The sequence below is a fragment of the Heterodontus francisci genome, chromosome 16 (assembly GCF_036365525.1).
Source record: "Heterodontus francisci isolate sHetFra1 chromosome 16, sHetFra1.hap1, whole genome shotgun sequence".
In the NCBI taxonomy this organism is placed as follows: domain Eukaryota; kingdom Metazoa; phylum Chordata; class Chondrichthyes; order Heterodontiformes; family Heterodontidae; genus Heterodontus; species Heterodontus francisci.
The window spans coordinates 95,118,275-95,229,063 of NC_090386.1; the positions used below are offsets into that span (position 1 = coordinate 95,118,275).

The 110,789-nt window shown below is 46.2% G+C and overlaps 6 protein-coding genes across 6 annotated transcripts; all 6 read left to right on the top strand.

The window, feature by feature from the left end:
* Window positions 1-2,643: 2,643 nt before the first annotated feature.
* On the top strand, window positions 2,644-3,753 carry abraa (actin binding Rho activating protein a). The gene has a single exon (XM_068048871.1). It carries the CDS (start codon window positions 2,644-2,646, stop codon window positions 3,751-3,753), a length of 1,110 nt encoding a protein of 369 aa, XP_067904972.1.
* Window positions 3,754-6,760: 3,007 nt separating this feature from the next.
* On the top strand, window positions 6,761-28,537 carry timmdc1 (translocase of inner mitochondrial membrane domain containing 1). The gene is made up of 8 exons (XM_068048650.1): window positions 6,761-6,839; window positions 10,331-10,602; window positions 13,270-13,435; window positions 20,039-20,127; window positions 23,565-23,632; window positions 24,824-24,902; window positions 26,512-26,622; window positions 26,991-28,537. The coding sequence occupies exons 2-8, from the start codon at window positions 10,349-10,351 to the stop codon at window positions 27,127-27,129; spliced, it is 906 nt and encodes a 301-aa protein (XP_067904751.1). The 5' UTR covers window positions 6,761-6,839; window positions 10,331-10,348; the 3' UTR covers window positions 27,130-28,537.
* A 4,286-nt stretch (window positions 28,538-32,823) lies between these two features.
* poglut1 (protein O-glucosyltransferase 1) lies at window positions 32,824-85,780 on the top strand. The gene is made up of 11 exons (XM_068048651.1): window positions 32,824-32,902; window positions 43,760-43,850; window positions 45,799-45,942; window positions 50,829-50,964; window positions 61,022-61,143; window positions 62,075-62,134; window positions 65,249-65,348; window positions 71,177-71,235; window positions 75,354-75,521; window positions 79,888-79,944; window positions 81,024-85,780. The coding sequence occupies exons 1-11, from the start codon at window positions 32,824-32,826 to the stop codon at window positions 81,178-81,180; spliced, it is 1,173 nt and encodes a 390-aa protein (XP_067904752.1). The 3' UTR covers window positions 81,181-85,780.
* Window positions 85,781-91,856: 6,076 nt separating this feature from the next.
* On the top strand, window positions 91,857-95,202 carry LOC137378330 (uncharacterized). The gene is made up of 2 exons (XM_068048589.1): window positions 91,857-91,884; window positions 93,419-95,202. The coding sequence occupies exons 1-2, from the start codon at window positions 91,857-91,859 to the stop codon at window positions 95,200-95,202; spliced, it is 1,812 nt and encodes a 603-aa protein (XP_067904690.1).
* Window positions 95,203-95,725: 523 nt separating this feature from the next.
* Window positions 95,726-98,002, top strand: LOC137378332 (mucin-2-like). The gene has a single exon (XM_068048590.1). It carries the CDS (start codon window positions 95,726-95,728, stop codon window positions 98,000-98,002), a length of 2,277 nt encoding a protein of 758 aa, XP_067904691.1.
* A 200-nt stretch (window positions 98,003-98,202) lies between these two features.
* On the top strand, window positions 98,203-101,087 carry LOC137378333 (mucin-2-like). Its single transcript, XM_068048591.1, has 2 exons — window positions 98,203-98,973; window positions 99,057-101,087. Exons 1-2 carry the CDS (start codon window positions 98,203-98,205, stop codon window positions 101,085-101,087), a joined length of 2,802 nt encoding a protein of 933 aa, XP_067904692.1.
* The last annotated feature ends 9,702 nt before the right edge of the window (window positions 101,088-110,789 follow it).

The window sequence follows — 110,789 nt, forward strand, 5'->3', positions numbered from 1 at the left end:
CAACTTTACAAAACACACGACGAGGCTGATGATGAGCTGCTGTTTTCGCGAGGCTAATGGCAGAGCAGCACAAATTGTTCAGAAACACGGGCAATCCGTAACTCACGGGGTATCTCTCCCTCGCCACAGGATGCTGCACAATTTACTCATTAATAACAGTGAGCACTATTAAACTTACCATTATTCTGACAGCAAAATCTGGTGCGGACACTGCCCCTTTTAAGATTAGACAAGCCCATTGCTACATTTCTGGACATGATGTCAGCAGGTATGTTTACATGGAACGAGCTGAATGAAATATGTGACTCACAAGAGACACCAGTGCTTGTAATCTACTGTTGTGGATTAGTGGAACATAGCACAGGAGGTTGCTTGCAGACTGCATCCATACAGAAATATCACACAGGTCACTCTGATGACATTTTCCTGTTATGCCTCATTGCCTCATCACAGAAGAATTCTCATTGAGCATTTTGTACATGCAGTTCCCACCACTTACAACGTCTGCCCTGATCACAGATTATTCTCCAACGAGGTGCTGCAGAATTCGTTGATTTAACCCCCTTGCAGCCACCAATTAGCTTCTTAAAGCCTGAGCACTTCCCAAGCCTTTGCCCTGTGCTCATTGTGTCACTCCAGCTACTGGAGTCCTGTCACTATAATATTCAATGGCAAAGATGCAGTTTCGCCTCGAGCGCAAATCTTGCTGGCACCAGCACGCTTGTTACAACCTCCAGCACCTAGTCTGTCAATAATCCCCCAATATCCCCCCACCTCTGTGTTATCAATTTTATTTGACACCTTCACCTAATGCAGCTGTACTAAGACAATACAGAATTGCGATGAAAGCAGAGAATTCTGGAAAATGCTTAGTAAGTCTGCAGTGAGAGAATCAAGTGTGGCAATTTTTTTTTATTCGTTCCTGGGAAGTGGGCATCACTGGCTAGGGCATCATTTATTGCCCATCTGTAATTGCCCTTGAACCACTGCAGTCCTTGGGGTGCAGGTAGACCCACACTGCTGTTAGGAAGGAGTTCTAGGATTTTGACCCAGCGACAGTTAAGGGAAGACGATATAGTTCTAAATCAGGATGGTGTGTGGCTTGGAGGAGAACTTGCAGATGAAGGTGTTCCCATGCATCTGCTGCCCTTGTCCTTCTAGGTGGTAGAGGCCGTGGGTTTGGAAGGTGCTGTCTAAGCAGCCTTGGTGCATTGCTGCAGCGCATCTTGTGGATGGTACACACTGCTTCCATCTTCTCACCAGCTATCTCTCTTGTGTTTTTAAACATTGCCTTTACACTTTAAGTCATCTCCCTGAGGGTTTACATATTGATTACATATTGAAAGTCAATGACCTACCATCTGAACTGTGAACTTTCTTAATCTGTCTGGCAAGGACTGAGGGTCACTAGCACCTCTCCAAATTAATGGTTTAAGTATCCAAAGCCAATGGGTCACACCTTCCCCTCTGTGTTTATACGTAGAAAATGCAACTCCATGCACAGTTGGCAGTACATTGAAAGCCAACACGGCCTAGTAAGATATTCGCTGACAGTGCCGGTGAGAATCATAGATTAGTACAGTACAGCAGGAGGCCATCGAGCCTGCACCAGCTCTTTCATAGAACAATCCACTCCCTGGCTCTTTCCCCAGATCCCTGCAATACTTTCTCCTTCAAGTATTTATCCAGTTCCCTTTTGAGGGCGACTGCTGAACCTGTATCCACCACCCCATTAGGCAGTGCATTCCAAATCCGAACCACCTGTGGCATGAAAAAGTTTCATTGTTTCTGGTTCTTTTTCCAATCACCTTAAATTCCACTAAACTTAATTTGATTAAATATGATCACAATAAATGTTAGTAAAGACCTAACAAACCGTTACAATTGTCCCTCATTACGTTGAACTGCGTGGCTTGCTGGGCTATTTCAGAGGGCAGTTAAACAATCAACCACACTGGTGTGGGACTGGAGTCACATATAGGCCCAGACTGGGTGAGGACAGCAGTTAAAGAACATTAGTGAACTTGTTGGGCTTTCAAATGACATACCAACAACTTCATAGTCACTTTTACTGATCCCAGGTTTTTAATTTCCATATCTTTGGAAAAAAAGAAGTTAAATACTCCCATGGTGAGATATGAATTTATATCCTCTGGATTATTAGTCTAAGCCTCAGGATTATGGGCTGGTAACAAAATCACAAGATTGCCATACCACATGAGCCCTGCATATTTGATTCTACTGTTGTGTTGTTGTTTTACTCCAGATAACTGTGCTTTCATCTTGACATAGACTTTAACTGGCCTTGAATTGATTAGATCATATAGTCTGCACTTTTCAGGCGCCCCTCCACCTGTCACTTCAATATAGAATGTAAGACGGTATCTTAACATAATTACACATAGTCTGGAGCATAGCCAAGTCCTAAGAGTGAAAGCCTATCTGTGAAGAGTACATTTCCATGTGTGGGAGCCAGATGGGTCCAGGGCCTTGTCCTGAAATTGAAATACCACTCATGCTTTAGAAATACCTTCCAGTCAATGCTCTATATAAAGCAAACAAAATCACTCTCATCCAGCATTGGGTCAAAGCTCGACAAGGCTGAGCGTTCAGTCCCTCATTCTCCGTGCTCCCCACACAACAATGAACACCGAGCCCAGGTCTCCGAGACCAGTCAGCAAAGCCATCAGGAAATTCAGGTGCGTCTCTGTGGTGAGCAGTTTGGCCAGAAACTGGCAGAAATGGGCAAATGAGCATTCACACAAACAGAAAACACAGCCTCAAGGCTGGTTACCCGAGGGTTTTAAAGAGGAAGATTCTGTCAAGCACAACCCAAGCAGGGTCACCAAGCAGCAATGCGGGTCAGTAGAACTGCCCCAATGTAACCTAAAGAGCACCTTCAACGGTGGAAATGTGGATTCCCCCAAGGAGCTGAATGGATCTCAAGGAACTGAATCAACCATTAGAACCATTCCAGTTACTAAAACAGTTGGCATCAGATCTAATTCAGGGAGTAATGAGTTGGTGAGTTTGATGACCGGCCGGTTCAATCAGACGGTGCCAGATGTTGCACCGAAACCATTTTTGGGCAATAGTTCACCAACTAGAAGGCGGCTGTGTCAGAACAAGGCGTCGGAGATCTCGCAATCATGGGAAATGGGGGAGAAGGAAGGGAAAGATCCATTTAAGTTCACCAGCAGAATGGTCAGTGAAGATGGAAGCAACGGGGGAGAGAAAAGGAAAGAGGGGAACGAGGAACAGTCCAAGGAGAAGGATGGGGCAGCTGACCGAGGGAAGAGGAAGAAGTTGGTCTCAAGGGCTCAGGTGCGCACGATGGAAGACCTGAAAAAGGCTTGGTTGAGATGGGCTGATGATCACATCGAGAGGCAAAGGACCAACCCTTTCAGCGAAGATTTTGACTATGATTATGCCAAAGGCCTCCGCTTAAAGAAGGGAGATCAGGGCTATGGGCAGCCGAAGGAGGGTTCCAAGACAGCAGAGAGAGGCCAGCGAGCTCAGGAACATGTCCACAAAGAAATACAGGAGATGTGCTTCATTATCAGGAACTTGGGGAGACAGGGAGGGGATGGGAAGACCAGGGTTACCTTTGGCAAATTGTTTGACAGATATGTCACTGTCTCAGATAAAGTAGTTGGGATTTTGATGAGGGCTAGAAAACATGGACTGCTGGATTTCCAGGGTGAAATGTTATGGAAGGGTGAGCATGATGATGTCATTATTACTCTTAATTAATGATGAACGATGGTCCAGAGTTTTAGAATCAAATGGGTTGCACTTTATAATAAAATGCAGCGGACAGTTTGGTTCTTCTTTAATTTCTTTCAAAATGAAAGCGCGTTTTCTCTTGGGAGTAAATTGATTGTGTTTGAGGCTCCATACCTGGAGACTGTTTTGTACTTTCTTTCATTGTTTGCATTTCTGATTTCCTGTGCCAGCTGTTTTGATTGAAATAAAGATGAGCTGTGTTGATGATTTAAATGAGTACACTGTCCATCACATCTGACAAAGATTATTCTCAAGTAGACCAGGAGATTTTAGGCCAAGTGACCAAAAGCTTGGTCAAAGACGTATGTTTTAAGGAGCGTCTTAAAGGAGGAGAGTTGGAGATGTTTAGGGAGGGAATTCCAGAGCTTCGGGCCTTGGCAGCCGAAGGGATGGCTGTTAATGGTAAAGTGATTAAAATGGGGAATGCTCAAGAGGCCAGAATTGTTGGAGGGTTTTAGGGGTGGAGGAGGTTACAGATGTAGGGAGGGACAAGGACATGGAGAAATTTGGTAACAGTACAAAACGCTACCATGGCCAGCCACTCTCCCCAAAAAAGCAGAGTCGTATTATATGATATTTGTAAGTTCTTGGGACTGAGATAGTCATGGTTTGAGGAGTGAGTTAGAGCAAACTAGTCAATGGTGGGTCATTTTCCACATGTGGGTGGAGTTCCATGAGCATCAATAAGGGTCTATAAACCTACCAACCAAAATAAACATCTCAAATGTTTTTTTCCACAAGCCAATACAAATTAATTTTCCTCCAGGTCACTGTACTTCTAATTTTTAATAAACTTACACCTTTAACAAGAGTTGCTTATGCTCCTGCTACTGTGGATGTTGGATGAATGCTGGGGCCTGCCAGAGGCAAAAGGATCAACAGAATGGGTTAATTTTTCTGAGCCCAGGATGTATCTGGGGATTTTGTTCCTGCGACAACACCTGTTTTCAGATAATATTTATATTCCATGTTTATTTTTAAACAGACACATGTGTGCATGTATGAGAGGAAACAGATCCATTTCAAACATGACAGAATGTACTGACCACACTGCTCTGACTTTTTCTCCTCTGCCCTTCTAGAGCTTCAGAACCTCCTATCCTCACTCATTCTCTCCCTTTCTCCTCTTTCCGTTCCCGTCACATCCCATTTCTCCCACCCCCTCACTCCATTGTTCCCCATTCAACACTTCAGCCTTCCTGTACCCTCATTCTCCGCTTATTCCCCCCTCCTGCACCCTCTAGCCCACTCCTTTCCCTTCTCACACTCATCTGTTGCCGCTCACTTACCTACTATTCCCCCTCACTCCCTTCCTGTTCCTCCTTACTCGTTTCTTGTACTCCAACAACCCTCTTGCCCCCAACTCCCCTCCAATTTCACTTCACTGTCTCCTTTTCGCCCTCACTCCCCTTGTTTCTCCCATTGCCCCTCACATCCCTCCTGTTTTCTCCTCACTCCCCGCCTGTTTTTCCCTCCTCACTCCTCTGCCCCCAGTCCCTCCTTTCCCCTCACTCCTCCTATTTCTGCACTCTCCTTTGCCCCTTCACTCCATTTCCCCCTCAATTCCCCTCCTGTTTCCCCTTCACACCCCTCCTGTACTTCCTCATTCCTCTGCCCCCAGTTCCTCTCTTCCCTCACTCCTATTTCTGCATTCTACTTTTCCCCTTCACACCCTGTTTGCCCCGTCACTCCCCTCAATTCCCCTCAATTCCCCTCAATTCCCCTCAATTCCCCTCCTTTCTTACACACCCCTCCTGCACTTTCTCACTCCTGTTTTCCCCTCACAGGGGATGGCATAGTGGTAATGTCACTGGACTAGTAATCCAGAGGCCCAGGGAGCTAGTGTTCTGGGGGCATAGATTCGAATCCCACCACAGCAGATGGTGAAATTTGAATTCAATTAATAAATCTGGAATTAAAAAAGCTAGTCTAATGGTGACCATGAACCCATTGTTGATTGTTGTAAAAACCCATCTGATTCACAAATGTCTTTTAGGGAAGGATATCTGCTGCCCTTACCTAGTCTGGGCTACATGTGACTCAAGACCCACAGCAATGTGGTTGACTCTTAAATGCCGTGCAAGCCACTCAGTTCAAGGACAATTAGAAATGGGCAACAAATGCTGGCCAAGCAAGCAACCCAGAAACGAATAAAAAAAAACTCCTGTTTCCTCTCACCCTCTCCAGTTCCAGCCAATTCCCTCCTTCCCCCCTCTCTCCCTCCTAGTCCCCTCATTCAGTCCTTTCCCCTTCTCTTCCTCCTGGTCCCCTCATTCAGTCCTTTCCCCCTCTCTCCCTCCTGGTCCCCTCACTCAGTCCTTTCCCCCTCTCTCCCACCTGCCCCCTCACTCTCCCCTTTCCCTCCTGCCTCCCTCCTGGTCCCCTTACTCTCTCCTTTCCTCCTCACTCAGTCCTTTCCCCCTCTCTCCCTCCTGCCCCCTCACTCTCTCCTTTCCCCCTCACTCAGTCCTTTCCCCCTCTCTCCCTCCTGCCCCCTCACTCTCTCCTTTCCCCCTCACTCAGTCCTTTCCCCCTCTCTCCCTCCTGCCCCCTCACTCTCCCCCTCTTTCCCTCCTGGTACCCTCACTCAGTCCTTTCCCCCTCTCTCCCTCCTTTCCCATTCCCTCCTGGTCCCCTCACTCTATCCTTTCCCCTCTCTCCCTCCTGCTCCCTCACAGTCCTTTCTCCCTCTCTCCCTCCTTATCACCTCACTCAGTCCTTTCCCCCTCTCTCCCTCCTTGTCTCCTCACAGTCCTTTCCCTCTCCTTGTCCCCTCACCCCCTCCTTTCCCCCTCTTTCCCTCCTGCCCCCTCACTCAGTCCTTTCCCTCTCTTTCCCTCCTGCCCGCTCACTCAGTCCTTTCCCCCTCTCTCCCTCCTTTGCACCTCCCACCCCTCTTCCATCCAATCAGCAACAAGCCGCCCAGGAAAGGGGGTGGGGGGGGGAGAGATGCGCATGCGCAGTCCGCGCTGACCGGAAAGACTACAACTCCCATGATGCTGCCCGCGCCGCGCCTGCGCAGCGTCACGCCTGGTCCGGCCTGGCCTCCGCAGGTAAGTCAGTATCGGTGCTTCACTGCCGGCGGGAGTGTGTCCGATATTGAATGGTGGGCAGCGCTTCGTATCTCAGCCTGGTCTGAAGTGATGGCCTGTCTAGTGTGGAGTGCTCGAGCACCGGGGCTTCAGCGACCTCCGGCAGAGCGGCCAATGTCACCAGGTCAGAGAGGCGGCCGGGGCTGCATTTATTTAAAAGCAAAATACTGCGGATGCTGAAAATCTGAAATAAAAACAAGAAATGCTGGAACCACTCAGCAGGTCTGGCAGCATCTGTGGAAAGAGAAGCAGAGTTAACGTTTCGGGTCAATGACCCTTCATCGGAACTGCATTTATATAGTGCCTTCCCCCATCTCAGGAGGTCCCAAGGCACTTTTGAAATGTAGTCACTGATGTAATGTAGGAAACTGATACGAATACTGAAGCAGTCTGTGCTCTCATACAGCAAGACCTGGACAACATTCAGGCTTGGGCTGGTAAGTGGCAAATAATATTCGCGGTGCCAGGCAGAGTTCGCTCAGAGAGAGGTGGGACACAGCGGAGCGGGGCGGAAAGAGCCCAGGAGAGAGCGGGGCGGTGTGGTGTGGTGCGGAAAGAGCCCAGGAAGAGAGCGCGAGTTCACTGCGAGAGCGATGGAATACAGCGGGAGCCGAGTCGTGCTATTGGAGAGGGTTTAAACTAACATGGCAGGAGTGTGGGAACCAAGAAGAAATATCAGAGAGGATTACCAAGGGTCCTGAATCTTAGTAAAGGAAACTACGAAGGTATAGGGTGCAAGTTGGATGGATTGGGAAATGTTACGTAAAGGGATGACGGTGGAAAGGCAATGGCAAACATTCAAAGAGCGCACGGATGAACTGCAACAATTGTTTATCCCTGTCTGGCACAATAGTAAAACGGGAAAGGTAGCCAAACTATGGTTTACAAGGGAAATTAAAGATAGCATTAGATCCAAGGAAGAGGCATACAAATTCACCAGGAAAAACAACAGACCTGAGGATTGGGAGCAGTTTAGAATTCAGCAAAGGAGGACCAAGGGATTGATTAAGAAGGGGAAAATAGAGTACGAGAGCAAGCTTGCGGAGAACATAAAAACTGACTAAAAGTTACTATAGGTATGTGACGAGAAAAAGATTAGTGAAGACAAATTTAGGTCCCTTACAGTCAGAAACGGGGGAATTTATTACGGGGAACAAAGAAATGGCTGATGAACTAAATGCATACTTTGGTTCTGTCTTCACAAAGAGGACACAAATATCATACCAGAAATGTTGGGGAACACAGGGTTTAGTGAGAGGGAGGAACTGAAGGAAATCAGTATTGGTAGAGAAATGGTGTTGGGGAAATTGATGGGACTGAAGGCCGATAAATCCCCAGGGCCTGATGGTATGCATCCCAGAGTACTTAAGGAAGTAGCCCTAGAAATAGTGGATGCGTTGGTGGTCATCTTCCAAGATTCTATAGACTCTGGAACAGTTCTTACAGATTGGAGGGTAGCTAATGTAACCTCACTATTTAAAAAGGGAGGTAGAGAGAAAGCAGGGAATTATAGACCAGTCAGCCTGACGTCGGTAGTGGGGACTGGGTGTTAAATATTCCCGGATGAAAGGTGTTCAGGAAAGATAGGAAAGGGAAAAAAGCGGAAGGGGTGGCAGTATTGATTAAAGAGAACATTGCAGTGTTGGAGAAAAAGGATGTCCTAAAGATTGAGAAAGCGATTAATAAAACATACAGTATCCTGGGCTTTATTAATAGGGGCATAGATTACAAGAGCAAGGAAGTTATGTTGAACTTGACACTAGTTCAGCCTCAGCTGGAGTATTCCATCCAATTCTGGGCGCAGCACTTCAGGAAAGATGTGAAGACGAGTACAGAAAAGATTCACAAGAATGGTTCCAAGGATGAAAAACTTGAGTTGTGAGGATAGATTGGAGAAGTTAGGGCTGTTTTGTTTGGAGAAAAGAAGGCTGAGAGGACATTTGATAGAGTTATTCAGAATCATGAGAGGTCTGGAAAGAGTTGATAGGGAGAAACTGTTCCTACTCATGCAAAGATTAGGAACAAGAGGGCATAGATTTAAAGTAATTGGTAAAAGATGCAAAAGAGACATGAAAAAAATTTTCACTTAGCGAGTGCTTTAGGTCTGGAATGCACTGCCTGAGAGTGTGATGAGGCAGGTTCAATTGAAGCATTCAAAAGGGAATTAGACAGTTATATGAAAAGGAAGAATGTGCGGGGTTATGGGGAGGAGGTGGGGGAATGGAACGGAGTGAATTGGTCATTCGGAGAGCCGGTGCAGACACAATGGGCCGAATGGCCTCCTTCTGCACTGTAACAGTTCTGTGATTCAATGATCATCTCCAACAAGAGCAAATCTAACCATCTCCCCCTGACATTCAATGGTATTACCATCATTGAATCCCCCCACTATCAACATCTTGGGGGTTACCATTGACCAGAAACTTAACTGGACCAGCCACATAAATACGGTGACTACAAGAGCAGGACAGAGGCTGGGTATTTGCAGCGAGTAACTCCCCACCTGACTCCCCAAAGCCTGTCCACCATCTGTAGGGAAAGAGCTGGGCAGTGGGATTAGCTAGATATCTCTTTCAATGAGCTTGGCACATGCATGATGGGCCGATTGGCTTCCTTTTGTGCTGTAAGATTCTGTAAGTATGTGCATTTTTGGCATCATGTAATTGAAGATATACTGAGTGTATCTACTTTCTATTTTTGGAGGTAAAGATATGATTAAACAATGTGCAATGTATCTTCCATATATGGTTATTATCTTTAATTTCCTATGTTCATACCTGTTGGCAAATATCCAACTAATTATGTCAGATAATAAAAGCAAAATACTGCAGATGCTGGAGATGTCAAATAAAAACAAAGTACTGGAAATGCTCAGCAGGTCTGGATTCATCTATGGAGACTGAAACGGAGTTAAGGTTTCAGGTCTGTGACCTTTCATCAGAACAGTTCTGATGAAAGCTCAGAGACCTGAAATGTTAATTCTGTTTCTTTCTGCACAAATGCTGTCAGACCTGCTGAGTATTTCCAGCACTTTCTAATTTTATAACTCTATCAGATCGTGGCTCTAAAGGCACACAATAGCAAATTACATGCAGTCAAGGCAATAAGGACAACCATCTTCTCGTGAAGATCGGAGGCAATGTGTGAAGAGCTAGCTTTCATAGTATACTATTGTTTTGATTTAGAAACTTAATGTTGGCAGCATTAGAAGACTAATGGGTAGTGCATTATGTGAGTATTCCCTTTTACATCTGTGGTTATTGCTTCTGATTTCAGTCAACTTATCTTTATAATTACTATCTTGTTGCTGTGCACCTCTCACTGATTTAGGGCTGAGAGTGTTCTACTCCCATAGTTTACCCAGCGGTCCTCTATAAAGAAAGTAAAATTGGTTTCCTGTAGAAATAGGCTGTTGGTAATGAGATTTGGTTAATTCCTATGTTGATTTGTAGTGAGACTTTGCAGACAGGATGAAGGATGAAGGAAGAGGAATGGCGGAGACTAATGCATCAGACTGCAAACTTGCACCTATGTCATGGAATTGTCAGCTGACTGGCATCTTACAGCTCTATCAGAACTGCTCTTTCAGAAAAATGTTTCACTTCCCTCGAGTGTGTGCAACAGAAGAGGTGGGAAGGCAGGCTGAGGAGCTGCCTAAATATATTGGCAATCCCCAGGTCCCAGAAAAAGGATGGGACAGAATCCGGGAGCTATTTGATCGAGAGTAAGTATGAATTCACCTAGTTTGTGTATGGATTAAGCCAGACAAATGGAATGTTTTTAATATAAAAGTCTCCTTGGAAAGGTATGTGACAAGGAAGCAAGAATTGTAGAAGAAGAGCAAGGCACTGTTTTGTGTGTGTGGCACAAGGATTGTTAGGAAACGTGGGCAGTCTCAACCTTTTTGAGCATTGTGCAAAATAATCCCTCATGTAATATTGCCTTTTTCAATGTAGTTCTTATGAGGTTTGCTGCCCGTCTGTATTGTCCTGCATGAATTTTGCCTTGTGCTGTTCGCAGTGCCAGCCAGATTGGATTTTCTGTGACTTGTTTTCCTAGTAGTTCAGAAATATGCCAGGACATGACCCTGTGGTCAAGGACACAGCATAATTGCCTCTTTCTAAGAACACAATGGCAGGTTCTGAAAAACAGGAACTCACTTCAAAAAGTCAGTAGCATTATCACCTCAGCAGGGCACTGATAATACAAGTTTCATAAATAATCAGTAAGTTACTACAGTTTAACAATGGATGACATGATTTTCCATGGATGGACTTAAATCACCCATCAACTGAATCTGGGAAACTGAGTGTTACAACCAGGTGAGAAATGTGTCTAGGTGTCTTTTGCTGTTTTTACCTGGTCTTATTGTAACAGGGTTTTATTTTTAAACACAGTGTTTTGAGCTCCCCTTTTTGTGAATCCTTGTTCACAGCTTTCTAATTATAAGACAAAGAAACCAATTCACACAGGCTTTCCGAGGTTTAAAGAAGAAAGATTAAATTTTATTTAAACTCTAATACGGTTCATGCCTACGGATTTACGACACACCCACATAGCATGACACATGATACACACCTGCAAATGGGGACAGAAAAGAGGAAAGAAAAGCATAGTAGAGAGGAGTATGAGGCAATATCAGAAGAGTTTCTTGTTTACTGTGCTTCGAGCTCACTTTAGTCCTTTTGTAAGTAGTCTTACTTTTCGTTGGGGCCCAGTATTTTTAAATCTTGTTCACTGTAGGAGACTTTTCTCTCTTTGAGGTTCACGTGTCTTCACACGATCCAGATGAACAGGCAGACAGGAGAGGGTTCTGTTTCAGTTCCAGGAGCACATGGCTTTGAGTTCAACTCCCTTGTTGGAAGTTCAAATCTCAACAGCCAGCTATTCATGTGACAAACTGGTTTGACCACTTCTTCTATGTTTGTGGATTCTGCTATCTTAGCAGTCAACCTGGAATGCTAGCTCCCCCCACCTTCAATTTATTTATTTAGAGATACAGCACTGAAACAGGCCTTTCAGCCCACCGAGTCTGTGCTGACCAACAACCACCCATTTATACTAATCCTACATTAATCCCATATTCCCTACCACATCCCCACCATTCTCCTACCACCTACCTACACTAGGGGCAATTTACAATGGCCAATTTTACCTAACAACCTGCAAGTCTTTGGCTGTGGGAGGAAACCGGAGCACCCGGCGGAAACCCACGCAGTCACAGGGAGAACTTGCAAACTCTGCACAGGCAGTACCCAGAACTGAACCCGGGTCACTGGAGCTGTTAGGCAGCGGTGCTAACTACTGCGCCACTGTGCCACCCATAATGTCTGGTAATCAAAAGTCCATTGCTGGTTGAATGGGTCAGGGCATGGTCTTTTGTCCCTTGTTCAAACTCTGTTGGTTACTATGCAAATGTCTTTCCAGTCAGGGGCTTGCAATTTTAAGTTTTAATGTTCATGTGGCAAAATCATGTGTGCCTCAGTCTTGGCAGGTGGAGTGTTTGCCTGACTATGTAATGTATAAGTGTGGTGTGAGGTGTTTGAGTGTTTTATTAAGTAAAGAAAATACCTTTCTTTGTAATTTGGGATATCAGCTACTTACAAAGTACTATTTAGTTAATGACGATTTCTTTTAGTTTAGTTGTTGTTACAAAAGTCTTAAAACGTGAAATCTTGTGCAATTCTTTAAATTGGTCTGGGGGTTCATATCTTGTGTTTTAACGTTAACGAGCTCACTGATGTAACAATGCCCCCTGATTATTAACCTCTCTGCTATTGGAAATAGGCCCTTTTTATCTGCTTTATCTAGGCCCCTTATAATTTTACACACCTCAATTAAATCTTCCCTCAGCTGCCTCTGTTCCAAAGCAAACCAACCCAGCCTTTCCAATCTTTCCTCATAGCTAAAATGTCCAGTCCTGCCACCATCCTCATAAATCCCTTCTGTACCATCTCTAGTGTGATCACATGCTTTCTGCAAAGCACTGACCAGAACTGTGTGCAGTTCTCTAGCTGCGGTCTAACATTTTACATACTTATAGCATAACCTTTTATACTCTAGGTCTCAGCCAATAAAGGAAAGGATCTGGTATGCCACCTTAACCACGTTATTTACCTGCCCTGCTACCTTTGAGAATGTATGGACACACTCCAAGGTCCCTCTGTTCCTCTACACTTTTCAGAATCCAACCATTTATTGTGTATTCCCTTGCCTTGTTTGTCCTCCCCAAATAAAGTATTTAATTCCCTAGTGATAACATCTTTCACTTTGACAATTATAAAGTTCACAACACATAATTTCTTTTTAAAATCGAAATACATTTGACTGAGCAATGGGTAAGTGTTTTAAAATGGCTGTGCATAATTGAATATACATACTATGCACACAGTGAGATGAAGAAGTATCCCGAGGAAATAACCAACATCTGGAAGAGCATCATTGTAGCTGCATGCGTTGGGATGGTGTACGGCGGCATTCCCGCTGCAAAACATGCTAAAATCAGTTACATCAAGCGGAGTCAAGCTGAGGTGTATAAAACTCGCATGGAGGCTGTGGTGAGTTTGTTGGGTTTGAACTCTGGAGTTGTCCCAGAAATCTAGAGGTGTCTTTTTTTTTTTGAATGAATTATCCTTGTAAGGAGAGGAGGGCAGTGTTAACAGTAGAAAATAGCTTCCTTCAGTGCACCTCTGGGTCTTATTTCCTGCTGCGCTATTAGGTGGAGTTCAGGCATGGAGGGTTGGAAGTGCGAGGATCAGTCAATCATAGGCTGCATGCCAGCCTCCCTAGCAGCCAACTTAGTGTCAATGTACAGGTTTGGGAAGATGATGCATCCTTGCTTCTCTCAGTTGAGGAGCAGTGAGTGAGAGAGATACCTTCATGAGGCCCATCACACTTGTGGCAGCTCTCTGAGAAAGCTATCTATTACTCCCTTTCCTGCCCTTTTCACGTTCTTTTTTTCCCCAAATATTATCAATTTCCCTTTTTATAGGCATCATGGATTCTGTTTTCACCACTGTTTTGCGTAGGGCAGTTCATGTCTAAGAAACCTCTGCATTTTAGACAAAAAAATCTCCTCCTCTCTGTAAGCTATATTCCATATCTGCCCCGTTATTACATACACAGAATTACAGTGTAGAAACAGGCCATTTGCCCAGCAAGTTTGCAATGGTTTTGTTCTCCACAGGCCACCTTGTCTAAGCTTGCTCTCCTCGCACATACCCTTCAATATTCCTCTTTTTCACACAATCAATTCACTTTCAATAAAATGTATGAACCTCCTTCAATAATGGACAGTTTTCACATCCTCTGTGCAATTACATTTTTTTCTAACCTCCCTGTTGATTATTTTTGTGGTTATTGTGGTGCCCAAAGACAATGGATGTAGTTTCCGCACGATTGAGCAGTGAAAAGCAATCAAATGCATGTACAAGTGTTTTTTGAAGGCATTTATCAGATGGAGTGGGAATTCCTGTTCATTGTACTCGGGCGAATTGATTAAAATCGTATCCTTGGACGCCTCATCCACAATGTACAAGTGTTCTCCATTCCATCCCTCCCATTCCTCCTCCACTGGAGGCTCCAGGCAAGAGTGCCTCTTAATGCCTTTGCTTTAGTGAAAGAACTCTGCAAACAAGCAACACTGCAAGCTTAGGCATCCATGGACATGCAGCTGATGAGGCCCGAGCACAAAATATCAGATGAGATCCTGCTCTAGGGGAAACAAAAATCACCACACCATTCCCTATAACTTCCAAATAATTAAAGAATCAAGTCAACTCTAAGGATGCAAGCTTAACTATTCCCAATATGGAGGGAATTTTCCTCACCCACCTAAGGATGTCCCCACACATATCTGAGTTTCATCCTTCGTGGATTGCACTTGGGCTTCAAATTCATAGGGGGAATTGTAACCCTAAACTCATTGACCTTTATAGAAGAAACTTCTCCAACCCCAACCCCCCTCCACCCATCCTGGCCCACGTACAAGCAGATGGAACAATCAGCTTATTTCACTCCTGGGGAGGGCTAGCACCTTAAAAATGAATATACTCCCTTCTCCACATATATACACATACACCCAAGATAAAGTTGCAGATCATTCAGAATAAAGCTGGGATAAAGATATGGATATCATAACATTAAGAACTATGGCCAGAATTTTATGCTACCCCAACGAGCCAGATGGTGGTGGGGGGGGGTTGGTGGCATAAAATTGAGCGGGAGGCTCCAGGAGGCCTTCCCAACCCGCTCTTGCCAGTTTACGTAGAGCGGGGGGGGGTGAAAAATGGGCCGACTGCCCAGGCGAATCAAGGCCCTTAAGTGGCCACTTAACTGCCACTTGAGCCTTCGCTCACCTCCACGGGGATTTTACCCGTGGCAAGCGGGTGTCCGGGAGACATGAAGGGCCACCCAGTGAAACTCGGTGGCCTCTCAGCGACCGGGGGCAGGAGGAGGGAGGCCCTGACAATCGGGTACAGGTTGCCTGATTGAGGGCCGCTCCCACTTCCCCAACCATCCTCAGGACCCAAGACACCTTCTTTCCCCCCACCCCCAAAGCGACCACCCTTGCCTCATCGGGTCACAACCGATTACCCCCGGCGAGGTAACCTCAACTTATCTGCAGTCCTGGCTCCATGTCCTCGGATGGACTGCAGTCCCAGCAGTGGCCACTACTCCCAGTGGTACTGCTGGGATGAAGAGCTGCTGGCCCGATGATTGGTCGACAGCTCAGTGAGGCGGGACTTCCTCCCTCAAGCGGGTGGAAGTCCCGCCTTGGAACAGTTAAAGCCCGGGGACCCGTAAAATGCAGGACGGATCCCCGGGCCAGCTCCCGTCTGCCCAACATAAAATCCAGCCCTATGTATCTGATCCTCCATTCTGAACCATGCCATTTAGGGTACATTTCCTTTGTGTATTTTTTCCTCCCACACTGTACTACTGCACATTGATCTGCATCTGCTACCTATCTGACCAGTCTACTAACCTGCCTGTCCTGTATTTTTCCCACACAGTTTGCCAGACATTATAATTTGATATTACCAGCAACTTTTGCTATCAGTTCTCTTGTATCTACACCCAAATCATTTACATATATATATTCCATTATATAAATGGAAAAGCAAAGGGGATCCCAGCACCGATTACTACTTGTACCTTCCCAATCTAAAAAACATCAATTTTCACTGACTTTTTTTCTGTTAGCCAACTCTCTCCATAAAGTTACAATCCCTTTAAATACATTAATGCAGTTACTGCTGGTAACTTCCAAACTTGGCATGAAGCTCTGTGTGTGAAAATCATGGAGACATTTATAGATATAATCCATTGCGCCACTGAAAGTTACTATTTCAGGCTTGTTGGGATCATAAGAATATCACATGTTCAACATTGCTGACTTGCAGAGCAGTAATGTACTGAATAATCTTAGATTCTGTAGTTTTCACTCAATTCAGAGTGCAGCATAATTATTATTTAACCTCAGAAGCTTTCCATATGGTTATTTCCTATAGTTTGGGAGAGCCCACAGTAGTTCTCATCACAGATGGTCTTTTGGGCAGAGTGTGTTGGCTAAAGGGCCTTTATTTATTTTATTTATTTATTTAGAGATACAGCACTGAAACAGGTCCTTCAGCCCACCGAGTCTGTGCCGACCATCAACCACCCATTTATACTAATCCTACATTAATCCCATATTCCTACCATATCCTCACCTTCCCTCAATTCCCCTACCACCTACCTATACTAGGGGCAATTTATAATGGCCAATTTACCTATCAACCTGCAAGTCTTTGGCTGTGGGAGGAAACCGGAGCACCCGGCGAAAACCCACGCGGTCACAGGGAGAACTTGCAAACTCCGCACAGGCAGTACCCAGAATTGAACCCAGGTCCCTGGAGCTGTGAGGCTGGGGTGCTAACCATTGCGCCACTCTTACTTTGTCATTTTTTTTAGAATTAGAATTAGAACATTACAGCGCAGTACAGGCCCTTCGGCCCTCGATGTTGCGCCGATCTGTGAAACCATCTGACCTACACTATTCCATTTTCATCCATATGTCTATCCAATGACCACTTAAATGCCTTTAAAGTTGGCGAGTCTACTACTGTTGCAGGCAGGGCGTTCCACGCCCCTACTACTCTCTGAGTAAAGAAACTACCTCTAACATCTGTCCTATATCTATCACCCCTCAACTTAAAGCTATGTCCCCTCGTGTTTGCCATCACCATCCGAGGTAAAAGACTCTCACTATCCACCCTATCTAACCCTCTGATTATCTTATATGTCTCTATTAAGTCACCTCTCCTCCTCCTTCTCTCCAACGAAAACAACCTCAAGTCCCTCAGCCTTTCCTCGTAAGACCTTCCCTCCATACCAGGCAACATCCTAGTAAATCTCCTCTGCACCCTTTCCAAAGCTTCCACATCCTTCCTATAATGCGGTGACCAGAACTGCACTCAATACTCCAGGTGCGGCCGCACCAGAGTTTTGTACAGCTGCAGCATGACCTCGTGGCTCCGAAACTCGATTCCCCTACTAATAAAAGCTAACACACCATATGCCTTCTTAACAGCCCTATTAACCTGGGTAGCAACTTTCAGGGATTTATGTACCTGGACACCAAGATCTCTCTGTTCATCTACACTACCAAGAATCTTCCCATTAGCCCAGTACTCTGCATTCCTGTTACTCCTTCCAAAGTGAATCACCTCACACTTTTCCGCATTAAACTCCATTTGCCATCTCTCAGCCCAGTTCTGCAGCCTATCTATGTCCCTCTGTACCCTACAACATCCTTTGGCACTATCCACAACTCCACCGACCTTCGTGTCATCCGCAAATTTACTAACCCACCCTTCTACACCCTCTTCCCGGTCATTTATAAAAATGACAAACAGCAGTGGCCCCAAAACAGATCCTTGCGGTACACCACTAGTAACTAAATTCCAGGATGAACATTTGCCATCAACCACCACCCTCTGTCTTCTTTCAGCTAGCCAATTTCTGATCCAAAGCTCTAAATCACCTTCAACCCCATACTTCCGTATTTTCTGCAATAGCCTACCGTGGGGAACCTTATCAAACGCCTTACTGAAATCCATATACACCACATCCACTGCTTTACCCTCATCCACCTGTTTGGTCACCTTCTCGAAAAACTCAATAAGGTTTGTAAGGCACGACCTACCCTTCACAAAACCGTGCTGACTATCGCTAATGAACTTATTCTTTTCAAGATGATTATAAATCCTGTCTCTTATAACCTTTTCCAACATTTTACCCACAACCGAAGTAAGGCTCACAGGTCTATAATTACCAGGGCTGTCTCTACTCCCCTTCTTGAACAAGGGGACAACATTTGCTATCCTCCAGTCTTCCGGCACTATTCCTGTCGACAATGACGACATAAAGATCAAGGACAAAGGCTCTGCAATCTCCTCCCTGACTTCCCAGAGAATCCTAGGATAAATCCCATCTGGCCCAGGGGACTTATCTATTTTCACACTTTCCAAAATTGCTAACACCTCCTCCTTGTGAACCTCAATCCCATCTAGCCTAGTAGTCGGAATCTCAGTATTCTCCTCAACAACATTTTCTTTCTCTACTGTAAATACTGACGAAAAATATTCATTTAACACTTTCCCTATCTCCTCTGATTCCACACACAACTTCCCACTACTATCCTTGATTGGCCCTAATCTAACTCTAGTCATTCTTTTATTCCTGATATACCTATAGAAAGCCTTAGGGTTTTCCTTGATCCTATCCGCCAATGACTTCTCGTGTCCTCTCCTTGCTCTTCTTAGCTCTCCCTTTAGATCCTTCCTGGCTAGCTTGTAACTCTCAAGCGCCCTAACTGAGCCTTCACGTCTCATCCTAACATAAGCCGCCTTCTTCCTCTTGACAAGCGCTTCAACTTCTTTAGTAAACCACGGCTCCCTCGCTCGACAACTTCCTCCCTGCCTGACAGGTACATACTTATCAAGGACACGCAGTAGCTGCTCCTTGAATAAGCTCCACATTTCGATTGTGCCCATCCCCTGCAGTTTCCTTCCCCATCCTATGCATCCTAAATCTTGCCTAATCGCATCATAATTTCCTTTCCCCCAGCTATAATTCTTGCCCTGCGGTATATACCTGTCCCTGCCCATCGCTAAGGTAAACCTAACCGAATTGTGATCACTATCACCAAAGTGCTCACCTACATCTAAATCTAACACCTGGCCGGGTTCATTACCCAGTACCAAATCCAATGTGGCATCGCCCCTGGTTGGCCTGTCTACATACTGTGTCAGAAAACCCTCCTGCACACACTGGACAAAAACTGACCCATCTAAAGTACTCGAACTATAGTATTTCCAGTCAATATTTGGAAAGTTAAAGTCCCCCATAACAACTACCCTGTTACACTCGCTCCTGTCGAGAATCATCTTCGCTATCCTTTCCTCTACATCTCTGGAACTATTCGGAGGTCTATAGAAGACTCCCAACAGGGTGACCTCTCCTCTCCTGTTTCTAACCTCGGCCCATACTACCTCAGTAGACGAGTCCTCAAACATCCTTTCTGCCGCTGTAATACTCTCCTTGATTAACAATGCCACCCTCCCCACTCTTTTACCATCTTCTCTGTTCTTACTGAAACATCTAAATCCCGGAACCTGCAACATCCATTCCTGCATTTGCATTCTTCCAAATGCTGGGCCCCACTAGAGTGGCACTGTGATTGCTGTTCATTGAGCCAGTCATGGTAGAGCAAGGAATCCATTGATCTGTATGAGTGTAATGTGAATATGCCTGTTTTGTAGCACTGCACTTTGGTAACAGGATGCAAAAGTTTTCCTTTGCATCAAGACTGATTTGAAAAAGAATAGCTGTTGGTTGCACGTCACATCATTTCTAGTCCTGTCTGGCATGGGTCCCGATATGAGCCTGTGTTTCAGAAAGACTTCAGATAGTATTGACATTACCACTGGGCAAAGTAACTACAGCTTTAGCAAGTGATCTCATGCACTGTGTAGCAAATTAATTTAGAATACAGTTGTTCTATGGGAATACTGGAAGATATTTTTTGCGTGTGTGGGACAGTGACCATTTTTTGTAAACTATGTGACTGAGCACCTCTGATTCTCTAATCAGTGCTGTTTTTATTCGTCTAATAGAGGTCAGCACAAAACGCTGCGGTCCGGGGCTTCGTCCGTTATGGATGGCGATGGAGCTGGAGAGTCACCGCATTTGTGGCAATATTCAAGTAAATAAAATATTACGTAAATATTACAAATACAGTATGGGCAGCCCTTATGTGCAGTATGGATTAGAACTGCATTTGTATTTCTTATCTCCAAAGCATGCCTAATAAGGAAAGGAATTACATTTGCGTAGCATTTTTAACAACTTTAGAATGTCCCAAAGCGCATTTTTTAATTCATTCTTGGGATGTGAGCGTCGCAGCATTTATTGCCCGTCCCTAATTGCCCTTGAATGTGGTGGTGAGCCACCTTGAACCACTGCAGTCCATGTGGTGTAGGTACACGCACAGTGCTTTCTGTGGTGGTTTGATACAACTGAGTGGTTTGTTAGGCCATTTCAAAGAGCAGTTATGTGTCAACCACTTTGCTGTGGATCTGGAGTCAAGTGTAGGCAGATTTCCTCCACTGAAGGATATTAGTGAACTAGATGGGTTTTTACAACAGCTTCATGGTGATTATTAATGAGATTAGTGTTTTATTCCAGATTTATTAATTGAATTTAAATTCCCCCAGTTGCTGTGGTGGGATTTGAACTCGTGTCTCCGGAGACACATTAGTCCAGGCCTCTGGATTACTATTCCAGTAACATTACCACTATACTACCGTCCCCCTGTTATAGCCAGTGATGAACTCTAGAAGTTTAGTTTAGTTTAGAGATACAGTACTGAAACAGGCCCTTCGGCCCACCGAGTCTGTGCCGACCATCAACCACCCATTTATACTAATCCGACACTAATTCCATATTCCTACCACATCCCCACCTGTCCCTATATTTCCCTACCACCTACCTATACTCGGGGCAATTTATAATGGCCAATTAACCTATCAGCCTGCAAGTCTTTTGGCATGTGGGAGGAAACCGGAGCACCCGGAGGAAACCCACGCAGAAACAGGGCGAACTTGCAAACTCCACACAGGCAGTACCCAGAATTGAACCCGGATCGCTGGAGCTGTGAGGCTGCGGTGCTAACCACTGCGCCACTGTGCCGTATAGTCACTGTTGTAATGTAGGAATCACAGCAGCCAGTTTGTACATGCAAGGTCCTATAAACAGCAAAGAGATGCATGACCGGCTAATCTGTTTTACTGTTGTTGGTTGAGTGATAAATATTGGTCAGGACACCCTGTTCATCTTCAAGTAATGCCATTTTACGTCTACCTGAAGGCCTTGGTATAATATCTCATCCAAAAGACGGCACCTCCAACAGAGCAGCACTGTCTCTGTACTGTACTGAAGCCTGGATTATCTGCTCAAGTTTCTGCAGTGTAATTTGAACCCATGAGCTTGTGACTCAGGAGAATGCTACCACTGAGCCCAGGCTGACAGTGTTACTGTATCTGTATAGAAAAGTGCAATTACAGTGCCTTTGCTTGGCTTTAATATTCAAAGTAAAAAGGTGTTTTGGAGAAGATCCACACTTGCTGTTAAGTGAACTTACTTCACCTCCTGATGTGTCTATAGTGTTTTCTCTCTCTCTTTCCCCCCTCCCCCCCCCCCCTCCCTTTGTCTTGTACAACACTGTTTAACTGCCTTCCAGGAAATATTTCATTTCTGTGGTGGACGAGGTCATTTCTGGCCTTTGCGTCCCACCTCAGCTGCTTCTAGTGAGGTAGATGGTATTTGCGGGCACTGACTTTAATGTGAAATTGCACTTTGGATTAGTCTGTGGGCCAATCAAGATGAAAATTGTGACAGTTTGCAGAAACTGCAGTGGTAGCCAGTGGTCTTTTCTTGGGTCAGACCACACTAAGCCAGTCCAAAGTTTCGCATTAGCTATTAAATATATACGATAATGCGTTAAATGTCCCATCTTATCGCATTAATGGAGCAGCTCCAGAATGGGTTGCTACTGTAACCGCTATCATATGAGATGGGAGGAGTGGGGGGAATATCAGAGAACTAAATTGTTGGTCTCCATGCAACTAAAAATAAGCTGGAAAGTCAACACGTCCCAGAAGGTGTTATGTGTATTTTCAAGATGTTCTTCTAAGTTCTGACAATCCTGGTGTTACTGTTTTCAAGGGAATAATTAGACAAACGAGTATTCTCTGAGCGCAAATGATCTCAAACTGAGTTCATTGGCAGCCTGCTCTTAATTGTTTTTAAACTTTAGGCTGCTGTATGCTAGTTTCAGAGGAGGCCACTTCTCCGGGCCATCAGTGCAATAGCACTGGGAAGACCTGATGCTCTTTAATTTCACCTGGTTAGTTTAGTTATGTGATTAGGTCGAGCATCAATACCGTGCGACTTGATTGGCTAAACAGCGGGCCTTGGAATCCCATTTTCAGCCAATCTAGTACCAGATTTCAATCTTTTTGGTTTCAACTCTCAAATGGAGATCAGGTCGACAGAGCCACCAGAGAATAGGTTAAGATTAGACTTTAAATGTGTAAGCAACAAAGTGAAATAAGAGGCAAAGTGTGCTGTAAAGAAGAAATAATATAAAATGAGATAGGAAATGTTGAGAGAATAAAGAAGAGTTGAAAAGTATCATAGAATTAAAAACAATGATTTAGTCATACAGAGCTATAGTACTTAAGGCTGTATTTGCTGACAATGCAACCACTAGGTGGCGCTGTACCAGCACATGCACAATTACAGCTTCATCCACTTAAAAGTCACTGTCTGTGACGTTCAGGCAGCTGCCAGGATTAAAGATGGCGTTGCTCAATTTATCACAGAAAAAAAACTTCAACCCATAGCAGCACACAATGGACATGTTTGATACACAGAGAACACTGCGCTGTTTAAAGTCTCATCAGAAAGGCAGCACCTCTGACAGTGCTGCACACCCTCCATAATGTGAGGTTTCAGTGCCATCCCGCTCTCCGGCTGCTCACTCCCCACTTCCCCCACCACCCCCCGACCCCCATCCTTCCAGACGTTAGCTCTAGGCTGCGCCGCTTCCCTCCTCTCAGCCACTCGCTCCTACAACCCCCATCCCTCCTCGTGGCCCCCTATACTACTTCGGGTGGAGCGAATGGCCGAGAGGAGGGAAGCGGCCTGCGGCCTAGAGCTGGTGTCTGGAGGGATGGGGAGTAGGGAGCAGGCGGCAGGGATGGGGGGGTGGTGTGGGGCAAGGAACGAGCAGCGAGGAATGAATGGCTGAGTGGGGGAGGGGGGGGAGGAGGAAGAGCGTTTTTCTGCGCATGTGCCAGTTAGTCCTGGCAAGGCAAGACATACCCTCCGCTTGCACTGCATCTCAGCCCAGGAGACCGTTTGCACATGTGCACAGCTTGGAGTGCTCTAATGACTTCAGCGGGCCTCTGCATTGTCAGGAGTCACTTTGAGTACTTAAAGTATTCCTGAGAGGCTGTATCCGTGCTTCAGTTATTATTTTGGTATATGATTGCACCATTGCTTTTTCTTGATGGGGTGCATAGATGTGATTGCACAGATTCTATTTATTTATTAATTTACTGTTTTTTTTCCAAACAGTACAGTTAGCACAGGTCTGTCTGTGTATCATGATCAGGATCTCCTGAGGTATTACTGTGCAGCTGGAGGTGAGAGCCTGCTTCAAAGTTACATTATTAAAAATCTGGGCGTGCATATATTTTCTTATAGTATTACCAAGTATTTGCAGCATAGAAACAGGCCAATCAGCCCAACTACGAGCCTCCTCCCATCTTTCTCCATCTCACCCTGTCGTCATAACCTTATTCCTTTTTCCCTCATGCTCTTAATCTCGCTAGTTTCCCCTTTAATGCACCTATACTATTCGCCTCCATGTGGTAGCAAGTTCCATGTTCTAATCACTCTCTGGGTAAAGAAGTTTCTCCTATTTCTTACTGGATTTATTAGTGACTATCTTATATTTATGGTCCCCTAGTTATACTCTCACCCGCAAGTGGAAACAACTCTATATTCTCTGTCTTCCTCCCTGTTCATTGACTGGATTTCACCCCACACCTCAAAAGAGTCAGCCCAACTGCTAATTGCTCATATGTGAGGCTAGATAGTGCATGTGATTGAGTATTCAACCATGGGAGTATCATGACTTGAACCTGATCTGTTCCTCCACAAATGTCCTACCACAGACATCCAAGCACCTTTCAAAAGGAACCAGGAACAGGAATCTTGGCTGAATTGGTTTGTTTTTTTAAAAATCATTGGCCAATTGTAACACACTTTTCCTTGCAATCGCCACTGACATCAGTTGTTCCATTCCATGAAGCCAGGCGGTGAAGGATAGAGCTGGAGCCTAATCTTTACACACTTTCATAATTATTTATTTACAGAGATACACATTGCAAACACGTACCTCCTCACCCAACCACCACAGTTTTTCTATTCCTATTTATAAGGAGCACAAGTGAATCTCCGGTTAATGCCCACCATCTGCGTACAATTAAACACACAATTAATGTACAATTCACACCAATCAGCAAACTCAACACAGATTGTGAATTGAACCGAGGATCGTCTTGTCAGTGTGGCTCAGCTGTATGCTGGTTTTCCAAAGTGAGCCACTGAGGAGTTCACTAATAATTTCCTGCTCAATATTGAGACTTTGGTTCATATACAGAGAGGGTATCGGATCCAGCAGGCAGAACTAGCACAATCATGAAACCAGAGTTCATTCACGCTATGTGAGTGCTTAAAATCACAGATTGCAGTTATATTTTATCTGTTGAAACTATCTGCATCCTGGTTTGTCACTGTGAGCTAATGTAAAAAGATTCTTGCATTTTCAGCAATCACAGGAGGAATATTCCGGATGAATCTTGGACTGGGTGGATTCTTAGCAGGCACGGCCATCGGTGCACTAATGGGGTGAGTTCAGAAATCTTTATTCAAGGCAATTGGAGGTTAATTACTGGTATAATTATTATGCAAAAGCATTTAATATTTGTGTTTTAAAAACACATAGCTCCTCATTATAAGCCTCATGTTCATGGTCATTAGGAACAGGAGGAGACCATTCAGTCGTTCGAGTCTATTCTGCCTTGCAGTTAGATCAGAGCTGATTTGTATCTCAACTCCATTTACCTGCCTCTGATTCTTTGATACCCCTGCTTAATAAAAATCTGTTAATCTCAGTCTTGAAAATTTTCAATTGATCCCGGCCCCAGAATCCACAGCCTTTTGACAGGAAAAGTTCTAGATTTCCACTGCCCGTGTGGGGAAAGCCCTTCCTGATTTCCCTCGTGACCAGCTAGGTCTAATTTTAAGAATGTGTCTCCTTGAAGAAAATAGCACAATTCAGGTATCAATTAGAAAGAACTTCAAAAATTGTTTTCTAAAGTTACTTTTACATGTGTGGCTCAGTGGGTAGCACTCTTGCCTCTGAGTCAGAAGGTTGTGCATTCAAGTCCCACTCCAGAGACTTGAACACAAAATATAGGCTGACACTCCAGTGCAGTACTGAGGGAGTGCTGCACTGTCAGGTGCCGTCTTTCGGATGAGACGTAAAACCGAGGCCCTGTCTGTCCCCTCAGGTGGATGTAGAAGATCCCGTGGAACTGCTTTAAAGAAGAGCAAGGGAATACTCCATGGTATCATGACGAATATTTATCCCTCACCCCTCCGGTTGCTGGCCATTTCAACACCCCCCCCCCCCCCCCCACCACCACCCCGCTTTCACGCTTACATCTCTGTCCTGGGATTGCTGCAGTGTTCCAGTGAACATCAACGCAAGCTCGAGGAACAGCATCTCATCTACCGATTAGGCACACGACAGCCTGCTGGACTGAACATTGAGTTCAATAATTTCAGAGCATGACGGCCGCCCCCCCCCCCCCCCCCCCACCTTTTTATGTTTAGTTATTTTTTTTCTTTTTTATTTGGTTATTTTGTTTTCGGCTTTTTAGTGTGTTTAGTTTGTTTTTACTGTGCCTACCCACTGTTTCTGTTTTTTTTTTAATTTTTAATGTTTGTGCTTTGAGTGCCTTGTGCTTTACAGTCTATTCACACCCTCTCTGTACTAACTCTTTATCTTTCAGCACACCATTAACATACCGTTTGCCTTTGTTCCATGACCGTCTGGTCAGTTATTCTCTGTGACCTTGTCCTATCAACACCTCTTTTGTTATCGCTTGCCCCCACCCCCCCCGCCCCGCCCCGCCGCTTTACTTAAAATTTTTTGCATTTCTGATATTTGTCAGTTCTGAAGAAGGGTCACTGACCTGAAACATTAACTCTGCTTCTCTCTCTACAGATGCTGTCAGACCTGCTGAGTATTTCCAGCATTTCTTGTTTTTATTTCAGATTTCCAGCATCTGCAGTATTTTGCTTTTATCATTAAATCGATTGTCTGGTCATGTATCTCTGCTCTTTGTGGCAGTTTGCTGTGCACAAATGAGCTGCCTACATTGGATTGGTGGGCTGTGAATAACTTGTGCTGACAGCTGTATATGAATCTCACTGCTGGCTTGTCTTTCAGGGTTCCAGCTGGGGCATTGATCTTGGCAATGCAGAAAGTTGACGGAGAGACCATTCGGGAGCGGAGGTGTAGAGAACGACGAGAGATTTACGAACTTAAATTGGAAGAATGGTATATAGCTGTAATTCTGTGATCACAAAAAAAATCACAAATTATAATAGGACAGAGGATAAAAATGTTTGTATCGTATTTCACAAAATAATGTATTTTTAAAAATGTATTCTTCCTCTTCCCACATATTGGTTAATATTTCAGGCTTTGAGCTTTCAAACAGAAGGGTCCCACCTGAAAAAAATTAACCTCTTTCTTTTCAAGTGCTGAGCAGACTGGTCTGCATTTCCAGCATTCTTAGTATTTATTCCCCATTTCAAACCCATACAAATCATACACCCACCCCCCACACCCCGTAAATCTGTTTATCACAAGTTTCTTAAGTTTGTTTTTGTTGAGCGTTTTGTGTTTATGTACTTTCTTCCCAGGAGAGCCAGACTCCATGTGACAGAAGGTTTAATTCATGAAATTGCTGGGAAAGATTCTATGGAAAAAGATTTGGAGAAATTGGAAGAGCTATTGAATCAGCCCAGAAATTCAGAGTCTTCAGTTGAAGAGAAAATCTGACTGAGTTGGAGAATTAAGAAGAAGGGAGTGTGCACGGATCATACCAACCACAAGAGACTTCTCGAGAAAATACTGAATGTTTTTGAGCCAGTTACAAATAAGACGTCTTTGACTGTTACTGAAGGACAGTGCAGTCAGTGTAAATTCCTGGGCTGGATTCATAGGAACTATGAATTTCTGGCTTGTAGTTTCACATCTGACTGTGAATATATGGGACTATCCGCATATTTGTGATGTGCAACAGGATCTATGTTTGCAGTGCTCTCTGCGACATTTTGAAGAATTATGAAAGTAATACCTCTGAAAATAATTAACCTGTCTATGAAGATCACACCTTAATTGCTTTAATTGTTCTAATCTGTCTCCACTCTGCTCCATTGCCATGTAGTCTTGCTGACTTGGAGAGTAGATAGGAAATCTGCAACTAAACACTGTTCAGTACTCATTCACAACTGGTTACTTGGCAGATGAACATGGCTCAGAGTGATGCCAGTTCCCTCCCACGGGAAAGCAACTAACCATCTCTCAGCACAGCCGAGATTGGAATCTCACCTGATGATTCTTCCTGAACCAGCACGCTGAAGTTCGAGTACCATCAGCTGCTTATCCCGTATTTCGATAACTCTTGAAGTTAGTTCTCTTTGTTGTGATATTTTTAGTACCCTGTTAACATCTTGATGTTAATTCTTGTCTGTAGCATTTCAAGGTGATCATTAGGATTTAATGTAGCTAGACAAATTCATGCCACCACATGAAACCAGTGTGCTGAAATAGTGTGCAGTGTAAATGAAGCCCACATAAATTTAGAACTAATACAAAAGCAAAATGCTGCAGATGCTGGTAATCTGAAACAAAAACAGAAAATGCTAGAAATACTCAGAAGGAAATCTTTTGTCATTTAATCTCTGCTGCCCTCCACCGAATCTCAGACCTTCACTTTTGTTGTTCTTTTTCCCCCCCCCCCCTCCCCCTTTTCACTTGCTTAAAACCAATTACATTTCTAACTTTTGCCAGTTGTGATGAAATGTTAACTGTTTTACTCTCCACAGATGTTGCCTGACCTGCTGAGTATTTCCAGCCTTTTCTGTTTTTGTTCCACATGAATTTAGATTGGATTACAATAGCATGTATTTTTAAAACTTGTGTTGAAAGCACATTCTGATCTCATCACAAAAATGTTATCATTGTCCTAGAAAAGAACGTATCTAAATTGATTCGATAATATACAAATGATAAGATGTATTTTATTGCAAGGTAAATGAAAAGTAAATTCTGCTCAATGTACTGAATGTGGTTTGTGATCACAATGTCTTGAAAATTTGTATCATATTGCAGCAAACAAAGTTCTACAAACCAGATTAGGAAATGGTTTTGAATATTAAACCATCTTTATTTTTGAGAGTTGGAACAGTTACTCAAAGTGAAGTTATTTGTACAGAGTGCAAATTTTTCACAAAAATGCTGCTTACATTTAATTGGCAGAAATCAAAGGGGGAAAGTTTTGGCAGTCATTTGGAAGATAGACGAGCAGGGTTATACAAAACAGGTTTGTACCATGGTGAAACGAATGAAGTACAAAATGTATGCAAACTTGAGCAATGCACAGGATGGAAAAAAACTAATTGCCATCAAACTGTTTTACTTGAGCATAAATAAAAGCAAAATACTGCAGATGCTGGAAATCTGAAATAAAAACAAACTGCTGGAAATACTCAGTAGGTCTGGCAGCATCAGTGGAGAGAGAAGCAGAGTTAACGTTTCAGGTCAGTGACCCTTCATCATGTTGTTGTACTTGAGCGGTGGGTTGCTGAATTTGTTGAGAAGCATCCTTATGCATTACATCGTACTCAGGTTGGGGAGACAGCATGGGTCAGTCTGGACGGGAATGGAAGGATTGGGAAGAAGATGACAGAACAAAGAAAAGGAGCCAGAAAAGTGTAGTCAGGAGGCAGGCAGTCAGAATGGGAGCTCACCAGGATTGAAATTAGCCAACTCCTGTGTGGTTGAAGATCAAGAAGCTGTTTCAAAAACAATTAGGGGGTTTGGTAGACAATGTGAGGATCGTGGCCCCATGGAGCATAGTGCTATCAGGGAGGACAGTAAGTGTAGGAGTCATTGACCAGGGGAGAGAAACATGTTTCTTGAAACCATGATGGAAGAGGAGGGGACAGCAGCATCCTTGTTGCAACCCTACCGCCCCCCCCCCCCCCCCTCCATCACCCATTGCAATTTCAGAGTGTTCGAGGAGACGCTGTGCCCCATTGTGGTTGCCCACTTTGCGTTTTTATTCTGCCCTCCCAAGCCCAGGAATTTTCACATTCGAAATTTCAATTTTTAAAATACAAGTCACTTTTCCCCTCATTATCACCTTGTCTTAAAGTAATGTTCTTTCTGATTTGGGTATTGACTGAGCCAAAATTTATGGTTTTAAGTAGTTTTCATCAGCAGTAAAACAATTATCAGACCTCAAACCAGGAAATACCCCGAGAAGCACTTGGGGTTGCCAACTATCCAGGATTAGCGAGAAGGCTGCAGGATTTGAAGATTAATCTCCAGGACACTGTTGTGAGTAATCTCCAAGAGAGCAATTTATCGGTAAGGGCAAACTAAAATAGTGTGTTATTTTTCATACAATTCTGTTCATTAGTTATAGAAGCATTGGAGAAGGAAAATGAAAGATAGTCAAGAATCCAGTTGGGTTAGGAGGAGATTCTTTGCTTCCAATTGGCATGGGAAGGCAGGGCATCGTAATGACATGTTGGGTGACTGGTGCAGCACAAGGCAAGGTGTGGATGGATGTATTTGGCTACCATAGAATGGTTACAGCATAAAAGGGGGCCATTTGGCCTGTCATGTCTGTGCCGGCTCTTTGCAAGAGCAACACACCTAGTCCCACTCTCTTACCTTTTCCCTGTAGCCCTGCAAATTTTTTTCTCTTCAGCTGATTATCCAGTTCTCTTTTGAAGGCCTCGATTAAATTTGCCTCTACTACACTCTTGGGTAGTGCATTCCGGATCCCAATCACTAGCTGCGTAATGTTTTTCCTCATGTCGCTGTTGCTTATTTTGCCAATCACCTTAAACCAGTGTCCTCTGGTTCTGGATCCTTCCAATGGGAACAGTTTCTCCCTATCTACTCTATCCAGATTTTGAACAGAATCACAGAATTGTCACAGTGCAGAAGGGGGCCATTTGGCCCATCGTGTCTGCACCGGCTCTCCGAAAGAGCAATTCACTCCGTTCCATGCCTTCACCTTCTCCCCATAACCCTTCACATTCTTCCTTCTCATATAACCATTTAATTCCCTTTTGAATGCTTCAATAGAACCTGTGTCACTTTTGCTTCTGGGGTACTCTATGCCTCTATTTTTAAGCCCAGGAGCCTGAATACTTTATTAGCTGCTTTCTTAACCCGCTTTGCAACCAGGGAAAGGGTTGGCCCACTCAAGGACAGAGAAGGGAATCTATGCGTGGAGCCAGAGGAAATGGGCGAGGTGCTAAATGAGTACTTTGCATCAGTATTCACCAAGGAGAAGGACTTGGTGGATGATGAGCCAAGGGAAGAGAGTGCAGATAGTCTCAGTCATCTCATTATCAAAAAGGAGGAGGTGTTGGGTGTCTTGCAAAGCATTAAGGTAGATAAGTCCCCAGGGCCTGATGGGATCTACCCTAGAATACTGAGGGAGGCAAGGGAAGAAATTGCTGGGGCCTTGACAGAAATCTTTGCATCCTCATTGGCTACAGGTGAGGTCCCAGAGGACTGGAGAATAGCCAATGTTGTTTCTTTGTTTAAGAAGAGTGGCAAGGATAATCCAGGAAATTATAGGCCGGTGAGCCTTACGTCAGTGGTAGGGAAACTATTAGAGAGGATTCTTCGGGACAGGACTTACTCCCATTTGGAAACAAATGAACTTATTAGCGAGAGACAGCATGGTTTTGTGAAGGGGAGGTCGTGTCTTACTAATTTGATTGAGTTTTTTGAGGAAGTGACGAAGATGATTGATGAGGGAAGGGCGGTGGATGTTGTCTATATGGACTTTAGTAAAGCCTTTGACAAGGTCCCTCATGGCAGACTGGTGCAAAAGGTGAAGTCACACAGGATCAGAGGTGAGCTGGCAAGATGGATACAGAACTGGCTTGGTCACAGAAGACAGAGGGTAACAGTGGATGGGTGTTTTTCTGAATGGAGGGATGTGACTAGTGGTGTTCCGCAGGGATCAGTGCTGGGACCTTTGCTGTTTGTAGTATATATAAATGATTTGGAGGAAAATGTAGCTGGTCTGATTAGTGAGTTTGCGGACGACACAAAGGTTGGTGGAGTTGCAGATAATGATGAGGATTGTCAGAGGATACAGCAGGATATAGATCGGTTGGAGACTTGGGCGGAGAAATGGCAGATGGAGTTTAATCCGGACAAATGTGAGGTAATGCATTTTGGAAGGTCTAATGCAGGTGGGAGGTATACAGTAAATGGCAGAACCCTTAGGAGTATTGACAGGCAGAGAGATCTGGGCGTACAGGTCCACAGGTCACTGAAAGTGGCAACGCAGGTGGATAAGGTATTCAAGAAGGCATTCGGCAAGCTTGCCTTCATCGGTCGGGGCATAGAGTATAAAAATTGGCAAGTAATGTTGCAGCTGTACAGAACCTTAGTTAGGCCACACTTAGAATAATGCGTGCAAATCTGTTCGCCACACTACCAGAAGAACGTGGAGGCTTTGGAGAGGAGGTTTACCAGGATGTTGCCTGGTCTGGAGAGCATTAGCTATGAGGAGAGGTTGGAAAAACTCGGATTGTTTTCACTGGAACGACGGAGGTGGAGGGGCGACATGATAGAGGTTTACAAAGTTATGAGCGGCATGGACAGAGTGGATAGTCAGAAGCTTTTTCCCAGGGTGGAAGAGTCAGTTACTAGGGGACATAGGTTGAAGGTGCGAGGGGCAAAGTTTAGAGGGGATGTGTGAGGCAAGTTCTTCACATAGAGGGTGGTGAGTGCCTGGAACTTGCTGCCAGGGGAGGTGGTGGAAGCAGATACGATAGCGACGTTTAAGAGACATCTTGACAAATATATGAATAGGAAGGGAATAGAGGGATATGGGCCCCGGAAGTGCAGAAGGTGTTAGTTTCGGCAGGCATCAAGATTGGCGCAGGCTTGGAGGGCCAAATGGCCTGTTCCTGTGCTGTACTGTTCTTGTTCAAAGATTTGTGCACATATACCCCCTCTATTCCTGCACCCCCTTTAGAATTGTTCCCTTTATATTGCCTCTCCTCATTCTTCCTACCAAAATGTATCATTTCACACTTCTCTGTATTAAATTTCATCTGTCACTTGTCCGCCTATTCCACCAGCCCATGATCTCTTGAAGTTTATCCCTATCCTGCTCACAGTTAACAATAATTCCAAGAATACTACCAATGGCAGGATACTTGCAGGCAGGTGGTGAAACCTCCAGGAATATATTCAACTAGAGTGTATAAGCTGTGTATTTGATAATTGTTTGTATTTAAAGAAGCAAAATAAATGAGAAAGTTTATATCACTGGTGGAGTAAGTCACTGCGGCAGCAGCATTGCCCAATTAGCTGCTGGTCTCAGGTGGCAGTTTGTAACTAGGCCTCCGCTGATCTCCATGGGAACGAGTGGCCAGGCTGATGAATGGATTGCGGAACGGTGGATGTGCGCAGGCGTAGTGTGCGATGGCGAGGAGATGGCGGCTGTTGGTGGTGGTAGTGTGCTGTCAGAGTCTGTGGGCGGCCGGCAGCAGCGCCCGAGCAGGTAAAGCGGCTCCCGGCCGGGCCGCATCCTCTCATCCCGAGCCGAAACCGGGTTTAGAAGCGGCTCCTCAAATTCAGCCGTTTGGAGCAAAGAAGATTGGGCGCAGCAGGGAGTACAGCATAGGTGGGTGGGTGGGATGACTGGGGGTGCAGTATGGGGGGGGAGGGGGACTGGGGCTACAGCATAGGGGTCGGGGCTACAGCATGGGGGGATTGGGGTATAGCATAGGGGGAGGGAGGGGGGTACAGCATGGGGGTCGGGGCTACAGCATGGGGGTCGGGGCTACAGCATGGGGGTCGGGGCTACAGCATAGGGGGATTGGGGTACAGCATGGGGGAGGGGGGCTGGGTACAGCATGGGGTGAGGGACGACTGGGGGTGCAGAAGGGGAGGGGGCTGGGTACAGCATGGGGGCGGGGATCTGGGGTACAGCATGGGGTGAGGGACGACTGGGGGTGCAACATGGGGTGAGGGTGACTGGGGTACAGCATAGGAGAGAGGGACTGGGGTTCAGCATGGGGAGGGAGGGAGGGGGGACTGGGGGTGTCGCATGGGGGGGAGGGGGGACTGGGGGTTCAACATGGGGAAAGGGGGTGAAGCAAGGGTACAGCATTTATATACTGCTCTTCTCGACATCCCAAAGTGCTCACAGCCAGTTCAGTGCTCCTGAGGTACTGTTGCTATAATGTACACAGCAAGATCCCACAAACAGCAATAAATGACTAGCTAATATTTGTCTTGTGATGTTGATTGAGCGTTATGCACTGTCCAGTACACTGGGAGAACTCTTCCAGAAGAAATCATGACACCTTTTACATCCACCTGAGAGGGCAGATGGAACTGCTGTTTAATGTGCCATCAGAAAGATGATGGCTGGAATCGAGTCACCCACCAGCCTTTTAGCTGTAGCTGGTAGAGGACTGAGTGGGGTATAGAATGGCATATAGTACTTGGAGAGAGGTGAGATAGGATAAGAGGGAAAACAGTGCTCGGCATATGACATAGTGCATGAGGAATGGTGTCGTGCAAGGTGCCAGAAATGAATGTGGGGTGTGGGCATGATTCACTTAAGACCCTGAAGGGGTTGACACATCATTACTGAGGGATTGCTGAATTGTCGGTGTGCCATCTTTCAGATGAGACATTAAACCGAAGCCCCATCTGCCAGTAAGGTGGACATAAAAGCTCCTGTGTCACTATTTGTCATTCCAGTTGGCATCCTAGTAAACATTGTATCTCTCAATTCAATAAAATAAAAATCAAATCTATCAAATAAAATATAATGCACAATAAAATAAACCAGATTAACTGCTCAATTGTGTCATTTCTACTTGTGGGATCTTGCTGTGCCAACTGGTTACTGCATTTGCTTATAAAATAACAGGGATTTCTTGATTTTGTGAAAAGCACGACATAAATGCAAGTTGTTTCTTTAACTGATTTGAGTCCGTAATACTTTATGGAAAGAGTAGATGCTGACTGATCTGTGTGTTCCCATCTTTTACTATTTTTGTATCAAATTTACAGTTTTTTGCTTTTTAATTGGTAATTTTCTTGTATGTTATGTATCAGAAATATCATAGAATGATACAGTACAGGAGGCTTTTCAGCACATCATGCCTGTGCCAGTTCTTTGGTAAAGCTATGCAATTAATCACATCCCTGCTCTGTCCGCATAGTCCTATAAATGTTTTCCCTTCCAGTATTTATCCCTTTTGCAAGTTACTATTCAATCTGCTATTGAACTCTTCCAGATCCTTGCGTAGAAATGCTGCTCTTTTGCCGATCACCTTAATGTTGTACCCTCTGATTACCGACCCTTCTACCACTGGAAGCACTTTCTCCTTATTTAATCTCTTCTTCACCCTCTGAGGCCGTGGCATCCTTCCTAAAGTGCGGTGCCCAGGATTGAACATAATGATCCAGCTAACACTTAACCTGTATACTGTAAAGATTTAGGATAACTTTCTTGTTTTTGTACTCTATTCCTCAAATAGTAAAATCAAGGATCCCAAATGCCCTTTTAACAGCATGTTTTGCCAGCTTCAAAAACACCTACACTTACATGTCTCTCTGTTCCAGCACCCCCTTTAAAATTGTACCATTTAGTTTATATTGCCTCCTTATTCTTCCTACCCAAATGAATCATTTCACACTTCTCTGCATTAAATTTCATCAGCCATCTGTCTGCCCATTTCACCAGTCTGTCTATGTCCTCCTGAAGTCTGTAACTATCCTCATTGTTTACTACATTTTCATGTTTTGTAACATTTGCAGACTTTGAAATGTCCTGTATACTTAAGTTCAGGGCATTAGTACATATCAAAAAAAACAGTGGTGCTAATACCGATCCCTGGGGAGCTGGAGTATTTGTGTCAGCCATGACTCAGTTAGTAGCACCCTCGCCTCTGAATCACAAGGATCTTGGTTCACGTTCCACTGCAGGGCTTGTGTACAAAAATCAAGACTGACACTCCAGTGCTGGGAGTGCTGCACTGTTGCAGGTGCTGTCTTATGGAGGAAATGTTAAACCGAGGCCCCATTTGCCTGCTTGGGTGGATGTAAAAGATTCCATGGCACTATTTTAAAGAAGAGCAGGGGAGTTAACCCTGGTGTCCTGGCCTATATTTATCCCTCAAGCAACATCACAAAAACAGATTATCTGGTCATTATCACATTGCTGTTTGTGGGAGTTTGCCTTGTGCTTACTGGCTGCCGCATTTCCTATATTACAACAGTGGCTACAATTCAAAAAGTACTTCATTAACTGTGAGCGCTTTGAGATGTCTGGCATTGTGAAAAGCACTATATAAATGCAACTCTTTAATTAAGAAAGTAGTAGCAGGACATTTAGAAAATCATAATACAATCAAGCAGAGTCAACATGGTTTTATGAAAACCAACAAGGTGGCATATGGAGCATAATGTGCGGAAGTGAGAGGTTATTCACTTTGGTCGTGAGAATAGAAAAGCAGAATATTTTTTAAAAGGCGCGAAACTTGTAAATGTTGATGTTCACAGAGACTTGGTTGTACTCGTTCAAGGAGCACAAAATTAGCATGCAGTACAGCAAGCAATTAGGAAAGCAAATGGCATTGTTATGACCAGGTGAGCAATGTGTCCAGGGTTCTTTTGCTGTCTTCACCTAGTCTTATTGTAACAGGGTTTAATTTTAAACACACTATGTTTTGAGCTTCCCCTTTGTGAATCCTTGCTCACAACTTTCCAATTATAAGACAAAGAAATGAGCACAAACAGGCTTTCTTTGGTTTAAAGAAGAAAGATGAGATTTATTAAACCTTTAGCTTAAACTCTAATACTGTTCTCGTCTACAGATATACGACATGCCCACGCTAGCGTGCACACACGATATAAACATGCAGATAGGGACAGAAAGGAGCAGAAGAAAAGACAGGTAGAACAGTTTGAGGCAATATCTTGTTACTGTTTCTCAATCTCGCTGTAGTCCTTGATTGAAGATATGCTCTTGGTGTTTCGTTGGGGCCCAGTAGTCTTCTTAAAACCTTGTTCACATAGGAAACCTATTTTGAGTTTTACATGTTTTCACAAGATTCAGTTCTGTGTGAAGAGATGAAGGCAGAGACAGGAGAGGAGATGTCATGGCGTTCTCTGTCTCAATCCCTTTGTTCAGAGTTCGATTTCAGAAACTCCAGCCAGCTAGTCATGTGACTAACACTAGTTTGACCACTTCTGTGTATTGGGGAAGCAACTGCTGGGTCCCCATTGTTTCAACATTGTTTGGTACTGTGCAAATGTCCTTCCAGTCAGGGTTTGCAATTTTAAGTTTTAATGTTCATGTGGCAAAATAATGTGTGCCTCAGTCTTGGCAGGTGGGGGATTTGCCTGACAGCATGTGGCCTTTATTGCAAGGGGATTGGAGTACAAGGATAAAGAAGTCTTACCACAATTGTACAGAGCTTTGGTGAGACCACACCTGAATACTGTGTGCAATTTTGGTCTCCATATTTAAGGAAGGATATACTTGTATTGGAGGCAATACAGCCAAGGTTGACTAGATTGGCCCCTGGGATGAGAGGGTTGCCCTATGATGAGAGGCTGAGTAAATTGGGTCTGTATTCTCTGGAGTTTAGAAGAATAAGTGATGATCTCATTGAAACATTCAAGATTATGAAGGGCTTGACAGGGTAGACACGGAGAGGTTGTTTCCCCTGGCTGGGGAATCTAGACCATGGGGGCACAGTCTCAGGATAAGGGGCCGATCATTTAGGACTAAGACGAGGAGAAATTTCTTCACTCAAAGGGTTGTGAATCTCTGGATGGATGCTCCATCATTGAATATATTTAAGGCTGAGATAGACAAATTCTTGGTATCTCAGGAAATCAAGGGATATGGGGAGTGGGCAGGAAAGTGGAGTTGAAACCCAAGGTCAGCCATGATCATACTGAATGGCAGAGCAGGCTCGACTGGCCATATGGTCTACTCCTGCTTCTATTTCTCGTGCTTATGAAAGGGAAATCATGTTTGACAAATTTGTTAAGAGTTCTTTGAGGATGTAACAAGCAGGATGGATAAAGGAAAACCAGTAGATGTACTTTATTTGGATTTCTAAAAGGCATTCGATAAGGTGGCTCTTAAAAAGTTACTGCACAAGATAAGAGCTCATGGTGTTGTGGATGATATAATAACATGGATAAAGGATTGGCTAAATAACTGAAAACAGTGTGTCGAGATAAATCGGTCATTTTCAGGTTGACAAATGTAAATAGTGGAGTGCCACAAGGATTAGTGCTGGGTCCTCAACTATTTACAATCTATATGAATGACTCGAATGTATTGTAGCCAAATTTGCTGATGATACAAAGACAGGTGGGAAAGCAAGTTGTGAGGAGGACACAAAGTGTCTGCAAAGGGATATAGATAGGTTAAGTGAGTGGGCAAAAATTTGACAGATGGAGTACAATGTGGGACAATGTGAGGTTATCCACTTTGGTAGGAAGAATAGAAAAGCAAAATATTTAAATGGAGAGAGATTATAGAATGCTGTGGTACAGAAGGATCTGTGTGTTCTCATGCATGAAACATAAAACGTTAGCATGCAGGTACAGCAAGTAATTAGGTTCAAAGGAGAATGGAGTACAAAATTAGGGAAGTCTTGCTGCAACTATACACAGTGTTGGTGAGACCACAAGTAAAGTACTGCGTACAGTTTTGGTCTACTTATTTAAGGAGGGATATACTTGCATTGGAGGCATTTCAGAGAACATTCAGTGGGTTGATTCCTGGGATGAAGGGGTTGTCTTATGCGCAAAAGTTGAGGAGGTTGGGCCTGTACTCATTGGAGTTTAGAAGAATGAGAGGTGATTCTGTTGAAACATGTAAGATCCTGAGGGGGCTTGACAGGGTAGATGCTGAGAGGATGTTTCCCCTGATGGGGAATATAGAAGTAGAGGGCACAGTTTCAGAATAAGGGGTCGCCCATTTAAGACAGAGCTGAGAAGAAGTTTCTTCACTCAGCGGGCTGTGAATCTTTGGAATTGTCTACCCCAGAGAGCAGTGGATACCGAGTCAGTGAATATATTCAAGGCTGAGATGGGAAGATTCTTGGACTATCGAGAAGTCAAGGGTTATGGGGAAGAAGCAGGAAAGTGGAGTTGAGGCCAAGATCAAATCAGTAGAATAGAGGGGCTGTATGGCCTACTCCTGCTCCTATTTCTTTTGTTCTCCAGAATGTAAAACAACTGTTCACCACTACTCTGCTTTCTGTCCCCTGGCTGATTTCATACCCAGACTATCACTGTCTCTTTAATCCCATTGGCTTTAAATTCCTGGACATAGTAGCAAATAAAAGCTGTAAATACTGTGTAGAGGTGGGCAGCTGCCAAGATTATTCCAAACCTAAACATTTTGAAACATTCTTCAGAGGTTGTGTGTTTGTGCCTATCTGTGTCTGCCTGCATCAATCTCCACATTGAAACCTGCACAGAAAGGAGCACAGACCTGCAGCTTTAGTTCTAAATTGGGGAAATCTTCATACACGGAGAATCAACACTTCTGTTTTCATTTGTATATTTTGTAAGACAGAATTTGTCTCTAACTAAAACAATTGGATGATTAAATCTTGTGCAGTGATGTAGCCCTATCACGGTCAATGCCGGTCAGAACCAGGTACATTCCAAATTAAACTTCTCAGCTGGTGTAATGACATTTTCTTTTACAATGTTATGTGTTGCCTAATTAATGCTTTGGAGGAGTAAGAAAGCATATAGAAGAGGCATTTGGAAACAGTCATGAATAAGAATGTATGATTGCAAAGATTACTTGTGGGTAATTCTAAAAAGTGAGGTAGGAGCTGGGGCTTGAGGAGTTGTTAGGGGAGCAGCCTTCATGTTAAATAGTATTGCATGTGCTGGTACAAGCCTGGTTGATGAGAAACAGCTCAATTATCAGAAGGATTTAATATCAGATATAACTGAAGTATCAGAATTGCCTGATGGTGGCACTGCTGCACTGCAAAGAAAGCTATTGTAAACAGGCTCCTGGGGAATTACAAAATTGAGTGAGAAACACTATTCATTCATTGCATTCATTTGATGCTGCTGTCATTTCCATGGTTGGGACATTAAGAACAGGAGTAGGCCAATCATCTCATCATTCAATTACGCGATAGCTGATCTGCATCTCAACCCCAATACCTATCTTTGATCCACATTGATTGACAGACACCCTTATCTAACAAAAATCAACCTCAGTATTGAAAGCTCTAATTGCCGTCCAGCAACCACAGCCTTTTGGGGGAGAGAGTTCCAGATTTCCACTGCCCTTTTTCTGGTCTCCATGATAGCTAATATTGTAAACAGTTCTCTCTCTTCAGGTGTTTCCCTCTCTCCTTTAAATCTGCCGTCACATCCCTTTCCTCAAAAAAAAATCTCTTTCCACCTCCGTAACATTGCCCAACTTCGTCCCATCTCAGCCCACCTGCTGGTGAAACCTTCATTCATGCCTTTGTTACCTCTAGACTTGACTATTCCATTGCATTCCTGGCTGGTCACCCACATTTTACCCTCCATAATCTTGAGGTCATCAAAACTCTGCTGCCTATTTCTTAAATCACCAAGGCTCCTTCGACAGCACCTTCCAAACCCACGACCTCGACCACCTAGAAGGACATAGCAGCAGATGCATGCAAATTCTCCTCCAAGCCACACACCATCCTGACTTGGAACTATATTGTCGTTCCTTCACTGTCGCTGGGTCAAAGTCCTAGAACTTCCTTCCTAACAGCACTGGTGTACCTACACGCCAAGGACTGCAGCGATTCAAGAAAGCAGCTCACCACCTCCTTCTCAAGGACAATTAGGGATGGGCAATAAATGCTGGCCTAGCCAGCGATGCCCATACCCCCCCGAATGCATTAAAAAAACTTGCACTAAGTCCTGTTCCCCTATTATCCCTATGCTCGCTGACCTACATTGGCTCCTGGCCAAGCAATGTCTTTATTTTAAAATTCTCATCCTTGTTTCAAATCCCTCCATGGCCTAGCCCCTTCCCTATCTCTGTAACCTCCTCCAGCCCCACAACCCTCTGAGATCTCTGCACTCCTCTAATTCTGACATCTTGAATGTCCCAATTTAATTGCTTCACCCATTGGTGGTCGCGCCTTGGGTTGCGTAGGCCCCAAGCTCTGGAATACCCTCCCTAAACCTCTCTGCCTTTTCACTTCACTCTCCTCATTTAAGACACTCCTTAAAACCTACCTCTTTGACCAAGCTTTTGGTCATCTGACCTAATATCTCCGATGTGGCTCGGTGTCATATTTTGTTTTATAATGCTCCTGTGAAGCATTTTCAGACGTTTTATTACATTAAAGACACTATATAATTTGTTGGAAAAAGTGCAACCTGATTTCACTCCTCAGTGGCCTGGCTCTAATTTTATTATGTCACCTTGTTCTTGATTTCCCCATCAGAGGAAAAAGTCCTTATTGTATCTATGCTGTCAAATCCTCTTAGCATTTCAAACATCTCAATCAGATAACCCTTCATTCTTCTAAATTCAGGGGAATACAAGGCAAGTTTATGCAAGCTGTCCTCGTAATTTAACTTCTTTAAATTTCCAAAATATACTTTATTCATAAAAATCTGTAAAAAAAAAATTACAAAACAGTTCCTAACAGCACCAAGTCAAACAATACAAAGAGTGCAAAGGAGATCAGTTTCCTTCAATACAGGAGTGAGTTGTCTCACAACCCTTCCATTTCATTTTACCTGCCATATACATTTTACAGCAAACAAATATTTTCTGCATACAGTTCGAGGGGTTTTCCATGGATCCAGCCTCTCAGTTCAGCTTGGTGGGGGGACCTTACACAGTGGTCTTTCCCCATTGAGCCTTTGCTGCAGCTGCCCCAAGCTTTAGTGCGTCCCTCAGCACGTTGTCCTGGACCTTGGAATGTGCCAGTCTGCAACATTCGGTCGTGGACAACTCTTTGCGCTGGAAGACCAGCAAATTTCGGGCAGACCAAAGGGCGTCTTTCACTGAATTGATAGTCCTCCAGCAGCAGTTGATGTTTATCTCAGTGTGCGTCCCTGGGAACATCCCGTAGAGCACAGATCCTGTGTTACCGAGCTGCTTGGCATAAACCTCGACAAAAACCACTGCATCTCTTTCCACACCTGCTTTGCAAAGACACATTCCAGAAGGAGGTGGGCAACCGTCTCTTCCCCACCACAGCCACCTCGAGGGCATTGTGCGGAGGGGGTGAGACTCCGGGCGTGCAGGAAGGATCTGACGGGGAGGGCCCTTCTCACCACCAGCCAAGCTACATCTTGGTGCTTGTTTGAAAGTTCTGGTGATGAGGCATTCCGCCAAATGACTTCGGCTGTCTGCTCGGGGAACCATCTGACAGGATCCACCATCTCCTTTTCCCGTAGGGCCTTGAGGACATTCCGTGCAGCCCACTGCCTGATGGAGTGGTGGTCAAAGGTGTTTTTCCGCAGAAACTGCTCCACAAAGGATAGGTGGTACGGCACGGTCCAACTGGATGGAGCGTTCCACGGCAATGTGACCAATCCCATCCTTCGCAAAACTGGGGACAGATAGAACCTCAGCACGTAGTGACACTTGGAGTTTGTCTTTTGGGGATCTACACACAGCTTGATGCAACCACACATGAAGGTAGTCATCAGGATGAGGGCGACATTGGGTACATTTTTCTGGCCCTTATCCAGAGGTTTGAACATCGTGTCCCTCCGGACCTGGTCCATTTTGGATCCCCAGATGAGGCGGAAAATGGCTCGGGTGACTGCCACGGCGCAGGAGTGGGGTATGGGCCAGACCTGCGCCACATACAGCAACAACGTGAGCGCCTCGCACCTGATGACCAGGTTCTTACCCATAATGGAGAGAGATCGCTGCTCCCACATGCTCAGCTTGTGTTGTACCCTGGCTACTCGCTCCTTCCAGGTTTTGGTGCACGCCCCAGCCCTTCCAAACCATATTCCCAGCACCTTCAGGTAGTTTGACCTGACGGTGAAGAGGACAAACGACCGGTCAGCCCAGTTCCCAAAGAACATGGCCCTGCTCTTGCCGTGGTTAACTTTGGCTCCCGAGGCCAGTTCGAACTGGTTGCAGAAGCTCATCAGTCTGCGAACGGACAGCGGATCCGAGCAGAAGACGGCAACGTCGTCCATGTACAGGGAGGTTTTAACCTGAGTGCCTCCACTACCTGGGATTGTCACCCCTCTTATGCTCGCATCCTTCCAAATAGACTCAGCAAAGGGTTCAATACAGCAAACAAACAAGACAGGGGAGAGAGGACAGCCCTGTCTGACTCCAGATTGAATTGGTAAACTTTCTGATTCCCACCCATTGATTGAGACTGTGCTACTGATGTTCATGTAGAGCAGTTTGATCAAATTGCAGATTTCCTCCCCAAACCCCATTTTGGAAAGCACGTCCATCATGTAGGTGTGCGATACCCTGTCAAAAGCCTTTCCTTGATCCAGGCTGCTGAGGCAGGTGTCCACCCTCCTGTCCCGTACATAGGCGATCGTATCCCTGAGTAGCACGAGACTATCAGACATCTTCCTGCCGGGTATAGTGCAGGTCTGGTCAGTGTGAATCACCAACTCCAGAGCAGACTTGACTCGACTGGCTATGACTTTGGACAGAATCTTGCAGTCAACATTAAGCAATTTAACCCTCTAAGCCTGGTATTCTGGTGAAACTACGCTGCACTGGTAATTCTGGGAAAGCTACAAACACAACTGGGCGGGAGAGTTAGCTGGTAAGGTGAAGGTGATTCATTACTGAGAGTATTAAATATGTAACTCTGAACATTTAAGATCTTCCTGCTATATGGCCCAAGGTCACCTGTTCATTTTTGTGCTCATCAAGTTAGGGATGTCAGCCTTTGTTCGGAAATACTACATTTTCCCACCCAGTGTCAGCACCACCAGCCTCCAGATGAGGTATGGAGCATTTAACACAGAGTAAAGCTCCCTCTACACGTTTTGTTGATCCATACCTCACCTGTGTGAATGTCATTTTTCAACCAGCCATCCTTATGCTCTGATTCGTTAGGGTTGTTCGGTAAGCATTCTTGTCTGACGTTGCCTTTGGAATAAGGAGTTTCCAGAAATCCATAGGTTTGATTTCTTTTTTTAACTAACATACTTACTATACCTTTGCACTGGTGGTTTGCAAATTTGATGTATTAGACTTGCTGGAAATTGGACCCATTTGCAGTAACAGGGCAATGAAGGGATGGAATGGAATTACGCATCTCTCTTAATTTAGCCAGAATCAAGCTGTTGAAACCACTCCGCATTTGTTGATCGTGACTCCACTTCTGACATTGTTGTCTTTATTTTTTAGATGAAACTTGGCTTAAATATAAGGACAGGATATCGGCAGCTGTGCAATCTTACCAACCCTGCAACCAGCATAACTGCAGCTGTCACCAACGGTGTGGTCTTACTCTTTAGAATATTCTTTCTAGTCTTTGTAAAGTGCATTATTGTATTTGAATTATGTCTTTAATATTATCACTTTCCTCCAACTGTGAACGCCAGTGGCTTCAACTCCCTTTCATTCTCCTGCAATTGATGACCAGATGAGATTCGGCCCTACCCCACCTCTTCATTCTCCTGGTCATAAAGCCTCTGGTGGCAAGTATCAGATTGAGGCCAAGCATCCATGGAGTAGAGGGTGGAGGAGTCAAACAGTATTATATTGCTATAACTCTCCAACAAGGGCAAAAGTATCTCCTTCCTAATAGTTGGCAGGTAGATTGCACTTCACCCAATGCACTGGGGGAAATAACCTACTCTACAACACACAAGCTAGCACATCCCCTGCTGTTATTTGCACTTTTTTTAACCTGGTACTGGGCCAGTGTCCAGATGTCAAGAGTTCAAATCCCACCAGGGCAAGTTGTGAAATTGAATTCATTAAATCTGGTAATGTGTGGGGTGGCACCGGGAAAAATGTCCACCAAAGCTGCCACTGAAAGCCCATCTGATTCACTTGATGTTCTTAGAAAGGAGTGGAACTTGCTATGTCTACCTGGTATGGCCAACATGCAACTCTAGTACCACACTGTTTTTTTCCTGATGACCCCCTGAAGTAGACTAAGAAACCTCTCTGTTGTAAAAACAATTTCTCAAGAAGGTGGCTCACCATCACTTTCTCGGGCAATAAATGCGGTCTTGCCACTATTACATCCCTGAGAAAGAACATAGAAAAATTAATTCTCCCCCACAGCACATTGGGTGATGAACTGTAAATCTCCCTACAGCAAATGCAAGTGCTTAGTTTCTGGTGGTAGTGAAGATTTAAGAGTAAGTGTTTTGGAGTTCTTGCACATGCAAGCCAAGAGTACACACCAGAAAATCATGGATGGAAAACCACAGTGAGCCCACAAACCCCTCCCCGCCCCCCCTTCCCCTGCACCATTTCCCCGAGGATTTGAGTCTCGTGCGAGAGATTCAGAGAATCTACCCTTAAGAGAAATATAGGATGTGTCTGATGCATTGTTGCATTCTCTCACTGTTCCTGAACTACTTTACATCCAGTCTAACTTCATGTGTGCAATGGATTGAAGGTTTCTCGATTCTTGAATTATCCAGTGCTCCTTTGTTTGTATAAATTTTTATTTTATTCCTTTTGGGGGATGTGGCCATTGCTAGCTCGGCCAGCACTTATTGCCCCTCCCTAATTATCGTTGAGAAGGTGGTGGTGAGCTGCAAGCTCACCAAGGTCACAGTTCAAGCAAGGAATCTCCAAGGACATGATGGCAGAGACTGTTAGTCAAAATGTGGGGACTCACTACCAGATAAATACCCTTAGATGTGTGATGCTTGTGAACTGTGTGCGATTTATACCCCTCAGAAGTGGGTGCACAGCCTCACTGCTAACTCAGACCCCACAGGGTACAAATGCATTAATAGGCTATCAGTTTTTGCTGTGAAAATGGTAATGTAGCGGCACAGTGGCGCAGTGGTTAGCACCGCAGCCTCACAGCTCCAGCGACCCGGGTTCAATTCTGGGTACTGCCTGTGTGGAGTTTGCAAGTTCTCCCTGTGTCTGCGTGGGTTTCCTCCAGGTGCTCCGGTTTTCTCCCACATGCCAAAGACTTGCAGGTTGATAGGTAAATTGGCCATTATAAATTGCCCCTAGTATAGGTAGGTGGTAGGGTAATTGAGTAAAGGCGGGGATGGGGTAGGAAAATGGGATTAATGTAGGATTAGTATAAATGGGTGGTTGATGGTCGGCACAGACTCGGTGGGCCGAAGGGCCTGTTTCAGTGCTGTATCAATAAATAAATGAGAATAGACAGGAAAATATAAATGTAAATTTTTGACCAGTGAGTCTTTTATAATGATTTGATTTACATATATATATATTTTATTCAGTGTCCTCGAGGATGACCTTTCACACTTCAAGCAAGGAATCTCCAATGACATGATGGCAGAGACTGTCAGTCAAAATGTGGGGACTCACTACCAGATAATACAGAGCAAGCTGTATCGCCAAGATGACTGCATGTTTCCTGCCAGGTGGGAGAGCAGCCAGGACTGCTGGAATTTGGTGCATTTGTTATGGGACTGAAATGAACCAAAGTAGAGTCTTTTCCTTGAGAGATTTCTGACCATGAAATTCTCCAACATCTGTTAACCACTGGAAACCTGACTCCACCATCTGTGATGCTGCTTGTTCAGACAGACATCCTAACATGCAGTGAAGAATGAGTAAAACCTTCAGTAGCGTATACTAGATGTGAGTCACACAATAGGATAAGGAAAGATTAAAGTCAAGAGATCAGAAAATAGTCTTGAATTAATTCTCTGGTCTTTGGTCCTAAACTGAACTTTTTTTATACCTGACATCCAGTCTGTTGCCAGTTCTGCCTCCTTCCACAACTGAAACATTGCCTCCTGGCATCCTACCTCTTCTGCTCTGCTGTTGTAATACTAATCCATGTGTTTATCTCTAAGACTGATATCTCAAATGGCTTTCTTGCTGGTTTTCCTGCCATTCCTGTCCTGAAGCATTGAGGATTAATCCAGAATTCTGTGACCCAAGTCCTCTTAACACACAAACTCCTCCACAAAATTCATGCCTTTGCTCCAGTAAATTCACTTCAGTACCCTCATCCTGCCCCCTTAAAAGTCCCTCCATGGCCTTGCTGCGTCCAATCTGAGTGATCTCTTCAAGCTATATGTACCAAGCCCTCAAACCCGTGAGTTGCTGTTTGATCGCTGCTTCACAAGTGGATGTTCATCCATCATTATGCCCCAGCCCTCAGAATTCCCTCAGTGCCAAAAACCAGTTTGTCTAGCTGCCCCTCTCCCTGCCTTCAAAACCTCAGAAAAGCTCACCTATTTGATAGTGTCTGTCTTGATCCCTCTTGTCCACCTCCTGCTTTTACAAGCATTCTGAGTTGTCCTTTTCATGAATGTTACATAAATATCTGTAGTTTGTAGACCACCCATACTGTTTCATCCCCCACCAGGACGGTCTCGGGGCTTTCCGCTTCTGCCTTGAACAGAGGCCCAACCAGTCCCCATCCATCACCACCCTCCTCCACCTGGCTGAACTTGTTCTCACATTGAACTTCCTTCATCTCCACTCATTTCCTCCAAATAAAAGATGTTGCTATGGGTACCCTTATGGGTCCTAGTTATGCCTGTCTTTTTGAGGGGTATGTCGAATATTCCTTGTTCCAGTCTTACTTGGGTCCCCTTCCCCAACTCTTTTTCCGGTACTTTGATGATTATAGCAGTGCTGATTCCTGCTCTCGCCCTGAACTGGAAAATTTCATCAACTTTGTTTCCAATTTCCACCCTTCTCACACCTTCGCATGGTCCGTCTCCGACACTTCCCTTCTCTTCCTCGACTTCTGTGTCTCTATCTCTGGGGATAGGCTGTCCACTAGCATTTATTATAAGCCCAACAATTCCCACAGCTACCTTGACGACACTTCCTCACACCCTGCCCCCGGTAAGAACTCCATACCATTCTCCCAGTTTCTGTCTCCAAAGCATCTTTTCTGATGACGCAGCCTTTCAGAACAGCGCCTCTGATATGTCTTCCTTTTCTCTCATCTGAGGATTCCCCCCCCCCCACTGTGTTTGACAGGGCCCTCGACCATGTCCAACCCATTTCCCGCACTTCTGTCCTCATCCCTTCCCCTCCCTCCCAGAACTGCGACAGGATTCCCCTTGTCCTCACTTTCCATCTCACCAGCCTCCACATCCAAAGGATCATCCTCCGCCATTTCTGCTACCTCCAGCGTGATGCCACCACCAAACACATCTTCCCCACCCTTGTCAGCATTCCGAAGGGACCGTTACCTCCGCAACACCCTGGTCTACTCTTTCATCACCCCTGATACCTTGTCCCTTTCCCATGGCACCTTCCTATGCAATCATAGGAGGTGTAATACCTGCCCTTTTACCTCCTCTCTCCTTACCATCCAAGGCCCAAAACACTCCTTCCAGGTGAAACAGCGATTTACTTGTACTTCTTTCAATTTAGTATACTATATTCGCTGCTCACATTGCAGTTTCCTCTACATTGGGAAAGCCAAGTGCAGATTGGGTGACTGCTTTGCAGAACACCTCCGCTCAGTCCGCAAGCATGATCCTGAGCTTCCGTTTGCTTGCCGTTTTAATTCACCACCTTATTTTCATGTCCACATTTCTGTCCTCGGCCTGCTGCAGTGTTCCAGTGAACATTAATGCAAGCTTGAGGAACAGCACCTTATCTTCCAATTAGGCACTCTACAACCTTCTGGACTCAATATCGAATTCAATAATTTCAGACCATGAGCCCCATTATTTTTTGTTTATTTTTATTTTATTATTCTTTCGTATTTTTAAAAATTATTTAATTTTTAATCACGTGCTAGTCTTAAACTTATTTTTCATGTTTTTGCTTTCGTACAGACCTGTTCATTATTCTGCCATTAGCACTTTCTCTGGACTCGTGCTTTGCCTTTTGCTACAACTATTTAGCACTCCATTTGCATTCTGATCCACCATGACATCTGTCATTTAATCTCTCCCCCCTCTGTCCTTTCACAGTCCTTCCTTCTTGTTCTTCTTTCACCCTCCCACTTTCACTTGCTCAAAGACTGTTACATTTCTAACTTTTGCCAGTTCTGATGAAGGATCACAGACCTGAAACATTAACTCTGTTTCTCTTTACACAGATGCTGCCAGACCTGCTGAGTATTTCCGGCACTTTCTGTTCTCGTACTGTTTCACATCTGTGTATGGGCAGATAGGACAATTTAAACTTGTGGTTGGTTTTTGGTTAATGGGAAATGCTACATTCAGCATATAATAAAATGAGAGGACATTTGATAGAGGTGTTCAAAATCAAGAGGGGTTTGACAGATAGAGAGAAATATTTCCCATTGGAGGGAGGATCGAGAGCCAGAGGACATAGATTTAAGGTGATGGCAAAAGAACCAAAGGTGACATGAGGAAAACCTTTTTTTACGCAGAGAGTAGTTAGGATCTGGAATGCCCTGTCTGAGAGTATGATGGAGGTGGATTCAATCATAGCTTACAAAAAGGAATTGGTTAAGCACCTAAAGAGAAAAGACTTGCAGGGCCATAGGGAAAGGGCAGAGAGTGGAGTTAGCTAAGTTTCTCTTGCAGAGAGCTGTCACAGACTTGATGGGCCAAATGGCCTCTTTCTGTGCTGTAACCATTCTATGATTTCATCAGCTGGGCATTTAAAATATGGTATTAGTTGGACATTGATATTTGTGCATATTGTTCAATAATATACAAAATCAGGTTTATTTTCAAGGAGCTAACTTTTAGGAGAAGTTGTTCAAATAAAGAAATAAATTTTCAGAAACAGGTTGTGGCCAGTTGTCTAAACAGGCACTTTTATTCTTGATTGATCTTGATCAGCCTTTGTGCGAAATAGTTACACCTAATTTTACTATATCTGGTGTCTCTGATACTTGACTCTTTACCATTGTGAGCAATTTGAATTATAAAATCAGAACTTTCAAGGCAGAGGTTGGTCCATTGTGCCTGTGCCATTTTGGAGCCATCTATTCCCTGCTCTTTGCCTATAACATTTGATATTTTCCCTCGTTATGTTTATACGGTTTTCTGTTAAATACTATAATTGAGACTTTGCAGTAGCCACTTGCAGTTTTACATTGTATAGTCCAAGAATCCTTGTGTGCAAAAGATTCTTCTAACCTCCTGTTTTCCTTTCAGTGCTAATACTGAGTTTATGGCCCCCTTGTTATCAATTCACTAACCATTGAAAATAATATTGCTCTGTTTACTTACCCTCTCAAATCCTTTTGAAGTTTAGAAACAGATTGCCTGGAAGCCAGATAAGTGCAGACCCAACTAATCAAACATTCTATGGAACAGAATGATGGCAATCCCGTTGGGACCATCAGAATATCATCCAGTTCCTAAGGATAGAGCAATGTAGGCTGTGATGTCAAACTGATCCCCTTGCTTATCCTTGTTTATCAGCTCAGGAGTAGGTTGGGAGATATTTCACATGTTTCTCTCCCTGTGGTAATGTAGTCCACTCAGAAGATGCAATAATAGCAAGCTGTAATCTGACTGTGGAGGGAGTGAATTGAATGTCCCAGCTTTTTAAAAAAATCATAATGTGGTTCTGCATTAGTGAAATCAGGATAACATTGAGACTTGTCCAGATAGTATGGATGACAGTAAAATTAAGGTCTACGAAATTAAAGCATAAAACAACTGCTGAAAATTTAACTTGGATCAAATCGGCCATCGGCTAGCAGCTTCACTGGATTAGAATCTCAGTAATCTTTGTGAAAGTTATTGAGTTGGAGTATGAGCCTCTTTTAGATAATAAACCTCCCCTTGTGTCTGCTATTCGACAATGAAGGCTGTCGTTTCAGACACAAGCCCATGTGAATGTAGGAATGAGGAAAGCTCTTTCACTGGTTTTCTTTGTTTCAGTGTGAGTTCAGCATTTTCCTTCCTAAAGCATGTGTCTGTCATTTCATTTTTTTTTTATTATTCTGTCTGTCTTCCCAATGCACCCCCTGCATCCAAGAAGCTTAGCTGGTAGAGCTGGCATCTGAAAGTGGCTCAGATGGGATCCTGTACATTTGGGGTTTGAATCTGCATCTCACCCAAAGTGGTTTACATTCAAGGAAACCAAAGCAAAAAATGAAGTGCAGAAAAGCTAGATAGCTAAAATTTAAACAAGCCAAAACTAACGAGAGGATGTAGAATGAAAACATGAAGCTGAAGGCACACTGGTCTCACCACTCTGGCAGTATGCTATAAATGCAGCATTTTACATATATATTTCTCTCTCTGCTTTTTCTGTCTCTCCATTTGTAGCTCAAACATTGTTGATTTTGACAAGTCACTGAGCCAGCAGATCACCTTATTCCTTTCTGTTTTGCATTTAGATGCAGTGGGGTAGAGCATTTTATACTGGAAATAATCGACAAACTCCCCGACATGGAATTTGTGCTCAATGTCCGAGACTACCCTCAGGTTCCGAGCTGGATGAAGCCTGTAAGGCCTGTTTTATCTTTCAGCAAGGTAAGCATTAAAGGAAACTTTGAACAATGTCCAGTTTTTGAACCTAGAATTGATACAAATCGCACATCTCTAAATGGCATTGAAGGTCTGTCTGTAGAGCTTCTCCCCATCGTGGAGCTCATAAAAAGAAGACTTTGCATTTATATAACGCCTTTCACAACCTTACTGTGTCACAGCCAATGATGTACTTTTGCAGTGTAGTCACTGTCATAGGAAACATGGCAGCCTATTTGTGCACAGCAAGATCCCACAAATAGCAATGAGATAAATGTCCAGATTCTCAGCAGTAATGATGTTGATTGATAAATGTTGGCCAGGAAATTTCCCCCTCAATGCTCCCCCCCACAATCTTCTGACAGTGTCGTGGGACTTTTTTACATTCAAATGTGGGCGTACAAGGCTTCAGTTCAATGTCTCATCCGAAAAGGTGGCACCTCTGTGTGCACAGTGCTTGAGCATTGATGACGTTGGCCCGTCTTTATGCAAGGCGCAATTGTCATTCCATCTGGCTGTATATACAGTAACCATTTATTTAAACATAATCATCACAGATGCCTGCATCTAGTCAATTTGGTTCATTCCAAGGAGTATCTGAGAATACTGAACATAGCAAAGGCTATAAGTGCTGTTAACATTCTAGCTATAGCATTGAAGACCATTGCGAAAGAGCTACCTTCTCCTCTAGCCAAACTGTTCCACTATAGCTGCAACATTGATATCTACCCAACAATGTGGAAAATTTCCCAGGTGTATTCTATTCATAAAAAAAGTTTAATTAACAGGTTAATTGCCAGCCTATCCGCTTTCTGCCAATTATCAGTGAACTTGTGGAAGAAACCATCAATACTGTCAAATGACAGCTGCCCAAAATAATTGCTCAGCACAGCAATGGTTCTGCCAGAGCCACCCGGCTTCAGATCTCAGTGCAGCCCTGATCCAAACCTGGACACGAGCTGAATGCCAGAGGAGAGGCGAGAATAGTTGCCCTCCACATCAAGGTAGTATTCGAATTCATAAGACATAAGGACCCCCAGCAAAACTCAGATCAAAAGTAAAACTTTTCAGTAGCTTGATTCATGCCTGACACAAAGGTAGATATCGGAGGACAATCGTTGCAGCCCCAGGACATCACTGCAGGAGCTCTTCAAGGCAGTGTCCTCAGAACAACCACGTTAAGCTACTTTATCATTGACCTTCCCACCGTAATGCGGTGGGGGCTTTTCACTGACTTTCCACTTCAGCTTCATTGACAACTCCTCTGCTAATGAAGCAGCCTGTGCCAGCCTACGGCTGGACCTAGATAACATCTAGGATTTGGCTGATAAGTAACTGGTAATATTCATGTCACAAGTCCCATGTAAGGATGATCTTAAACAAAGGAAAGCCCAGCCATCTCCCTGACCTTCAACAACATCACTACTGGTGAGTCCCCCACCCTTAACATCTTGGGGTCACCAACTGACCAGAGATTTAATTGAATCAGCCACATCACAGGGTGGCTATAAGACCACGGCAGAAGCTGGAGGCAGAGGGTGGTTACAGAGGCAGAGGCCACAATTGGCTCACCCGGACCCTTTTAGTCTCTCCAGCATCTGCAAAGTTCAACAACAACTTGCATTATATGGCACCTTTAACATAAAATGTACCAAGACTCTCAAAATGTGAACACCGAGCCACATGAGGCATTCGACAGGTGACCAAAGGTTTAGCCAAAAAGATAGATTTTAAGGAGTGTCTTAAAGGAGGAGGGACAGGGGTAAAGATACTGAGAAGTTTAGGGAGGTAGTTACAGTGTTTGGGACCGAGGCAACTGAAAGCACAGCCACCAATAGTGGAGCGATGAAAATCAGGAATGCGTAGGAGATTAGAATTGCAGGAACGCAGAGATCTCAGAGGGCTGTAGGGCTGAAGGAGGTTACAGAGATAGAGAAGTGCAAGTTAGGATATGGGCAGCAGAGTTTTAAACAAGCTTACGTTTACAAAGGGTGCAAGGTGGGAGGCCGGCCAGGACTGTGTTAGAATAGTCATATCTAGAGATAACACAGGCGTAGAAGAGGGTTTCAGCAGCTAAGGCAGGGTCAAAGTTAGAAATGTAACAAAATACTACTCACCTGGCAGTGTGCACCTGCAGCAACATTCAAGAAGCTCGATGCTATCTGGAACTAAGCAGTTCCCTTATTTGGCGAGACATACAAATTCGCCACAAAAAACAACAGACCTGAGGATTGGGAGCAGTTTAGAATTCAGCAAAGGAGGACCAAGGGATTAATTAAGAAGGGAAAAATCGAGTACGAGAGTAAGCTTGCGGGGAACATAAAAACTGACTGTAAAAGTTTCTATAGGTATGTGAAGAGAAAAAGATTGGTGAAGACAAATGTAGGTCCCTTGCAGTCAGAAACGGGGGAATTTATGATGGGGAACAAAGAAATGGCTGACCAACTAAATGCATATTTTGGTTCTGTCTTCACAAAGGAGGACACAAATATCATTCCAGAAATGTTGGGGAATACAGGGTTTAGTGAGAGGGAGGAACTGAAGGAAATCAATATTAGTAGAGAAATGGAGTTGGGGAAATTAATGGGATTGAAGGCCGATAAATCCCCAGGGCCTGATAATCTACATCCCAGAGTACTTAAGGAAGTGGCCCTAGAAATAGTGGATGTATTGATGGTCATTTTCCAAGATTCTATAGACTCTGGAACAATTCCTCCCGAGTGGAGAGTAGCTAATATAACCCCACTATTTAAAAAGGGAGGTAAAGAGAAAACAGGGAATTGTAGACCAGTCAGCCTGACATCGGTAGTGGGGAAAATTCTAGAGTCCATTATAAAAAATTTTAGCAGAGCACTTGGAGAACAGTGGTAGAATCGGACAGAGTCAGCATGGATTTACGAAAGGGAAATCATGCTTGACAAATCTACTAGAATTCTTCGAGGATGTAACTAGTAGAGTTGATGAGGGGGAGCCAGTGGATGTGGTTTATTCGGACTTTCAGAAGGCTTTCGACAAAGTCCCACAAAGAGATTAGTGTGTAAAATTTAAGCACATGGGATTGGGGGTAGTGTATTGCGATGGATAGAAAATTGGTTGGCAGACAGGAAACAAAGAGTAGGAATAAATGGGTCTTTTTCCGAATGGCAGGCAGTGACTGGTGGGGTTTTTTTTATTCGTTCATGGGATGTGGGCATCGCTGGCCAGGCCAGCATTTATTGCCCATCCCTAATTGCCCTTCAGAAGGCAGTGGTGAGCTGCCTTCTTGAACCGCTGCAGTCCATGTGGGGTAGGTACACCCACAGTGCTAGCGGTTAGATACAACTGAGTGGCTTGCTAGGCCATTTCAGAGGGCAACCACATTGCTGTGGGTCTAGAGTCACATGTAGGCCAGACCAGGTAAGGACAGCAGATTTCCTTCCCTAAAGGACAAAGTGAATCAGATGGGTTTTTACAACAATCGACAATGGTTTCATGGCCATCATTAGACTAGCTTTTTAATTCCAGATTTATTAATTGAATTCAAATTCCACCTTCTGCTGTGGTGGGATTTGAACCCATGTCCCCAGAGCAATACTCTGGGTTACTAGTCGAGTGACAATACCATTACGCCACCGCCTCCCCTGCAGGGATCTGTGCTAGGACCCCAGCTATTCACAATATACATTAACAATTTAGATGAGGGAACTAAATGTAATATCTCCAAATCTGCAGATGACACAAAACTGGGTGGGAGGAGGTGCAGAGAGGCTTCAGGGTGATTTGGACAAGTTACGTGGGTGGGCAAATGCATGGCAGAAGCAGTATAATGTGGATAAATGTGAGGTTATCCACTTTGGTAGCAAAAACAGGAAGGCAGATTATTATCTGAGCAGCTATAAACTGAGAGAGGGGAATATGCAACAAGACCTGGGTGTTCTCATACATCAGACGCTGAAGGTAAGCATGCAGCTGCAACAGGCGGTGAAAAAGGCAAATGGTATGTTGGCCTTCATAGTGAGAGGATTCGAGTACAGGAGCAGGGATGTCTTGCTGCAGTTATACAGGGCTTTGATGAGGCCACACCTGGAATATTGTGTGCAGTTTTGGTCTCCTTATCTGAGGAAGGATGTTCTTGCTATAGAGGGAATGCAATGAAGGTTTACCAGACTGATTCCTGGGATGGCAGGACTGATTGAGTCGGTTAGGATTATATTTGCTGGAGTTCAGAAGAGTGAGAGGGGGATCTCATAGAAACCTATAAAATTCTAACAGAACTTGACAGGGTAGATGCTGGAAGGATGTTCCCAATGGTGGGGGAGTCCAGAACCAAGGGTCATAGTCTAAGCATACTAGGTAAACCTTTCAGGACTGAGATGAGGAGAAATTTCTTCACCCAGAGAGTGGTGAGCCTGTGGAATTCACTACCACAGAAAGCAGTTGAGGCCAAAACATTGTATGTTTTCAAGAAGGAGTTAGATATAGCTCTTGGGGTGAAAGGGATCAAAGGAAATGGGGGGAAAGCGGGAATCGGTTACTGAGTTGGATGATCAGCCATGATCATAATGAATGGCAGAGCAGGCTTGAAGGGCCGATGGCCTACTCCTTCTCCTATGTTTCTATGGCCCTAACACTCGGCTTAATATCCACTCCCTCCATCAGCTGCGCACTATAGCAACGTATCAGGTTTTCTTCAACAGCACCTCTATCTCTTGCGAGCGCTACCACGCAGAAGCTAAAGAGCAGCAATATTTTGGGAACATCATCACCTCCAAAGTTTCCCTCCAAGTCACACATCATCCTAACTTGCAGATGCTGGATCAAAATTCTGGGATTCCCTGCTTATCACCATCGTGGGTGCACCATCTCCGTCAATACTACAGCAATTCATTGGAAAGGCCCATCACCACCTTCTCAGGGCAACTAAAAATAGGCGGTGGACGGAGCTATGACCGTGCCTGCCACACCCTGAGAGGAATTTTTTGATAAAACACAGCAGTTGGTCCTAGTTTTTGTTATAAACCTGCCAACATATCAGAGAATTAATCACATGGATGTGACGTTATTGATTTGCCCTTTGATTTTGCACTGTCACGTGTGCCACGTTGGTTTCTAACTCTACGATACTGCAGTTGATGACCCTGTAGTTACTGTCAGCAGTGCAAGGATGAAGGCATTGAATTACTGCCTTCTGGTGATCCAGCGCTAGTGAATTATCAGTTATGTTGTCAAATTAGGAACCTAAGTCTTTGCCAAAAAATATTTACAAGAAGATTTACAAGGGTGATACTAGAACTGAGAGATTATAGCATAGCAGGAAAGACTAAACAGGCTGGGACTCTTTTCTCTAGGAAAGAAAAAAACTGAGAGGTGAGCTGATAGAGGTGTTTTAAGATTATGAAGGCATTTGATAAGGTAGACATAGAAAAGATGTTTCCACTTGTTGGGGAGCCCAAACCTAGAGTTCATTAATATAAGATAGTCACTAATAAATCCAATAAACATAGGAAGATAGGAACAGGAGTAGGCCATTCATCCCCTCGAGTCTGTCCCGCCATTCAATGAGATCATGGCTGATTTGCGACCTAACTCCATATACCTGCCTTTGGCCCATATCCCTTAATATCTTTGCTGAACAAAAATCTCAGATTTAAAATTAACAACTGTTCTAGCTTCAACTGCTGTTTGTGGGAGAGAGTTCCAAACCTCTACCACCCTTTGCATGAAGAAGTGCTTCCTAACATCTCTCCTGAACGGTCTGGTCCTAATTTTTAGACTATGCCCCCTAGTTTTAGAATCTCCAACCAGTGGAAATAGTTTATCTTTATCTAGCCTGTCTTTTCCTGTTAATATCTTGAAGACTTCGATCAAATCACCCCTTAACCTTCTAAATTCTAGCGAAAACAGGCCTAATTTGTGTAATCTCTCCTCGTAACTTAACCTCTGTAATCCAGGTATCATTCTTGTAAACCTACGTTGCACTCCCTCCAAGGCCAATATATCCTTCCTAAGGTGTGGTGCCCAGAACTGCTCACAGTACTCCAAGTGAGGTCTAACCAAGGTTTTGTTCAATTCAGGAGAAACTTCTATACCCATAGAGTGATTAGAATGTGGGATTTGCTCCACAAGTAGTTGTGGCAAGTAGCATTGATGCCTGTAAGAGGAAGCTTGATAAATAGATGAGGGAGGAAGGACTAGTATGATATGACGATGAAGTAGGATGGGAGGAGGCCAATGTGGAACATAAACACCAGCATGGTCCTATTGAGCCAAATGGCCTGTTTCTGTTTTGTAAATACTATGCAGTATAACATTTTTATTTACTTATCTACTCATAGCATGTTTTGTAAGTGGTGTGTAGTGTTCATAGCAACTATTTAATAGAAGAATTGTTTCAAAGTCTCTAACGTTAGTCTTGGTGGTTCAAATAAAAGCAGAGTGCTGACAACCAATGTTGAAGTTATCTATCCACTACCAGAAGCATTACGTCTTGTCTTTGTTTTCCTTTGGGAAACAACCTGCATTAATTTTTTTAAATTCATTTATGGGATGTGGGCGTCACTGGCTGTGCCAGCATTTATTCCCCATCCCTAATTGCCCTTGAGAAGGTGGTGGTGAGCTGCCTTCTTGAACCGCTGCAGTCCATGCATGGTAGGTACACCCACAGTGCTGTTAGGGAGTTCCAGGATTTTGACCCAGCGACGGTGAAGGAACGGCAATATAGTTCCAAGTCAGGATGGTGTGTGACTTGGATGGGAACTTGCAGATGGTGATGTTCCCATGCATTTGCTGCCCTTGTCCTTCTAGTTGGTAGAGGTTGCGGGTTTGGAAGGTGCTGTCTAAGGAGTCTTGTTGCGTTGCTGCAGTGCATCTTGTAAATGGTGTACACTGCTGCCACTGTGCATCGGTGGTGGAGGGAGTGAATGTTTGTGGATGGTGTGCCAATCAAGTGGGTTGCTTTGTCCTGGATGGTGTCGAGCTTCTTGAGTGTTGTTGGAGCTGCACCCATCCAGGCAAGTGGAGAGTATTCCATCACACTCCTGACTTGTGCCTTGTAGATGGTGGACAGGCTTTGTGGAGTCAGGAGGTGAGTTACTCGCCGCAGGATTCCTAGCCTCTGACCTGCACTTGTAGCCACGGTATTTATATGGCTACTCCAGTTCAGTTTCTGGTCAATGGTAGCCCCCAGGATGTTGATAGTGGGGGATTCAGCGATGGTAATGCCATTGAAGGTCAAGGGGAGATGTTGTTGGAGATGGTCATTGCCTGGCACTTGTGTGGTGCAAGTGTTACTTGTCACTTATCAGCCCAAGCCTGGATATTGTCCAGGTCTTGCTGCATTTCTACATGGACTGCTTCAGTATTTGAGGAGTCGCGAATGGTGCTGAACATTGTGCAATCATCAGCGAACATCCCCACTTCTGACCTGATGATTGAAGGAAGGTCATTGATGAAGCAGCTGAAGATGGTTGGGCCTAGGACACTACCCTGAGGAACTCCTGCAGTGATGTCCTGGAGCTGAGGTGATTGACCTCCAGCAACCACAGAGAGATTTCCCCCTGATTCCCATTGACTTCAGTTTTGCAAGGGCTTCTTGATGCCATACTCGGTCAAATGCTGCCTTGATGTCAAGGGCAGTCACTCTCACCTCACCTCTTGAGTTCAGCTCTTTTGTCCATGTTTGAACCAAGGCTGTAATGAGGTCAGGTGCTGAGTGGTCCTGTTGGAACCCAAACTGGGTATCACTGAGCAGGTTATTGCTAAGCAAGTGCTGCTTGATGGCACTGTTGATGACACCTTACATCACATTGCTGATGATTGAGAGTAGACTGATGGGGCGGTAATTGGCCGGGTTGGACTTGTCCTGCTTTTTGTGTACAGGACATGCCTGGGCAATTTTCCACATTGCCGGGTAGATGCCAGTGTTGTAGCTGTACTGGAACAGCTTGGCAGGGGTGCGGCAAGTTCTGGAGCACTGGTCTTCAGTACTATTGCCGGAATATTGTCAGGACCCATAGCCTTTGCAGTATCCAGTGCATTCAGTCGTTTCTTGATATCATGTGGAGTGAATCGAATTGGCTGAAGACTGACATCTGTGATGCTGGGGACTTCAGGAGGGGGCCGAGATGGATCATCAACTCGGCACTTCTGGCTGAAGATTGTTGCAAATGCTTCAGCCTTATCTTTTGCACTGATGTGCTGGGCTCCCCCATCATTGAGGATGGGGATATTTGTGGAACCACCTCCTCCAGTTAGTTGTTTAATTGTCCACCACCATTCATGGCTGGATGTGGTAGGACTGCAGAGCTTAGATCTGATCCGTTGCTTATGGGATCTCTTAGCTCTGTCTGTTGCATGCTGCTTATGCAGTTTGGCATGCAAGTAGTCCTGGGTTGTAGTTTCACCAGGTTGACACTTCATTTTGAGGTATGTCTGGTGCTGCTCCTGTCATGCCCTCCTGCGCTCTTCATTGAACCAGGGTTGGTCTCCTGGCTTGATGGTAATGGTAGAGTGGGGGATATGCCGGGCCATGAGGTCACAGATTGTGGTTGAGTACAGTTCTGCTGCTGATAGCCCACAGCGCCTCATGGATGCCTGGTTTTGCATTGCCAGATCTGTTCGAAATCTATCCCATTTAGCACGGTGATAGTGCCACACAACACAATGGCCAGTATTCTCAATGTGAAGGCGGGACTTCGTCTCCACAAGGACTATGCGGTGGTCACTGCTACCAATACAGTCATGGACAGAAGCAGCTGCGGCAGGCAGATTGGTGAGGACAAGGTCAAGTATGTTTTTCCCTCGTGTTGATTCCCCCACCACCTGCCGCAGACCCAGTCTAGCAGCTATGTCCTTTAGTACTCAGCCAGCTCGGTCAGTAGTGGTGCTACCGAGCCACTCTTGATGATGGACATTGAAGTCCCCTACCCAGAGTACATTTTGTGCCCTTGCCACCCTCAGTGCTTCCTCCAAGTGGTGTTCAACATGGAGGCGTACTGACTCATCAGCTGAGGGAGGGCGGTAGGTAGGTGATAAGCAGTCGGAGGTTACCTTGCCCGTGTTTGACCTGATGCCATGAGACTTCATGGGGTCCAGAGTCGGTGTTGAGTACTCCCAGGGCAACTCCCTCCCTACTGTAGGCCACTGTCCCGCCACCTCTGGTGGGTCTGTCCTGCCAGTGGGACAGGACATACCCAGGGATAGTGATTGCAGTGTCTGGGACATTGTCTGTAAGGTATGATTCCATGAGTATGACTATGTCAGGCTGTTGCTTGACTAGTCTGTGGGACAGCTCTCCCAACTTTGGCAAAAGCCCCTATATGTTAGTAAGGAGGACTTTGCAGGGTCGACAGGGCTGGGTTTGCCGTTGTCGTTTCTGGTGCCTAGGTTGATGCCGGGTGGTTTGTCTGGTTTCATTCGTTTTTATTGACTTTGTGGCGGTTAGGTTCAACTGAGTGGCTTGCTAGGCCATTTCAGAGGGCGTGTAAGAGTTAACCACATTGCTGTGGGTCTGGAGTCACATGTAGGCCAGACCAGGTAAGGACAGCAGATTTCCTTCCCTAAAGGACATTAGTAAACCAGATGGGTTTTTACAACAATTGACAATGGTTTCATGGCCATCATTGACTAGCTTTAAATTCAAATTCCGCCTTCTGCTGTGGTGGAATTCGAGCCCATGTCCCCAGATCAATACCCTGGGTCTCTGGGTTACTAGTCCATTGATAATACCACTACGCCACCGCCTCCCCTAATGAGGTGAGAAGAAGTGGAAGGAGAGAGGTGAGGGAATGTAAGTCTAGGGGACAGGGAACTCAGAGGGATGGGGAAAGAGGCAACTAAGGACGGACATGGACCAGGGATCGGGGGCTGAAAGTGAACATTAGAGCCTCCAGGTTGGAGACTGCTTCCTTTTTCTTTACAAGAGAGATGTTAATTTATGCTCACATAGATTTTGAGGGAGAAAATTAGTACAATCACATAAAAACTCTACAGAGTCAGAGCTGAGGTTAAACAACACTCAAAGCAATCTATTATTCTGCCTTTACAGTGCATTTTAAATATACTGTAACTTATTTCTCTCTTACAGACATCGGAGTACTATGATATCATGTACCCGGCGTGGACCTTTTGGGAGGGTGGTCCAGCAGTATGGCCCATTTACCCCACAGGACTTGGACGCTGGGATCTAATGAGGAAGGAATTGAAAACGTGAGTCAGATTTGCCGAGTAGTATCGTTGCTAAAAGAACTCTCTTATAGAGACTTGACCGTACAAGTAATGGGTGTGTTTGTCTCACAGCCTTGGCTCTGCCATATACTGGGTTATTTATGCCTGTGGGATCTGGTGGTTGGAATGGTGCATGGTCAACCCGAGGAAGGCAGGCAGACTGGCGTTATTGAGTTGTGTCCCTGCTGTTGCTGACGATGAGGTCCAAGGCCCAACATGTTCATGTCAGTTTGTGATATAATTAGAAGCTTCAGTAGTCACAAAGAACATCAACACCGAACTGAAAGGAAATGTAGAATCTGATTTATTTCCCTCTTATTCTTGCTGCTTACAAACCATGCCACACTTGTCCACTAGAAAGAAAGAACTTGCATTTCTCTAGCGCCTTTCACAATCCGTTGTAAATTGCCCCTAGTGTAGGTAGGTGATAGGGAATAAGGGATTACTGTAGGGTTAGTATAAATGGGTGGTTGTTGGTCGGCACAGACTCGGTGGACCAAAGGGCCTGTTTCAGTGCTGTATCTCTAAATAAAAAATAAAAAATCTCATGACTTTCCCCAAGCGTCTTATAGCCACTACATTACAACAGTGACTGCACCGCAAAAGCATTTCCTTTGGGTTGTCCTGAGGTAGTGAAAGGCACGATAGTAATGCAAGTCTGTCTTTCTTGAAGGTTTACCTGTGATTGCCTCTTGCAGGAGATTGAATAGGTGAGGCAGTATCCCTGTCAGGGTACAGTGTAGATGTGGAGAGAATGGGCCCAATGGACATTGCTTATTCTTTTACCTTTTTGAATGGGGTAAGCAACAAATAGAACAGTCTGCAGAGTGATCGTATAATCCTGAGTGTGTGTTACGTAGAATGAACAGCACCTATTACTGAAAGCTTAATCAGCCTTTTTTCCCTTCACTAGGTCAGCTGAAAAGTGGCCTTGGGAGAAGAAAGTCTCTAAAGGTTTCTTTAGAGGATCAAGGTAAGGCTAATAATTATCACCGTTACAACACAGCTTAGGGTAGTTGAGAATCAGAGTGAAATTAGATTACTAAACTTTTTTTTTATTCAGTCGTGGGGTGGGGGCGTCACTGGCTAGTCCAGCATTTATTGCCCATCCCTAATTTCCGTTGAGAAGGTGGTGGTGAGCTGCCTTCTTGAACCCCTGCAGTCGTTGGGGTGTAGGTACACCAACAGTGCTGTTAGGAAGGGAGTCTCTCTGAACCTGGTGTATGCTTCTCTTACTATTCACAGTATGAGGGCTGATCACACAATTTTCCTTTGTGTAAACAGGTGAAATTGGTTAGGTCAACACGGTAGAGATCCACAGAATGGCTGATGAGGGAAATGGAAATGTTAATACTTGTGCAGTAGAGTGCAGTGTTGTGAGGTTTGGGCTGAGGCACACTGTTAGGGAAGTGTAGAAGGAGCTTTACTCTGCATCTAATCCATGCTGTTCCTTACCCAAAAGTGTGATACTGACACATGGAAAAGTGATTTGTTCTCTTACACTGATGTTTATTGGCTTGAAAAGCAAAGAATTCACAGAAAACACGCAACAGAAACGAACTGAATTATATGCCAGTTCTCCTTGACTGACCTTCCAATCCCATCCATTAAATTTTGTTACATAAAAGTACACTCTTTTTTATTTCAGATTTGCATCTTTTGTGTTCTGTTTTGCTGTAGTGGAAGTTGAGTTGTTGTGGACCTAACTTTTACCTGTTGTTACGATCAGGTGAGGAGGGGGTTGAAGGGCTCCCCTTTTTTTCCTCTCCTTGTTTGACTACAACAGATATATTCTTTTATAATTGGATATACTTGCCAATTCAGTGAGTGTTTACTTATTTACATGCCGTGATCATAAAAAGCCAATCGGACAGGTTTTCTCAAGTTTAACCAAAGAAAGAGGTTAACTTTATTCTACTTAAACTGATCTAAGTAAAAATAATAAAATACACTCCAACTTTCATGCACACACATGCAAATAGGTTACTGAGTTGGGAAGGATAGTTTGGTCAAATTAAGAGTCCAGAGAAATAAAAAGGGTATACAGTCTGTATACAGTCTCTGCCCCTGATCACACTAAATAACACCCCACTGGAAGTGGTTAGTAAATTATGCTACCTTAGGTCCACGGTGACAGACAGTCTGTCCCTCGATGCAGAGCTCGATACACCCATAGGGAAAGCAGCTATCACTGGCCGACTTGTGAAATGCACATGGGATAACACCAAGCTAACCCTTAGGACCAAGTTGATGGTTTATAAGGCCTGTGTTCTCAGCACCTTGCTTGTATGGCTGTGAAACATGGGTGACTTACAGCTACCGGGAAAAGAAGTTCAGTCATTTCCATCTTTGCTGTCTGTGGTGCATTATGGATATATCCTGGCAGGACAAAATCACAAATGTGGCAGTCCTCTCAAAGGCAGAGCTCCCAAGTGTGTTGAAACTAATCAAACAGAGGCGGCTTCGGTGGATCGGACATGTCTGCAGGATGGAAGACGGTCACATACCCAAGGACCTTCTGTATGGTGAGGTAGCCGGGGTCAGACGACCAGTGGGGCGTCCAAAGCTCCGCTTCAAGGATGCTTGCTAGCGCGACGTGAAGGCCCTAAATGTTGCCTATCACACTTGGGAGTCACTAGGTGGCAAAAGAGGGAAATGGCGACACATCTTGTGGACTGGTGTGCAGTACCACGATGACCAGTTGCTACAGAAGCTTGGCAACAGACGCCAATGTCAAAAACAACAACTCACAGCACCACTTGGTAGCTTCACATGCAGCACTTGTGGCAGAACCTGCCTCTCAAGGATTGGCTTTCACAGACATCAACAAAGGTGCACCAAAAGAAGACATCCCACCTAAATGGATTGCTTGCTGCATGTTCATCATCTTTCGTAGATGGAAGGATGCAAACCCAACATTCTGTGGAGGTTTGTAACTCAGCTGGCTTCAGGCTGAATTCGGTGGTCCTGAGGCTTCCAGTTTGAAGGCGTGGACGCTGCTTCAGTGGTTCTCTGGGTGACAGCAATGTGACTGAATTTCTTCTGGGGAGATTTCTGTTAGTTCTTTCCGGAAAGTTCTCTACCCACAATAGCTTCCCCGTCAGGCTTATGTGAGTAAGCACAGTCAGGAGACAGCGTTCAAAGCTTACAAGTTTTGAGTAGTTCATCTCCACCAGTTTAATATTCCGGTTTCCAGCTAGTGAATTAAAAAAAATCATACTTCGACCTAGCACGTTTTCATGACAGTTTGTATGTATTTCTTGATACACCAGTCAGTATCCAGTGGCATTGCACACAAGGAGTCGAGACAGTAGTGAAGCAAGTTAAAGGTTGGATGAGGGGGGTAGGGGTGGATAATTGGACCAGGGTGCAATGATGTAAACCAGTTCCTATTTTAAATTCTGACATACTGTTCTTATTTTAATGTAATATATAATACTTGCACTTTCTATTCACGATCACCATTATAAATTCATAATGAAAGCTGCGTAACTGCTCATACTGTGATGCACAGGTATGGTAGCATAATGGTTATGTTACTGGGCTAGTAATTCAGAGGCCTGGAACTAATGATCTGGAGACATAAGTTCAAATCCCACCATGGCAGCTGGAGAATTTCAATTCAATGAATGAAATAAAATCTGTAATTAAAAAGCTAGTCTCAGTAATGGCGACCATGTAACTACAGGATTGTTGTTTAAAAACTCATCTAGTTCACGAATGTTCTTCAGGAAAGGAAATCTGTCGTCCTTACCCAGTCTGGCCTAGATGTGACTCCAGACCCATAACAATGTGGTTGACTTGTAACTGCCCTCTGACATGGCCTAGCAAGTCACTAAGTTGTATTAAAGATGGTGGCTCACCATCACCTTCTTGCGGTAAATTATGGAGGGTAATAAATGTGGGACTTGCCAGTGATGCCCACACCTTATGAATGAATAAAAAAAAATTATAGCCCCTTATCATTCTCACACACACATGCTCACTTAACCACAGGGGACTGTAATGTGTCTGTCTCTCTCTCTCTCACACGTGCGCGGATATTATGCTGTACTGACGGAATAAAATTGCCTTGTTTCAATTTCAGGACAAGTTCTGAACGAGATCCTCTTATTCTGCTCTCTCGGGAAGAACCTTTATTGGTAGATGCGGAATATACCAAAAATCAAGCCTGGAAGTCTGAAAAGGTGAAAGTCCAGGAGCTAGTTGCTGAATTGATGTCTCTTGTCTAGTGTAAGAATTCATATGTGAAGTGTAATTGGGCAGTCTCAACCCAGTTGATAGTGTGTGTTGAGTCACTGTATTAGAATACTCCTAATTGGTACAAACTGACATTACATGAGGAATCTTACTCATTCCCGATTTCCTTCACCCCACCATTGGCGGCCATGTCATCAGCTGTCTAGGCCATATGCTTGGAAATTGTCTCCCTAAACCCCTCAGCCTCTCCACCTTTGCTGCTTAAAACCTACCACTTTGATCAAGCTTTTTGTCCACCTGTCCTAATATATCTTCATTTGGCTCTGTGTCACTTTTTTTTTGTCTGATTACACTCCTTTTCAAGGGTAATTAGGGAAGGGCAAAATTGCTGACCTTGCCAGTGATGCCTACATCCCATGAAAGAAAAAAACTCTGTGAAACACCATGGGATGTTTTACAACAGTAAAGGTGCTATAGAAATGCAAGTATTTGTTGTTGTTTGCAATGAGATAACAAGGGTAGCTGGTGTAGGATAGCAGGTACAGTAGAATAGTGGTTATCTTAATAGACTAGTCCAGACCCTGGACTAATATTCTGAAGACATGAGTTCAAATCCCACCATTGCAGCTGGGGAATTTAAATTCTATTAATTCATATCTGGAATTAAAAAGCTAGTCTCAGTAATGGTGACCATGAAATTACCGGATTGTTGTAAAAACCCATCTGCTTCACTAATGTCCTTTAGAGAAGGAAATCTGCCATCCTTACCTGGGCTGTCCTACATGTGACTCCAAACTGACTGCAGTGCGATTGGTTCTTAACTGCCCTCTGAAATGACCTAGCAAGCCACTCAGTTTAGGGATGGGCAATAAATGCTGGCCTTGCCAGCAAAACCTGCAACCTGTGAATGAATTGGAAAAAAAGGTTCGGCAGGGCCTTCTGAGGATGGGTTGACGGTTCATGGTTGGTGCAAAGTAGAGGATGTTCTTTCTGTACAATTAACCCTTTTACAGAATACGGGGACACTCATTTAAAACTGATATGCGAAGGAATTTCTTCTCTCAGAGGGTAGTGAATGTCTGGAATTCTCTACCCCAGAGAGTTGTGGAGGCTAGATCACTGAAAGTATTTGAAGAGGAGGTAGATAGATTTTTGAAATATCAGGGAGTTGAGGGCTATGAGGAGCTGGCATGAAAGAGGAGTTGAGGTCTGGGGCAGATCAGCCATGATATTATTGAATGGCGGGGCAGGCTTGAGGGGCTGAATGGCCTACTCCTGCTCCTATTTCTTACATTCTAACAAGAATGCTGTCGCTGACTGCGAACTCTTAATGGGATTGCACAGCACAAACTCTGCAGTCACTGGCAAGGCCAGCAGTTGTTGCCATCCCTAATTGCCCTTGAGAAGGTGGTGGTGAGCTTCCTTCTTGAACCGCTGCAGTCCACATGGTATGGGTACACACACAGTGCTGTTAGGGAGGGAGTTCCAGGGTTTTGACCCAGCGACAGTGAATGAACTGCAATACAGTTCCAAGTTAGGATGGTGTGTGACTTGGAGGGAAATTTGCAAGTGTTGGTGCTCCCATACGTCTGCTACCCTTGTTCTTCTAGGTGGTAGAGGTCGCGAGTTTGGAAGATGCTGTTGAAGGTGCCTTGCCAAATTGCTGCAGTGCATCTTGTTATGATCAGGTAAGGAGGGGTTGAAGGGCTCCCCTCTTGTCCCTCTCCTTGTTTGACTGTAACAGGATTTATTGATTTTTTTTAAGTGAATGTACTTGCCAATTCAGTGAGTGTTTGACTATTTATGTGCTGTGATCAGAAAAGAACCAATTGGGCAGGTTTTCTTGAGTTTGACAAAGAAAGAGGTTAGCTTTATTGTACCTAAACCAATCTAAGTAAAATAATAAACTACGCTCCAACTTTCACACGCACACATGCTTGAGGGTCACACACACACACACAAATAAATTACAGAGTGGGGAAGGATAGATTCGTCGGATTAGAGTCTGGAGCAATAAAAAGGGGTATACAGTCTCTGGAGTTTGGTGATTCGGTCGTCTTCTGGATGAACCTGGTGGTCCTGAGGCGTCTGTCTTGTAGATGTGGTCAGCATATTCAGTGGTCCTCCTGGAAAACAGCGATGCGGATGAGTTCCATCATCAGGTCTCTGCCTGCTTAAGTGGTTGCAGCCAGCAGGCAGGGTTCGAAACTTGACAGCTGGACTGGGAGGATAGAGAGAAAGAGGGACCCCCACTTGGTTCCATTCTGATCAGTTTCAGTTACTTGTCTGTTGCAGAGAGAAAAAAGCCAGCTTAAAACACAAGATGGTGGGCCTTCAGGTGAGATGGCTCAATGTGTATTTCCTCTAGCAACTTAATTAGTTCATGTCTAGAAATTCCTTTCTCTCCATCAGGGTCCCATTGTTCAAGTGATTACCTTTGAGTGGTCTGTCTCCACCAGTTTAATGTCCCAAGATTGTTTTTAATGTCTTATTAATGGAGACTGGCCAGGTGAGGCACTCCAAACCTCTCAAGTCATTGTTCTGGAGGGGACCAGCCAGACAATTCGCCTCCTTCTCAATGCAGTGGAATGCAAGGGATTTTGATGCAAATTTCCATGGCCATTTTAGCTGCTAGCACTCACCCTTTGTCTGTTCCTCTTTCCTTTTTTAAAATTTAATTCAAGTTTCCAGCCGATGGATTTAAAAAATCATCACTCAGCACAGCACATGTTTGTGACAATCTGGGTGTCGAGTTTCTTGAGTGATGTTAGAGCTGCAGTCATCCAGGCAAGTGGAGAGCCCAAGCCTGAATATTGTTCAGGTCTGGCTGCATGCAGACATGGACTGCTTCAGTATCTGAGGAGTTGCGAATTGTACTGAACATTGTGCAATCAACAGTGAACATCCCCATTCCTGACCTTATGACGGAAGGAAGGTCATTAATGAAGCAGCTGAAGATAGTTAGGCCTCGGACACTGCTCTGTAGAACTCCTGAACCAATGTCCTATGGCTGAGATGATTAGCCTGCACTCAATTAATTGGATGTGACAAGCTTAAATGAGATGTTAAACCCAGGCCCTGTCTGCCCTCTCAGGTGGACATTAAAGATTCTTGATGCTATTCGACGAAGAGCCAGGGGAATTCTCCCTGGTGTTTTGGGAAATATTTGCCAATGTTACTAAAACAGATTATTTGCTCATTTATTTCATTGCTGTTTGTGGGAGCTTGCTGTGTGCAAATTGGAGTGCGCTTCCTATATTACAGCAATGACTCTACTTCAAAAGTACTACATTGGCTGTAAAGCACTTGGGTCTTGCTGTGGACGTGAAAGGTGCTATATAAATGCAAGTCTTTTTATTTCTAAGACATGATAAATGCAAGGCTTTTTCTTTGCTGTACCTCACCTGGGAGTGATTGATGCTGACATTGGGTGACAAAAATGGAAGTATTTACTTCCCAGCAGTAACAATCCCTATATTAACAGCAGCAAGGTTTCACCAAGCAAATTGAAAACAAAACGTAACCAGCATTTTTCTATAACCAGGGGTCATAGTCTAAGGATATGGGGTAAACCTTTCAGGACTGAGATAAGGAGAAATTTCTTCACCCAGGGAGTGATGAGCCTGTGGAATTCACTACCACAGAAAGCAGTTGAGGCCAAAACATTGAATGTTTTCAAAAAGGAGTTAGATATAGCTCTTGGGTCTAAAGGGATCAAAGGGTATGGGGCGAAAGCCGGAACAGACTACTGAGTTGGATGATCAGCCATGATCATAATGAATGGCGGAGCAGGCTCAAAGGGCCAAATGGCCTACTCCTGCTCCTATTTCTGTGTTTCTATTACTGGTGCCATTCAGAATTCCCAGCACAAAGCGAGATTTCTTACGCCTCTAACTTCACAATGAATTGTCCTGATCCAAAACTTTGTTGCCCATGTTCTAACTTGCACCAAGTCCCAGTCTCCCACCTACATTGACACAGTCCAGTAACACCTCAATTTAAAACTCAGCCTTGTTTTCAGAACCCTCCATGACCTCACTCCTCCATATCCCTAACCTTCTGCAGCCCTGCAACCCTCCGAGATGTCTGCATTCCTCAAATTGGGGGTAATATATCAGCATGGATGGAGGATTGGTTAACGGACAGGAAGCAGAGAGTAAGGATAAATAGTACATTTTCAAGTTGGCAGACTGTAACTAGTGGAGTGCTGGGGCTTCAGATATTTACAATTTATATTAACAACTTAGATGAAGAGACCGAGAGTAATGAATGTAAGTTTGCTGACGATACAAAATTAGGTGGGAATGTAAGCTGTGAGGAGGAGACAAAGGTAGCAAAGAGATATGGACGGGTTACGTAATTGGGCAACAAGGTAGCAGATGGAGTATAATGTGTGGAAGTGTGAGGTTATTCACTTTGTTAGTAAGAATAGAAAAACAATACTTTTTAAAAGGCGTGAAACTTTTAAATGTCGATGTTCAGAGGGACTTGGGTGTACTTGTACAAGGAACACAGAAAGTAAGCATGTAGGTACAGCAAGCAATTAGGAAGGCAAATGGCATGTTGGCCTTTATTGCAAGGGGATTGGTGTACAAGAATAAGGAAGTCTTGCTACAATTCTATAGGGCTCTGGTGATATCACTGGAGTACTGGCGCAGTTTTGGACTCCATATCTCAGGAAGGATATACTTGCCTTGGAGGCAGTACAGCCAAGGTTCACTAGATTGGTTCCTGGACGAGAGGGTTGTCCTTTGATAATAGGCTGAATAATTTTTTTAAAATTATTTATGGGGATGTGAGCATTGCTGGCAAGGCCAGCATTTATTGCCCGTCCCTAATTGCCCTCTGAGTCACTTGCTAGGCTATTTCAGAGGACGATTAAGAGTCAACCACATTGCTATCAGTCTGGAGTCACGTGTAAGCCAGGCTGGGCAAGGATGACAGATTTCCTCCCCTGAAGGACATTACTGAACCAGATGGGTTTTTATGAGAATCCACTAGTTTCCTGGTTACTATTACTGACACTATCTTTTTATTCCAGATTTATTTAATTGAATTCAAATTCCACTAGCTGCCATGGTGGGATTTGAACTCATGTCTCTGGAGCATTAGTCTGGGCCTCTGAATTTTACTCTGGTAACATTGGGCCTATATTCTGTGCAGTTTAGAGCAATGAGAGGTGATCTCATTAAAACATACAAGATTCTGAAGGGGCTTGACAGGGTAGACATTGAGAGGTTGCTTCCCCTGGCTGGGGAATCTAGAACATGGGGGCAGTCTCAGGATAAGGGGCCGATCATTTAGGATTGCGATGAGAAATTTCTTCACTCGGAGGGATGTGAATCTTTGGAATTGTCACCCAGAGGGTTGTGGATTCTCCATCGTTGAGTATATTCAATAGCATAATCGATAAATTTTCGATCTCTCAGAGAGCAGGCAGGAATGTGGAGTTGAGGTAGAAGATAAGCCATGATTGTATTGAATGGCGGAGCAGGCTCGGGAGGCCAAATGGTCTATTCCTTCTCCTATTTCTTATGTTAATTTCAATGCCCCTAGCGTGTCCCCAGTTTTCATCTCTCCTCCATTGCTAGCCATGTCTTCAGCTGCCCAGACACTAAGCTCTGGAATTCTCTCTCTCTCCCTTTAACAAGCTTCATAAAACCTACCTCTTTGACAAAGGATTTGATCATTTGTCCTAATACCTCCTTAAGTGGCATGGTGTCAAATTTTGTTTGATAATGCTCCTTGGAACGTTTTACTATGTTAAAGGTGCTATATAAGTACAAGGTGTTATATCAATTTGCTTTATTTGCAGGATACACTGGGAAAACGCCCTGCTAAAGAAATTCCTTTGGTGGACCATTGCAAATACAAGTACGTCGTTAGAAGCCTTATCACTACCAGCTGAGTGCATCCCAAGCAGAACTAGACTTCCTGCTCCCACATCCCCATCTCCTAGCATTGGGATAAAGATAAAACCAAGGGCTACACAGGCCAGCAGCACCTGAAAGAGAAAAGACAGGTTAACATTTTGCATAATCCCTTCATCGAAACCCAATGAGCATGAATCATTCACCCGTCATCTTTCTTTCAGATGGTAAAGGCTCTGTTGTGTACTTCTGAAAATTTTTGTCTTTACTCCAGTAGCCTACTTGCTATGTAAGTAGGCTCAGATTGTGGGTGCAGGGATGGGAGAGCATTTAAAGATATACTCCCCAAAGGGCAAGAGCTCTACTTGTGTAATTAAACAACCTTGCTCAACAAGCAAAGTGAGAGTATAAAACTAAAGGAAAGGGCTTATACAAAGGCAGAGGACAGTAGCGATCCTGAGGACTGGGAATGATGTAAAGAACAGCAAAGGGATACAAAGAAAGTCATAAGCTGCAAATAGGGAATATGAGAAACTTGCAAAGGATATCAAGGGAAAACAATAAAGGTTTTTGCAAGTAAATTAAGGGAAAGAGTGGATAAGAGTAATGTGAGCCCCTTAAAGGCAGACACCGGATACATTGTAACTGAAAATCAGGAAATGGGCAGACTTGTTAAATATTTACTTTGGACCAGCCTTCACAGTAGAGGAAGAGGATAAAGTGCCAGATATACCAGGGAACTAAAACTAAATCAAGACAAAGAACTTACTAGATTTAATATAAATTAAAAATGGTAATGGAGAAAATAATGAGACTGAAGATAGACAAATCTCCAGGACCTGATGGTTTCCACCCCAGGGTTTTAAAGGAAGTAAGTGCAGGAATTGTAGATGCTTTAAATCAAGATCCTTCAAAACTCTTTATTTAGGAATTGTTCCCTTGGATTAGAACATTGCCAATGTCGCTCAGTTATTTAAGAAGGGTAGAAGAGATAAACCAGGGAATTATAGGCTTATTAGTTTGCACAGGGAGTGTGGAACGATCATGGGAAGTGTGGCACAATCAAGGCCTGTTGTGATTGTCACCATGCTCTACATGCAAAAAGATCTGTTGCAGAGGTTTCTTTATGCTTCATTATTCCCCTCTTCCAGATGTTCCATGTGTGAAGTCCTGTTCACTCGTCACCCCCTGTGCTCATTAGCCTACATTGGCTTCTAGTCCCCAAGTGTCTCTATCTTAAAATTGTCATTCTCATATTCAAATCCCTCCCTGGCCTCGGTCCTACCCATCCTTCCACCATGTGGGACTGTGCCTTCACCTGCCTCAGCTCTGGAATTCCCTCTCTAAACCTCCCCACTTCTTCTTTAAGACGCTCCTTAAAACCTGTCTCTTTGGGCAAGCTTTCAGTCACCTGTCCTAATATCTCCTCCTTTGGTATGGTGGCAGTATTTTTGTCTGATTACGATCCTGGGATGTTTTACCACATTAAAGATGCAGTATAAATGCAAGTTGGCGTTGCAGTAAGACTCTTGCTCCTCTCGAGGAATAGTGAGAACGCCTGGATTCCTGCAATCATGGCGTGTTTGCCTTTGAGTCTTGCAAAGTGAGGATAGTCTTATATCAAGCACAGCACAGAAACAGGCCAGTCAGCCCAACTGGTCTATGCTGCACACAAGCCTCCCACCTTCATCTCACCCCACCAGCATGACTTTCTATTCCTTTCTCCCTCATATTTATCTAGCTTCTCCTTAAATGTATCCCTGCTATTTGCCTCAACTACTCATATGATAACAAGTTCCACATTCTGAGCGCTCTCTAGGTAAAGAAGTTTCTCCTGAATTCCCTATTGGATTTATTGGTGACTGTAGGACCTTCTGTCCACTTATTCTGGCTCGGACATGAGAATTACAAGAAAAAAGGAATACACACAAAGCACTGAGTCAGATATTAAATTTTATTAGGTTAATCCAGATATGAAGCACAATGCTCAGCTACTTCTATTCTACTATGGACTGTTAAACGCCTACGATTAAATATTCCCAAAATATGATGCAAATGAAATACACAATCACCTGCAAGCAGTCAACTTCATGTTAATTGTCTTCTTCCTAGTGACTCCAGATGCAACACTAAAGTTTCTTTTATACCTTTAACTCAGGGAGGGACCAGATATTATACTGATAGTCTTATGGTTCAATTGGTATTTGTCTTTGGACAAACTGTCCAGTTACATGCTCAGATCTTTGGGAAAGCCCATCCTGACATTGTCCATCTTTCTTATACTTCTTTTGGTAACTTTCCATTACCCCTATTGTTGTCTGGGGGCGATCCCTTGAGACTTGCCTCAAGTTGGCTGAGTTAGCAATCTTCCTGATCCGTATCTCCAAATTATTCGTTTTATCAGAAATGGTCAGCAGACCATTCTTGTTTTAGCAGAGCCTCCAAGGCGCATTTCAAACACAGATGTCCCCTGTCTGAATAGCAGGGCCTTACGGTCTCCTGATAGCACTGTCTGGAAATATCTCACACCTCAGCAACTTATTAAATGAGATACAACCAGCACTGCTCCCAGCTTCTCAAGGCATGCTGGTTAAATTGATCAAGCTTAAGCACTGTTTTACATGGTGGGATAGCTCTCGCAAGTTTCAACCATAAGCTGTGGTTCTCCCAATACGGACCACATTTCTACGTGCAGAAAACTGTACTGTCTTACTTGTGTATCTTGTACTTATGGCCCCCAGTTCTGGACTGTCCCACAAGTGGAAACATTTTCCCCATGTCTACCCTTTCATTATGTTAAAGACCTTTAGGTAACCCCTCTTTTCTCGAGAAGAGAGCCCAGCCTGTCGAGTCTTTTCTGATAGGTATAACATCTCAGTTCTGGTACCATCCCTGTGAACCTTTTTTTGCACCTTCTACAATGGCTCTATATCCTATTTGTAATATGGATTTCAGACCTCTGCACAATACTCCATCAAACTCTTCAAGTTTAACATAATGTCTCTGTTTTCAGTTCTGTTCCTCTAGAAATGAACCCCAGGGTTTTGTTTGCTTTTTTATGGCCTTATTAACCTATGTCTCTATTTTTAATCATTTGTGTATCTGTAGCCCTAAATCCCTACCTCCTGTAGACTCATCATTCAAGCTGCATGTACCTCCTATTCTTCCTGCAAAAATGTAGCAGCACACACTGATCAATATTGAAATTAATTTGCCATATTGTTTTCTGAGTAGAATGGGTCTATATTCTCTGGAGTTTAGAAGGATGAGGTGATTTAATTGAAAGGTATAACATTCTTAGAGGGCCTGACAGGGTAGATGCTGAGAGATTATTTTTCCCCGGGCTGCATAGTCTAGAACTAGGGGTCATAGTCTCAGGATAAGGAGTCGACCATTTCAGAATGAGATGAGAAATTTCTTCGCTCTAAGGGTTATGAGACTTTGGAATCCTCTACCCCAGAGAGCTGTGAGTACTCCATTGTTGAGTCTATGCAAGACTGAGATTGTTAGAGTTTTGGACACTAAGGGAATCAAGAGATTTATGGAGATAGTGCGGGAAGGTGGAGTTGAGGTAGGTCAGCCATGATCTCATTGAATAGTGAAGCAGGCTCAAGGGGTCATATGGCCTCCTCCAGCTCCAATTTCTTAAGTTGTCTCAAACATGCTGGCGGGGACTGTCAGACCCAGGAGCTTGCCAGATGTTGTCTGATCAAGGCCAGTTAATTTCCTGGGAGGGGAAGCCTTCCCTTCCGTTGGTCGAGATCTTCCTATAGGCAGCTTCTCTTAAGCATCGAGCTCCAGTCAACCTGCTGGCCTGGCCTATCCAGGGTTGGGTTGGGGTGGGGAGGGGCTCCTGCTGCTGCTTATGAAATGCTTGGTTCTGGTTTTCAGATGTCCCCCCACATCACCCCCACCACCCCTCGTACTTCCAGACCAACATCTCAGAAACTTTCTCTGCTACTGAGGGAAGATTCATTGACCAGGCTCAGAAGCTCATGAAGAGCTGCCAGCCTGTGATCTTCAGTTTAGCTGAACCAAGAGCCTCACACACACTGAGGACTAATTAAACTTACTGCTTTCAATTAACGACAGTAACAAACACTCTGTTTTTTTCTCCCCCAGGTATTTATTTAATTTTCGAGGTGTTGCCGCCAGTTTCCGATTTAAGCACCTCTTCCTGTGCGGGTCACTGGTTTTTCATGTCGGAAATGAATGGCTGGAATTCTTTTACCCGCAGCTGAAACCGTGGGTACATTATATACCTGTCAATCAGGATCTCTCGAACGTACGGTAAGTCTCTTGACTGGACAACAACTTCAGTGCCAGATCATTAGCCTGCCTCCTGCAGGCTGCACAGTTTGTAATTGGAAGTCATCATGTTCGGATTTACCCCAAGGGCATTTAAACATCACTTCAATAGTCTTCTGTGGGAGGGAGAGGAATTTGTCTGCAGAGTAATTATTTTCCGACACCTTTAATGTGTCCCCTTGGATGGTTAACTGTGTAGTTTTGACAGAATCCATAAAAGTACCGTAGCAGTGTGCACAGGGGGCAGTATTCGTGCAGCCACAGTGTGCACAGGGGGCAGTAATTGTCCATCCACAGTATGCACAGGGGCATTAATCGGGCAGCCACAGTGTGCACAGGGGGCTGTAATTGTCCATCCACATTATGTTTAGGGGTATTAATCGGGCAGCCACAGTGTGCACAGGGGGCAGTAATTGTCCATCCACAGTATGCACAGGGGCATTAATCGGGCAGCCACAGTGTGCACAGAGGGCTGTAATTGTCTATGCACAGGGACATTAATCGGGCAGCCACAGTGTGCACAGGGGGCAGTAATCGTGCAGCCACAGTGTGCACAGGGGGCAGTAATTGTCCATCCACAGTATGGACAGGGGCATTAATCGGGCAGCCACAGTGTGCACAGGGGACACTAATTGTCCATCCACAGTATGCACAGGGACATTAATCGGGCAGCCACAGTGTGCACAGCGGACAGTAATCATGCAGCCACAGTGTGCACAGGGGGCAGTAATTGTCCATCCACAGTATGCACAGGGGCATTAATCGGGCAGCCACAGTGTGCACAGGGGGCTGTAATCGTGCAGCCACAGTGTGCACAGTGGGCAATATTTGTCCAGCCACAGTGTGCACAGGGGACAGTAATTGTCCAGCCACAGTGTGCACAGGGGGCAGTAATTGTCCATCCATAGTATGCACAGTGGGCAGTAATTGTGCAGCCACAGTATGCACAAGGGGCAGTAATTGTCCAGCCACAGTGTGCACAGGGGACAGTAATTGTCCAGCCACAGTGTGCACAGGGGGCAGTAATTGTCCATCCACAGTATGCACAGTGGGCAGTAATTGTGCAGCCACAGTATGCACAGGGGGCAGTAATTGTCCATCCACAGTATGCACAGTGGGCAGTAATTGTGCAGCCACAGTATGCACAAGGGGAAGTAATTGTCCAGCTGCAGTGTGCACAGGGGGCAGTAATTGTCCAGCTACAGTGTGCACAGGGGGCAGTAATTGTGCAGCCACAGTGTGCACAGGGGGCAGTAATTGTGCAGCCACAGTGTGCACAGGGGGCAGTAATTGTGCAGCCACAGTATGAACAGGGGGCAGTAATTGTGCAGCCACAGTGTGCACAGGGGGCAGTAATTGTCCAGCCACAGTGTGCACAGGGGGCAGTAATTGTCCAGCCACAATATGCACAAGGGGCAGTAATTGTCCAGCCACAGTGTGCACAGGGGGCAGTAATTGTCCAGCCACAGTATGCACAAGGGGCAGTAATTGTCCAGCCACAGTGTGCACAGGAGGCAGTAATTGTCCAGCCACAGTGTGCACAGTGGGCAGTAATTGTCCAGCCACAGTGTGCACTGTGGGCAGTAATTATCCAGCCACAGTATGCACAGGGGCAGTAATTGTCCAGCCACAGTGTGCACAGGGGGCAGTAGTTGTCCAGCCACAGTGTGCACTGTGGGCAGTAATTGTCCAGCCACAGTGTGCACAGGGGGCAGTAATTGTCCAGCCACAGTGTGCACTGTGGGCAGTAATTGTCCAGCCACAGTGTGCACAGGAGGCAGTAATTGTCCAGCCACAGTGTGCACAGGGGGCAGTAATTGTCCAGCCACAGTGTGCACAGGGGGCAGTAATTGTCCAGCCACAGTATGCACAGGGGGCAGTAATTGTCCAGCCACAGTGTGCACAGGAGGCAGTAATTGTCCAGCCACAGTGTGCACAGGGGGCAGTAATTGTCCAGCCACAGTGTGCACAGGGGGCAGTAATTGTCCAGCCACAGTATGCACAGGGGGCAGTAATTGTCCAGCCACAGTATGCACAAGGGGCAGTAATTGCCAAGCCACAGTGTGCACAGTGGGCAGTAATTGTCCAGCCACAGTGTGCACAGTGGGCAGTAATTGTCCAGCCAGTGTGCACTGTGGGCAGTAATTGTCCAGCCACAGTATGCACAGGGGGCAGTAATTGTGCAGCCACAGTATGCACAAGGGGCAGTAATTGTCCAGCCACAGTGGGCAGTAATTGTCCAGCCACAGTGTGCACAGTGGGCAGTAATTGTGCAGCCACAGTATGCACAGGGGCAGTAATTGTGCAGCCACAGTGTGCAAAGGGGGCAGTAATTGTGCAGCCACAGTATGCACAAGGGGCAGTAATTGTCCAGCCACAGTGGGCAGTAATTGTCCAGCCACAGTGTGCACTGTGGGCCGTAATTGTCCAGCCACAGTATGCACAGGGGGCAGTAATTGTCCAGCCACAGTATGCACAAGGGGCAGTAATTGCCAAGCCACAGTGTGCACAGTGGGCAGTAATTGTCCAGCCACAGTGTGCACAGTGGGCAGTAATTGTCCAGCCAGTGTGCACTGTGGGCAGTAATTGTCCAGCCACAGTATGCACAGGGGGCAGTAATTGTGCAGCCACAGTATGCACAAGGGGCAGTAATTGTCCAGCCACAGTGGGCAGTAATTGTCCAGCCACAGTGTGCACAGTGGGCAGTAATTGTGCAGCCACAGTATGCACAGGGGCAGTAATTGTGCAGCCACAGTGTGCAAAGGGGGCAGTAATTGTGCAGCCACAGTATGCACAAGGGGCAGTAATTGTCCAGCCACAGTGGGCAGTAATTGTCCAGCCACAGTGTGCACTGTGGGCCGTAATTGTCCAGCCACAGTATGCACAGGGGGCAGTAATTGTCCAGCCACAGTATGCACAAGGGGCAGTAATTGCCAAGCCACAGTGTGCACAGTGGGCAGTAATTGTCCAGCCACAGTGTGCACAGTGGGCAGTAATTGTCCAGCCAGTGTGCACTGTGGGCAGTAATTGTCCAGCCACAGTATGCACAGGGGGCAGTAATTGTCCAGCCACAGTGTGCACAGTGGGCAGTAATTGTCCAGCCACAGTGTGCACAGTGGGCAGTAATTGTCCAGCCAGTGTGCACTGTGGGCAGTAATTGTCCAGCCACAGTATGCACAGGGGGCAGTAATTGTGCAGCCACAGTATGCACAAGGGGCAGTAATTGTCCAGCCACAGTGGGCAGTAATTGTCCAGCCACAGTGTGCACAGTGGGCAGTAATTGTGCAGCCACAGTATGCACAGGGGCAGTAATTGTGCAGCCACAGTGTGCACAGGGGGCAGTAATTGTGCAGCCACAGTATGCACAAGGGGCAGTAATTGTCCAGCCACAGTGGGCAGTAATTGTCCAGCCACAGTGTGCACTGTGGGCCGTAATTGTCCAGCCACAGTATGCACAGGGGGCAGTAATTGTCCAGCCACAGTATGCACAAGGGGCAGTAATTGCCAAGCCACAGTGTGCACAGTGGGCAGTAATTGTCCAGCCACAGTGTGCACAGTGGGCAGTAATTGTCCAGCCAGTGTGCACTGTGGGCAGTAATTGTCCAGCCACAGTATGCACAGGGGGCAGTAATTGTGCAGCCACAGTATGCACAAGGGGCAGTAATTGTCCAGCCACAGTGGGCAGTAATTGTCCAGCCACAGTGTGCACAGTGGGCAGTAATTGTGCAGCCACAGTATGCACAGGGGCAGTAATTGTGCAGCCACAGTGTGCACAGTGGGCAGTAATTGTCCAGCCACAGTGTGCACAGTGGGCAGTAATTGTCCAGCCACAGTGTGCACAGTGGGCAGTAATTGTCCAGCCACAGTGTGCACAGTGGGCGGTAATTTTCCAGCCACAGTGTGCACAGTGGGGAATAATTGTCCAGCCACAGTGTGCACAGGGGGCAGCAATCGTGCAGCCACAGTGTACACAGTGGGCAGTAATTGTGCAGCCACAGTGTGCACAAGGGGCAGTAATCGTGCATCCACAGTGTGCACAGTGGGCAGTAATTGTGCAGCCACAGTGGGCAGTAATCGTGCAGTCACAGTGTGTACAGTGGGCAGTAGTCGTGCAGCCACAGTGGGCAGTAATCGTGCAGCCACAGTGTGCACAGTGGGCAGTAATCGTGCAGCTGCAGGACTGCTAATATTTGTTGGCTGAGCGTTGAAATACATGTTAATGTAAATCAATTGCTTGGCCTTCTTAGCTAGTGGTGCAGCCTCTAACTTTGGCTCAGTGAGTTCAGATACAGAACAGGAAAGTCCAATCTATACTCAATGAGCTGATCTTATTTCTTTGTTGCTGTAGGGAATTGTTACAGTTTGTTAAGGAAAATGACAACATTGCCAGGGAGATCGCAGAGAGGTGAGTATAAATCCAGCAGCTGTTGATTAAATAAGAGCAAAAAAAAATTACTAATGGTACCGGACATACATACTAACCACATACACCCTTAAATCGGTTTGCCTGCGCCTATTATTTGGCTTATTCTTTTTGTTTTGTACAGTTATTCTCCCTATTTGTTTCTTATGTTCTGGCCTTGAGGTCTCGCTGCAATGTTGTTGACTATTTGTCATATCTTAGAATAGCAACTTGTTAATTGTGTGTTCATTATGTTAAAGGTGCTGGAGAATGGTTCACTTTAGCCTTTCAGGCATCCAGTACTAAACACTGAGGATAGTTACATGCTGGATGAGGTAGAGTGAAGCTTCCTCTGCCCCACAGCGTTCCTTGCACCCACCCCCCTGACCTCAACAGTAACGCCGACTGCACTGTAACATTTTTCTATGTCGCCCACTGTCTCTCTGAATGAGATTGTCATTGAGGATCCGTAGACACTGTATAACTAAAGAAAAAGATTTGCACTTACATAGCACCTTTCACAACCACAGGATGTCCGCAATCGCAGTACAGCCAATGAAGTACTTTTGAAATGTAGTCACTGTTGTAATGTAGGAAACACAGCAGCCAATTTGTGCACAGCAAGCTCCCACAAACAGCTATGTGATAATGACCAGGTCATCTTATAGTTGATGTTGAATGAGAGATAAATATTGTTTAGGACACCAGAACTCACTTGGTCTTCTTCGAAACAGTGTCGTGGCATCTTTTACATCTACCTGAGTGGGCAGACGGTGCCTCAGTTTAACATCTCATCTGAAAGATGCATCTTCTGCAGTGCAGCATCTCCCTCAGTACTGGAGTGCCAGCCTGGATTTTTGTGCTCAAGTCTCTGGAGTGGGATTCAAACCCACGACCTTCTGACTCAGAGGCGAAAATGCTACTCACTGAGCCATGGCTGACGAGGTGTACTCCAGCCTACTCCTGTCCTGATATTCGTGCTGTGAGACTGAGCCTGTAGTTGCCCCAGACAGGTTTGTTGCCCTTTTTAAAGATAGATACTCCAGTAACTCAGTTCTTGATGGCTATCTTTACCTTCACAGGGGCCGCCAATTTATCCTGGATCATTTGCAGATGGAGGATGTTTCCTGCTACTGGAAACAGCTGCTGGTGAAATATTCCAAACTGCTGCTGTACAAACCAAAGAAACAGAAGAAATACAACCAGATCCTTGCCCAGCACAGACGAAGTGAGTTGTAGCTCCCAACTCCTGGACACAGATACACTCAGCAACTGTGGGACCCTTTCCAACAACACATGTCGCACATTCCCTGTGAAAATTCCAATATAGTCGGACCAGTTTCCTGAGCTGGATAACGTTCCCGTGGGTTTTTGAAACGATTTGCTAAGAATTTGTAACTGCAGTGAATCAGAGTCCAGTCAAGCCTATCTCGCGTGAAACACAGCTCGAGCCATTTAAAGCTTCATCCCCTCCCATCCAGTTTAAATTCAAGGGAAATTATGTTATTCCACCCGCCCCCTGAAGGCCATCAGAAATAAGGAACAGAAAGCATCCATTTATCTTTTTCAACCTCGCACAAAACATGTATAATGTATTCAGTCATGGACTCAACCCCATCCATTTAATCTACTGAAGCGAAGTCCAATAGAGGTTCTCCTAATGCAATCTAAATGGAGGCAAACTTCGAAACTCTTCTGCACATCCTCAATATTCATCCTCATCTTTGCACCAACATTCCTAATACCGTCAGGAGCTACAGCCATTGTGTTCCTCACACCATTCTACCACTTCCTTTCTGTACCTGCATTCCTGACCTCTGACCTATTCATGGCCACGTCTGTGTCCAGTTGCTTATTGACTGTTTTGCTCTGGAGTCTATTCCACACTTCCACCAAACAGAGGAACACTTGGTCATTTCCTGGTGCCTCTCCGTCCCTCTCCCCTTCAATCCCCAGTTTCATGTTCTAGGCTTGTCATATACAGGAACGCCGGCACCAGAGATTCTCACCCAGACCCCCCTGACGTGTGGCATGGAGTTTGCTCCAGTGCTGTATTGAATTTAAACGAGCTGCTACCTTAACGTGGAGTTTTGCTGGATCGCCAGGCAATGAAGCTGATTATGCTTTGTCTTCAGGGTATGAGACACAGTAACTGTTAGAATAAAAAGGTATAATTTTCCTGTCTTGATTTAACAAAGCTGTTGAAGATTCGCTAAGCAGTGGGCAGCTCAAAGTATGATAGGCAGAAAGAACACTGAACAGCAAAACAACACCAGCCACTGAATCAATCACTGTGACTGAGAATGAAAAAATGATGGGTTTGATCAGTTCAATAAGTGTTTTATAATAGATTGTGTTTTTTTTAAATATTAATTTTATTTAAATTATATCCAAACCAATAATCAGTCTCCGAACTTCAGGGTAAATGTCAAGGTAGACATGCGTTGACTATTGCAATGCACTTTTGGCTGACCTCCCACATTCTACCCTTAATAAACTTGAGGTCCCTTACACGCACCAATCCTCTTCACCTATCACCCCTGTGCCCCCTGGCCCACATTGGCTCCTAGTCAAGCAATGCCTTGATTTTAAAATGTTTATCCTTGTTTTCCAATCACTCCATGACCTCGCCCCTCCCTATCTCTGTTATCTCCTCCAGCCCTACAATTCTCCGAGATATCTCATCTAATTCCAATTTCTTGAGCACCCCCAATTTTAATTGCTCCACCATTGGTAGCCATGCCCTCAGTTGCCTAGACCTTAAACTCAGTAATTCCCTCCCTAAACCTCTCTGCCTCTCTACCTTGCTTTTCTTCTTTAAGATGCTGCTTAAAACCTAGCTCTATATTGCAAGGGCAAGTATTGAGGTCCTGCGGTCAGATTTTCAGGAGCTAGAGAGGAAGTTAAAGAGTAGAATCTTGAAGGTAGTAATCTCTGGATTACTTCCAGTGCCATGCACTACCAAGAGTAGAAATAGGAAGATAAGGAGGATCAATGCATGGCTTGAAGCATGGTGCAGGAGGTAGGGCTTTAGATTCTTGGGGGATTGGGACAGTTCTGGGGGCAGAAGGCCACCAATCAAAAGGGACGGGTTCCACCTCAACAGCAGTGGGACCAATGTCCTTGCGGGTGTCACTGGTGTGGTTGGGGAGGGTTTAAACCAGGGGTGTCCAACCTTTCATGTGGGGGGGCCACATTACAATTTTTGTCCTACATAGTGGGCTGGTGAGAAAATTTCGGAAGATAAAGGCATTAGAATTTTATTTTACTATCAAAACAACAAACATGCATTTTTGATGCGAAAACTAGTTTATTGACTTACTTTCTTGTCACTATGTTGAACACTGATTTAGTGACATACCTGGCATTGTTTTTGCTTATATAAGTACTCAATATCTGCCTGCACACTTGATATAGCGATGCAGAATATTCCAGATAGGTGTCCATCTGTCAGGAGTGAACTTGATCTCTTTCTCCCCCTCCCTCTGTCTCTCTCCCATCTCTCTCTTACCCCACTCTGTTTCTCTCCCATCTCTCTCTTACCGCACTCTGTCTCTCTCTCTCTCCCCCTCCCTCTGACTCTTTCTTCCCCCCTCTCACTCTGTCTCTCTCTTCATTGTCTCTCTCTTTCTTCCTCTTCTCTGTCTTTCTCTTCCCCCCTCATCCTGTCTCTTTCTCCCGCACTTCTTTCTGTCTCCCTTCCCCCGCCCAATCTCTGTCTCTCCCCCGCCCCCCCTCCCCCCACCACACTGTTTCTCTCTCACTCTCCCCTCTCTCTGCACCCGCCCCCGCCCCAATGCTGAGAGTGGGAAAAGCGGTTTCTGAACTTCGGACAGACTCGTGGTTTTCTGGCAGGCTTTTATTAAACAAAAAAATCGGAACATTCTGGAAAACCACAAAGTTGTCCTGACAGATGCTGGGAGTGGGAGCAGTGGTTTCCGAACTTCAGACAGATGAATAAAGACTATGCAAGGAATAACAGTAAAAAATCCATGACTCTTTACCTGAATGTGCAAAGCATTTGCAATAAGATGGATGAACTGGTGGCACAAATAAAGAATTAGATCTAATTGCTATTACAAAAACATGGTTACAAGGTGGCCAAGGTTGAGAAATAAATATTCCAGGGTACACAACATTTTGAAAAGACAAAATGGAAAAGAAGGAGTAGCCCTGATAGTAAAGAATGACATAAGGACAGTAGTGAGAAAGGATCTTGGGTCAGAAGATCAGGAAGTAGAATCAGTATGGGTGGAGATTAGGAATAACAAGGGTCAAAAAACACTGGCAGGAGTAGTTAATAGGACCCCCTAATAGTAGTTATACTGTTGGACAGAGCATCAAGCAAGAAATAATTGGAGCTTGTAATAAAGGCAATGTAATAATTGTGGGGGACATCAATCTTCATATAAACTGGACAAATCAAATTGGCAAAGGTAGTCTACAGATTGAGTTTGTAGAATGCTTTGCAAGTTTCCAAGAATAATATGTTGTTGAACAAACTAGGGATGAAGCTATTTTTGACTAAATATTGTGTCATGAGGCAGGTTTAACTAGGGGGAAAAAGTGATCATAGTACAATTGAAATCCATATTAGGTTTGAGAGCAACATACCCTGCTGCCAAACAAGAATCTTAAGCTTAAACAAAGGCAATTACATATGTATGAGGGGAGAACTGGCTAAGGTTGATTGGATAAATAGACTAAAAGGTATGACGGTAAATAAACTGTGGAAAACATGTAAAGAAACAATTCAAAATGTTCAACAAAAGTACATTCTGTTAAAAAGCAAAAAATCAGTGAAGAAGATCCATCTGTAGCGTACAAGGGATGTTAAGGATAGTATTAGATCAAAAGAAGATGTTTAGAGAATCATTGAAAGTTTACAGCACAGAAAGAAGCCACTTGGCCCATCGTGTCTGTGCCAGCCGAAAAAATTACCCACCCAGCCTAATACCACTTTCCAACATTTGGTCCATAGCCCTGCAGATTACTGCATTTCAGGTGCACATCCTTTTAAATGAGATGAGGTTTTCTGCTTCTACCACCTTGTCAGGCAGTGAGTTCCAGACCCCCACCACTCTGAGTGAAAAAGCTTTTCTCATCTCCCCTCCAATCACTTTAAATCTATGCCCCGTAGTCACTGACCTTTCTGCTAAGATAAATAGGCCCTTCACATCCACTCTATCCAGGCCCCTCACAATTTTGTCTTTCTCAATCAGATCTCCCCTCGGCCTTCTCTGTTCCAAGGAGAACAACCCCAGCCTATCCAATCTTTCCTCATAGCTACAATTTTCCAGTCCTAGCAACATCCTCATAAATCTCCTCTTATAATATCACAAAGTATAATAGCCTGAGGATTGGGAGAATTTTAGAAACCAGCAAAGGGCGACCAAAAAGTTGATAAAAAGGGAAGAAATAGAATATGAGAGTAAACTAGACAGGAATATAAAAACAGATTTTAAAAGCTTTTCTTTCTTTGGCCTCCTTGTATCGCGAGACAATGGGTAAGCGCCTGGAGGTGGTCAGTGGTTTGTGAAGCAGCGCCTGGAGTGGCTATAAAGGCCAATTCTAGAGTGACAGACTCTTCCACAGGTGCTGCAGATAAAATTGGTTGTCGGGGCTGTTACACAGTTGGCTCTCTCCTTGCGCTTCTGTCTTTTTTCCTGCCAACTGCTAAGTCTCTTCGACTCGCCACACTTTAGCCCCGCCTTTATGGCTGCCCACCAGCTCTGGCGATCGCTGGCAACTGACTCCCACGACTTGTGATCAATGTCACAGGACTTCATTAAAAGCAAAATACTGCGGATGCTGGAAATCTGAAACAAAAACAAGAAATGCTGGATTCACTCAGCAGGTCTGGCAGCATCTGTGGAAAGAGAAGCAGAGTTAACGTTTCGGGTCAGTGACCCTTCTTCGGAACCCGAAAGAAGGGTCACTGACCCGAAACGTTAACTCTGCTTCTCTTTCCACAGATGCTGCCAGACCTGCTGAGTGAATCCAGCATTTCTTGTTTTTGTCACAGGACTTCATGTCGCGTTCACAGTAGAAGACACAAATTATGTACCAGAAATAGATGGTAAGCAAGGGGTTAATAGGAGTGTGCAACTTAAAGTAATTGATATCAGCAGAGAAACTTTAAGGGACTAAAGCCAATGAATCCCGTGGACTTGGCCAACAACCTAGGGTTCTAAAAGAGGTCATTGCAGAGCTAGCTATGGTTTTCCAGAATTCCCTAATTTCTAGAATGATCCCAGCAGATTGGAAGTTAGCAAATGTTACACTGCTATTCAAGAAAGGAGGGAGAGAGAAAATAGAAATACAGGCCAGTTAGCCTGACATCAGTCATCTGGAAAATACTGAAATCTATTATTAAGGAAGTCTTGACAATACACTTAGTAAATCACAGTATGATCAGACAAAGTCAACAGGTTTTTAGAAAAGGGAAAACATGTTTGTCGAATTTATTAGCTTTTTGAGGATCTATCTAGTTGTATGGATGAAAGGTATACTTGGATTTCCAAAAGGCATTCGATAAGGTGCCACACAAAAGATAAGGTCTCAATGAGTTGGGAGTAATATATTAGCATGGATAGAGGATTAGTTAATGAACAGGGAGCAGAGAGTATGGACAAATGGAGCATTTTCAAGTTGGCAAACTGGGACTAGTGGAGTGTTGCAGGGATCAGTGCTGGGATCTTAGCTATTTACAATCTATATTAATGACTTGGATGAAGAGACTGAAAGTAATTATCTAAGTTTGCTAACAATGCAAAACTGCATGGGAATGTAAGTTTGAGAAGGTCACAAAGTGGTTGCAAAGAGATATAGACTGGTTAAGTGAGTGGGAAACAAGGTAGCAGATGGAGTATAATGTGGGGAAGTGTAAGGTTATTCACTTTGTTCGTAAGAAAAGTAGAATATTTTTTAAAAGATGTGAAACTTCTGAATGTTGATGTTCAGAAAAACATGGGTGTACTCATACAAGGAATGCAGCAAGCAAATACAAAGGCAAATGGCAAGTCGGACTTTACTGCAGGAGTTTGGAGTACAAGAAAAGGAAGTCTTGTTACAATTGTATAGGACTTTGGTGAGAGCACACCTGGAGTACTGTGTGCAGTTTTGGTCTCCGTATCTTAAGGAAAGATATACTGTAGGAACTAAGGGGTTAACAGCTGCTATGCTTAATCTGTTGTTACTGTACCATTTGAATGAACCTGTGCAGGTTATGGCCTGCTGCAGTTTACCTGAGGTGCTATATTTTTAAAGTAGAATGCTTTTCAGAAATGTTGCAGTTATGCTTAGGAATAGTTATACTTTGTATGTATATCAATGCATTATATTAGGATTAAGTTGTGTACCTTGTGTTTGGAATCATGTTGCTATGTGAAATGTATATTTGTATGCCGTACTGAAAAGATGGTGAAAGAAACAATAGCAGGAGTGACTTTCGAGATGAGACAGGATGTCTGATGACTGCCCCTCTCCATTTCATTTAAGACAGACTCAGAGTAACAATATGTGATAGACTTGCAGGCTTCATGGGGATGGAAATGCAAATAAAGGTATTCGGAGGATATTCATGACAGGAATGTTGATGGGGATATCAAACATTCCCCATTGTGTGACAATTATTTAAGACATCAAAACATTTGTAGAGACAATGTATGGAAAGTGAGGTCATATCTGACCAATCAAAAAAGTTAAGTTGGAATGTAACCTAATATGGATTGAAGAAACTCTCGAAGGGAGATAAAGGAAAGGTGCTGAGAGGCTTCGGTGGGCACAGATTTGAAGAAGAGACCATATTACAGTCAACAGAACAATTCAAAAGAGAAGACTGCACCACAGCAGCTCGGGAAGCAAGAACTGAGGACACTGCACTCTGCAGTGCAGTATCTGCCATTGGTTAAATATCACATTGTAAATCTTTGCTGTGCTTAATAAACTCACTATCTTGATTTAAGAAACCAGAGTCCATACCTTGTGGGTCAAAGGCAAGTCATCGTCTCCCCCCCAAACACACAAAATATTACAATACTTGCATTGGAGGTGGTACAGCAAAGGTACACTAGATTGGTTCCTGGGAAGAGAGGGTTGTTCTATGATGGGAGGTTGAATAAATTGGGTCTATATTCTCTGGAGTATAGAAGAATGAGAGGTGATCTCATTGACATACAAGATTCTGAAGGGGCTTGACAGGATAGATACTGAGAGATTGTTACCTATGGCTGAGGAATCTAGAACATGGGGGCACAGTCTCAGGATAACGAGCCGATCATTTAGGAAGGAGATAAGAAATGTCTTCACTCAAAGGGTTATGAATCTTTGGACTTGTCTACCCCAGAGGGTTGTAGATGCTCCATTGTTGAGTATATTTAAGACTGAGATAATCAGATTTCTGGTCTCTCAGGAATCAAGGGATATGGGGAGCAATATTCTAACCACAACAACTCAATGAGTAACTTTTTTCCTCTTCATGTCTCTGGTTCTTTTGCCAATTACCTTAAATCTGTAGCCAGTGGTTACTAAACGGTCTGCCACTGGAAACATTATCTCCTTATTTACTTTATCAAAACATTCATAATTTTGAAGACCTCTATTAAATCATGTCTTAACTTTCTCTTTAAGGAGAACAATCTAAGATTCTCTGATCTCCCCATGTAACTAGTATCTCTTGTTCCCAGTATCATACCAGCAAATCTCCCCGACACCCTCTCGAAGGCCTTGACATCCTTCCTAAAGTGTAAGATCGAGAACAGTACCTCAGCAGGGCTATACTCTGCCCCTTCTTTCTCTCTCCCCACTCCTTCCCTTTACACATATACAAATAAAGTAACTCTTTCAAGAATCCAGCTAACTAAAGATACTTTAAATGCACAATATCTTGATATCAGAATATTATACAGAGCAGTTACTATCTGAGGTATAACAGAGCTCTGCTTTCCTCACACACTGGGTTGGGTGAGACGAGTGGATTTAGAGGTGGGGAACTGCTTTTCTGCTTAAGTGCATTGCAGACCAGAACATTTTTCATCTTTATTTCAGTTACAACTTAAAGGATTTTGTGGGCAGATGCAAAGTGGCTTAAATGTAGATTTATTTCTTTGGCTCGCTCAAGTTCCCAAACTTTGAATTAAAAGCAGAAAATTGCTATTGCTTTGCACCAAAATATAATTGAGGTGACAGTCTTGAATGAATTTTAACTTTGAGCTCATCAGCTGAGAATACTGAGGATTAAACGCAAAAGGCCACAAACCCCAAATGAAGAGATACAGCTGGCAAATCCAGATGACTTCCTTTCCCTTTAAATCAGGTTATCACCCAGACAATTGTCCTAAATTGTCTCAGCACCTTATGGAAGGAGGGTCAAAACAAGAAATGATCCCCAGTCTCTACAGGCCATGAACAACCTGCTCTGTCATGTACTCTATCCAAACTACTCAATCTCTAAATGAATTCAACACTCAAAGAGAGAACTCACTGTAGGTTCTTCCTGACTTTTCTGCTAACCAGCAAAAACTCAGGAATTCAAACTAATATTGCACCCTACTTTATCCAACTGACACCATACACGTTCCTCACCACACACATCTGATCATCTTCTTCTAACCCTCACATCAGTTTGTACTCATCCATATTTTTTTAGGCAGTTACACAACACAACATTATGTACCTTTTCTGGAATATGTTTGCAAGATGTGGAAATCATTTATTGGAATCTGTATTCTCATTGAGGTCCTTTAATTTTATGCATATTCTAAAGTTCCATAATTATTGGTCAAGATATTTGTATCCAATGTTCCCTGTGTCATGCACAGTCAGTTGTTTCAGTGCATGGTGCCTTTAAATTTTCTTGAGTGGGCCCTGCCCAAACACTTCTCTCAGTTGAAATAACGATTTACTTGTACATCTTTCAATTTAATATAATGTGTTCATTGCTCATGATGCAATCTCCTCTACATTCAGAACATAGGAACAGGAGGAGGCCATTCAGCCCCTTGAGCCTGTTCCATCATTCAGTGAGATCATGGCTGATCTGCAACATATCTCCATTAACCTGTCTTTGCCCCATTTCCGTTGATGTCTTTGGCTAAAAAAATCTATCAATCTCATTTTCAAAGTTAACAATTGATCGAGTATCAATTGCCATTTGTGGAAGAAAGTTTCAAATTTCAACCACCCTTTGCGTGAAGACGTATTCCCTAATTTCACTCATGAAAGGTCTGGCTTGAATTTTTTTAGACTGTGTTCCCTATTCCTAGACTACCCAACCAGCAGAAATAGTTTTCCTCCACCTACTCTATCTGTTCTCCTTACATTAGGGAGACCTAATGCAAATTGGGTGATTACTTTGCTGAACACTTCCACTCAGTCTGCAAGCGTGAATCCAAATTTCCGGTCGCCTGTCATTGTAGTTCTCCATCCCACTCCAACTCTGGCCATGATCCCCCATACTATTAGAGTCATAAAGTCACAGAAGGGGCCATTTGGTCCATCGAGTCCATGCCAGCTCTCTGTAGAGCAATCCAGTAAGTCCCATTCCCCTGCTCTATCCCTGTAGCCCTGAAAGTTTATTTCCCTCAAGTGCCCATCCAATTTCCTTTTGAAATAATTGATCATATCTCCTCCACCACCCTCATAGGCAGCGATTCCAGGTCATTGCCACTTGCTGTGTAAAAAAGTTCTTCCTCATATCCCCCCTGCATCTCTTGCCCAAAACCTTAAAATCTGTATCTCCTAGTTCTTGTACCATCAGTTAATGGGAATAGCTTTTCCTTGTCTACCTTATCTAAGCCTGTCATACTCCTGTACACCTTTATCAAATCTCCCATCAATCTCCTTCGCTCCAAGGAGAACAACCTCAGCTTCTCCAGCCTAACCTTGTGGCTAAAATCCATCACCCTGGAACCATTCTAGTAAATGTCTTCTGCACCCTCTCAAAGACCTTCACATCTAACCAGAGGTAATGGATTTTAGCTACAAGGTTAGGCTGGAGAAGCTGCTAACCAGAGCTTCATAAAGGTTTAGCATTACTTCTCTTCTTTTTGTTCTCAATACCTTTATTTATGAAGCCCAAGATCACATATGCTTTTCTAATTACTCTCTCAATATATCCTGCTACCTTCAAAGACTTGCACACCCCAAGTCCCTCTGTCCTTGGACATTCTTTAGAACTGTGTCATTAAGTCTATGTTGCCTCTTCCTATCGCTTCTACCAAGATGCATCACCTCACACTTACTGTATATTAAATTCCATCTGCTACTTGTCTGCCCATTCTGCTAGTCTATCTATTTCTATCCATTCCAATGAAGCTCAATGTTAACTCAAGGAACAGCACCTCATCTTTCACTTAGGCAGTTTACAGCCTTCCACTCTCAACTTTGAGTTCATCAACTTGAGATCATAACCTCTGCCCCTATTTGTTTGGATGGCAGCTATTGGCGATGTTTGGGCTGTTGCCATTTTCACCTCCTGTAGACCCATCTTTGTTTCTTTATTTGTCCCATTACTATCTTCTTTTGCCTTGCAGCATTACCCCTTTTGTCATTTAATCTCTCCTGCCTTGCACCCTCATCACAGACATTCCCTTTAGTTCTTTTCTCCCTCTGCTTCTGTACTTGCTTAAAACCTGTTATATTTCTAACTTTTTCCGTTTCTGACAAGAGGTCATTGACCTGAAACGTTATCTTTGCTTCTCTCCCCATAGATGCTGCCAGACTTGCTGAGTATTTCCAGTATTTTCTGTTTTTATTTCAGATTTCCAGCATCCGCAGTATTTTGCTGTTCTGAAACGTGATTGCTGTTTCAAAGACTGGGTGCTCAAAATTGTGGATTATAGCCTGACCCAGCATGGAACACATATCAGAAATTTGGTGCATGATTTTCTGATTACTTGAATTAATGATTCGAAATGGATTTCCAAAATGCATTAGTGGAAGGTGACTCCTCACTTGATTGGCAAATCACCCTTACATTGAAAATTAAGTCTTGTAATTTAATTGGGTTGATAACAAAACATTTTAATTTACATGTAAAGGCCCAGATTTGTGTTCCATTACTTGATTAACAACATCTTCGCACTGACACGCAGTAAATGGCAATACATCATATCCAATTCCTTTTTCACTTTTGGTAATGGGTTTTTGTTGGCATGCACTGGTTAACTCGCTAAAAGGTTTAACGTTACAAACAAATCCTGTATTTGCAAAAGAGCAGAAGATCTCGGCAGAACAGATCCCAATGGAATTCCAATAGTCACCTTCTCATGGATAACGTTTAGAATATGTCACCACCTTCAGCGGTCAATCCAGTGCCATTAATTCCCTGACCTTTAGGCTTTTGAATAGAAACCATACCTTAGTGAAAGGTTTAGTGATGAGGACACCAAGACCCACTTTCCTGTAACAGATAGAGATGCGGAGAAATACGTTGAAGGATAAATTTTAAAAATAAGCAGAATAGCATCCAACCTTATACATTATTAAATAATCCATCATAGATTATACCTTATAACTGACCAACATCACCGAAACAGATTATCTGGTTATTATTTCATTGCTGTGCACAAAACTGGCTGCAGCATTTACTTCATTACAGCAACAAAACACTTCATTGGCTGCAAAGCACTTTGAGATGTTCTGAGGATGTGAAAGGTGCTGTAGAAATGCAGGTTCTTTCTCAGAATTGATTAAACATTCCATGTTATAGGTGTTATGTAATATACATTCTACATTCTGGACTGGTAGCCATCCTTCCCCTGATATTTGATGGCTCTAAAAGCATAGGGAACAAAATGTGAAGAGAAATGTGTGAAAGGGAGCCTCTGAGAAAAGACTCTTTACATTCAAACAAGATGCACTCTGGGGTCCGTTGAGCTTTTGAACTTACCAGCTGGAAATCACCAGCTGAATGGCCTGTGCCATAGACTTGTAGAGCAAAGAGATCAAGGAACAGTAACGATTCTGTCATTTGATGGTCTTCACTGGTGTATTGGGTGTCATTGGCTCCACATACATGTTCACAATTATGAAGGGTTTTGGCAGAGGGGATGGATAGAATCTGTTTCCGTTGGCAGGTGGGTCAGTTACCAGTGGACACAGATTTAAAGTAATTGGCAAAAAAAAGCAGACCAGGAGATGAAGAGAAAGAAAATTTAGGCAGTGAGTTAGGATGTTCGAGAGCAGCTGCTCTCAATGTGTTTGCTTCTGAGGACCCCCATACACATGATAAAAATTCCACAGGTACTCCCCAACTAAACACGAGCATTTTTTCTATATAAAAATGGTTACATAATTAAACATACATATTTATTAATTGTTTTTTACTTACTTAATGTGAAACATGCTGCTGGTGCTGAGAAAGAATTTTGTTAAGATGTGGAGATATTGTGGAAAACACACAAGCAGAGGTCATGCTCAGTGTTCATCCTGGCTTGGGAGGTTGTTTACATTAATATCATCGCTAAAAATCCAGCTTTCCAAAAGCGGATTGTACAAACTGGGAGCAACACTTACAACACTGCTGAACAAGCAGTGCTGCATTCATCGGAGAATTCATACCTGGAGCCCTCACCGTCTCCCATCCCCGGAGCCCTCACCGTCTCCCATCCCCGGAGCCCTCACTGTCTCCCATCCCCGGAGCCCTCACCATCTCCCATACACGGAGTCGTCACCGTCTCACTTGCCAGGAGCCCTCACCGTCTCACACACTCAGAGCCCTCACCGTCTCCCATACACGGAGCCCTCACCGTGTCCGGTATCCGGAACCCAAACCGTCTCCAATACCCAAAGCCCTCACCGTCACCCGTACGCAGAACCCTCAACATCGCCTGTACCCGGAGCCCTCACCGTCTCCATTACCCACAGCCCTCACCGTCACCCGTACTCAGAGCCCTCACCGTCACCCGTACTCGTAGCCCTCACCATCTCCAGTACCCGCAGCCCTCACTGTCACCCATACACGGAGCCATCACAGTCTCCTGTACCCGGAGCTCTCACCGTTCCCGTACCCCGAGCCCTCATGGTCTCCCATACCCAGAGTCCTCACTGTCTCACATACCCAACGCCCTCACCGTCTCCCATCCCCGGAGCCCTCACCATCTCCCATACACGGAGTCGTCACCGTCTCCCGTACCCGGAGTCCTCACCGTCTCACTTGCCAGGAGCCCTCACCGTCTCACACACTCAGAGCCCTCACCGTCACCCGTACGCAGAACCCTCAACATCGCCTGTACCCGGAGCCCTCACCGTCTCCATTACCCAAAGCCCTCACCGTCACCCGTACTCAGAGCCCTCACCGTCACCCGTACTCAGAGCCCTCACCATCTCCGGTACCCGCAGCCCTCACTGTCACCCATACACGGAGCCATCACAGTCTCCTGTACCCGGAGCCCCCACCGTCTCCCGTACCCGGAGCTCTCACCGTTCCCGTACCCCGAGCCCTCATGGTCTCCCATACCCAGAGTCCTCACTGTCTCACATACCCAACGCCCTCACCGTCTCCAATACCCGAAGCCCTCAACGTCTCACATACCTGGACCTCTCACTGATTCACATACCCGGGGTCCTCACCGTCTCACCTACTCGGAGTCTTCACCGTCTCCAGTACCCGAAGGCCTAACCGTCTCCAATACCCAGAGCCCTCACCAGCTCTTATACCCACATCCCTCACGGTCACACGTTCTCAGAGCCCTCACCATCTCCGGTACCCGGAGCCCTCACCGTCTCACAAACCCAGAGCCCTCACCGTCTCCAATTCCCAGAGCCCTCACCGTCTCCAATACCCAGAGCCCACACCGTCTCACAAACCCAGAACCCTCACCGTCTCCAATTCCCGGAGCCCTCACCGTCTCCAATACCTGGAGCCCTCACCGTCTCACAAACCCAGAACCCTCACCGTCTCCAATACCCAGAGCCCTCACCGTCTCCAATTCCCAGAGCCCACACCGTCTCACAAACCCAGAACCCTCACCGTCTCCAATTCCCGGAGCCCTCACCGTCTCCAATACCTGGAGCCCTCACCGTCTCACAAACCCAGAACCCTCACCGTCTCCAATACCCAGAGCCCTCACCGTCTCACAAACCCAGAACCCTCACCGTCTCCAATACCCGGAGTCCTCACCGTCTCCCGTGCCCAGAACCCTCACCGTCTCCAATACCCGGAGTCCTCACCGTCTCCCGTGCCCAGAACCCTCACCCTCTCCAATACCCGGAGCCTGCACCCTCTCCAATACCCGGAGCCCTCACCCTCTCCAATAGCCGCAGCCCTCACCCTCTCCAATACGCGGAGTCCCCATCGTCTCCAATACCCGGAGCCCTCACTGTCTCCAATACCCGGAGCCCTCACCCTCTCCAATACCCGGAGCCCTCACCCTCTCCAATACCCAGAGCCCGCACCCTCTCCAATACCCGGAGCCCTCACTGTCTCCAATACCCGGAGCCCGCACCCTCTCCAATACCCGGAGCCCTCACTGTCTCCAATACCCGGAGCCCTCACCCTCTCCAATACCCGGAGCCCTCACCCTCTCCAATACCCGGAGCCCTCACCCTCTCCAATACCCGGAGCTCTCACCCTCTCCAATACCTGGAGCCCTCACCCTCTCCAATACCCGGAGCCCTCACCCTCTCCAATACCCGGAGCCCTCACCCTCTCCAATAGCCGCAGACCTCACCCTCTCCAATACCCGGAGTCCCCATCGTCTCCAACAGCCACAGCCCTCACCGTCACCCATACACGGAGCCCTCACCGTCTCCCATACCCGGAGCCCTCACCATCACCCGTATGCGGAGTCCTCACCGTCTCCCGTACCCGGAGCCCTCACTGTCTCTGGTACCCGGAGTCCTCACCGTCTCCCATACCCGGAGCACTCACCGTCACCCGTATGCGGAGCACTCACCGTCACCCGGAACCAGAGACCTCACCGTCTCCCATACCTGGAGCCCTCACCGTCTCCGGTACCCGGAGCACAAACCGTCTCCAATACCTGGAGCCCTCACCAGCTCCCATTCCCGGAGACTTCACCAGCTCCCGTACCCAGAGCACTCACCTTCTCCCGTAGACGGAGCCCTCACCGTCACCAGTACTCAGAGCCCTCACCGTTTCCAGTACCCAGAGCCCAAACCGTCTCCTCTACCTGGAGCCCTCAACCTCTCCAATACCCAGAGTACTCACCGTCTCCCGTACACGGAGCCCTCACCGTCTCCCGTACCTGCAGCCCTCACCGTCACCTGTACCTGGAGCCCTCACCGTCTCCAATACCCGGAGCCCTCACCATCTCCAATATCCGGAGCCCTCAACCTCTCCAATACCTGGAGTCCTCACCATCTCGAATACCCAGATCCCTCACCGTCTCCAATACCCAGAAACCTCACCCTCTCCAATACCCGGAGTCCTCACCGTCTCCAATACCCGGAGCCCTCACCGTCTCCAATACCCGGAGCCCTCACCGTCTCCAGTATCCGGGGCCCTTACCGTCTCCAATACCCACAACCCTCACCGTCTCCCATACACGGAGCCCTCACCGTCACCCATACATGGAGCCCTCACCGTCTCCAGTATCCGGGGCCCTTACCGTCTCCAATACCCACAGCCCTCACCGTCACCCGTACTCAGAGCCATCACCGTCTTCCACACTCAGAGCCCTCACCGTCTCCTGGAACCGGAGCCCTCACCATCTCCCGTACCTGGAGCCCTCACCGTCTCCCGTACCCGGAGCCCAAACCGTCTCCAATACCCGTAGCCCTCACCGTCTCCGGTACCCGGAGAGCTCACCAGCTCCCGTACCCAAAGCCCTCAACAGCTCCCGTACCCGGAGTCCTCACCGTCTCCCGTACCTGCAGCCCTCACCGTCACCGGTACCTGGAGCCCAAACCGTCTCCAATACCTGCAGTCCTCACCGGCTCCCGTACCCGGACACCTCACAGGCTCCGGTACCCGGAGCCCAAACCGTCTCCAATACCCGTAGCCCTCACCGTCTTCCGTACCTGGAGCCCTCACCGTCTCCAGTACCCGGAGAGCTCACCAGCTCCCGTACCCAAAGCCCTCAACAGCTCCCGTACCTGGAGCCCTCACCGTCTCCCGTACCCGGAGCCCAAACCGTCTCCAATACCCGTAGCCCTCACCGTCTTCCGTACCTGGAGCCCTCACCGTCTCCAGTACCCGGAGAGCTCACCAGCTCCCGTACCCAAAGCCCTCAACAGCTCCCGTACCCGGAGCCCTCACCGTCTCCCGTACCTGCAGTCCTCACCGTCCCCCGTACCTGGAGCCCTCACCATCTCCCGTGCCCGGAGACTTCACCGTCTACCATGCCCGGAGCCCTCACCATCTCCCGTACCTGCAGCCCTCACCGTCTTCCTTACCTGTAGCCCTAACCATCACCTGTACTTGGAGCCCTCACCGTCTCTGGTAACTGAAGCCCAAACCATCTCCAATACCTGGAGCCTAAACCGTCTCCCGTATCTGCAGCCCTCACCGTCACCTGTACTCGGAGCCCTCACCATCTCCGGTACCTGGAGCCCAAACAGTCTCCAATTCCTGGAGCGCTCACCGTCTCCCGTACCCGGAGCCCTCACTGTCTCCAGTCCCCGGAGAGCTCACCAGCTCCCGTACCCGGAGACCTCATCAGCACCCATACCCGGAGCACTCACCGTCTCCCTTACATGGAGCCCTCACCATCACCTGTACTCGGAGCCCTCACCGTTTCCCGTCGCCGGAGCCCTCACCGTCTCCTGTACCCGGAGCCCTCACCGTCTCCCGTGCCTGGAGCCTTCACCGTCTCCCGTGCCTGCAGCCCTCACCGTCTCCCGTGCCTGGAGCCCAAACCGTCTCCAGTATCTGGAGAGCTCACCAGCTCCTGTACCCAAAGCCCTCAACAGCTCCCGTCCCCGGAGCCCTCACCGTCTCCCGTACCTGCAGCCCTCACCATCTCCCGTGCCCGGAGACTTCACCGTCTACCATGCCCGGAGCCCTCACCATCTCCCGTACCTGCAGCCCTCACCGTCTTCCTTACCTGCAGCCCTAACCATCACCTGTACTTGGAGCCCTCACCGTCTCTGGTAACTGAAGCCCAAACCATCTCCAATACCTGGAGCCTAAACTGTCTCCCGTACCTGCAGCCCTCACTGTCACCTGTACTCGGAGCCCTCACCATCTCCGGTACCTGGAGCCCAAACAGTCTCCAATTCCTGGAGAGCTCACCGTCTCCTGTACCCGGAGCCCTCATCAGCACCCATACCCGGAGCACTCACCGTCTCCCTTACATGGAGCCCTCATCATCACCTGTACTCGGAGCCCTCACCGTTTCCCGTCGCCGGAGCCCGCACCGTCTCCTGTACCCGGAGCCCTCACCGTCTCCCGTGCCCAGAGCCTTCACCGTCTTCCGTGCCCGGAGCCCTCACCGTCTCCCGTGCCTGGAGCCCAAACCGTCTCCAGTATCTGGAGAGCCCACCAGCTCCCGTACCCCGAGACCTCACCAGCTCCCGTACCCGGAGCCCTCACCGTCTACCGTACCTGCAGCCCTCACCGTCTCCAATACCCGCAGCCCTCACCGTCTCCAATACCCGGAGCCCTCAACCTCTCCAATACCCGGAGCACCCACCGTCTCCCGTACACGGAGCCCTCACCGTCTACCGTACCTGCAGCCCTCACCGTCTCCTGTACTTGGAGCCCTCACCGTCTCCAATACCCGGAGCCCTCACCCTCTCCAATACTCAGAATCCTCACCGTCTCCAATACCCGGAGTCCTCACCGTCTCCAATACCCGGAGCCCTCACCCTCTCCAATACTCAGAATCCTCACCGTCTCCAATACCCGGAGTCCTCACCGTCTCCAATACCCGGATCCCTCACCCTCTCCAATACTCAGAATCCTCACCGTCTCCAATACCCGGAGTCCTCACCGTCTCCAATAACCGGAGCCCTCACCCTCTCCAATACTCAGAATCCTCACCGTCTCCAATACCCACAGCCCTCACCGTCTCCCATACACGGAGCCCTCACCATCACCCGTACATGGAGCCCTCACCGTCTCCGGTATCCGGGGCCCTTACTGTCTCCAATACCCACAGCCCTCACCGTCACCCGTACTCAGAGCCCTCACCGTCTTCCACACTCAGAGCCATCACCGTCTACCGGAACCGGAGCCCTCACTGTCTCCGGTATTCGGAGCCCAAACCGTCTCCAATCCTCGTAGCCCTCACCATCTCCCGTACCCGGAGTCCTCACCGCCTGCAGTACACGGAGCCCTCAGTGTCTCCCGAACCCAGAGCGTTCACCGTCTCCCATACCCGGAGCCCTCGCCAACTCCCGTACCCGGAGCTTTCACCGTCCCCGTACCCGGAGCCTTCACCGTCTCCTGTACCCGGAGTCCTCACTGTCTACCGTACCCAGGGCCCTCACTGTCTCCCGTACATGGAACTCTCACCGTTCCCGTACCCCGAGCCCTCAGCATCTCCCATACCCTGAGTCCTCACCGTCTACAATACCCGGACCCCTCACTGTCTCCAATACCCGGAGCCCTCACCATCTCCCGTACCCGGAGCCCACACCGTCTCCCGTACCCGGAGCCCTCACCATCTCCAATACCCGGAGCCCTCACCGTCTCCCGTACACGGAGTCCTCACTGTCTCCCGTACCCGGAGCCCTCACTATCTCCAGTACCCGGAGACCTCACCGTCTCCAATACCCAGAGCCCTCACCATCTCCAATACCCGGAGCCCTCACCATCTCCCATACCCGGAGCCCTTACCATCTCCCATACCCGGAGCCCTTACCATCTCCAATACCCGGAGCCCTCACCGTCTCACATACCCGGAGCCCTCACCGTTTCCAACACCCCGAGCCCTCACCCTCTCCAATACCCGGAGCCCTCACTGTCTCCAACACCCAAAGCCCTCACCATCTCCAATACCCAGAGCCCTCACCGTCTCGAATACCCAGAGCCCTCACTGTCTCCAACACCCAAAGCCCTCACCAGCTTCCATACACGGAGCCCACACCGTCACCAGTACTTGGAGCCCTCACCGTCTCCGGTATCAGGGGCCCTCACCGTCTCCAATACACGAAGACTTCACCGTCAACCGTACACAGAGCCTTCACTGTCTCCCGGAACCGGAGCACTCGCCGTCTCCCGCACCCGGAGCCCTCACCGTCTCCCGTACACGGTGTCCTCACAGTCTCCCGTACCCCAAGCCCCCACCATCTCCGGTATCCGGGGCCCTCACCGTATCCAATACCCACAGCCCTCACCATCACCCGTACTCAGAGTACTCACCGTCTCCCATACACGGAGCCCTCACCGTCAACCGTACACAGAGCCCTCACCGTCTACTGGAACCGGAGCCCTCGCCCTCTCCCGTACACGGTGTCCTCACAGTCTCCCGTACCCCGAACCCTCACCGTCTCTGGTACCCGGAGCCCTCGCCGTCTCCCGCACCCAGAGCCGTCACTGTCTCCCGGACACGGTGTCCTTTAAGCCTCCCGTACCCCGAGCCCTCACCGTCTCCCGTACCCGGAGCCCTCACCGTCACCCGTATGCGGAGTCCTCACCGTCTCCCGTACCTGGAGCCCTCACTGTCTCTGGTACCCGGAGTCCTCACCGTCTCCCGTACCTGGAGCCCTCACCGTCACCCGTATGCGGAGCACTCACCGTCACCCGGAACCAGAGACCTCACCGTCTCCGGTACCCGGAGCCCAAACCGTCTCCAATACCTGGAGCCCTCACTGTCTCCGGTACCCGGAGAGCTCACCGTCTCCTGTACCCGGAGCCGTCACCATCTCCCGTACGTGCAGCCCTCACCGTCACCTGTACTCGGAACCCTCACCGTTTCCAGTACCCGGAGCCCAAACTGTCTCCTGTACCTGGAGCCCTCACCGTCTCCAATAACCGCAGCCCTCACCGTCTCCAATACCCGGAGCCCTCACCGTCTCGAATAACCGGAGCCCTCACCATCTCCAATACACAGCACACTCACCGTCTGCAATACCCGGAGTCCTCACCTTCTCCCTTACCCGGAGCCCTCACTGTCTCCAACACCCAAAGCCCTCACCGTCTCCCGTACTCGGAGCTCTCACTGTCTCCAACAACCAAAGCCCTCACCGTCACCCGTACCCGGAGCCCTCACCATCTCCCGTACCCGGAGCCCTAACCGTCTCTGGTACCTGGAACACTCACGTCTCCCGTACCCGGAGCCCTCACTGTCTCCCGTACCCGGAGCCCTCACCGTCTCCCGTACATGGTGCCCTCACAGTCTCCCGTACCCCGCGCCCTCACCGTCTCCGGTATCCGGGGCCCTCACTGTCTCCAATACCCACAGCCCTCACCGTCTCCCATACATGGAGCCCTCACCGTCACCCGTACATGGAGCCCTCACCGGCTCCGGTATCCGGGGCCCTTACCGTCTCCAATACCCACATCCCTCACCGTCTCCCGTACTCAGAGCCCTCACCGTCTTCCACAATCAGAGCCCTCACCGTCTCCCAGAACCGGAGCCCTCACCATCTCCCAGAACCGGAGCCCTCACCGTCTCCCGTACCTGGAGCCCTCACCGTCTCCGGTACCCGGAGTCCAAACCGTCTCCAATACCCGGAGCCCAAACCGTCTTCCGTACCTGGAGCCCTCACCGTCTCTGGTACCCGGAGCCCAAACTGTCTCCAATACATGGAGTCCTCACCGTCTCCAGTACCCGGAGAGCTCACCAGCACCCGTACCCAGAGCCCTCAACAGCTCCCGTACACGGAGCCCTCACCGTCTACCGTACCTGCAGCCCTCACCGTCTCCAATACCCGCAGCCCTCACCGTCTCCAATACCCGCAGCCCTCAACCTCTCCAATACCCGGAGCACTCACCGTCTCCCGTACACGGAGCCCTCACCGTCTACCGTACCTGCAGCCCTCACCGTTTCCTGTACCTGGCGCCCTCACCGTCTCCAATACCCGGAGTCCTCACCGTCTCCTATACCCACAGCCCTCACCGTCTCCCATACACGGAGCCCTCACCGTCACCCATACATGGAGCCCTCACCGGCTCCGGTATCCGGGGCCCTTACCGTCTCCAATACCCACAGCCCTCACCGTCTCCCGTAATCAGAGCCCTCACTGTCTTCCACAATCAGAGCCCTCACCGTCTCCGGTACCCGGAGCCCAAACCGTCTCCGGTACCCGGAGCCCAAACCGTCTCCGGTACCCGGAGCCCAAACCATCTCCAATACCCGTAGCCCTCACTGTCTTCCGTACCCGGAGCCCAAACCGTCTCCAATACATGGAGTCCTCACCGTCTCCAGTACCCGGAGAGCTCACCAGCACCCGTACCCAGAGCCCTCAACAGCTCCCGTACCCGGAGCTCTCACTGTCTCCCATACCCGGAGCCCTCACCGTCTCCTGTACCTGCAGCCCTCGCCGTCATCTGTACTCGGAGCCCTCACCGTCACCGGTACCTGGAGCCCAAACTGTCTCCAATACCTGCAGTCCTCACCGTCTCCCATACCCGGAGCCCTCACCATCTCCCATACCTGGATTCTCACCGTCTCCGGTAGCCGGAGCCCAAACCGTCTCCAATACCTGGAGAGCTCAGCAGCTCCCGTACCCAGAGAGCCAACCAGCTCCCTTACCCACAGCCCTCACCGTCTCCCGTACCTGGATCCCTCACCGTCTCTCGTGCCCGGAGCCTTCACCGTCTACCGTACCTGCAGCCCTCACCGTCTCCCGTACCTGCAGCCCTCACCGTCTTCCTTACCTGCAGCCCTAACCATCACCTGTACTTGGAGCCCTCACCGTCTCTGGTAACTGAAGCCCAAACCATCTCCAATACCTGGAGCCCAAACCGTCTCCCGTACCTGCAGCCCTCACAGTCACCTGTACTCGGAGCCCTCACCATCTCCGGTACCTGCAGCCCAAACAGTCTCCAGTACCCGGAGAGCTCACCAGCTCCCGGACCCGGAGACCTCATCAGCACCTGTACCTGGAGCACTCAACAGCTCCCGTACCCGGAGCTCTCACTGTCTCCCATACCCAGAGCCCTCACCGTCTCCCGTACCTGCAGCCCTCACCGTCACCTGTACTCGGAGCCCTCACCGTCTCCAATACCTGGAGCCCTCACCGTCTCCGGTAGCCGGAGCTCAAACCGTCTCCAATACCTGGAGCCCTCACCAGCTCCTATACCCAGAGCACTCACCTTCTCCCCTACCCGGAGCCCTCACCGTCTCCAATACCTGCAGTCCTCACAGGCTCCCGTATCCGGAGCCCTCACCGTCTCCGGTAGCCGGAGCCCAAACCGTCTCCAATACCTGGAGCCCTCACCGTCTCCGGTAGCCGGAGCTCAAACCGTCTCCAATACCTGGAGCCCTCACCGTCTCCCGTACCCGGAGCCCTCACCGTCTCCGGTACCCGGAGCCCAAACCGTCTCCAATACCTGGAGCCCTCACCGTCTCCCGTACCTGCAGCCCTCACCGTCACCTGTACTCGGAGCCCTCACCGTCTCCAATACCTGGAGCCCTCACCGTCTCCGGTACCCAGAGCCCAAACCGTCTCCAATACCTGGAGCCCTCACCGTCTCCCGTACCTGCAGCCCTCACCGTCACCTGTACTCGGAGCCCTCACCGTCTCCAATACCTGGAGCCCTCACCGTCTCCGGTAGCCGGAGCTCAAACCGTCTCCAATACCTGGAGCCCTCACCAGCACCTATACCCAGAGCACTCACCTTCTCCCCTACCCGGAGCCCTCACCGTCTCCGGTAGCCGGAGCTCAAACCGTCTCCAATACCTGGAGCCCTCACCAGCTCCTATACCCAGAGCACTCACCTTCTCCCGTACTCGGAGCCCTCACCATTTCCAATACCCGGAGCCCTCACCCTCTCCAATACCCGGAGCCCTCACCGTCTCCAATACCCGCAGCCCTCACCATCTCCAATACCCAGTACACTCACTGTCTGCAATACCCGGAGTCCTCACCGTCTCCCGTACCCGGATCCCTCACTGTCTCCAACACCCAAAGCCCTCGCCGTCACTCGTGCCCGGAGCTCTCACCTTCTCCCGTACCCGGAGCTCTCACTGTCTCCAACAACCAAAGCCCTCACCATCTCTCGTAACCAGAGCTCTCACTGTCTCCCATACCCGGACTCCTCAACGTCTCCCGTACCCGGAGTCCTCACCGTCTCCCGTTACCGGAGCCCACACTGTCTCCAACACCCAAAGCGCTCACCGTCTCCCGTACCCGGAGTCCTCACCGTCTCCCGTACCCGGAACCCTCACTGTCTCCAACACCCAAAGCCCTCACCGTCACTCGTACCCAGAGCCCTCACTGTCTCCAACACCCAAAGCTCTCACCGTCTCCCATACCCGGAGCCCTCACAGTCACCTGTACTCGGAGCCCTCACCGTCTCTGGTACCTTGAGCCCAAACCGTCTCCAATACCTGGAGCCCTCAACATCTCCCATACCTGGAGAGCTCACCAGCTCCCGTACCCGGAGACCTCACCAGCTCCCGTACCCGGAGCACTCACCGTCTCCCGTACACGGAGCCCTCACCATCACCTGTACTCGGAGACTTCACCTTTTCCGGTACCCGGAGCCCAAACCGTCTCCTGTACCGGAGCCCTCACCGTCTCCAGTACCCGGAACCCTCACCGTCTCCCGTACCTGGAATCCTCATCGTCTCCGATACCCAGAGCCCTCACCTTCTCCCGTGCCCGGAGCCCTCACCGTCTCCGGTAACTGGAGTCCAAACCGTCTCCAATACCTGGAGCCCTCACCACCTCCCGTACCCGGAGACTTCACCAGCTCCCGTACCCAGAGCACTCACCTTCTCCCGTACACGGAGCCCTCACCATCACCTGTACTCAGAGCCCTCACCATCTCCGGTACCGGGAGCCCTCACCGTCTCCAATACCCAGAGCCCTCACCGTCTCCCGTACCCGGAGTCTTCACCGTCTCCAATACCTGGAGCCCTCACTGTCTCACAAACCAGGAGTCCTCACCGTCTCCAATACCCAGAGCCTTCACCGTCTCCAAAAGGTACAAAAGGTGAAGTCACACGGGATCAGAGGTGAGCTGGCAAGATGGATCCAGAACTGGCTCAGTCATAGAAGACAGAGGGTAACAGTGGATGGGTGTTTTTCTGAATGGAGGGATGTGACTAGTGGTGTTCCGCAGGGATCAGTGCTGGGACCTTTGCTGTTTGTAGTATATATAAATGATTTGGAGGAAAATGTAGCTGGTCTGATTAGTAAGTTTGCGGACGACACAAAGGTTGGTGGAGTTGCGGATAATGATGAGGATTGTCAGAGGATACAGCAGGATATAGATCGGTTGGAGACTTGGGCGGAGAAATGGCAGATGAAGTTTAATCCGGACAAATGTGAGGTAATGCATTTTGGAAGGTCTAATATAGGTAGGAAGTATACAGTAAATGGCAGAACCCTTAGGAGTATTGACAGGCAGAGAGATCTGGGCGTACAGGTCCACAGATCACTGAAAGTGGCAACGCAGGTGGATAAGGTAGTCAAGAAGGCATACGGCATGCTTGCCTTCATCGGTCGGGGCATAGAGTATAAAAATTAACAAGTCATGCTGCAGCTGTACAGAACCTTAATTAGGCCACACTTAGAATATTGCGTGCAATTTTGGTCGCCACACTACCAGAAGGACGTGGAGGCTTTGGAGAGGGTACAGAGGAGGTTTACCAGGATGTTGCCTGGTCTGGAGGGCATTAGCTATGAGGAGAGGTTGGAAAAACTCGGATTGTTTTCACTGGAACGACGGAGGTGGAGGGGCAACATGATAGAGGTTTACAAAGTTATAAGCGGCATGGACAGAGTGGATAGTCAGAAGCTTTTTCCCAGGGTGGAAGAGTCAGTTACTAGGGGACATAGGTTTAAGGTGCGAGGGGCAAAGTTTAGAGGGGATGTGCGAGGCAAGTTTTTTACACAGAGGGTGGTGAGTGCCTGGAACGTGCTGCCAGGGGAGGTGGTGGAAGCAGATACGATAGCGACGTTTAAGAGGCATCTTGACAAATATATGAATAGGATGGGAATAGAGGGATATGGGCCCCGGAAATGCAGAAGGGTTTAGTTTAGACAGGCATCAAGATCGGCGCAGGCTTGGCGGGCCGAATAGCCTGTTCCTGTGCTGTACTGTTCTTTGTTCTGTGTTCAATACCCGGAGCCCTCACCGTCTCACAAACCCGGAGCCCTCACCGTCTCCAATACCCGGAGCACTCACCGTCTCCAATACCCGGAGCACTCACCGTCTCCCACACTCAGAGCCCTCACCGTCTCTCACACTCAGAGACCTCACCATCTCTGGTACCCGGATCCCTCCGTCTCCTGTACCAGAAGTCTTCACCGTCTCCCTTATCCTGAGCCCTCACAGTCTCCCTTATCCAGAGCCCCCACCGTCTCCCTTACCCGAAGCCCTCACCGTCTCCCATACCCGGGGGCCTCAAAGTCTCCAATACCCAGAGCCCTCACCGTCATCCGTACGCAGAGCACTCACCATCTCTGGTACCTGGAGTCCTCACCATTTCCCGTACCCGAAGTCCTCACCGTCTCCAGTACCCGGAGTCCTGACCGTCTCCCGTACCCGGAGCCCACACCGTCTGCTGTACCCGGAGAGCTCACCATCTGCCGTACCCGGAGAGCTCACCATCTCCCTTATCCAGAGCCCTCACCATCTGCCGTACCCGGAGAGCTCACCGTCTCCAGTCCCTGAAGTCCTCACCGTCTCCAATACCCGGAGCCCCGACCGTCTGCTGTACCCGGAGCACTCACCATCTCCAACACCCGCAGCCCTCACCGTTTCACATACCCGGAACCCTCACCGTCTCCCGTACCCGGAGGCCTCGCTGTCTCCCGTACCCGGAGCCCTCACCGTCTCCCGTACTCAGAACTCTCAAAGTCTCCCGTACCTGGAGCTCTCACCGACTCCCGTACCCGGTGCCCTCACCGTCTCCCGTACTCCTCACCGTCTCCCATACCCTGTGCTCTCACCGTCTCCCGTACCCGGTGCCCTCACCGTCTCCTGTACACCTCACCGTCTCCCATACCCAGAGCCGTCACCGTCTCCCGTACCCGGTGCCCTCACCGCCTCCTGTACACCTCACCGTCTCCCATACCCACAGCCCTCACCATCTCCCATACCCTGAACCCTCACTGTCTCCAAGACCCGGAGCCCTCACTGTCACTGACACACAGAACCTGCACCCTTTTTAAACTTCTACATCCCTCCCCGTTGATAATTCAAAGAGATCAGGGTGCTAGCACCATCCAGAAGCAAGGGTAGGAGGAAGTAGCATTGGGAGAGAACGGTAATAATCAAACATCACGTTTTATTGGTTCTAAGCAGTGAAAATGTATTAGAAATATTGTTGACAGTTGAGTTTCAAGATTGAACCTTATAAATGAATTGCTAGCTCAGGAGGGAGAGGTGAGGGGTCAGTCCGGTCACTTTCCCTGTATGGGGATGACAATGTTGGCTGCAAATCAGCACTCAGTAAGTGCTGAGCCAATCCGGGGGCAAGATTTGAGGTGTTGGGAGAAACCGCAGGGTGGTAGTGGCCCCTTGAAACCTTCTCAGGGTCCCCTAAGGGGCTGCTGATCCTTGTTTGAGAACCCCTGGACATGGAAACACATTCAACAGTAACTTTCAAAAGAGAATTGTATAAATATTTGAAAGAGTAACATTTTAGGGTTGTGGAGGAAATGGGGAATGGGACTAATAGGATAGTCATTTCAAAGAGCTAGCTGAGGCACAATGGGTTGAATAGCCTCCAGATTCTATAAGTGAAGCTAATATGATTAATGCTGTGGCCAATATCAACAGCAAATGCCTCGATTTCATTGTGAAAGGCAGTATACAAATGCCATTTATTTATTTCATGTTGGTTTAAATGCTTTCCTACTGCTCTTTTTACATTCTTGGAAAGAACATTGATTTCTTTTCAGGTAACGACCATCCATTTGATACAGAGAAAGCAAGATTTGTATTTATCTAGTGCCTGTCACAACCACCAAATGTCTCAAAGCATTTTACAGCCAATGAAGTAATTTTGAAGTGTCGTGTTATGATATCAGAGAGATTGATAATGTGAAAAATACGAGATATGAACTCCCAGACCAATTTAACTACATACACAACATTCCACATTCAAAGTCTTTTATTATAACAACTAAACTAAAATAAATCCCCAGTTAACTAAATAGTACTTTGTAAATACCTGATACCCCAAATTTTCTTTACTTATTCAACAGTTGAAAAACTCACACCACACTTATACATTACACAGTCCCTTTTGATGACAAAATCCTCTCTGGTTAAAATTCCCAAACTCCCTCAATGGATTGGATCTCCTAGACTTTTTGAAAATTATTAAAATAAAAGCAAAATACTGGAAATCTGAAATAAAACCAGAAAGTGCTGGAAATACTCAGCAGGTCTGGCAGCATCTGTGGCGAGAGAAACAGAGTTAACGTTTCAGGTCTGATGAAAGGTCACAGACCATAAACACGCCCCAGATGAAACAATGTGGCTGTCACTGTCATACATAAAGGTCCGTTTGATTGGCCGCTCTGGTAGATTGGTCAGAGATCAAGCTTTTATCTTGCTCGCCCTCTCTGGAAGGGTCAGTGTCAAGTTTTAATTTGGACAGTTCGAGTGGGATTTGCAAGGTGTCATTTTTTAAGGTGAGTCCTGTAAAGTGAGTTCAGCCATGGACATGAAAGTGGTCAATCCTGTTATTTGACTGTTAGAATGAGCTAAAGGAAATAGATGAATCTCACTGTGAAAGTGATATTCTGTTCATCATATAATGCAAAATCAATCGGTTTGCTGCTTCACAATTTGTGTCATTTCACTAAAGTCCTTTTTCACACACACACACACACACACACACACACACACACACACACACACACACACACACACACACACACACACACACACACACACACACACACACACACATTTATACAGCCAATGGGTAAAAGTACATTCAGGATTTTGGGGCCCACTGGCAGGAGTGACCAGCAATGCTGAATCCCAAATTTGCAACACCTCTTGTTCCAGCATTCACTCTAGTGCTCCAAGATTATAAACTTCAGCCAGGTGTGACTCTCTGAATCTCTCCCTCCAGGTGTGCAGCAACCTAGATTCCCTCCGCTTGAAGTCTTGTTTTACCATCTGGTGCCTAACTCCTTAAACTCACTGCAAAACAACAAACATACTTCTGTCATTGGCTCAAACCTGGGATCACTCCCTTCCTTCCCCAACACTGCACCCATATCCCTGAGGAGCAGGAGCAGACTGCTTCAAATCTTGACATGACAAGAGAATTAGGTGAGGAAGGGTATCTTACAGAACCACTACTACATTGGCAGGGTCTGGAGTCGATCACTGCAGCACTCGTGGAGCCTGAAAATAATCAAGCTTTGATCCACAATCTGCCTGTCCTTTACAGGAAGAAGTTTTTACTCAAACATTTCCTCACTCTTTCACTGGCAGCTGAAATCCATATTCTTTCCTCCGAGTAATAACTGCAGGATCCACAGACTGTTCAATCAACCCTTAATTCTATATATTTTAAATAATCACATTGTGGACACATTCAGGTATTTGTATTTACAACCTGTAACTGTGTCATTTACTGACTAGATTACACAATTTTGGTCACCTAAATGCAATTAATAGGTTGCTAAAGAATCATTATTTTGGTTCGCTCCAATTCTGCAGTTTAAACAAATGGATTCGTCCAAATTCTGATAGAAAACTTTAAATTGAACCAGTCTTCCATGGTATTTCTCACAGGGAGCGAAAGATAAATGCAGTCGTCAAGGTTAATGGGTAAAGGACAATTTGTACTAGGCAAACAAACAGAATTCACTATATTCCTACTACAAAGAAAAATTCTAAGGAGAGGACAACCATCCGTGGTTAATTTAAAAAAGTTAAGGAAAGCATCAAACTTAAGGCAAAAGCATATAATTACACAAAGAGAAGTGGCAGGTCAAATGATTGGTCAGAATATAAAGAATGGCAGAGAATGATTAAATGTGAAAACAGATAGCAAGAATTTCTACAGGTATTTAAAAAGGAAAAGAGGAAATAAAGTGAGTGTTGGCCCTCTGGAGAGTGAGAATGGGGAGTCAATAGTAGATAATAAGGAAATGGCAGATGAAATGAACAAATATTTTGCTTCTGTCTTCACTATAGAGGACACAAAAAGCATTCTAGTAATCGCTGTAAATCAGGAGGTGGAAGGAAGAGAGGAACTTGGTGAGATTACAGTCATCAGGGAAGCGGTACTGAGCAAACTGATGGAGCTGCGGGCTGACAAGCCCCTGGGTCCTGATGAACTTCATCCTAGGGTTTTAAAAGAGGTGGCTAATGAGGTAGTAGATGCGTTGGTGCTAATTTTTCAAAATTCACTAGATTCTGGAAAGGTTCCATTGACTGGAAAATAGAAAATATAACCCCTCTATTCAAGAAGGGGAGGAGGCAGAAAACAGGTAACTATAGGTCAGTTAGCTTGACGTCTGTCATGGGGAAGGTGTTAGAATCGATCAGTAAGGCGGCTATAGCTGGGCACTTAGAAAAACTCAAGGTAATCGGGAATAGTCAGCATGGTTTTGTGAAAGGGAAATCATGTTTAACCAATTTATTGGAATTCTTTGAAGGAGTAACATGTGCTGTGGATAAAGGGGAGCCTGTTGACTTACTGTACTCAGATTTCCAGAAGGCATTTGATGAGGTGCCACATAAAAGGTTATTGCGCAAAATAGGAGCTCATGGTGTGGGGGGTAACATATTAGCATGGATAGAAGATTGGCTGGCAGAAAATAGAGTGTATGCATAAATGAATCCT

Coding starts and splice junctions, on each gene's coding strand:
- poglut1 (XM_068048651.1), top strand. CDS start 32,824: ATGGCGAGGAGATGGCGGCTGTTGGTGGTGGTAGTGTGCTGTCAGAGT. Junction 62,135..65,248: donor GGTTTCTTTAGAGGATCAAG/GTAAGGCTAATA, acceptor TTTCAATTTCAG/GACAAGTTCTGAACGAGATC. Junction 75,522..79,887: donor CAGGATCTCTCGAACGTACG/GTAAGTCTCTTG, acceptor TTGTTGCTGTAG/GGAATTGTTACAGTTTGTTA.
- abraa (XM_068048871.1), top strand. CDS start 2,644: ATGAACACCGAGCCCAGGTCTCCGAGACCAGTCAGCAAAGCCATCAGG.
- LOC137378332 (XM_068048590.1), top strand. CDS start 95,726: ATGCGGAGTCCTCACCGTCTCCCGTACCCGGAGCCCTCACTGTCTCTG.
- timmdc1 (XM_068048650.1), top strand. CDS start 10,349: ATGAAGGATGAAGGAAGAGGAATGGCGGAGACTAATGCATCAGACTGC. Junction 13,436..20,038: donor AAACTCGCATGGAGGCTGTG/GTGAGTTTGTTG, acceptor TTCGTCTAATAG/AGGTCAGCACAAAACGCTGC. Junction 26,623..26,990: donor GAACTTAAATTGGAAGAATG/GTATATAGCTGT, acceptor CTTTCTTCCCAG/GAGAGCCAGACTCCATGTGA.
- LOC137378333 (XM_068048591.1), top strand. CDS start 98,203: ATGGAGCCCTCATCATCACCTGTACTCGGAGCCCTCACCGTTTCCCGT. Junction 98,974..99,056: donor TGGAGCCCTCACCGTCTCCG/GTATCCGGGGCC, acceptor TTCCACACTCAG/AGCCATCACCGTCTACCGGA.
- LOC137378330 (XM_068048589.1), top strand. CDS start 91,857: ATGGATTTCCAAAATGCATTAGTGGAAG. Junction 91,885..93,418: donor CCAAAATGCATTAGTGGAAG/GTGACTCCTCAC, acceptor CTAAAAATCCAG/CTTTCCAAAAGCGGATTGTA.